The following is a 117,016-nucleotide window of genomic DNA, read 5'->3' on the forward strand; positions in this document are numbered from 1 at the left end:
CCTGCAAACCAGTATCATGTGGGTGATGCCAAGGTCTGATGCCAACTTGAGTGTTAGCTGGGCCCCCCTGGACCACAGTGGCACTGGCCTCTGAGTGCCTGGATGGCTGAACTTGGGGAATCCTTCTCTAGGTGGCAGTCTGTGAGCAGGATGCCATTGTGGTGCTCTCTTTTTCAAGGGAACATCTTTCAACAGTTGAGGCAAATAGACTAACCACGAAACTCAAAAAGGAAAAACTGGGAATGTGTTGTCTGTAGGTGTCTTTGAAAATTTATGACATAATCCTGGAAAATCCAGAAGGCCATGTTTATGTTCAGGGGTGGATGCATGCTCCAGAAAGACCCGAGAAGAACTCTCTTCTGTCTGGCTAACCTTGAAACTCTGAGAAAGTGGAAGTAAAACTAAGGCAGAGTTGAAAATGCCTTGGCTGAGTGTTACAAATATTCCCCAAAAGAAACACAAAACCAGTATGATTAAAAGACCAGTGCATAAGGCAACGATTATAAATCTGTGGTGGTTTGTGTATAGCGTATAAAATATATGTGAAAATGGTAGCATAAAGAAAAAGGAGAGAATACTACTTCTGTTAAGTTGGAATCATCCTGAAGTAGGTTGTTAAATTAGTATTGCAATTGCAATCCTAAGGGCAATGACCAAGAAAATAATTAAAAATAATAGTAAAAGAACTGGGCACCAGTGACTCAGGCCTATAATTGTAGCTACTTGGGAGACTGAGATTGGGAGAATTATAGTTTTGAGGCCATCTCAGGCAAAAAAAGTTTGGGAGACCCCATCTCAATGTAAAAATGCTGGGTGTGGTGGCCTGTGCCTGTTATCTCAGCTACAGTGGATGCTATACAGCACCACAAAAGTAAAACAAAGCATTTTTGCTATTCACTGAAAAGACCAACTTCATAGCAATAAGTACAACACCACTTGCACAGCAGGCTTTAAATACTAGTGTTCATTGTAAGGAACCATGGAGAAATATCTGAATCTAGCTCTGTAGCAGATTTATTGATAATCCTGGAATGTCTTGCAAAACCAAATAGCCAGAGAGCTATATAAAACACTATTTGGTTCATGCAAGTCAAAACAAAATGGAAAAAAATCCAAGAACCAATTTAAAGAAGCTGTCACTAAAAGGTAGGGCAGTTTTAGCAGCCATAAGAATGACAACTTAATGGTTTAAAACACATCAATTAAATACCCAAGTCCACAATGATACTAGGGAGCACAGGACAGTCTTTTTCTCACGCATCCTGTTAGGTAGTACACAATTTCAGTTTGTTCCATGTGATGTTAACTTGTGGGATTTGACTAAAGTGCTTGCTGGGCGCTTCAGCTTTGCTATTTTTCTAGAAAAACACAAATATAAAACACACACAATGAGTTCACCTTTTTTGTATGTTTATTCTTTTCCTCAAAGAGAAAACCTCTATTGATTTTGTTATAACCTTATATATGGGGCTTATTAAAAATTCAGGTGGAGCTGGGTGCCAGTGACTCACCCTGTAATCCTAGCTACTTGGGAGGATGAAATCAGGAGGATTGCAGTTTGAGGCCAACCTGGGCAAAAAAGTTGGTGAGACCCCCATCTCAACCAACAGGTGGGCACAGTGGCATGCACCTATCATCCCAAGCTATACAGGAAGCTGAGATTGGGAAGATGGTGCTTCAGGCCAGCCCAGGCAAAAAAAGTTTGTGAGACCCCATCTCAACAGAAAAGAGCTGGGTGTGATGGCCTGCAGTTGTCATCCCAGTGATGATGGGAAACTGAAATAAGATTGTGGTCCAGGCAGGCATGGGAAAAAAGCAAGACACTATATCTAAAATAACCAGAACAAAAAGGGGCTAGAAGTGTGTTCAAAGGGTGCCTGCCTAGCAAGTATGAAGCTGATTTTACATTCCAGAATTGCTAAAAAATATTCAGGTAGGACACAAAATATCCAATGAAAGCATCAGAAAGTCTATCAACTTGTGGTGATTCTTGTATTTCACCATCTTCTACATATTCATGAAAAAAACCAGAGATGTATGCATGCCCATATTTTACACTTTAATAGGCAGTTTTTTACATTGCTGTATTAGTTTTCCTTTGCTATAATAAAATACCCCAAGACTGGGGTACTATATAAAGCAAAGAGATTTATTTAGGTCAAAGATTAAAGGATGAAAGTCCAAGATTGTGTAGCTCCATAAATTTAGCCCTGGTGAGAAGCCCTTGGCTGGGTCACATCATAACAGATGGAATCACTGTGGGAGTCCAGATGAGAGGGAAAGGTTTCATGTTGAGACAGGAAGCCAGAGAGATGGGAGGTGGCCTCCCACTTGGCCATACATCCTAAAGATTCCACATTACCTCTGCATAGCTACCCTGAAGTCCAAGCCTCCAGCTCATGAACCTTTAGGGGAGAAACCACATCCAGACCACAGCAACTGCCTGCGTGTCATTTTCTCCCCAGTGTACAACATCACAAGCTCCCATCCAGAATAATACTAAAAGACTAGGATAAGTCGTGTATCTTTCTCCATGCTTATACAATTATACACACATATGCATGTGTGTTTGTGCATACATAGGTACCTGTGGTCCCTGTTTCTTTATGTTCTATTCTATTTTATTTTTTTGGTGGAACTGGGGTTTGAACTCAGGGCCTCATACTTGCTAGGCAGGTGCTCTACCACTTGAGCCACTCCGCTCCTATTTCTTTAAAAAGTTTGTCACAGGTAAAATATAATTCATGTGGCCCTATAAAAAAGTAACAGCATATACAGCACATTAGAAATCTGCTCATCCATTGATGGACACCTTGGTTGGTTACATATCTTGACATTGCAAATCAGTGCTGTGACAAACATGAGAGTGCAGATATCCCTTTGCCACACTGACTTCACGTCCTCTGGATTTATCTCCAGTGGTGAGAGCTGGATCATACAGTAATTCTACGTTTAGTCTTTTGAGGAAAATTCATACTATTTTTCACAATGGCTGTACGAATTCAGTCTCTTTTTTCTTTTTTGGTGGTATTGGGGTTTGAATTCAGGACCTCCCACTCGTTCCACGAGTGCTCTACCATGCCCCTAGCCTGTTGTATTTATTCCTAAATAAAGGGTTTGAGTTCCCCTTTCTCCACCTCCTTGACATTCTGACTGGGGTGAAGTAACAATCCACTGTGGCTTGATTTACATTTTCCCAATGATTTGATTCTGAGCATTTTTTCCATATCCTTTTGAGTAATATCTATTCAGTTAATTTGCCCATATTTAACCTGATTTTTATATTTCTTAGTTTCTTTGATATTCTGGATGTTAACCTGTTGGTTGAATGGTTTGCAAATATTTTCTCCCACTCTGCGGGTTATCTCTTCATTTTTTTTGTTTCCCTGGATAAACAGCTGCTTCTTAGTTTGATGTAATCCTATTAATCTAATTTTGCTTTTGTTGCCTGTGTTTTTGGGGTCTTATCCAAAACATCTTGCCAATATTGATGTTCAGAATTGTTTTGTCTATATTTTCTTCTAGTAGTTTCATGAATTTTGGTCTTACCTTTAGGTCTTTGATCCATTTTGAGTTGACTTTTGTATAAATGAGAAGGGAATCCTATTTTTTGATAGGCATATTTTATTTCTAGATTTGTTTGCTACTATAATGACATTAGTGAAAGAAATGTTACTGAGTTTGATGACAGAGAAAAGGTTTTAGGGATTTTTAGCTTTGATGAAACAAATTATGGAGGAAAAAGCTTTGGATAATAATAATAATAATAATAATAATAATAATAATAATCATGATCCATCTTTTTTTGAGGTACTGGGGTTTGAACTCATGGCCTTGCACAAGCAGCACTCTACCACTTGAGCCATGCCCCTAAATCCGTTGGATTTTTTAGTTTTTCAGATAGGGTCTCATAATTTTTGCCCAGGCTGGCCTCAGATCCTGATCCTCTTACTTATACCTTCACATAGCTGGGATGACAGATGTGAGCCACCTCACCTGGCTCATTTGTTGAGATGGAGTCTCACTAAATTCTTGCCCTAGCTGGCCTTGCACCATGATCCTCCTGATCTCTGCCTCCAGTGTAGCTGGGAATACAGGCATGGCCCAGCATGCCCCTCTCCAAAACTCTATCATTTTTCCCCCCAGAAACATTTAGAATTTTCTTTTTTTTTTTTTAACGCTTCACGAATTTGTGTGTCATCCTTGCACAGGGGCTATGCTAATCTTCTCTGTATGGTTCCAATTTTAGCATATGTGCTGCCGAAGCGAGCACTAGAATTTTCTTATAAAATTGTAATTAATAGAAGAGGAATTTTATACTCCTTCTCAATACAACATCCACTTATTGTTCATCTATTTTTAGCTACTATTTCAGACAAAAAAGAGTCTGTCTGAAATACTAGAAGAAACTACAGTTTTTTAGGTACAAAATTGGTAACTTGGCAACAGAGAAATCAGGTCCTGCCTAGAAAATGGAAACCAAGTTTCATGTATTTAGAAAGTAACAAAATATGTCATTGCTTTTTGAAATAAGGCAAATAGTTTTCTGATGGACTAATTATGTAGTCTCAAAAAGGTTCCTTGCCTCTTACCTGACCTATAATTTAGGACATCTGACTCCCCAGTTCTGGGCTCTGGTCCAACCCACCTGCCTCTACAAGTGAAAAGCCATTTTCTTAATTCAAGGTTTTCCAAAGTTACCTGCTCAAGTCCCTTTCATATTATAGAAGAGTAACAGCCTACCTCAGGCACTCCATGACTGGACATTACTTTGATTTCTTCTTTCTTTTTAAAAGTTACACTAATTTGCATTACTTTCTACAAAACATCTATTTATTATAAAATATCTAAATACTGTGGCAGATGAGTTACAAATCTTTTTCTGCATCTTAAATTTGATCCTCTTAAGGTGTAATAACACTACTGTGTTTCATAGATAATGCAACTGTGGCTTATTATCACTCACAATCAAAACACAGAATCATAATTTCCCATAGAGGTTCAGCTGTCAGATATTCAGACTAACCCATGGGGAGCTAGACAACCACGTAATTTTTTTTTCAATTCCAGCAGGCTAGTGATTCACTTTCATAATCACCATGATATGCACACAGAAGAAAAGTCTATTAAAACCCACCTCACAAATACGCAGTCATCTTCAGTTTCAGGCATTCACAGACACAATCTCACAGACCACTTCAAATCTCTCAGTCCTACAGAGCCCTTTGCACAAATCCCATGGTAACTACGTCATTCATGACTTTTTCTAGCATATAATCTCTAACAGACTGCCTCACATCTAAGGAAACGAAGACTCACAGGGGCAGAAAATCAGACACAATCCCACGAACATGACTCCACACAGGGCCCCAGACAGAAAATCAGATCCACAGACTCAGAGCGAGGTGCTCGCCCCAGGTAACTTTGAAGTCTCACTTAAGGACGCATCCCCGGGGATGTCTCTGCTCCTTCAGGTCTGAATCCCCGGACATCCCCACTCCCGTCTCCCCTCACTCTCAACTCCAGAATGTGTTCCTCAGCTTTCTTTAAGAACTTTAAAATCCGTTCTCAGCCACACCAAAGACAACTAAGCCGCCCAGGCTGGGACATTCTCCCAGCAGCAAAGACTAGGCGTTCCGGGAACTTTAGGAAGAAGGGCTTCTGACAGTTCAGCCGAGTTGCATGCTGGGAGGAATAGCGTTTCAACTTCCGGGGAGACGCCGGCTACGGACTACATTTCCCAGAAGTCTCAGGGGGACGGGTCTTTTAGGGGCGGGGCGAATTTGCCTGTGGGGTTGCTTTCTGTGGCCCGGTTCCTAGCTTCTGAGGGGTTCCCGGCTGTAATTTCCCATACGTCCCTGTGTCCACATGAACCTCGGGCTCTGGGTCGCTTTCCAGTGTCCTCAAGGTTCTCGGACCCTGAGTGCCGGGTGGGGATGGGAGGTTCTCAGCGGACTCTTAAAGGAGCCAGGTCAGAAGTGGCAGTGAGTGGGGGTGACACCGGGAGGTTAAAAGGCTGGGACGGGCAGTACGTGTCGTGTCCGGAGCCGCGTGTGCGCGGGCAGCTGTGTGACAGACGGCGTGACAGGGCCGCGGGGTGTCTCCGGGACGTGGGCGCGAGTGGGAGCGTGTGATGGGGTGATGGGTGTGTGTCCTTACTCGTAGGTGTGGTTTACTTTATTCCTGTGGTCCAGTTACTTCAAGGCTGTCCTGGGGCCTGCTGCACTTGGACACAGCGAAGTCTTTACTAAGCTGAACGTTTCAAGCAAGAAGGATGAGTGTTTTAGATTTGGCTGGGGACCCGCTCCTGGGAAGACATGATGGGGGAGATTCTGGAATTAGGACTCCTGAAAGAGGCGCCTCTAGTACATCTTTGGGAGCTAGCTCACATGTTTCAGAGACACTTCGACAAGATCTCTGTCCTCAAGAGTTGCTGTCAACTAGAGAACTCCAGCCTCCCTTTTAATTGTGTGGATGAAGGCAGATGTGACCCTCGAAGGTGTTTTGATTTTTTTTTTCTTTTAAAATTCAGTCTGTTTGTACTCTGTATGTGCTTGTTTCTCGTGATTTTCAGGTTGCTAAGAAGGACCTAGAGGAGGAAGAAAGAATTTGTGCATATTGGAAACCAAGGTTCCTGTAAGTTTATGTTTCCTTTTTATTTATATAATTCCTTTTGCTTGGTTGTGAGAACATTTGCTTTCTTTGCACTGAAGTATCTTGGCTAGTATTCCCTATCCTGGGTCTCCCTTATTAGCCACCTGTTCATATAGCACATTGTTCACATCCTGTAATGAGTACTGATGTTTTAGAAACACACCCCTGGAGATCCTTCCCTCCTTCCCTCCTTCCCTCCTTCCCTCCCGTACTGGGGTTTGAACTCAGGTTCTCACGCTTGCTAGACAGGTGCTCTTACCACTTGAGCCACTACACCAGCCCTAGGGGGCTTCATTTTTTTCAGACAGGATCTTACTATGTGGCTCAATCTGACTTTAAAATCAAAATCATCCTGCTTCAGCCTCTGGAGTGCTGGGATTATAGGTGTTCACAGCCAAGATTGGGTTTTGAACCTTATTTTAAACTAAGATTACTTGGGAGGTTAGTATTTAAGTAGTATTATGTGCAAACTTAAAATTTTTTCCATGGTCATGATTATTTTTTGAGACAGGGTCTTACTATGTAGTTCAGGCTGGCCTTGAACTTGTGATCCTCTTGCCTCCGCCTCCTGATAGCTGGGATTAAAGGTGTGAACCACCATGCTTGGCTCATAGTCATGATTTTTAAGGCAAGGCAAGGTAGGAGAGTTTTTAAAGGAAGACAAAGTTTCAATCAATAAATGACAATTTTGTCTGCTTTGTGAGGCTTCTAGAGGCAGAAATGCAATTGAGCTTTGAGTGCAGGGTTTTATGGTTTGCATCGTAAGAGCAGGGAATTTTAGATAATCTATAGGTAAAACTCTGCGACATTGCCAAGTTTAAGTTGTTTCAGGTCCAGCCTTGTGTGGCTTGTGAAAGGCAGAACTATGTTGTAGTGAAGAGTAAGGTCTGATTGCCAGGCATGATGGTGACACCTATAAGGTGTCAGGAGGTGGAGGCAGGACAATCTTGAGTTTAAGGCCAGCCTGAGCTACATAGCAAGAGTCTGTCTTAAAAAACAAAAACAAAAATAAACAACAGTTGGGAGCAGTGTCTCATACCTGTAATCCTAGCACTTGGGAGGTTGAGATCAGAAAACGGTCATTTGAAACCAGCTGGGGGACAAAGTTTGCAAGAAACCTCATCTCAACCAGTATCTGGGTGTGGCGTGTGCCTGTCATCTCAAGGTATGCAGGAGGCTGAGATCGGGAGGATCCTGTTTTCAGGTCAGCCTGGACAAAAAGCAAAACCCCATTTCCAAAATAACCAGAGCATAAAGGGCTATAAGTTACTCAAGCTGTAGAGTACCTGCCTAGCAAGTATGAAGCCCTGAGTTCAAACCCCAGCACCACCAAAACAACACTAATAACGAAACATCAAAACCTGGCTCTTCCTGTTACTAACTGCATGGAAAATTGACTCAGGCCTAGTCACCCATTTGGAACATTACTTGGAGCACAATTGACTGTGGCCTATGCCACATCTATAAAAATAAGACAAAGTAATATCTGTCTAGTGGGTTTTAATGATGTCAGATAAGTTAACATTTATAAAGCTCCTTAGAACAGAGCCTGCCTCATGATGTGGGCTTATTGAACATTAAGAGTTGCTGTCCCATGGTAATTCTAGATCATTCTCTATCAATTTTTTTTTCAATTTTTTTCTGAACCAAATTTTTATAGATCAGGAGCAACAAAAGCATAAAGCTGATCATGATGGTTGCTTACAAGTTTTAAAAAAGTGACCAATGCTCAAATGGTCTAGAGAAGGAGGTCTTAACTACAGATCTTATGCATTGCTGGGCTTCCAGTGAGTATAAATACTTTTCTTTTTGCGGTACTGAGGTTTTTACTCAGGGCTTCCACCTTGAGCCACTCCACCAGCCCTTTTTTTGTGATGGCTTTTTCAAGATAGGGTCTTGAGAACTATTTGCTTGGGCTGGCTTTGAACCTTGATTATTCTGATCTCTGTCTCCTGAGTAGCTGGGATTACAGATGTGAGCCACTGGTGCCCAGCTGACCATAAACACTTTAAGACCAGTTTTTGTAACTACTTGTCACTATGTTTCTTAAGTGGGAAAATGTCTGTAGTTTCATGAAATGATGAAATGTACTTGGCCCAAAATAATTTAGTGATACTGGTCTAGAACAAAAAGTATGCAATGAGCATGTACAAAATCCGTATTCAGTAATAAGGAAAGAGTTAAGTAAATTGCAGTAAGTCTTGGAATAATACACAAAAAAGAGCTGGGTGTGGTGGCTCATGCCTGTAATTCTAGATACTTGGGAAGTATATATAGTAGGGTGATAGTTCAAGGCCAGCCTGGGAAAAAGAGTTGGCTAGATCCTATCTCAAAAACAAGTCTGTGTGGTGGTGCTTGCTTATAATCCCAGCTATGTGGAAGGGCTAGATAGGGGGATCTTGGTCCAAGGCCAGCACTGGGCAAACAGAGTGAGACCCTGTCTGAAAAACAACTAAAGCAAAAAGGGCTGAGGAAATAGCTCAGGTGGTAGAATGCTTGTCTAGCAGGTGTGAGGCCCCGAATTCAAACCCTAGTATTGAAAAAAAAAGTAGTCAAAAGGAAAAATGTAAATGATACAATATTAAATAATCATTATATTTATGAACAGAAGTATTTGGGAATGTAAGTTATAAGTGAATTCCATTTGGTGAGACAGGGTTTTGAAAGACATTTTGTAAGAATTGTATTCGAAATGTTATTTTAATTAGTCACTCAGGGTTGAAGTGGAGAGGTGCGGCCCCGTTTATTGAGCACTTACTGTATACCAAATACTGTTCTGTTTATGCACATTGGTTTTCTTCCTTAGACTTTGAAGGTAGCTTTCTGCCTTAGTGCTGATTCACAGGAAAATCTGACAGTGAAAGTGTCTTGGTGCATTGATGACAATTGACAGCTTGTAGGTGTAACTAGTTTCAGGTCCACTGATTTTCAGTGTTAGTCCTTTTGGCTCTGTTTTCTTTTTCTTTTTTTAATTTTTGGTAGTATTGGGGTTTTAATTCAGTACTTTGTACTTGCAAAGCAAGCACTCTACCACTTGAACCACACCCCCAGTCCATTTTGCTCTGGTTATTTTGGAGATGGGGTCTTGGGAACTGTTTGCCCTGTCTGGCCTTAAACCATGATCCTCCCAATCTCAGCCTCCCAAGTAGCTAAGATTACAAGTGTGAGCCACTGGTGCTTTGGCTGGCTCAGTTTTCTTAATGACTGAAATATACCATTACTCATCACACAATTTTTTACATACATATTTTCTAAAGGCATTTTCAATCTTTATGTTTCTGATTATGGAATTAATGCAGACTTGGTGCAAAAACAACTTAGCAGACATACAGAGAAGGAAGTTACAAATATATCTCTAGGGTTAGTCATTCTTAATATTTTGGTATATATTTATTCAGTTTTTTTCCTGTGTGTTCATGTGTCTGGTTTGTTTCTGTAGCGTAAAACCACAATAATTGGTAATATAAATGAGTCAAAGGCTCTAGCTCTTAGTTTGGAAAAGAAATCCAACCCAGATATGGGTTTTGTTTTAATATTGAGTATGTTGAGAGGAGAGGGAACTGCCAGTGACTCTTTTATTATTTGAAAGCCTTCAAGTAATTACAATTTTCAGGATTATAGAAATGCTATTTTAAAGTTAGTCATGGGCCAGCATGGTGGTACATAGCTGTAATCTCATCTACTTAGAAGGCAAATGTAGGAAGATCACAGTCTGAGGTCAGACTGGGCAAAAGTACAAGATTCTATCTGAAAAACAAACTAAAGGCAAAAGGGCTGAGAATGTAACTCAAGTGGTAGAGTGTTTGCCTATCAAGCATGAGGCCCTGAGTTTAAATCATAGTACTACCAAAAAAAATTACCTGGGCAGCAAAGACAGGTGTTCAGAAATAGATAATTTTAAGAATTACTTCCAAAGAAATAGCAGTAATCCCCAACATTATACCTATATTAAGTATATTTAAACTATATGTTACAAACATTTTCAAGGACAGATACTAATATCAGAAGGCAGAGTAAGGAGGTTGTAGTTGTAAATATTTGTGTAAACCATCGTTTTGAAGAGAAGAGCAAGGGTATGCCTCCATTAGTTCTCAGCTTGATGCCTCATCAGGTTGTTTTTCTGAGCCAGCTTTGTGTCCACCACATGCATGGTCTGGGAAGAAGGGAGGGTTGCTTTGTATATTTCTGAGAGCCTGTTTTGCTCATGCTATTTACAAGGAATAATGAGCTCAAACCAACCTTTGGGGTTTTACTTAGCAGTATAAGAGAACAGGCCTGAGAAGCACAAATTTTACTGTGAGCAAAATGAAAAAGTGGTTTTAAAAATTATAATGGGTAAAGCACAGTAATATTCCTATCTTTAATAATGCCTAAAACTTATATTTAAGAAATTATTAGCAAGGCACAGTGGCTCACATCTGTAATCCTAGCTATGCAGGAGGTAGAGATGGGGCTCATGGTTTGAGGCCAGTCCTGGCAATAAGTTAGTGAGACCCCATCTCAGTCAATAAGCTGGGCATCGTGGTATGCATCTGTGATCCCAGCTATGTAGGAGACCATAAAGTAGTAGGTTTGAGGTATGAGGCCATCCCCAGGTAAAAAATGCACAAGACCCTACCTGAAAAATAACTGAAGCAAAGAAAGGGCTGGGGTGGGGTTCAAGTGGTAGAGCGCCTGCCTCGCATGAGGCCCTGAGTCGAAGCCCCAGTGCCCCCCCGAAAGAAATTATTGTATACAGTGTAGTGTTTTGTATGACTTTTCTTACTTAGTCTTTAAGGCAACCACCTGTGGTAGACACTGTTCTCATTCCTTAGTTAATTAATTAATTAATTGAGACAGTCTCATTATATAGCCAAGGCCGACCTGGAACTTTCTGTGTAGTCCACCCCACCCTCAAACTTGTGATCCTCCTGCCTCAGCCTCCCCAGTGCTGAGATTACAGGTATGTGCCACTATCATTTATTGATGAGGAAACAGGTGTTGAGAAATCGGTAATCCTGAAGAGTCTGACACCAGAGTCTGTATCTTAATTCCAACCAAATATACAGCCCACATTATTACAAAGTAGCCTGCCTCACTAAATTGGTCATGTATCTTTCTCTGTCTTCATCTGTTAATATTAGCCATACCATTATAACTAATGAATGTGTACTAGGCTATAATCATTGATCCTTTTGCCTACTATTATGAAGCTTCAATTATTGGTTATCAAAAATTATTTTTGGCTAAATATCCTTTACATACATCTTGGGTACTTCTGTAGCTATTTTTTTTTTTTTTTGGCAGTACTGGGGCTTAAATTTAGAACCTCACACTTGCTAGGAGCACTCTATCACTTGAGCCATGCCTCCAGTCCTTTTGCTTTTAGTGTTTATTTTTTGAGATAGGGTATCACAGTTTTGCTTAGGTTGGCCTGGACAACAGTTCTCCAACTTTTGCCTCTTGAGTAGCTAGAATTACAATGTAGCAAGGAGGAGGACCAAAAAAAGAAACAAGCAAATCTGTGTTCTGATAATGTAGGTGGGTAGAGGGGGCATGGCGTAGCAGGGAGATAAAATTTAAAGTATCTAAATGTGAAGGTCACATAGCTGTGGGCGTGAAGTAGCTAATAGAATTGCATGCAGCCGTATGTGGGTTTAACCCATGTACGGGGTTTAATCTGCTTCTGTAACTTGCTTACAAGAGTATATAAGGTGAGACCCCTTTGTTCTCCAGGCTCAGCTTTTGGATGTGAATCTGCTGAGCTGCTGTCGGCATGCTAATAAATATCACTTCCTGAAAAGCCTTGGTGTCCTGTGTCTCTGTTCAGGATTCCTGTAACATTTCTAGGGGCTCATCTGGGACTCAGAGATGGTATTTTCTCCTGCTTATCATCAGGACTCTCATCCCCAAGCTTGTCCAGAGAGTGTTCCACCAGGCTCCATGGACCTGTTGATCTAATGGACTTGCCTCTCCCAGTGTGCTGGAGAGCAAGTCTGTATTGCACAGAGGAACCCAGAAAAGGCTCAGGACCAATTGGGAGCCCTGCCTGTCAGACTGGTAAGAACCTGGGTTCAAATAATAGGCCTGCCCTTAGGAGGCAGAAATGGAGTCTGATCACCTCCCAGCAGACACCCTAGTAACCCTGTCTGGGGTGAAACCATGTCTCTCAGGTTTAGGGAATGGGGAAAGTGTGTGAGACACCTCTGGGAATTAGGGAGGTTGAGCACCCACTAGGTTTTCTCACCAGCAAGATGGACCAGGATGGGGAACAATACTGTTGCAGGAACGATGAGGGAAACAAAGTCACTAAGACCTTTTTTACAGGAGGCAGGGAGTTTATTATGCCAGAGGACTCAGGGGAGATAATTTCTCAAAGCCCTGAGCCCCAATCTGTGTCAGGGGCTGGGTTAAATACTCTAGGTGAATTATGTAGCCAGGGTGTTTTACAGTACAGGGGTTACAGGTGGTCACAGCAAAACAGGTCAGTTATAAAAGCAGGTTGGTTATGGAGTTTGCCCCTTAACGCCTCTTACTACTCCTCCTCCATAGTATGTGGTTACAGTTGCTGGAAACTTTGCAGGGCTAGCAGGTGGCTGCAGTATTGCAGAGCTAGCAGAAGGCTGCTTGTAGACTCAGAGTGGGGAAACCAAGGTGAATACCAGATACAGTAAATCCCAGGAAAATAGCCATGCTGGCCCCAACATTCCCCCCCTTTGATGCTTTGACATTTTATTCATCAAAATGCATCATCTTTTTCTTTTTTAGGGACCCTATTTACTCTTTGGTAACCTTGTAATAGATATAATTGTGTGGCCATGTTTTGTTCCAATATGGCTTCTAGTAGGATCGATACGGACCTCATGACCAGTGGCAGCAAGCATGGGAGTATAAGACAGCCCCACACCATAATTAATATAGCCCCTAACATTGTTTTAAACCCTCCTATTGTAGAGAACCATCCTCCAAGTAAATTATCAGGATTTCATCCTTTTTAAGTCTGAACTGGAACATGAGCAATCTTTTTAATTTTATTTGTGATCTCTTTTATTATCTTTCCCGTATAATGGCATTTTTAGTCCCAGTGGTACATAAGCACAATTCATAGGATGAGGGGTTCAGGTTTGCAAAAGGAACCCAGCATAGAAGCAACTGAAAACAATACCACATCCTGTTAGCTGGAGAGAAAAAAGAAAACTGCCAGAGAAAGCCTTTTGATCTAGCTTTATCCCACTGGGGCAGTTACTGTTATTCCTATTGACCAAAGCAAAGCAAGGTTACAACACCAAGAACAAAGATAGGCAAGGAATGGCAGAACTTAAGTATCACTACAGAACACTAACTATGAAAAACAATAGTCCATTAACTGTTTAGTTGGTTCCTCAGCTTTTGATTTGTGACAAGGGCAAGGCTGAAGATCCCCTCCTCAGGGTCAGTTTGAGTGGGTTGTCGGAGTCTAGTTGTCTCTTCCATTTGGGAGCTGCTTTCTTTACTCAGGTGTGATGGATCTATGGAGTGATTTTTGCCACCTTATTACCATGGGAGTAGTCAGGATCACCGAGTAGGGTCCCCTCCACCAAGGCTGGAGAGGCTGGAGATTTTGCTTTTATCCAAACCTGGTACCTGGCTTAAAGGAATACACATCAGTGGTTAAGCTGACAGGGAGTTTTTCTTAAACATGGCAGTGTAGGTGATTGAGCACTTCTCCCAAACTGTGTATCTGTTGGAGCAAGTTTAGATGTCTATTTAAAAAAAAAATCTCTCTTAATGCGTTTTACTAGTGGGAGTGGCCTTTCAAGGAGAATCTTATAGGGCGAGAACCCAGTGTGTTTGGTGGGGTTGCACCTGATCCTAAGTAAAGCTAATGGCAAGATCTGTTTTCAAGTTAGATGAGTCTCCTACTGCGTCTACTCACCTGAGGTTTTAGAGTCTGATTTATTCTCTCAATCTTGCCTGAACTCTGAGGCTGGTATGCTGTGTGAAGGTTTTAGGTTATTTTTAGTTTCTTTGTCAGTTGTTTAACAACTTTTGCCACAAAAGCTGGTCCATTGTCTGGTCCAATGGAGATGGGGATCCCATACCTGGGAATTATTTTCTTTAATAAGGTGTGGACCACTGTTTGGACCTTCTCTGTTCGGGTGGGGAAAGCCTCTACCCACCAAGAAAAGTTGCACACAATCACCAGAAGGTATTTGTCTTTTCCTCCTGAAGTAATCAGTCTCTTTTTTTTTTAATATATAGCATGAAGACATATACATGAAGAGCAGTAAAAATATATTTAGAGTCTGTGTATTTTAACAGTCCTTTTAGCTGCCAGTTGTATTGAGCTCTGCCTTTTGTGCTCAGGTGTTTGGAGCCAGTGCCTGAGCTTCTAGGACTGAGTCCAAAAGTCACTACTGTATAGCCAGCATATCTTGTTTCCTCTTTGAGGAATCTGTTCCCATCTGTGAAAAGTTTTGGTTAGGCTGAGCTAGGGGTTGGTTACAGAGATCAGGGTGGCTTGAGAAGACCTCATTAATCACCTCAACACAGTTATGGGGGCCCTGCAGCTGACAGAAGGAGTGTCACTGGGTTTAAAGTCTGGACAATTTCTAACTTGACTTACAGATTTTCACAAAGCACACTCTGGTATCTGACCATCCTGGCATTTGTCAACCAATATTGTCTTTTCTATTTCATTAAAGTTACAACAGAATGTGGGACCCAGACAGTTATTTCCCCTCCCAGCATTAGCGTTTCTGCCTCTCATACTAATAGGGCTATGGCTGTGAGAGCTCACAGGCAGGGAGGCCATCCCTTTGTCACTGAGTCCAACTGCTTGGAAAGATAAGTCATTAGCCAATGCCATGAGCCCAGGTATTGGGTTAGGACTCCAGTTGCCATGCTGCTTCTCTCATACACATAGAGAAAGAAAGGCTTCTTCACATCTGGAAGTCCCAGGGCAAGGGCACTGACTAATGCCTCCTTGATGGCACAGAAAGCCTGTTGTTGTTTAGACTCCCAGGTTAGGGGCCCTCTTTTGCCACTCCCCCTTTGTGGCTTTATACAAATCTTTGCTAGCAATGAGAAATTAGGTATCCAAATCTGGCAGAATCCAGCTGCTCCTAAAAACTTGCAGATCTGTCTTCTTGTGGTTGGGGTTGGGATCCAGCAGACTGCTTGCTTTTATTCTGCACCTAGGCTCCACTGGCCTTGGGATATGTGAAATCTCAAGTATTTAAGTTGGTCCTGGCAGATTTGTGCCTTTTTCTGGGATACTTTGAACTCAGCTGTCCATAGGAGATGGAGTAAAAGTTCTGTCCCTTTAAGACAGTCCTGGTGGTTAGTTGCTGTAAGGAGATCATTTACATGTTCCGAGAGGGTGGAGCCAGCTTCCTCTGTTGGATATGCTTTCAAACAGATGCCAGGACAGTTTTAAAGATAGTTGGGGAATTTTGGAGCCCTGTGGGAGATGGGACCAGGTTAATTGCTGTTGCCCCTCTGGGGATCCTCTCATTGGAAAGCAAAGATGGATTGGCTCACAGGTGCCAACTGGATTCAAAGAATGCATCTTTTAAGTCCAAACCTGAGAACCAGGTTGCTTCTGCTGGTACCAGGGCCAACAAAATGAACAGGTTTGTAACCATTGGGTGCAAAGTCACTGTTGCTTGATTGACCACTCAGAGATTGTGCACTGGGTGGTAATCATTGGTGCCTGGCTTCTGGACTGGCAGTAAAGGGGTATTCCAGGCAGATTAGCAAGGTCTCAAGATTCCATAGTTTAAGAGCTTTTTTTCCTCTTTTAATAGTCCCAGTAGTCATTGTTTTAGCCATCAGAATCTTAAAATTGTCCTCAAAAAACTTCTTAAGCCAGGGAAGAGGATGAGTTGCCATTGACTACCATGCATCTAGGTAGGGGAACTGGTCAGGCTGACCTGGCAACCCTATAAATGGTTTTTCGATCTGGAGATCCCTTGGAAGGCCATTCCACTTTAAAGGACACCCAATGTATCTAACAGAATTTTTAAAGATCTTGCAGTGTGAGCTTCACCATGTAATCACCTGTATATCCTTTTTTTAAAAAATTAATTTTACTACTTTTTATTTTTATTTTTTGGCAGTACTGGGGTTTGAATGTATATCCTTTTTTATGTTTATACATTTTTTTATAAACAGTGTTTTAAAAATCAGACCACATGCAGATCTGAACTGTGAATATGTACTCAGGCTATAATAAAACATAAAACTACCATTTAATAAAGTTTAAATTAGCACCTCTCAACATAGGGCAAAGTAGCATATAAAAGAGGAATTAAGTTAACACTTTTGATGTTTAACATACAACACAAGTTATATGTCCCTCTCCTTTTTTTAAAGTTGTCAGGTATACATTGTAAAGGTGTCAGTTTACTCTGGTTTCCACCCATATTGAGACAAAGCACAAGAGGATCAGGGAGCTTGGAAATGAGGTGGGGGGTCCTCAGTTTCTGACATGAAGGGGAGACAGACAACTTTTGCTTCGTCCATCCCTGGCCTTTCTCCTCATGGAGATATTTCAGACGCCTCTTAGCTGTAGTGAGTCTGTATAAGCTCCAGACTGGTGCCCCCCAGGGGTTGCCCTAGACTAAATGAGAACTTCCCTGGCCTCTGGGATCAAACTCTGCACACCATATGGTGACTGAAGTCATACTTTATTCATGCTCTCAGTTATACAATACACATTCATCCAACCCAACAAACCTAGTTTGGAAGGTATTGCAGCTTTCTCCTGCATAATCACAAAAACCAAAGAACCAGATTCAGGAGTACTACTGGGTACCTAGGGAGTGATCAAGCCCCTCTTTTGTCCTCTCATAGATGGGCCTATTCTGATGGACCCAGGTCCTACCTGTTTCGGATGGGTGCTGCTCCAAATTTTCCTGGTTCCTGAGGTCTCTATCCAGATTCTGTTGGCGTGTATGGACCTGAGGCCTCAGACTCCATGGGAAGCTTCCCTAGCCATTGGACTAAAAGTCCAGAGGCAAGCCTCTGCAGGGTCATGTCCTCAGTAGCTGGGCCACAGACCTAACAGCCAGGGAGGCAAAAATGCCAACTTTGGCCTCTCCCATTCCCATCCAGTGCACCAGAAATGTTGTGGGAATGATGAGGGAAACAAAGTCACTGAGACCATTTTTACAGGAAGCAAGGAGTTTATTACACTAGGGGACTTGGGAGATAATTTCTCAAAGCCCTGAGCCCTGGTCTGTGTCAGGGGCTAGGTTAAATACTCTTTAAGGTGTTATGTAACCAGGGGTTTTTGCAGTATAGAGGTTACAGGTGGTCACAGCAAAACAAGTCAGTTACAAAAAGCAGGTTGGTTACAGAGCTTGACCCTTAGCCCCTCCGCCTCCCACTATCTCCCCTCATAGTATGTGGTTACACTTGTTGGAAACTTTGCAAGGCTTACAGGTGACTGCAATGCTGCAGAGCTAGCAGAAAGCTGCTTGTAGACTCAGGATGGGAAAACCAAGGTAAAACCAGACACAGTAAATCCCAGAAAGCCAAGTTGGCCCCAACAATACAAGTAAAAAGAAAGCACTTTGGGTAAAATGCAAAAAACCTCCAGAACTGGGGGCAGGGGTTGAGCTTTTCACTGGAAATAGCCACAACCAAGGTTAAGGGATGGATAACAAAAATTCAGTTCCAAAGAGGGAGACTCACAAGAGAACAGATGCATCATCCACCATTCCACCCTCTGGAAATAATTTAAAAGGTTTTTTGTTTGTTTTTGAGAGTGCACTCTTAAGTGTGTGTGTGTGTGTGTGTGAATTTGTTTAAAGCATTGGGCAACATTTAATTTGCTCCTGGAATTCCAGCTCATCTTATGTGTGCTTAAGTTGACATTTTTTTCTGTATGCTTAATTTGTAAAATATGTGTGTGTGTGCCTGCAAACTGCATGGGTGTGCTGTGTGAACCTAAGAGAGGCAGGGAATGAGAAATAAGACACACATAGACATAAAACAGAAAAACTGGGGATGGGAGGGCTGCACATTTCTGATGGGAAACATGAGCGCCTACCTGAGCCAGAGTGTTTATTTTATAGGTCAGTACAAGGAAAAGACTCAGGTAAAATCAAGCTTTAACAATTCTTGATGCAAGGTGAAAGGAGTGAGGTTTGGTGGGCTAATTTTCCTAAGGCTGTAGAAGCTTAATTACAGCCCATCAGTTTTGGAATCATCAAGGCATGCAGGACACCTTATCTAAGGGATTGATTGATCTGGCATCAGGGAGTCTCCTAACAGTTCTGGTACTTTATCTAGTTTTGCATCAGGGGCTGGGATGCAGACACAGCAGGTTGTATTCTTCAAGGAGATGTGAGAACAAAGGTGAAGACACCAGGTACTGGGAAAAATATGGTAGGAGAAACTGCAAACTTCTACATGGAGAGGCTGTGCAAACTCCATTATTCCCAGCCCAGGATTCATGCCTGGTCCCCAACATGTGTGTATGTGTAAGCATCTTCAAGATGGTTCTTAAAGTGCTATTATAAGTTTAATGTGATATTCAAGGTAATGAAGAACCAGGGTGTTTATTTTAAAGATCTCTGTTATAAACCGCTTAAGCTTTTTACATACGAATATGTAAACATGTTGAGGATGGTTCTTATTACAAAGTCAATGTAAAAAAAATTGTTACTCTGTTCTGCTACCTTTAAGAAAACCAGTTTTGAAACCCCACTGGAGGGGCCCTTTTGTTACCTTGTCTATCCCCACTGTAGTTAAAGTAGCAGAAATTGCTCCCTGGATCCACCACAGCTGAGTAAAGCCAGCCTGTCTGAGTGGGAGTGCATCACTGATTCAGCCTCACCATGCAAGATCACCCTCCGGAACACTTGTGCCCTTCCTTGGCAGGACCCTGCTTCCCAGGAGACAACAGGGGACTACCAACAATGGGACAACAGCTCTGTTGTAGTCACTCAGGAAGCTGACTAGTCTACACACTGCACACTGACAACACACTGATGACACTCTGCGGAGGCTCGAACATGGGATGCATCCTGCTCTCCTCTACACACTTGGACTCTTACTGTAGCAGGGAGGAGGATCAGAAGAAAACAGACTAGGCCTGAGTCCTGAGAAAGTAGCAGGGAGGTAGGAATGGCATTGCAGAGAGATCAAACCTGAGAAATCTGAACATGAGGAAGGTCACGTAGCACCAGGGAGGGGAAAGTCACGTAGCACTAGGGTAAAGTAGGCAATAAAATTAAATATAACCATATATGGACTAGACCTTGCTTTTTGCTTCTGTAACCTGCTTGCAAGGGTATATAAGGTGAGACCCCTTTGTTCTTGGGGCTCAGCCTTTGGACATGAGTCCGCTGCTGGTACAATAAACATTGCTTCCTGCTAATTGCCTCAGGAGTCCCGTATCTCAGCTTGTAATTTCCCGAAACATTACCTTTTGGGTTGACCCTTGCAAGGTCTCCCCCATGTGCTGAATGTTATAAGAGAGCCACTGTTGGGACCTCTGTGCAGCCATACTTTGTATCGTGCACCCACCAACAGATCGAATGGTACATTGATTGGCTCATATACTCCCCAGGTTTGCGAGGTTGCCGGCAAGCGAGACTGTAAGTCATGGAAAATGGTGCAATGGGTCACGTCTTGGGAGCATGTTTGATGTTACCCTGCCTGGTTTCCCTGGTATTTTGGTCCATCAGGACCATTATAGAGGCCACTACAGAGAGAAAAACAGCTGCCCATGCAATGATGCTATGAAAATACAAACCCCTAAATCAGGATGATGCTCTCTGATTGTAGGTGGGGCTGAGCATCAAAGGGGAGAATAATGTAGCAGGGAGGAGGACCAGAAAAGATACAAACACATCTGTGTTCTGATAATGTAGCAGGAGGGAAGGGATGGCACTGCAGGGAGATAAAACTTAAAGAATGTAAATGTGAGGAAGATTCACAGCACTGGGGGTGAAGTAGCCAGTAGAGGTACCTGCAACCATATATGGGTTAAACCTTGCTTTTTCCTTCTGGAACCTGCTTGTGAGTGTATATAAGGTGAGCCCCCTTTGTTCTCGGGGCTCAGCCTTTGGATGTGAATCCACTGAACTGCTGCTGCTACACTAAAAATAAATATCGCTTCCTGAAAAGCCTTGGTGTTCGAGATTTCTGTAACACCATCACACCTGACTTGCTTTTGACACAGGACCTTACAGGCATGTACCGCCATACACAGCTTCTCTAGCTATTTCTAGTTCTATCTCTAGAAGTAGAATTTTGGGTAAAAATTTATTCCAAATGCAAGACTCTGTGACAGTAATGCTTGGGCTATCATACAGACTAGAAGACCTGGTTGTTATCTTGAAGACAAAGTATTCATAGAATAAGTGTGAGGCATCCAGCGACAAAGGCCAACAGGCAATCCAGGTGACCTGCCTTAGGAACTCATAGGAAGGTAATTGCAGGTACTAGTGTTAGGTCATGACCAACTCTATAGAGGCAAACAGGAGCTTATTCTGTAAGTTTTAGCCCATATAAATTTTATTCTACTAATGTTAGCTGCAAAGTGAAACTCATAAGATCAGGTGATTAAACAGTTATCTGGAGGCTATCATGTCTAAGACGGTTCACATGTAAAATAATCCATCTGTGGAGAAGACATGAAAGGAAGCAAGATCAAGGGCTCTCATCAATATATCCAAGACATTGCTTGGGGGAAGTGAAGCCATTTTTCTACACAGGACATGGGGCATATTTGAAATCATACAATTAATATATTGCATGGCCACTATTACAATTATGCAGAATACCTACACAAAAAGAACATTGTGGCCAGGCATGGTGATGCATGCCTGTAATTCCAGCACTCCAGAGGAGGCAGAGGCAAGAGGATTGAGAGTTCAAGGCCACCCTGGACTACATAGTGAGACCTTCTCGAAGTAAAAAAATAAAAAACAAAAGCATCATAATCACAATAGAAAATGAATGTTATTAATATATAGATATCTAACTTTCTAAATTTTATTTATTGATGTCTGATTATCAGTCTTTGTATATTGATATATACATATATCAGTGCAGTCATACTGTACATCCTATAACCTATTTTGTCTGTTGATAGTATATCTTGATTATTTCCCCAAGTTAACATATATCAATTTCATACCATTGCATATCATGGGTGTTCTGATATTCATTATGAACTTAGCTGTTTAGGCTTCTGAGCAATCCCTTGAACACCCTGTCCAGCTCCCATGTCTTGACCATCCGGTTTTAGCCCTGAGCCCATGGAGGAGACTCTGGCTTGGGCCATGTGGCCCCTTCTCGGCCTGGAGAGGTGGCAATGGAGCGAGGAAGATGTGATGTGGGCAGGACTGAGTTGGCTATTCCCAGGTGTGGACCAGCAGCCTCAGAACCAGGCACTGCCAGAAACCTTCCCGATGAAGAACCGTTGGTTTGGTATGGGATTTTAAATTCCATAAATGACTTACGGGATATGAAGTGGAAGCAGGAAAAAAGGTGATAGAAGTTTGTAAGGCTGGGACTCTGTGGCACCCCTGGTCTAATGCTTCTTTTTCCTCCCTCAGTTCTGTTTTTTCTGCATTCTGTGCTTCACCAATAGAGGAACCCGTGGAACACTAATTAGTCCTCACGATTCTAGAACCATGACTGATATAAGTGGGTGTTTTTTCTCTCTTTGAAATATTCTGATATTTTCTTAGTTATTCTAAAGACTTCTACTTATCAGAACTCCATTGCTAAACCCAGTTCTCAGCCCCTATTCCAGTACAGGGTGATGTGAAATAGCTCAGTCTCCTTCCTAGACATTCCTCCCTTTTCCAACCAATATTCCAACTGAACATTTAACACATCTCCTGTGTGTCCAGTCTTCCATCAACAGCTGTGATGGAGCAGAGGAGGAGTGGAGTCCTTTGAGGATTTAAACTTCTGCCAAATATTAACTTAAAGAAATATGCTTAGCAGTTAGCATACTTTTACTTGGATCCAAGGAACGCTAGATTTTTTTTTTGGAGGGTGCTAGGATGTAACCCAGGGCTCTGCACATGCTAGGCTAACACTCTACCACTGAGCCATACTCCCAGTCCAAGGAAAACTACTAGTGGATTGATTTAATCTCTCAAAGGCACTAATAGAATTCACAGAAGAGGAGGAGATGTTTGGAAGCAATAGTTTTCTTTTTCAGGGTAAGCTGCTGACAAGAGAGCAGTTAGCAAAGAAGCCAGTCAGGATTCTCTGCCCTTGGACAGCTGCATAGACACCCAAATAGCAGGTGTATTCATTTATGCATTTTCTGGAGGAACTTTGATGCATTTTGTTTTATTTTATTTTCGGTACTGGAGGTTGAACTCAGGGCTTCATGCCACTTCAGGCACACTCAAGCCCTTTTCACTTTTAGTTTTTGGGGATAGGGTCTCGTGTTTATGCCCAGATTGACCTGGACAGTGCTCCTCCTATTTACACTTTCTGTGTAGCTGGGATGAGAAGCATGCACCACCATACCTTTCTTGTTTGTTGAGATGGGGTCTGTTTTCTTGGTCTGTGCTGGCCTTAAACTATGGTCATCATATCTGCTTCCTGAGTATCTGGGGTTACAGGTGTGAGTCACTGGTGCCCAGCTGAGCTTGGGTGTTTAACTTGGCATAGAAGGACAGGATGTCTCGGGTGGCGTCCTTTGTTTGGCCATTTCCTTTCTGTAATTTCTCATTCCCTTGTCAAATCTGTAGTGTGATGAGTTAGTGATGAGAGGTCCACTGGACCACACAGAAGAACCTGGAACTTCTCCACAGACCCAAAATCCCAGAGATAAGATGGAATGTGAGATTGTGGGGCTGTGACTTCAATTTTTGGAGGTCACATGCTATGTGAGGATTTTCAGTTTAAAGAGAGCGTGAAAGCAAGGTGTGGTGGCCCATGTCTATGGGCCCAGCACTCGGGAGGCTGAGGCAGGAGGATGGAAGGTCAAGTTCAGCCTGAACTGCATAGGGAGACCCTAACTCAAAAACAAAAAACAAACAAAAATGGGCAAGGTATGGTGGCACCCACTTATAACCTCACTACTGAGAGGTGGAGATAGGAGGATTGAGGTTTCAGGCCAACCTGGGCAAAAAGCCAGACCTTGTCTCAAAAACAGGCCTGATGAATATGGTGGATGTATTTTGTATTTGAGTGTGAAAATAGAACAATGGAACCTGTTGAAATTGTTCTAAGAAGTGAGGGAGGGGATAAGGGATAACAATGGAGGGGAAAATATAATTAAGATAGATTGTAATCACATATGTAAATGTCACAGTGTATCCGCCCCCCCCATATAACTATTACATACTACTTAAAAAAAAAGAAGAAAGGAACCCAGGCTTGATATGGTGGTGCACACCTGTAGTCCCTGCTACTTGGGAGGCAAAGGTAAAAGGATCAAAGACAAGCCCAGGGGTAAAAAAACACAAGACCCTATCTTGTGCTCATACTGGTGTTTGAACTCAGGGCCTCCCACTTGCAAGGCAGGTGCTCTTACCAATTGATCCATTCCACCAGCCCATTGTGGTATTTTTTTTTATCATGAAGTATTGTACAAATAGTTAACCCCAACTACTTCTGGTCGGGAATGCAGCAAGTCTGTTCCCAATCCCAGATCTGCCAAACAGAATCTGAATTTATATAAAGTTCTACCCAAAGATTTTTATTTACTTATGTACTCTATTTGTTTTTTCTTGTTTCAATACTGGGCCTTGCGCTTCCCAGGCAAGTGCTCTACCGCTTGAGCCATACCCCCAGCTCCCCTGTAATTTTATACACATTGAAGTGAGAAGCATTGCTCTTTGTTATTTTCTGAGCCACATGCAGGGACAATAGAGACAGGGCTGGAGGAATGATACATGCAGTACAGCACTTGCCTTGCAAGCACAAAGCCCTGAGTTCAAATGCCAGTGTCTCCCCACGCCCCAAATAGCCAGGAACAGAGACCTGATATACTTCGACTTTTGAGAGCCTCTTCACTTCTGTTCATTTAAGCTAAATGAGCAGAATTCATCTAACACTGAAGTAAACACATTCCTTTACTGAAAATAAATTTGAACTTCAAAGTCACAACCTATAAGCTGGGTGCCAGTGGCTCACCCCTTTTATCCTAGCTACTCAGGAGGCAGACATCAGGAGGATCACAGTTCGAAGCCAGCCTGGGTGAATAGTTCCCCAAGACCCTGTCTCAAAAAACCCTTCACAAAAATAGAGCTGGTGGAGCGGCTCAAGGTGTAGGCCTGACTTCAAGCAAAAAAAGAAAGTTACAACCTGTGAACTTTGCCATTAACGTGGAGTTAAATCCTAAAAATGTTCCAGCGTCTCATGAAACATCTTGTCTTCCTCCTAGCAAAACAACAACAGTAACAATAATAGTTAGCAGGGTGCTTACTGGGTTTATCACTGAAAAGAAAAGTTATGGAAGGATCAGAGCTCAAGGCCAGCCTGGACAAAAAGTTTGCTAGACCCTGTCCTAACCAATAACAGCTGGCTGTGGTGGTGTGCGCCTGTCACCCGGGTGATGTTGGAAGCATAACAGAAGGATCGTAGTCCAGGCTTGTCCCAGGCCTAATGCTAGACCCTAAAGCAAAAAAGGCTGAAGGCATGGTTTACAAGTGTGAGGCCCTGAGTTAAAACCCTGCTACTTCAAAAGGTCTACTCCATTTTACATTCCTTCTGCAAGTGGAGACTGCATACATAATGGCAGACATGACCACATTACTGGAGGAAGGAAAGAGCTCTGGATGGGCATGAGGGAAGGCCAAGAAGTTGGAGCCCAGGAGAGGGAAGGGAGCAGCATCGTTGCAGGGAACAGCCTCACAGGTCACAGAGAAGGGCGGGGAGGAGGGACATCTGGGACAGCGTTTGGGAGCTTCCTATGAAGGCCCCAGGCCTGTGGAGTGAAGCCCCAGCCCCTGAGGAAACAGAGATCTCAGTTTGAGCCACCAAAGGGACGCCGTCTTGATCCCAGCTACCATTCTTCCTTTGTTAGTTTTCCTCCCATTTTAGAAAGGAGGGTATTTTTTGTTAGTTTCCAATGAAACCATTTTACTTCTCTCACTCAGCTGTGTGGGAGTGAAGACATGCCTCATTTATAAATAATGCTGAGCATGCTGTACTGAGTGTTCATTCTTAGTGTGTGCTGGGCAGTATTCATAGCAAGCACAACAAGACTGGGAACTCCCCCAGGTCCATACCATTTACCTTAGAGTAGGAGAGAAACATAAAGTAAGAAAATAGATAAATAATATCTCTCAATGGTAAGTAGCATAAAGGAGTAGAAAACGGTGGGAATGCCCAGGGAAAGCTTTCTTGAACAGAGACGTGGGATCAAGCTCTGTGAATATCTGTTAGAGGAGTTTGTCAGTCACAGTGAACAGTATGTGCAAAGGCCCTGGGGTGAGAAAGGAACCTTATCAGACCTTTATAAGAAGTTCAGTTGACATTGGAGCGTGTGCTATGAAATTAGGCAGGAGAGCTAGGCAAGGGCCAGATAGTGACCATTTTATTTTTGTTGCTTGTGGAATTTGGGCTATTTGTTGATATGTCTTTCCTTGGTATTTGTATTTTTGATGTTTTTGAAGATTACAGGCTAGTGATTTTTCAGCACTGTTCCTCAGTTTGGGTTTGCCTGCTCTTTCCTTCTAATTAAGTTTAGATTATGGATTTTTGGCAGAATTTCACAAACTTCTGTCTTTTTCTTTTTGCAATTCTGTCTCATGTAATGCAAATACTTTGTCATTGGTGATATTGCACTTGATGATGGTGGTGTCTGGCTTCCTCCTTGAAAAATTACTTCAGTAAGTATTTTGTAGGGAGGATCTTTGAGTCTGTCACACATCCTGGCTCTCCTTAAACTTTCAGTGTATTCACACCTTGGATTTCTAGTTGGTGGGTTGTTCTTCCCACTATTTATTTAGAAGCTCAAACTATTTGAGCTTGTTTCAGATTTGGTCAGTGGGAACCTTTCACGATGGCTTGGCATCCTTTGTATATCTGCATCATTATTGAGTACTTCCTGGTTTTCTGACACAACGAGGTGTTCCAAGCCTGTCTTCTACTTTTCCTGGTCCAATCCTCTCATCTATCTGGTTACTTTAGCATACTGTGTGTTTGTCTTCTAAATTGTATAGGGGGAAAAGCAAAGAATTATAAACCAAAGACCAATACTCTGACGTTTATATTTTATCTATATAGTCATCTTTCCCCATATTCTGAATTTTTTCTTATAGCTTCTAGTTACTGTCTAGAGTCCTTTCATTCAGTCTGAAGAACTCCTAATATTTCTTGTTGGGCAGGTCTACTGGTAATAACTAACTCCTTAGCTTTTGTTTATCTGGAATTTTAGCCAAGAGTGGTGGTACATGTCTATAATCTCAGCTACTTGGGAGGTAGTGGTAGGAGGATCACGAGTTCAAGGCCAGCACAGGCAAAAGTTAGTAAGACCCTGTCTCAAAAAACAAATAGAAAACAAAAGGACCGGAGGTTTGGTAGAGGGGAAGGAAGGGAGGGAGGGAGGGACAGAGGAGGGGAAGGAAGGCAGGAAGGTAGGAGGGTCTTAATTTTGCCTTCTTTCTTGAAGGGTAGTTTTGCAGGATATAAAATTCTTGTTTGACAGTTCTTTTCTTTCAGAACTTTAAATTTACCATTCTGCTGCCTTCTGCCCACTCTGGTTTCTGTTGAGAGATTCCTTGCAATGAAGGTAAACATCTGTGCTGGCCCTTCAGGGCCACCTTTTCTCTAGTTGTGCTGCTGCTGAAGACTGGGGGATGACAGTCCTTGGAGACACAGCATTCCAGCTCATAGGCCACTCATCCCCCAGCTCTGCCTGGATGAGAAATGGGGGGATGGTAGCTTATTTGTTCTGGCTACTCTCTTACCTCTTTCTTCATCCAGCAGTCCCCTCCTGTTATGTAAATATTCACTCAGGAGCTGGGGGTGTGGCTCAAGTGGTACTGCACCTGACTATAAGCCCAAGGCTCGGAGTTCAAACCCCAATATCTCAAAAAAAAGCAAGCAAGCAAGAAAGAAAGAGGAGAAGAGAAGATAAGTCGAAGAGAGGAGAGGGGAGGAGAGAAGAGAAGAGAGGGGAGGGGAGGGGACAGAAGGAGAGGGGAGGGAAGAAGAGGAGAGAAGCTGGGCATGGTGGCTCATGCCTGTAATCCTAGATACTTGGGAGGATCACAGTCCAGGTCAGCCTGGGCATAAAGCGAGACCCTATATGAAAAAAACTAAAGCAAAAAGGGCTGGGTGCATGGCTGAAGGGGTAGAGTATCTGCCTAACAAGCGTGAGGCCTGAGTTCAAATCCCAGTACCACCAAAAAATAAAATGAATTATTTGATCAGGTTCCAGAACTTTGAACTTGTTGATACCAATTTCTTTCTAGGTCAAAGTTCGCTTTGATGGACAGACCAATTCCTAGAGCTTTTACTCCATCATTTCGGGTGACACTACTCCTACAAATTAATTTAATTATTAATATGTCTGGATTTTAGCTTACCATTTGGTATTTATTTTTTGTTTCCCAAGTTCTTTGTCCTTTTTTCCTCACCTTCTTGGATTAATCAAACATTTTTCAGTATTCCATGTCTTCTCTTCTGTTACCTTTTAGCTATGGCTTGCTGTATTATTAGTGCTCACTTTTAGAATTACAATATGCATCCTTAATTTATCAGTCAACTTAAAATTAATGTTAATTACACTTTGCTGTGTAACATGAGACTCTCACTGCATTGTAAACTTCAGCCTGAAGAACTTCCTTTAACATTTCTTCTGTTGTAGTGCTGCTAGCAACTAATTCTGTCATCTTATTTCATTTCATTTGGCAGTACTGGGGTTTGAACCCAGGGTCCCATGCTTGGGTTCTACCGTTTGAGCCACTCTGCCAGCCCTTTTTTATGCTGGGTATTTTTGAGATATTGTCTTGCTTTTCATGCAGTTCCATCCACTTTCCTGCAAATGGCATAATTTCCTTCTTCTTTGCAGCTTATATATATATATACACACACACAAACATATATATATGTGTGTATGTATATATTTATTATTTGGCAGTACTGGGGTTTAAACTTAGGGCTTTGAGCTTGCTAGGCAGGGGATCTACCATTTGAGCCATGCTTCCAGCATAGCCATTATATCTTTAAATGACTTTTTCCTGCTTTCTAATAGTCCTTTTTGAAGATTCTAGTTACATCTGTGTTTGACCACTTGATATTCAGCCACAGATAACTGAGGTGCTTCTTTTCCTTTCCACTCTGTTTTCTCTTTTGGCCTCAGGTTGGTAACATCTATTAACCTGTCTTTGTGCCACTGGTTCTTTTCTTTTTGATAGTGTCTAATAACTGTTAGGCCTGTCCAGTGATGTTTTCCCTTTCAGAGACAAACATTTTTTTAGTCCTGGAATTTACATCTGAGTTTTGAGTCTGCTGTTATTGACTATATTTTCTCTTAGTCACATATTGATCTTCCCGCTTCTTTTCAATCGTGTAAATTTTTTATTGTATGCTGACACTGTGGATGTTACGTTGTAGTGACATCGGAATATTACTGTCTTCCTAACAATGGCCATTGTTCTGGCATGAAGTTAAATTACTAGCGGTCATAATGTTGTTGAGAATTGATTGTTGAAGGCAGATGTGTTTTGTATTTTCCTTGGTAGGTAGGGCAGTGGTTCTCAAAGTGTGGTCTGAAGACCCTATTAGTCCCCAAGAAACTTTCAGTGGCTAAGTAAGGTCAAAGCTGTTCTCATAATAATACTAAGATGTTATTTCCTTTTTTCACTGTAATGACGTTGGGACTGATGGTGCAGAAGCAATGGTGGGTAAATTCTGTTTACTATGAACTAAGACAGAGACATCAGATAGTACTAGTAATTGTGGTATTCTTTACTGCCCCACCCAAGGAAAATGCACTAATAAAAAAATCTCAGTTTCAGTTAAGAACATCTTGATGAAGCAGAAAAAAAAATAGTCATTTTATGAAATCTCCACTCTTGAGTATACATTTAAAAATATTCTGAGTAAGGATATTTGCTTTGTACCAAAATGCAATGATTATGTATATTGTGAGTTAAGCCAGTTATATTTTTCATGGGACATTTTTTCCCCCTAGACTGAGAAACTGGTTATTCAGATTTGAGTAGTAGGAAGACTTTTTGGCTAGTGCCCCTCTTGCTTCAAGAACAACTAACATTACTGGCTGCCGATGACAGAATTTAGTTTGCTAAAATTCTATATTTATATTTTATATTTATCATGAGCTTTGCAGCTTCTTAGTATATAAATGTTTTTCTGATGAGATAGGTGGTAAAATTAACAATTGCTTTTGATGTTGTATAGTGAAATATGTCAACATTTTAAAGATCCATTTAAGTCATTGAGTCAATGTGTTCTGGACTGGAGATAGCTTGTGGTGGAGCACTTGCCTAGCAAGCAGGAGACTCTGGGTTTGATACCCAGCATTCCAAGGGAAAAAAGAGCATTTGCCAAGTGAAAATTATATTATAAAATCATGCATGGATAAGCCATCTTCCAAAGTGCAACGATTTTAAGGTAGCATAGCATGAAATCTTCACAGATACGAAATCGTATCTACATTGCAAGTAACTTTTAACTTTTAGAATAGCATCAAAGAACAGTAGTCACATTTATTTGGATGGACTAGTAAAATATTTTGCCATTTATCTGTAAGAGGCTGGGTTTTCTTCACACACCTTCATCCAAACTAACATATTGCCAAGGATGGAAGGAAGAATCACATGCCTTCTCTCAAACCATACTTTAAAAAGATTTGCAGAAATTTAAAACTCATTAGTTCTTTTGTTTTGGAAAAGATTGTTATTTTCACAAAAGTTTGTTTATGTCAACCTTTAGTGATTTGTTATTTGTAAATGAATTAATAAATAGCTTAAAATGTGTTTAAATTTCTAATATAAATATCAACATATATAAACTGAGGCGCTTTTGCATCCTCAGTGAATTTTTTTTAACATTTAAGAAGAGGTTAAATCCATATTTACTTTCTAACACCATGAAGCCTTGCATAAAATATTCAAGTAGCAATTCAAATGCATTAATTGATGCTAAGTTGTATAAAACTATACTTCTAGTTTACAATGGCTAGTAGGTTGGTCAGTTTAAATACCGTGGCTTCCTTTTGATGTACATACAGTCTTTACATCTTAATGTGTAAAAAGCAACAAGACGTTGACTAAAACAATAATAGTATAATTTAGACCTGTGACCAATTATATTCAATTAAAATTATTCCCACATTCACATCCTCTGTGCTTTATTTAATGTTACACAATCACTTGTAAGTAATGCGTATAAAAGCCCCTCACAGCCAAGAATCTTCCCCCAAAATGACAATAATTCTGAGGTTGGGAAACCTTGTAGTTGTTAAGACTCTATGACTCTGGTTAATTTAACACAGTAACCAACAATATTAAAATGGAGAAAACAGGAATTCTCTCTAGAGTTATAAAACCTAGTTAATTCATAAAGATTAAGGAAATAACTACCTTGAGGTCAAAATCTGTTATGGACAAGGAAAGAAAATTATGCTGTGTGAAACTGACAAGGGTAAGTAAGCCTAGGTGTAGTCACTCTCCCCGCCTCCCTCTCTCCCTCCCTCTCCCCGCCTCCCTCCCTCCCTCCCTCCCTCTCCCCGCCTCCCTCCCTCCCTCCCTCCCTCCCTCCCTCCCTCTCCCCGCCTCCCTCCCTCTCTCCCTCTCTCCCTCCCTCTCCCCGCCTCCCTCCCTCCCTCTCCCCGCCTCCCTCCCTCTCTCCCTCCCTCTCCCCGCCTCCCTCCCTCCCTCTCCCCACCTCCCTCCCTCTCTCCCTCCCCCTCCCCGCCTCCCTCCCTCTCTCCCTCCCTCTCCCTGCCTCTCTCCTTCCCTCCCTCCCTTCCTCTTTTTCTTTAGACTGAACCCAGGGTGTTTGTTGCTTATACTAGTGCTCTTCTACCTTAACTACACCCCAGCTCCCAAATCCTTCTTAAAATTAAGGATTGTACCTGAATATGAGTATGCCACGTCTCTACCTGACAAGGATATGATTCCTTGGGACTTGTACCTTTTATTAAGAAGTTACTTATGTATCATTAGCCTAGGAAAGCCAAACTTCTCTTTTTACTGTTAGCTTTTTTTTGTTTTGTTAAATGTGGGCTACATAAGCAAAAGCCTTGTCACCATAACTTGGAGCTAATTAAATTCTGGATTATGCCAAAGAAACCTATTTCTTTCTAGTATCCTTTCTTTTGTAAGGCAAAGGGGCGAATCTTACTGCTTGTCCAGTGAGCCTGTGGGGTAGATTTTATGTAAAAGCATGATGTGTTATAAGCAGCTTCATTTTTCTGAATTTGGAAAGGACAGACCATAAAGAGTTGTCAAGAGGCCTTAAAAAAAAACCCAACCGAGATGTTATTATAACTGCCTAATTAATAGAATAGCAACACATAGGGCTGCGTGGGACCAAGAGCTGGGGTCGCGGGCCGTTGTGCATCATGGGCGTTGCCCACGATGTTGCCATGACTACCTAACAGAATGACGACACACCTCCGGACCTGCCTAGGACCCAACTGAGGTGCAGCCTGCGTGGCACAGCTGAGGTCAGGGGCATTGCCCACTGTGGGTGTTGCTCACTCGGTGCCCAAGGATGTGTGGGAACTTGAGGGCAAGGTGGGCTTCTCCTCTCACCAGATCCAGCACAAGGAGAACTTCCACAATGTCCATGACCTTGAGCTCAACCCCATCAATTCCAAATCGGCCGGACCTTCTTCAACAACAGGAACCTGTGCAGGAGCCCAAGGGGTCTGACAGAGGAGATGACCTGCGAGGACTTCCTGACCATCCTGGCCTACTCCTAGCCCAATGGAGGCCTCCCTGGACCGGAAGCAGTACGTATGACTGTTACATGTATGACTTGGAGGAGTGGTGGAAGCCCCACTCTCTTGAAACCCTCCACATAGCCAAGGAGGCCATTGCCCCATCACCAACGGTCCATGGTGGAGGCAGCCAGTGTCTGGGGAGCACAGGAGGGTGATCAGGAGGGCTGATCTTTGAGGATTTCTAGAAGACCTATGAGGGAGGAGTTGACACCGAGACCAAGATGGACGTCAGCTTCCTTAACCCGGAAACCATAGACCTCAGCCTCCTTGGGGAAGCTGCCCTTTCCATGGGGGGAGCCAGGTGTGGCCTCAGCAGCCCGGCCTGGGCCTGAGCTTTTAGTGTGGCCTCCATAGAGAGTCGGTGCTCATCTTCTCATTTGTGTGCTAGGATGTGGGACTTTGCTGTTTTAGCTCAAAAAATTAAAAAAAAGAAGCAATAGAATGTTGGCACAATATTTAAAATAAACAGTGAAAAGGGAACAATAATAATTTAAGAATTTTAATCATTTTAAAATTTAAAAACCCTGCCATAAGTTTGTGGTAAAAGGTAGCTAAAACCATGAAAATTAAAAACAAAACAAAACCAAAAACAACCATGAAAATTAGTCTTGAAAGTTAAAGTAGACATAGAGTGTGGCAAAATTAAGCTTTTCTGTGTATATTGAATATAACAATAATTTCCTTACATAGGGATTGACAATTTACTCCAAGGTCATTGTTTTCCTTTATCAGTCTTTTCTATCATCATGATGAGACCCCCCCAAGCAGGAATAATTATTTTGTGGGAACCAAATTGCCCCCACAGGCAATAAGATTGTCTTGTAGAGCCAGAACTGGGAAAATGGACAGCCAGACCAATTTTACACGACTGCTTAATTATTCATACCACTTGCCCCTACCCTAAATCTTCCCCTATTTAAACCTGAAGTTCATGTAAGTATCACCAAAGACAGGGTAGAAGGGTACCTGATCCTTCTTCTCCTTCCAAGACAGCTATATCGAGTAAATTCTTTTCCTGCTTTTCTGTTTGATTTCTGGGGTGAATGGCTGTACTTAATTTGCTGGGATTCCCTGAAGTCAGGCCTCCTTGGCTTAGGACACTAGCAACAATAAGAAGAAGATCTTGATCATCACTAAGAGATATACCTAGTAAAGGATGTTGGGTGACCACACCTGTGAACATGGGGCTTGACTGATGGAGGTCCACATTTTGGTTTAAGGGACCATCAGCATAGGACAGTAAGAGACTTGTTCAAGTGACCTCTGAGAATCCTCCAGAAAACCATCAAATCAGAGCATTAATCTCACAAAAGCTGAAAAATCAAAACTGAGTTTGTTGTTATAGAGGGAAGAGCCTTGGTGCTCAGGAGTGAGTTCGGTAAGTCCCCTAATCCAGTTGCTTCTGGTAGGTATTATTTTAAATTTGTCTTTTATTTCTATTTTAGAGGTGTTTTTTTTGTGTGTGTGTGAAGAAATGAAATGTGTGGTTTTATTTCAGATTTGGAGTTAACAAATGAGATCAAAATATCTTTTCAGAAAAGGACGTTTTTGAACTAAATTTTTCCCAATGGGAGAATAATGAAAACAGTAAAGCCCTCAGTCTTGAGGCATCCATTTTGAAAATCATTGGAAGTGCAAAAACAAATTTGAAAGACTACAGGAACATGAAGAAGGATACTTCAGTCAAATGATAATCAGCTATGAAAAAATACCCACATACAGAAAAAGCAAATCTTTTATCCCACATCAAAGAATTCACAATAGAGAGAAAACCTATGTTTATAAAGAACGTGGGAACACCTTTAGCCATGCTTTTCACCTTACTCAACCTCAGAAAATCCATGCTGGCGAGAACCAGTTTGAATGTAAGGAACGTGGAAAGGCCTTTAGTTGGAGATCAAGCCTAATTAAACACGAGAAAGTCCTTCGTGGTGAGAAATCCTCTGAATGCAAAGAATGTGGGAAGGCCTTCTGTAGTGGCTATCAATTTAGTGCTCATGAAAGATTTCATACTGGCGAGAACTTTCATTACTGGGAGGGATTTGGGAACACCTATGCTCCTGGCTCAAACTTGGGCGAACTCATAGTAATAAACCCTATGGACAGAAAGGATGTGGTGAATGCTGTATATGGACAACGTACGCAAATGAGAAAATTGATACTGGCGAAACCTCATGATCGAGGAGATGTGAGAGAACATTGCTGTGTACGGACAATTTAACTTGAGAAACCTTACTCTTGTGAATGTAAGGAATGTGAAAAAGTGTCTTGTGTATAGAAAATTTGCTTTTTATAAGCAAATATATACTAGTGAGAAATATTTTGAATATGAGGAATGTGAAAAGGCCTTTAGGATTCTGTATGCTCTTATTGAATATCAATTTATACTGATGTGATACCACTTAAATGTGAGAAATGTGTGACAATCCTTATTCAAGGCACAAAGTCTGCTCAGCATCAGAGAATGTACACTTGTTAGAAACACCTTAAAAGTAACTAAAGTGGGAAGGACCTAAGCTTTATTTATTTCTTCCTGTGCAACAGAAAATTCATACTACTGTGAAATACTACAATATAAAGAACATGGGGAGGCTTGCTAACTAAATCCACGAGAATTCATCTGAATAAGAAACTCTTTGAATTAGAACTGTAGGAAGGCCTGTAGACAGGCCCATCCACAAAATTGTCATCTCTCCACCATGAGACGAATGCAGAAAATGAATGCAGGTATTTGGGAGATGTATTGCAATTGCTGCTGCCATGAAGTTTTCATTACATTTTACAAAACTACCAACCTATGAATGATTAGAAATTAAAAAAAATTGTCCTTCCCCAGAAATAATTTTAGAGATAAAATTTGCATGCTTAAGTGCACCTTGAGATAAGTCAACAATATGGCAATTTAAATAAGAAATCCTTCATTTGTCACCTCTCTGATTAGAATAGCCAACATGGGGAATGAGGGGTCACTATTTTCTTGTGCCCCTGACATCATAAGAGACTCTTTCTTTCTTCTTTTTTTTTTTAACCAGACACAGTTCGTTTAGTGAACATGGAAGCCAACCAGTGCTACTCAATTTTTGTTAAACTTTAGCCAATGTACCCAAGCCAATAACTCTGTCAATGTAACAAACACAGGAAAAACCATATCCATGGCACAGATCATATTTGTCCCAATTCCTTATTTCCTGTGGGATTGTGGGATTCTCTTTGGGCATCGTGTTTAAAATGCTGCCGGTGGTAACTCATAGTGCTTTCTCTGGCAGACATTGCCTGGGTTTAGAATGCAGCAGGTCCGTGGAAGAGAATTTGGTATATAATCAGAACTCAGTACATGTTCTCTATTGTTCTCACTGTCTTCACCACTGGCATGACTGCTGTTGAATTCTCAGGGACAAACTTTGATGTGACGAATGTGCAAAAGTTTCCCATAACCACTCATCCATTTGAATTCCAAGTGTCAATTCTAGAGAAACGAATCTAGTAAAGTGAGAATTGGAGAGAATTTTTTTGGTGGCACTGGGGTTTGAACTCAGGGCTCAAACTTGCTAGGCAGGTGCTCTATCACTTGAGCTGCTCCACCAGCACTTTTTTTGCTTTAGTTATTTTTCACAGAGGGTCTTGGGTTTTTCCTGGACTGGTCTTGGACCACGATCCACTGTACGTCTTCTGTATAGCTGGAACAACAGGTGTGTGCCACTATGCCCAGCCTGTTGGTTGAGAAGGGAGTCTCACTAACTTTTTACCAGGGCTGGCTTTGAACTGTGATCATCCCAATCTCTGCCTCCAGAGTGGCTAGGATTATAGGTGGGCACCACCTGTCAAACTCAAGATGGCTTTTATTCAGGGTTTATCTTTCAAGCTACATCAAAAATTCAAGCTGAAAAGAGCTAAGCATGGTGGTACAGGCCTTTAATCCCAGATACTTGGGAAGCAGAGGCAGGAAGATCATGAATTTGAGGCCAGCCTGAGGCAGTTAGCAAGACCCTATCTCAAAAACAAGTACAAACAAAAGGGCTGGGGAAATGGCTCAAGTGGTGGAGCAGTTGCCTGACATGTGCAATGCCCTGGGTTCAAGTCCCAGTAATGGAAAAAAAAATCAGACCAAAAAGAAACAAACTTTTGAAGAGTTTAGGAAAACTGATTTATACAATGCCACACAATTGTTTCTTTCTCATGGCAAGATTTCTTTTTTTTTTCCCCTTTTCATGGTGATTTTTTTGGTAGTACTGGGGTTTGAACTCAGGGCCTCATGCTTGCTAGGCTCTACCATTTGAGGCATTCTGCCAGCCCTTCATGGTGAAATTTAATGCCTTTTATTCCTCATATTCCCATAGATGGAGTTAGAGCCAAAGGCTTAAATGTATTTTGATGAAATACTTCATATTACAGATACACATAGTATCCATTTCCCCCACTATTACCTGCTAAGTTTGGTCACTTTAATTATACCAGTCATATAGGGATTTTTTAATAGTAAAATTCTTCCATTATAAAGTTATATAACTAATGGGATTGGCAAACCTTGGTCACCTATTCTTGGAAATGTATTATTGCATGCCTGCACTTTAAAATTTAAAATCACAACGTGTCTGATGACTGTTGAAATCACTTTCAGCCAGGTGGCCGTCACGAGAGTGCTACGTCAAAACATATCAATTCTGAAACAGCATGTCTATGCACTCATACAGTCAGAAGCCGTCTCTTTAAAGTTTACTCCTTTCAAAAAAAAAAGTGCCATCAGAACTTCTGCACCGACAACCAAATGTCTGTGGTTTACCATTACGAATCTGTCCCTGAAACCTGTGCTGATTCAGTACAGATTAGGTGTTCATAGCACTGTCACCACCGCCTAGTGGGTGACGTCATTCCACACAGCTGCAATTTCAACAATTGAGTATCACCAGGTAGAAAGCTTTGAGTGGTTTAGAAGAATTCCTCATTCCTGGTCAGTGTGCCACCTCCCCACCCCGCACCATGTTCCCTGTTAACCGGGAAAGGCGGAGCTGGCGCCTTACTTCAGCACTCCTGGAGTGATGGCTCAAGAACCACCAGCGCTACTATTGATAAAGGAGGGTGATTCCTTGGCTAAAGAAGCTGATGAAATAGCAGCTACTAATTCTCACCCACTTAAGGGTCAAAAGTGTTTCATTAGCTTAGCAAAGGACTGAGGAGGCTTCAATGTAAACCGTTTAAATTGATGTACCCCCAAGTTTACCATGGAAATACCAACTACCATTATCTATTATCACTCTAGGTAGGTGAAACTGCATTGGGAAATGCTGTCATAAAGTTAGAAAAATTGTCACCAAAGCTGGTTGTTGGCTAGGATGAAATGGCAGCATCACGCGCAAAGGGCTGCCATCTGCTAGTTTTCTATGATTTGTGAACAAAGATCTTTGCTGTATCTAAGTAGGAGCGACTCCCGAGTTTTACCAATGCCACATCATCTCTTCCTGCACTTACGTAACACTTAATTTGTTAATGTGATCATTTCTAACGACAGATTCTTTTTCTCAGTCCTAGATGGTAGATGAGTCATGGTCTGATGCAATTCTTGAGTTCGTTTGCTACTATTTAATTTGGGATTTTTTTCATCTCATGTGTGAGATTACACAGTAGATTTTTTTTTTGTGGTACTTTTGTTTGTTTTGGTAATTGCCTATTCTTTAAAATTCTATGACTATTATTTTGTTTGAACCCGAGATTCTTAATTACTTTTCTAGCTCCACATGTGGCTACTTTATTTCTACTTCAGAGATCACTTTTTTTTCTGCAGTACTGGTGTTTGAACTCAGGGCCTACTCCTTAAGCCACTACACCAGCCCTTTTTTGTTTGTTTTTGTTTTTTTCTCCAAGATAGTGTCTTTCGAACTGTTTGCCTGGGCTGGCTTCAAACCTCGAGCCTCATGATCTCTACCTTCTGAGTAGCTAGGATTATAGGCATGAGCTACCAGTGCCCCAGAGATCAGAAATTTGTTGGGTGTCCAGCACAGATCCTATAAGAAGCCTTCCTAGTCATGTAATACCAGCCGAGATCCACTTAAAAGAACCAGCTCATCGTGGCCCCTTACTGAAATTCCCCCATATGTGTTCTTGAGCACATTAGGTAGGGAAGCCAGAGTTCCTGGTAGGGCTATTATGATCACCTTTGTGCACGTCATTTTGGGTCACACATATACACACTTACTTCTGTAAAGACTAGGGATGCAGTTGCTGAACACCTGTGTTCAACCTCAGTAGCTAAATTCTACTGAAGTTCCAAACATATTTCTAAGCAAATGTGCTAGCTGATACTCCCTCCAGCAATGTGGACTGTTCTTGGTACTTGATGCAGTACATGGCGTTACTGAGTTAAACACAGCTTTTTCCCTATCTGCTCTGGTCAGTCTATAGTGGTATAATTGCTGTAATTGTGGTTTACATTTCAAATTTTCTAATTATTTATTGGCTATCTGAATATTCTTGCAAGCCTGTCCACTCCTTGCTCCAGCATTGTCTAGTTTCACAAAACACCTGTGTAACTCATAAGATAACGTGTAATATCTAGGCTATGACTCTCTCTCTCTCTCTCTCTCTCTCTCTCTGTCTCTCTGATGGAACTGGACTTTGCATCTATTTAGCAGGTGCTGTACTGCTTGACCTACACCTCCAGCCCTTTTTGCTCTGGTTATTTTGGAGATAGGGTTTCACTTTTTTTTTTTTTTTGCCCAGGCCAGCCTGGCCTGTGGTCCTTTCATTTCACATTTCCTGCCATAGCTGCGATGATAGACAAATGCCACGATACATAGCTATTTCCCATTGAGATGGGGTCTCATGACCTTTTTTGCCCAGGTTGACCTGGAACCTCAATCCTCCCGGTCTCGGCTTCCCAAGTAGCTAGAATTATAGGCATCATCACTGGCACTGGGCTGAAGATCTTTCTTAATACACAAAGTTCAAGACATTTCTTCACATGAACTTCTTGAACATGACACTATGTAAACACTTTGAAGAGGAAATGAGACAACTGGGTGTTTTTCACTCCTGGATGTGGCTCACTACAGGGCAGCAACTTTAAATGGCAATTGATCTGGACCAGAGCCCTGGGCTGCAAGGTGCGATAGCAAAAGGATGGGCAGAACCCCCAGGAGCCTGTTAAAAGATAAATTCCTTGGCTTCCTTCCTGTAGAGTTCTTCCGAGAACGGAAAGATTTTAGAAGGAAATGTCTTGTGTACACTAGTTTTGGAATTGTTTTTACAGCTGGGGAATCCTGAAGAGAATTCACAGTGAACTTGGCTGGCCATTCCCACAGTAGACAGGATTTGTCTGTCAGTACTTCATCTCTGAGGAACAGTTTATCAGATGAAAAGCAAAGCAGTGAGCTCCTGGGTACGAGCTTGGGCACAGTGCCTACTCTTTCTACAACGCCCTCTTGGCATGTTATGAAACATTTCCAGTCTGCTTCAGGGAATCATCTTATGAAAACTTGGGGAACATATTTAAAACAAAAATTTCATCCTCAATTTCTGTAGATTTGTGGGTTGATGCAGATTCACTTTGCACACAGAGTGGGTCATGTAGGGGCAGAAACAAAGTTAAGAGTTTTGCGTTGAGTTGGGATTTAAATTCAAAGAGAGGCATCTTCCAGCAGGAAAGTCTCCCATCTCTGGGGAAAATGGTAAAGAGAAGCACGATGATGTGTTGTACTTAAAGATGACTTTGCAAGCTTCCAAGATGGCATTTTGCAATGACAAGAGCCTTTCCCTTCCCACCCACTCCTATCTCCATACAGTGGAGTCTCTCTGACAAAGCTTCTCTGAGATTCTTCATGTCTCTGAACACTTGCAGTTCTTTTTCCAAATGATAAACAGAAAAAATTTTAATCATATGAAGTAAGGATTTTCATTGTGATAGTTCCATGCATGTGTATAATGTACTTATGCTTTTTTGTGTGGTATCTGGGATTGAATTTAATGCCTTGTGCTTGCTAGGAAGCACTCTTCCACTTGGGCCATGATTTTAGTTTGTTTTTCAGATAGCTAACTTTGGTGGGGCTAGTCTTGAACTGTGATCCTCCAGCCTCTGCCTCCCAAGTAGCTAGGATTATAGGCATGAACTGGGCCCATATAATGTGCTTTGATCATATTCACCCCTCTATTATTATTTCTTTTCTCCTTTTCCCTACCCTTCCATCTCCACAGGAGTCTCCCTTTTATGGCCTTGGATTTTTTTTTTTTGTTTTGCTCCCTAGCTTCCACAGATGAGCAAGTACATGTAATATTTGTTGTTGTGAGACTGGCTTATTTCTTTTAACATAGTAATCAAACTCTCCTTTATGTAGTAATTCTGCTCCTGGGAAAATAAGTGAAATCATATGTTCATTATAAGATTGGTACAAGAATAGTCAGGTGTGATGGCTCACAACTGTAATCCTAGCTATTTGGGAGGCAGAAATCAGGAGAATTGTGATTTGAGGCCAGTTCTTGAGCTCCTATATCAATCAATAAAAAGCTGAGCTTAAAGGCATGCACCTGTGAACCCAGTTGTGAGGGAAGTGTAAGTAGGAGGATCGCAGTCCAGGCTGGCTTGGGGCATGAATGTGAGTCCCAATTTGAAAATAACTAAAGAAAAAAGGACTGGGGGGCATGGCTCAGGTGGCCCTGAGTTCAAATTCCAGTACTGACAAAAAAAGAGAAAGAGAAGAAAGCATGTCTGTCAGACTTGTAAAAGTAGGCTAGTTGTAGGTCAGCTAGGATTATAGCAGTAGGCACTGGCTCTTCGGCTGTTCCAAGCTGCAGTGCCATGTGGGATTTGTTTTGGGGAGTGAAGTGTAGGTAGTAATCAATAACGACAAAATGTGTCAGGGATGACTCTTATCATAGTTACCTTCCTAAAAATGGCAATTGAAAATGCTCTAAAAAGCTGATTGCACAGACATCTACATTCAACAGAAACTGTACAGAAGTTTAGGCACTGGAAATACAAATAATATAACCAAAGATATCTCAAGGCAGTACACACAAGAGTTGCAGAGTGTCAGTGTTTTCTCTCCTATGCTGGAAAGACTCTCAAGTGACAGATGAGGTCTTACCATAGACAGACAGATGCGGATTTCCAAATATGAGATTATTTGGGATACAAGGAGTTACACATCATAAATTCAACCAAGAATCCTCTGTCACATTCATCCTGCATCCTAATAGATATACCTTCTATTCCCCTTGGTTGAAGAGTCCAACACCCCTGAATCAAAAGTGCTACTTTTTATGATTTTATTAGCATATAATAGTTGTACAGGGGGATACATTGTGATATTTACATATGTGTTTAAAATATATTTTAGTTGGATTTACCCCCCCATCATTCTTCCTCTTCCTTTCTCCCCTTTAGAATAATTTAAACAGATTTCATTTTTCTATTTTCATATATGTATATAAAGCATATCTACCGTTATCCACCCTCATTCCCCCTTTCCTTGTGCTCACCCACCTCCAGATAAAATTTATTTTTCTCTCCTGCTCTTCATTTTTAAAAATTAAGTGTATATTGATATTCCAAGGGGTTTTTGCCTTGGTACTTCAGGTCTGCATGTATCGTGTTTTATCAAATTAACCCCTTTCCCTCCATTACTCACTCATTCTCTATTACCATGCTCCCCTCATATTCAACAGCCTACTGTACAGGCATAATATTATATTCATATGTAGATGGGTAGTTTCAATATTTATCGTTCTCTAACATTTTCCTTTTCCCACCTCCCATAACTGCCTCAGACACACTCACTAATACAATTTTGTTCTCTCTCACTATAAATGTATATGTGTGTGTATATATATATATATATATATATATATATGATCATATATGCTTCTATATATACATTTAACTTATAGGCCTAGCTTCCACCTATGAGAGAAAACATGTGACCTTTGATTTTTTAACTTGGCTTACTTTGCTTAACATGAAGTTCTCCAGATCCATCCATTTACTTGCAAACAACATACTTTCATTATTCTTTATGGCTGACTATAACTCAGTTGTGTATAAATACCACATTCTCTTAATCCATTCATCAGTAGTGGGGTATCTGGGTTGCTTCCACAGCTTGGCTATTATAAATAGTGCTGCAGTAAACATGGGTGTGCAACTGGCTCTGTCATATCATGGATGCACATATAATTTTGTATATGTGCCTCGAACTGGTATCACTGGATCATGTTCTATTTTTAGTTTTGAAGGAACCTCCATATGGCTTTCCATAGCGGTTGCAGTAATTTACATTCCCTCCAACAGTGTAGAATTGTACAATTGTTCCTTTCCCCATCCTCGCCAGCATTTGTTTTTCACATTTATTATTAATGGTTTACAGGGTATGAGAACACTGGTTAGGTGGATGGACACAAAGAAAGAAAAGCTTAGTATATATTCAGACCCACCATTTCTTTCTGTAAGAAATGAGATTGGAAGGTAAGAACAACTCTTTTTTGTTTCATTTGGGAGTAGGTTTAACTGTGATAGTTCATTTATATTTCCTATTAAAGAATCTAAAATGTAGGTTCTTTCCTCTTTCCAAGTTGCCTGTGTCAGGAATTTTATCCCAAATGAAGATAATTGGTTCTGAAAAACGGGGTCATTGCCATGCCTATTCCTGATCATGTTGTTCTGATGCCTTTTTAATCAGTTTACGGGCGTAATTTGAAAAGCTTTGGAGAAGCAGGCTAGAAAAATATTAGAACAGTGTAAGTGGAGGTTAATGGGTGATTCTGGTGGGAGTTCAGAGGACCAGAATGCTCCATAAATGCAGGCAGTGAAGACTTTGCCATGATGTTTCAGATGTTAGTGAGGATTCCTTTGGAAATTGGATTCGAGACCCAAGAGTGTTACATTCTGGCAAAGAACATTTCTACATTTTGTCCAAGCCCTGAGAGTTTGTGCGAAGCTGAGTTTAAAGGTGATGGGCTAATTAATCTGGCAGAGGACATCTCAAGGCAGCCTAGTATTCAGGGTGTGTCACGGGTGTGGCTGGCTGCTTTTAGTCAGATTTACAGTGAGAATTAGGAGCAAAAACCCAGTCAGAAGGATTTTTAAAACCTGCGGTGTGGGAGCACATTTGAAGTTGTGGACAAGGAAGGTGCAGTTCTTAAAGAGATTAGTGCTATTACAAAGAAGCTAAGTACTTTGCACCAGAACAATAGGAAAGATGCCTTCAGAGCATCTGAGGAATTGGCAAGACCCCACCATCACAAAATATAATCTCAAGTATATAAACTCACTTGAACAACTTTGAGAGGAGAGTTCTTGGGCACCCTGCTTGTGCAGTGCCTCTTAAGGAAGTGGTCCTCCCATTTTCAATCATCTAGGCACCCACAGGCCACTGCAGCCAGGGTCCAAGTGACCTGCTAAAACTGGCAGCAGACTGGGCATCACACAGCTGGTTTTGTAGGAATTCAAAAGGCAATAGTTGAGGGTCACAGTGGTTTCCACCCTGATTTCAAAGGGAAACCAATATGTGAATTGGTGAGAATGAAGTCAAAGCTTCAATGGACATCTCAGGGAGTTAGAGATGCCAGGAGTGTGAAATGTGTCTGCCAAACAGTCTGCTGGCAGTGAGCAGAGACAGTTCAAGAACATGGCCTCTGGGCTGCAGCCATCAGGGTAAGGCTGCCTAAGTTCTTTGGAGTTTACACCATACCACATTCTATGCAAACAGGATATAATGTTTGCCCTGCTGGGTTTCAGTCTTGCTTTGGTCCTATCCGGCCTCGCTATTTTCTTATTCCTCCCTTTTTTGGATGGAAATGTTTATTCTGTGCCATTGTCTGTTGGAATTATTTTTGGCGGCACTGGGATTTGAACTCAGGGCCTCGTGCCCGCTAGGTAGGCACTCTACCACTTGAGCCATGCCTCCAGTGGAATTATGCAATTGTTTTGATTTTTATAGGGGTTCAAAGCTGTTTGCCTTGAGTCTCAGAATTTGGATTTTTGAGTCATGCTAGAATTGTTAAGAATTTGGAGACTTTGTGGATGGACTAAACGTATTTTGCATTGCAAGATGGATATACAGCTTTAGGGATCAGGGGTGGGATGTTATGATTTGAATCTGAAATTGAGACTGGTGTTGGGTGTGGACCAAATTTGTGTCTGAGAGCCAATGAAGAATGAGGAGTTCAGACTCAAGGGGAAAGTGTAAATCGGAAGAATTTATTGAGATAGAAAAGTGTAAAGTGGGAGAGTAGAGCCCCCAGAGCAGGGGGAAGCGGGGATCCCAAGAGAGGGTGCCCAAGAAGTGCCCATTCTTTCCAGGGCATTGTTTCGAGGTGCCTCTCTCCTCTCTCTTCTCTGTCCTGTATTTGTCTTTTAAAGACGTGTGTGCTGCCACACTGGCTCTTGGGCATTGTTTCAAGGCCCTTCCTCTCCTCCATCTCCATTTTGCATCTTTTTCTTAAAGATGTGTGTATGTTACCACGTCTGCACTGTTTATCTTCTGGCTGGCTTTTGATCTTTGCTGTCACCACTTCTTGCCCTACCTGCCTATATCCCAAGCTAATTCCTGTCCAAATGTCCTCCAAAAGGCTCATATGTTAAAGGCTGGCAATTGATGGGCTCTTCGGAGGTGTGACTGGATCATGAGGGCTCTAACCTCATTACTGGATAATTTGATAATTTGATGACATTACTTGGAAGTGGTAGAAACTAGGAGGTGAGGTCTAGTTGGAGGAAGTAGGTCACTGGGGGTGTTCGACCCTGGAAGGATCTATGCTGTTTTTAGCCTCCTCTGCTCTCTCTCTCTCTCTCTCTCTCTCTCTCTTTCTCTGCTTCCTGGTTGCCATGAGATAAGCTTTTCCCCTGACATTTTTCCCACAAATATTTTCTGCTTTACCTTGGCCAAGAAGCAGGGGAGTCAATTTACCACTGAAAGCTCTGAAAGAGTAAGATACAGTAAAACTTTCCTCAAGTGTTGGATCTCAGGTATTTTGTCAGAGTGATGAAAACTGACACAATTCCTCAATTTGATCATGTCTGTACTTCTGTGTAATTCTGGTTTTGCTTTAAATATTTGAGAACTTTAAAAAGTATATACAAATTAGATTTGTGTTAGTCTTTTTTTTCTTTTGTGTTACATTCTTCAAGAAATAAAAATTTAAAGTTATTTTGAATTTTCTCTCAGTATCTCAAGTACAGATATTTTAAATCTAAAGTTGACTTTCTCCACCTTTTACAAATTGGTTTTCTAAAATATAAAAAGTAAACCTTGGCCTAAAATATTTTGTTCAGTGAGATTTTAATTTTCTTCTGCTGATTCATGAGGCAATACAGGATCGCCTTAGTACTGTTACGAGTCAACTGAGGCACAACAACCCAAGAAAGATTTTAAAGGAAAGTCTTTATTAGCCAGCTGGCGACTGCTCTAACCAACAGGTTGTTGAGTCTCAGAGAGCTGCCCCGTTCCAACTTTTAGCAGGGTGTATAAGGCAAAACTCCCTGGCAATCTTTGTGAAGCAAGCAAGCCTGGGTACAGAAGTGAGACAATGGCTATTTGCTAAGGTACAGAAATGAGACAATGGTTATTATCTATGAGTATGAATGAGCACAATCAACACAATCCACACAACCATTTGACCATATCCTAGTTTGGTTCCTGCTGTTCTTTTAACTTTATGAGAACCAGACTCCCTCCTAAACCTCCCTCAGCAAGGAAATTAAAAACAGCACCTGATTAATAGCTCCCCTCTACACCTGATTAATGGCTTCCCTCTGGCTAAGTTGTTAACCATTTCATTCCCCACTGCTTTTACTTACAGAGTCAAATCTTAGACTCTTCTGACTGGATAGGATCATATTTAGTTCTCAAGACCATCAGTGTTACAGAAGAAATGCAGATTTAGCAGTATCGATATTATATTTTATCTGGTTGGAATTAAAGACACCTTGTATTTACAGGTACACTAACAGCAGGTCACATATTAACAGTTGTAACTAAGCATTGTGACAAATTAATCGTTTTTTATCTTTGTCCTTTTAGTAAAAGGTTAATACTGTTAAATTTATCTGTGGCAATAGTACTTGGAAGCACCCTTAATCCATCTCTTTAGATATGTCTGTAAAAGACACTTGAGAAGCAAGATAAACATAAGAACTTCCCCAGGTAAGATAACTATAAGTGCCCCAACATCCCAGTTCGCACAAACCAGAGCAGAGTAGACAATTACATCATATTACAGTCTGAAGATCACGGAGAGTGAACTAAACTTAAACAATCCTGTCTATGACATCACTTAAAATACAATTTAACAAAGATGTGAGGGGAATGTAGATGTTAGGGGTAAGGGGATATTACCTAAGAATGTAATTTAACACTTTAGCCTATTCTGAACAAAACAGTTTGAATTAAACAATGAAAAGATTGTACTGAGTAATTTTAAGGGCAAGGCCATTAAAAACAGATACTGGAGTAACAATTTGAGGAACAAAAAGGACAACTAAATAGGAACACGTTTAGGTCTTATCTTGAGGGGGTCTTGATTGGCCTCAGGTCTGGCAATTGTCCAACGCTGGTCAGAGTTTTCCGAGAAGGCTCTCCTGAGCTGAGTATGAAGAACCCATGGGCGTTTTCCAGCTACCTTGATGGCTGTGGGAGTGGAGAGGATCGCAGTGTAGGAACCTTGCCAGTGGGGCTCGAGGCTGTCAGGGTGGTGTCTTTTTACCCACATTAGGTCTCCTGGCTCATAGGAGTCCCAAGGGGGCCATCAGGTTTCACCCTTTCTTGGGCCTGCTGGACGGCTGAGTGAATTTGTTTGGGAGTCTGTTGAAGAGTCTGGAGAGACTGGAGAAGATCATGATTAGAGATGTTTGTTAGGGCTTCCTCCCCTAATCTGGGGATTATACGAGGTGGTCGCCCTTAGAGGATCTCAAATGGAGTGAAACCCTGGGTATAAGGGGTACATCTAACTCTTAATAGGGCTGCAGGAAGGAGATCCACGCAGTCATCGCCGGTCTCCAAGGAGAGCTTAAGCAGCTCTTTTAGAGTCCGGTTCATCCTCTCTACCTGCCCTGAACTCTGAAGCCTGTAAGCACAGTGTAACTTCCACTTGATCTGTAATGTTTTGGCTGTTATTTTAAATATTTTAGCTGTGACAGCTGGGCCATTGTCGGACCCCAGTATGAAGGGGAGGCCAAATTGGTGAGCTATCTCCTGTAAGAGTTTTTTATAGTAATCTGAGCTGTTTCAGTTTTTGTAGGGAAAGCCTCAGTCCATCCAGAGAAGGTATCGATCATTACCAGCAAATATTTATACCCATACAAGCCAGGCTTGATCTCGGTGAAATCGATCTCCCATTGTTCTCCAGGGAAGGAACCTCACATTTTTATTCCTGGCTCAGTCAAGGGTGGTCCCTTTTGGTTAACCTGTTGGCATACACTGCACCTTGTAGTGAGATCTCGAGCCAGCTAAGTGAGTGGTGTCATGTGTCCCAGAGACTGGGGGAGACATATCCTTCCATCTGGCAATGTTTTTTTTCATCCAGAGGGGCTTGTCTTTAGTTGGAGGGTCCCTCCTAATTTTAGCAAAATCTTGATTGGCCCCACTGCTTTTATGACAATTGCCCTTGTGGCTTGGTTGGCTGTTCGGTTTCCCCTTGTCTTGGGGTGGTCCCCTTTTTGGTGACCCGGGCAGTGAATGATGGCCATCTTTTTAGGAAGCCAGAGGGCCTCTAAGAGGGCTAAGATTTCCTGGGCATTTTTAATATTTTTACCCTCGGAGGTAAGGAAGTCTGTCTCTCTGTATAGGGCTCCATATATATGGGTTGTTGCAAATGCATACTGGCTGTCTGTACATACATTAATAACTTTATCTTTTTTATACCTTCTACCTTGGGTCAGGGTGATTAGTTCAGCCTTTTGGGCTGAGGTTCCATGTCCAAGTGCCTGGGCCTAGATGGTGCAGTCCAGGGTGACACCTGCTGCCCCGGCATACCTTATTCCACTGGTTACAAAGTTGGAGCCATTGGTGAACAGTACCTCATCTTGCTCATCCCAGGGAATATCAGTCAGGTCTGGTCGAAGACTCTGGGTGTTCTGCTCTGAATGCTATAAGATCGTGGCTGAGGGCTTCATCAAACAGGGTAGGGGAGTTCTTGAACCCATGTGGCGGTCTTGTCCAGGTTAATTGGCCAGAAAATCCCTCCTCCAGATCAGTCCACTCAAGGGCAAAAGTGGGTTGACTCACCTCTGCAAGCGGGAGACTGAAGAAGGCATCCTTTAGGTCCAAGACAGTGTACACTTGGTGGCTAGAAGGTAAGAGGCTGAGGAGAGTACAGGGATTGGAAACCATAGGATAAGCTGTGTTCCATGGTGAGTGACATGGAGCCAACATTCCTGGTTCTCTTAGCCTTTTGATGTGGACGGCAATGCCTCTTTTTGCCTCCACATTAATAGGGATAAGCATTGCCTGTGACGTGAGTTGGACCACTATTGAGCATGATTAGCTTGCCCCGGTGGGTTGGATTCTGCCCATACGTGGGGAATCCTTTTCCTGAGTTCAGACAGGTAGGGGGTCTCTGGAGGGTTTTGTTCTGTCACAGACAGAAGATACTCTTCACTTAAGGGACAAATCAACAACAATTTGGTAGGAGGTTGGACTTGGGTGTCCAGATAAGTTCCCTCCTCCTGGAAGGAGATGGTGGCTTGTAACTTGTGTAAGGGGTCTCGGCCCAGCAAGGGGTAGGGACAGTCAGGAATCACCAGAAAAGAATGAGTTATAGGCCCTCCTCCTAGGTTAGTAATTCAGCCTTCTGACCAGTGGTAGTCTTGTTGAGTTCCTGTGGCCCTTTGAATAGACAATTTTGGTTTAGATAAGGGGCCCTCTAGATTTTTAATAACTGAATAGACTGTGCCAGTATCACATAAGAATTTGACTGACTTGCTCCCCAGTTGAAGGGTAACCATGGGCTCTGGAGGGGGTGATGGCAGGGAGCCCCGGCCCCATCACTCCAGTTGGAGGACCTTTTGGTTCCCCCTTTTTTCTTAGGGCATTCATTTTTCCAGTGTCCCTTTTTCTTACAATAAGCACATTGGTCTTTTTCCAGTGGGGCTCTGGGGTTTCTTGCAAGTTTCTGGTTGGCAGGAGGCCCAGAACTTCTTGAGGGCCTGGAGGCAGGAGTTTGCAGAGCTGCCACCATCACCTTTGAAAGGCTTTTGGCCTATCTTCTCGCGTGTCTCTATTATTACAGACACATTGTGCTATTTCCACTAATTTTGATAATAATTTTCCCTCAAATCCCCCCAGCTTTTGTAATTTCTTTGTAATGTCCGGGGCCGACTGGGAAGTGAAAGCAATATTTATTGCCCTTCTATTTTCTGCTGCCTCTGGGTTTATAGGAGTGTATGTCCTATATGCCTCCAGGAGGTGCTCCAGGAATGCTGCAGGGGACTCGTCTGGGCTTTGTATAACCTCACTCACCTCAGACAAATTTGTGGGTTTCTGGGCTGCAGTTGGCGAGAGCCTCCTTACCTGCATGAGAATTTGGATCCCAGTTAGGATGGACCGAGGGAAAAACAGTCCCCAGAATGTCCTGATTCCCGGTAGGAGTCCCGTCCGGGCCCAGGACATTTTTCTGGCTTCCTGCTGGATGTGGTCTTGCTCTTCAGCTGTGAAGAGAGTCTGTAAGAGCTGTTGGGAATCATCCCAAGTAGGCTGGTGAGTGAAAAACACAGTCTCAAGAAGAGAGATTAGCCCCTGGGGCTTGTCAGGAAAAGACAGATTTTGTTGTTTCCAGTTAAAGAGATCAGTGGTTGAAAAGGGCACATAAATCATACATTGACAACCTCTTTAATATCTAGAGACTAGATATTATAAAATTAGGACTTATTTGGCCAGTATTACACAATATATACAGTACAGCAGAGTTAAATGAAACACATAACATACAGGGTAATGTGTATTCTGAAATTTTTTAACATATACTGACAAAATACTTTTTGTAGTTTCTTTTTATTTACCTGCTTTAACCCAATAAACAAGTCTAGACGGTACACTGTTTGGAGGTGATTTTACAACTCCATTTTTAAACACAGTATTTTCCAAGCTTTTTTAAAAGCTATTTACATATATTATTACTTTTAAATACATAAAATAATTTAAATATCCAGAACTAGATATTTTTATTTTTATTTATTTATTTATTTATTTTATTGTTTTATTATTCATATGTGCATACAAGGCTTGGGTCATTTCTCCCCCCTGCCCCCACCCCCTCCTTTACCACCCTCTCCGCCCCCTCCCTCTCCCCCCACCCCCTCAATACCCGGCAGAAACTATTTTGCCCTTATCTCTAATTTTGTTGTAGAGAGAGTATAAGCAATAATAGGAAGGAACAAGTATTTTTGCTGGTTGAGATAAGGATAGCTATACAGGGCATTGACTCATATTGATTTCCTGTGCATGTGTGTTACCTTCTAGGTTAATTCTTTTTGATCTAACCTTTTCTCTAGTTCCTGGTCCCCTTTTCCTATTGGCCTCAGTTGCTTTTAGGGGATCTGCTTTAATTTCTCTGTGTGAAGGGCAACAAATGCTAGCTAATTTTTTAGTTGTCTTACCTATCCTCCCTTGTGTGCTCTCGCTTTTATCATGTGCTCAAAGTCCAGTCCCCTTGTTGTGTTTGCCCTTGATCTAATGTCCACATATGAGGGAGAACATACGATTTTTGGTCTTTTGGGCCAGGCTAACCTCACTCAGAATGATGTTCTCTAATTCCATCCATTTACCAGCGAATGATAACATTTCGTTCTTCTTCATGGCTGCATAAAATTCCATTGTGTATAGATACCACATTTTCTTAATCCATTCATCAGTGGTGGGGCATCTTGGTTGTTTCCATAACTTGGCTATTGTGAATAGTGCTGCAATAAACATGGGTGTGAAGGTGCCTCTGGAGTAACCTGTGTCACAGTCTTTTGGGTATATCCCCAAGAGTGGCATTGCTGGATCAAATGGTATATCAATGTCTAGCTTTTTAAGTAGCCTCCAAATTTTTTTCCAGAGTGGTTGTACTAGTTTACATTCCCACCAACAGTGTAAGAGGGTTCCTTTTGCCCCGCATCCTCGCCAACGCCTGTTGTTGTTGTGTTGCTAATGATGGCTATTCTAACAGGGGTGAGGTGGAATCTTAGCGTGGTTTTAATTTGCATTTCTTTTATTGCTAGAGATGGTGAGCATTTTTTCATGTGTGGCAAGACATCGCCCCGACCCCTGGTCTGTCTGGTCTAGTTCTGTGTGGCCACAAGTCATTGTCTTTGTTCTGTGTGTCTGTTTTGTCATTTCGTGTTTAACATTTTTAGACCACCCCAGGTGACTGGAGGACAATTGGAACTACAACATGGGACAATCTTCATCTACCTCCAGCCCTTTGCAATGTATGCTGACTTACTTTTCTTCTTTCCAGCAGAAGGCTTTAGACCTGGGAGCCTCTTGTGATGCCTTTACACTGAGAAGACTCTGTGAATTAGATTGGACTTCATTCGGTGTGGGATGGCCTGCTGAAGGGACCTTTGATTTGCCTACAGCCTATGGGTAGAATGGCCCGGCCACTCCAACCAGATACCTTACATTCTGACCTGATTGAAGTCTTATCTGAAAAGCCTTCCTGGCTACAAAAGTGCATAAAAGGAGGCATAGGCTGCTCAAAGGTTCTCCTATCCACTAAGCCCCCTAAACCATCATCATCTGCACGTCCAGAAGGTTAAAATGCTTGTCCTCTATAAATGAATTTTAGATATAAATTTTTCAGCTACCTCTAAGCACTACATATTATGCCTGTACTTGTCCACTGGTTTAAAGGCAAAAAGAAAAAAATGAGGAAGAATGATTCAAGGCCAAAATGGTCACATTTAAAAGATACCTTAGATTGTAATCATTGCTGTGTGTGCATTTTATTTACCAGTGCTGTGTGCATAATAGACAAGTTCATCTAAAAATATCTAGTTCTACACCCACAGAGTGGGAGAAAATATTTGCCAGCTACACATCAGACAAAGGACTGATAACCAGAATATATACGGAACTTAAAAAACTAAATTCTCCCAAAAATAATGAACCAATAAAGAAATGGGCAAGTGAACTAAACAGAACTTTCTCAAAAGAAGAAATTCAAATGGCCAGAAAACACATGAAAAAATGCTCACCATCTCTAGCAATAAAAGAAATGCAAATTAAAACCACGCTAAGATTCCACCTCACCCCTGTTAGAATAGCCATCATTAGCAACACCACCACCAACAGGTGTTGGTGAGGATTCGGGGGAAAAAGGAACCCTCTTACACTGTTGGTGGGAATGTAAACTAGTACAACCACTCTGGAAAAAAATTTGGAGGCTACTTAAAAAGCTAGACATTGATCTACCATTTGATCCAGCAATACCACTCTTGGGGATATACCCAAAAGACTGTGACACAGGTTACTCCAGAGGCACCTGCACACCCATGTTTATTGCGGCATTATTCACAATAGCCAAGTTATGGAAACAGCCAAGATGCCCCACCACTGACAAATGGATCAAGAAATTGTGGTATCTATACACAATGAAATTTTATGCAGCCATGAAGAATGAAATGTTATCATTCGCTGGTAAATGGATGGAATTGGAGAACATCATTCTGAGTGAGGTTAGCCTGGCCCAAAAAACCAAAAATCATATGTTCTCCCTCATATGTGGACATTAGATCAAGGGCAAACACAACAAGGGGACTGGACTTTGAGCACATGATAAAAGCGAGAGCACACAAGGGAGGGGTGAAGATAGGTAAGACAGCTAAAAAACTAGCTAGCATTTGTTGCCCTTCACACAGAGAAATTAAAGCAGATCCCCTAAAAGCAACTGAGGCTAGTAGGAAAAGGGGACCAGGAACTAGAGAAAAGGTTAGATCAAAAAGAATTAACCTAGAAGGTAACACACATGCACAGGAAATTAATGTGAGTCAATGCCCTGTATGGCTATCCTTATCTCAATCAGCAAAAATACTTGTTCCTTCCTATTATTGCTTATACTCTCTCTACAACAAAATTAGAGATAAGGGCAAAATAGTTTCTGCCAGGTATTGAGGGGGTAGGGGGGAGAGGGAGGGGGTGGAGTGGGTGGTAAAGAAGGGGGTGGGGGCAGGGGGAAGAAATGACCCAAGCCTTGTATGCACATGAAGAATAAAACAATTAAAAAAAAAAGTAAAGTCCAATTTTTCAGCCATGCTCTCGGGGTCCCTACAATCATGTCTTTTTTTTTTTTTTTGAAGTACTGAGATTTGAACTCAAGACCTCACACTTGAGCCACGCCCCACTCCAATCAAGTCTGAACTTAACTTTATCAGTCTGATTCCAGCTACTTCTGTCACTCTGTGAGAATGTATTCACCAGGTATAACTCAGGCTGTGGGATCCCACCTGCCTAGGTTCCGACCCCAAATTTTTCTCTTACTGTTGGTGATCCTGATCAAGTAACTTATTCTCCCTGTGTCGCAATCTCATTTTAAAAGTTCTTTTTAATTTCTAAAAAAAAAAAACCAAACTTTGCAATACTAGGGATTGAGCTCAGGACCAAGCCACTTGGGTCATGTCCTTAGTCCTTTTGCCTTTTTTTTTTTTTTTTTTTCTTTCCTCCAGAAACCATCTCCCGCTAACTTTTGCCTGGCTAAACACCTTCCAGCCACAATCCACCTACCTCCGCCTCTTGAGCAGCTGGGATTATAGCAGTGAACTACTACACCAGGCCCCTCAATCTTATCCTTAAAATAAGAAAGCAGCAGCAGCTCTGCCCCGAGGCTCGGCGGACCGCGCACGGTGTGCACAGCTGGCGGGGGAGCCTGGCTGTGCGCTCCTGCAGGACAGGCTCGCGTCCCGGTCACGCGCGGGGATCCGGGGAGAGGTCGAGCTGGGAGGTAGCCTGACCTGATCCTGTCGCCGTCCCTAAATCCTCGCCTCTCCCCCAACCTCCTCTTCCATGAGGATTAGCCGGTCATGGGATCAGAGAGCTGACCCCAACCACCGCACCGACCGCGCCTCGGGGGAACGGGCGCCATTCGCCACGCCACGGTAACGGTCCCAGGATTTTACTTATTTTTAATTTTTTTTCTGTCTGTCCCAGGATTTTAAAGACCAGCAACGAGAGACCCAAGAGAGAACTTCCCAGCGTCACGCCGCGGACCCTCACTCAACCCAGGGGACCCACGACCTCACCAAGTGACAAAGCTGGCGACTTCCGAGGCTTCTCCTCTAAACCGAAGGCTAGGTCAGTGACGGTGCCAGCGTAGGTCCAGGTATTCCGAAGCGTTCGCGAATCCCTTTATTGACTCAAACCACTAACGGACAAAGAGGTAACTTTACACTCGCGGAGCAGAAGCGTACCCCGGCGCCACAAACGGAATGAACTACGCTTCCCAGAAACCAATCAGAGCACCTGTACTACATTTCCCAGAATTCCTCGGAGCAGAAGTAAACGCTACTTTCCGGAACGTCTGCACTACACTTCCCAGAATACCAAAGAAGGAGACTCAGAAACACTTCCATAGTGTCTGTCTCTAGGGGAAAGGGTGGTGACTCCAGGAACTCCTTGACTACACTTCCCACCGTGTGCTGAAGGAAAGCATCTCGCAGTCGTGGAGAGCTGTCTTTACCTGAAGGATACTTCAAATATTCCGTACGTCCTGAACTGTAAATACCCTCGTTTCTGACAGTATTGTTGGAAAAGGAATAAGGGAGGAGACGATCTTCTGGGAATTAATGGGGAATGACTATTTAGGGGTCAATAGGCGACAGAAAGGAGGAAAATGCTTCGCACAAGCTGAAGTTAAGAGACTAAAACTGAGTTTAAAGAATGGGCAAGGTAGAATGGTGTCTAAATGTACTTTTAATGTTCATTTCCTGTGTCATCAATGAGATAAAACATCTTTTTTAATGTTTTCAAGGGTCATACTTTTTTTTTGTAAGCTGTCCAAATCTTTCTCCCATTTTTATTGGGGTTTTGGTCTTTTTTTCCATCAACATTTAAGCATTGTTATGGACTAGTAAAATTATGCCTTTTCTTGCTTTTTCTTTTTTGCCATGACAAAATACTTTAGCATAATTTTAAAAACATTTCGAGGTGTAATTCACAAAACAAAATTGGCCATTTTTAAACCATATGCTTGGGCTTGAGGCATGGTTTTAAGTGGTAGAGTACCTGCCTAGCAAGTGCAAGGCCCTGAGCTCAACCCAAGTACCAAAAAAACAAAACAAAAACCACACATGCTTCAATGGCAATGCCACGCAGTACACTCACAACACTGTGAAAATATTTCCACAGAGAAGCTGGAACTTTCAACCCTTGACCTCTGAGAGGAAGGTGAAGAAGGGCTGCAGATTGAATTCGGTCCAATGATAAATGATTTAATCAAACATGCCTACATAATGGAGTCTCCATTAAGACTCCCAAGTTGGGGGATACACTGAGATGCTGCAGCATGGAGCACCTGAGGCATCAGAGCTCTGCCCAGCCCCCACCCACAAGTCCTTGGCCCAGTACATACTTAGTTTTACCTTTAATAATAGCTTGGCATAAAGAGGAATGTACATATTAAAATAAAAAAAATAGCTTTGCAATAGCAAATTAACTTCAAGTTCTGTGAATCATTCTAGAAAACAACTGAATCCGAGGAGGTGGCCAGCTGGTCAGAAGAGGACTGGGACATAAGACAGAAACAAGTGGGGGCAGACTTGTGGGACTGAGCCCTTAACCTGTGGGAGCTGATGCTAACTCCAGGGATTTAGTGTCAGAAATGAAAGAAATTGCTGGACACCCAGTTGGTGTCAGAGAGCTGGAAAAGTAGTGTTGAAACCCAAACATATTTGATGTCAAGTGTTGGGAGTCAAAAAATTTGTATTCACAAATGGCCTTAGATATTGCCATAGAGAATGGGTCTCCAGGAACGCTACTCCCTATTAAAACTGTAAATGCCACATAGAGTCACAGTAAAGGTCTGAAAAAATTAATCATTTTTAACAATTTAGTGACAAAAGGAGTCCTCATTCTTGTTTCTTCTTTCAGTAGCCCTATTTAGTTTAACTAAGCCTACTAAGATGAACGGTGCCTCACAGCAGATAACTGTGATCTCAATGTGCACTACCTCCAGTTAAGGCTCCTAACTGAGTGTTAACTGAGATGACTTCAGTTACCAACATGGTCATTATGATTCTTTTTCTGTCCTCATTTCTCCAAAGTCACAACCTCAATTTGCATTTACCTTTGAGGGACTCCCCAGTCTACATGCCTTGTTTTTTTTTTAACCAATGGGCCATCTTGGTGGCCCACCATTGTTCAAATTAATGCAGACAGGACATTCAAGGGTTTGCTCTGTTCCCAAGCAGTCAACTGTGGAACACCATTGGATGACAGGGAATCAAGGGGAGAAACTCATGAAATCGTCACGTGAGACATTAGAAATGCTTACCACACCTTGACCATGACTGAGCGTCATGACTCACAAGGCCCAGCGCCTTAGCTCTAACGAACTTAGAGGCAACTTTTGTTCACAGAAAGCAGCTCTATGTCATAGCCTGTCAAGCAAAAAGTATTGGCCCTCTTCTCTCCCATCTCTCTCAAGACCAATATGTGACCAGGTTTTTAATGGCAACAGTTCCTTTAGTTTTTTTTTTCTTTCAAGGCACTGGGGCTTGAACTCAGGGCCTACATCTTGAGCTACTCCACCAGCCCTTTTTGTGATGGGTTTTTTCAAGATAGGGTCTCCCAAACTATTTGCCTGGACTGGCTTTGAACCGTGATCCTCCTGACCTCTGCCTCCTGAGTAGCTGGGATTACAGGCGTAAGCCACTGGCACCCAGCCCCGCCCTTTAGTTTTTAAAAAAACAATAATAAAGTCACCCTATTGGGTCAACTTTGCAAACTTGGTCTCTCTCAACTCCAAGTTTATGGGAAGCTCGTGAGATTGTTGTGCGAACACAAACATCCGTGGTGAATCGTGAAGATTCTAGGAAACCTGGACTTTAACTTAACATGAAGAGCCCACACACCTCCTCTCCTTCCCATGTGCACGGCATCCTTTACAGTCCTGACGAGTTTCACCCATCACCGCACAAAGGCACGTGGCTGCCGCCTGCCTCCTTTAAACTTCTTGCTGGCAGAACCTCTCCTCTTTAAAATGCCTGAACACTGACAACTCATTCTCTCTGTTCTGGGACTTGTCCCGGATAGCAAACTCTGTCCCTTTCTTTTCTTTGATCACCCCAAAGGAGGACTGCCCTGGGTTTTGACACCCACACATAACCTTGGAGGAGCTTCTCCACACCACAGTGGAGCTGTTGGAATGCGCACATAAATTGGGAAAGAAAAAAAAAACTGGTTTTCACAGGTGATATCTGCACAGAAAATCTCAAGCAATCTACACAAGAGCTACTTGGCCTATTAAATTTAGCAGGAGGGGAGACTATAACATCAGCGTAAAGCAATCAGATGTATTTCTGCATACCAGCAACAAGGAACTAGAGACTGAATTTGGAAAATAGTGCCCTTTAATTTAGCACCAAAAAACATGAGATACTTATGTATAAATCTAATAAAATGTGTACAAGGTTATATGCTGAAAACTATAAATTTCTGATAAAAGAGACCACAGGAGTCTTAAACAAATTACACCATGCCCCCTGATTTGGAACATTCAATATTGCTAAGATGTCAACTGTTCCCAAAATCAGTTATACATTCAATGCAATCCCAAGAAAAATCCCAAGAGTTTACTTTCAAAAACCAGAAGGCTGAGCTGATTCTAAAGATCATGGGAAGGCAATAAAATAGTGAGATTAATGTTGAAAAAAGAATGGAGCTGAAGACTCATGCTATCCGGTTTCAAGACATTATAATAAAGCTTCAAGAGCCTCGGCTGTGCGGTATTTGGCAGAAGACCACACACAGATCAGTGCAAGGAGAGTCCAGAAAAAGACCTCACATGGGTTTTCACAAAGGCGACAGCAACTCAATGTCGGAAGGATAACTGGATGCTAAAAAGGGACCATGGCCCCATAGCTTATACAGATATTAATTCAAATGGTCATAATCCTAGATATAAAACCTAAAACCACAAAACTTTGTAACACTGGATTAGGCAGAGTTTTTCTGTCTGAAACCAGAAAGCACAGCCCATTGAAGACAAAAATTGATCTCCATCAAAAACTTAACAACTTCCACTGTGAAAAACACTGTTAATACAATAAAAATAAAATAAAAATCCACACGATGGGATAAAAAGATTTACAAAATACAAGACTGACAACAGATATGCATCCAGACCAAAAAAAAAATCTTTAAAATCAAAACTAAGAAAACAAACAACCCAGTTTTTTAAAAAAGGGAAAAGACTGTACCATAATTCATCAAAGTAAATATGTATATAAACAGCAAATAAGCACAGTAAAGATGGTAGGAACAGTTGTTAAGGAAATGTAAAACTGAAATGACCTGCCACTATCACCTCATTAAATGCAAAAAATGAAACAAAAATAAAGCCCTCACACACCCAGCGTTGGTGAGAAGGAGCTGGAACTCTCATGCATGGGTGGTAGGTATGAAAAATGGACAACCACTTAAGAAAAGTCTGTCATTTTCAGTAAAATTAAACATCCTTACTATACAATCCAGCAACAATTCCAAATAGTAATGGAAACAAAAGAAATCTTATTTTGATGTGCCAAACAGTAAGTAAATGTTTATCACTGCTTTCTTCATAGTCACCAAATCTGGAAGCCCAAATATTCTTTGAGTGGGAAATGGAGAAGCAAATGGGCTAAATCCATACAAAGGAATATTATTGTCAATGAAAAGTAATTACTGAGGTGTGGGGATGAGGCTCAATGGTAGCGTGCTTGCTTAACAACATCCATGGAGTTCTGGGTTCCATCCCCAGCACTGCAAAAAAAAAAATAAATAAAAGGCCTGACAGATACATATAACAAGATGGGCAAAACACAGAACATTACATCAAGTAAAAGAAGTTAGACTGGACAGGCTCCAACTGCAGGATTCCACTTATCCCATTTGAAAAGACAGACCGAAAACAGGTCATTAGTGGCCGTGGGCAGCAATGGGGAGGAGGGCTGGCTACACAGGCGAACAAGGGAACGTCAGGGCCAGGGTGCTCGTCACATGCTTGATTGCGGTATGGTTACCTGACCCTAAGCATTTGCCAAAACTCAAGTGATGTATTAAAGTCAGTTGTACTGTATATAAGTTGTTATTTAATCTTTAAAAATTCTGTTGACTACCTGTAGTTCTAGCATTAAGGAGGCTGAGGGAAGAGGATTGTGAGGGAGGAGACTACATAGAGAGACCCAGTCCCAAAAATCTTTTTGGAAATGTTAGCTTATAAGATTTCATAGAGACCTTTTTAACTCCCTGAGGAATTTTTAACACGAATGGATGTTGAATATTGTCAAATGTCTTCTCTGATCTATGGAAACAATCACAAGAATTCACACCCAAAAAAGTACACACAGACCCTATATGAAGCTCCAGAATCGGTCTCACGAGTCTGAGTGCGGAAGCCAGAACACTTGTTGGCACTGAAGGTGGGGCTGGCTGGACATGGCATAAGGAACCTGTTTAGTAGAAGCACTGTATACACTGATCTCAGTGATGATCATACAAGTGTATATAAAACTCAGGAAGCCACAGACTTGAGGTCTGATGTGTTATTATACACCAACTGTGTCTCAAGGAAGTACTGTTAGCGTACAAAAATGCTGGCCACAAGCCACTAAACTCATCTCCGGGCCCACTAACAGCTGCACCCTGCCATTTAATAAGTATTAGTCTGCAGGACCCGTAAGGTGGGAATGAGCCCATGCGTTTAACTTGAATGTCCTCCAGTCCTTATAGAACACTTCTGAGGGTGATTTTCCAGAAACTTTTAGATAAACTGAATAGCAAATTTCAAAGATGACTGGTCTCCTTTCTACTCACTTCACAATTACTGAAAGCATAATATGCTAGCCACTGAAAAGGCAGAGTACATGTGACAATCAGTAAAACCGCTTCCCTCTTGGAACGTATGTCCCACTCGGACAAATGGCACTTCCAGCTGAGTGCTTTTAGCCATTTTAGCCAACACCAGATCAGACATCCTTCCTGAGTGTCTCTCTCTCTCTTTCTTTCTTTCTCTCTCTCGACTGGGGTTTGGACCCAAGGCTTCTCTATCACTTGCGCCACACCTCCAGTCAATTTTGCTCTAGTTATTTTGGAGATGAGGTCTTGCCAACTATTTGCCTGGGCTGGTCTTGAACAATCTCCCAATCTCAGCCTCCCAAGCAGCTAGGATTATAGGCATGAGACACTAGTGCTGGGCAGCTCCACCGTTACAAAGCTGCTGTGTAGTGTGACCCCCCAAACAGTGTACCATGTCCAGCTGTAGTTGTAATACCATCCTTTTTATAAAACAAAATTTTGTCTCCTGTGATAGCTCTGATAATTAGAATATTTCAGCATCCATTACAGATATCAAAACATAAAATGTTACAGTGCTTATTTCCTGCATGAATTGTCTGATGAAGGGAAGTCCTTGTCACCCTCATCATCAGCATGGATTCGCTGATGAATTATGAGACTTGAGCTCCAGCTGAAGCCCTTCCCACACTCCTCACATTTGTATGGTTTCTCTCCAGTGTGGACCCTCTGGTGGGCTTGCAAGTATGAGCTCCAGCTGAAGACCTTCCCGCACTCCTCACATTTGTATGGTTTCTCTCCAGTGTGGACCCTCTGGTGGGCTTGAAGGTAGGACCTCTGCCGGAAGCGCTTTCCACATGTATCACATCGGTATGGCTTTTCTCCTGTGTGGACTCCACGATGAGCCAGAAAGTTTGAGGCCCGACAGAAGCCCTTCCCACACTCCTCACATTGGTATGGCTTCTCCCCAGTGTGGCACCTCTGATGGGCCTGCAGCTGCGAGCCGACACTGAAGCCCTTCCCACACTCTGCACACTGATACGGTTTCTCCCCAGTGTGGACTCTCTGATGCACCTGAAGGCTTGAGAACTGACTGAAGGCCTTACCACACTTCTCACATTTGTAGGGCTTCTCTCCTGTATGGATTCTACAATGGACGTTAAGATCTGAACTCCGACTGAACCCCTTCCCACATGTAATGCATTTGTAGGGCTTCTCTCCAGTGTGGCCTCTCTGATGGGCCAGAAGATTTGAGGCCTGACTGAAGCCTTTCCCACACTCCTCACATTTATAGGGTTTCTCTCCTGTGTGGACTCTGAAATGAATATTAAAGTCTGAGCTTCGACTGAAGCCCTTCCCACAAGCATCACACTGATAAGGCTTCTCTCCAGTGTGGCCTCTCTGATGGTCCAGAAGATTTGAGGCCCGACAGAAGCCTTTCCCACACTCCTCACATTTGTATGGCTTCTCTCCGGTGTGGCTTATCTGATGGGCTTGCAGGTGTGAGCCCACACTGAAGCCCTTCCCACACTCCTCACATTTATAGGGCTTCTCTCCTGTGTGGATTCTGCAATGAATGTTAAGGTGTGAGCTGTAACTAAAGCCCTTGCCACACGCATCACACTTGTATGGCTTCTCTCCAGTGTGGATCCGCTGGTGAGCCTGTAATCGTGAGCGCCAAGTGAAGCCCTTCCCACACTCTTCACATTTATAAGGCTTCTTTCCAGTGTGGGCTCTCTGATGCACTTGCAGGTAGGAGCTCTGACTGAAGCCCACCCCACACTCCTCACATTTATAGGGTTTGGTTCCTGGGGGGCTCACCAGAGGCGCTTGACAATGTGAGTTTTTCCTGATACTCCTCTCACACTTATATTTGTGTGGATTCTCTCCAACAGGGACTCTCTGATGACCAAACTGTGACCTTTGACTGAAACCCTTACACGGTGCATCGGATTTGTGTGACTTCTCTCTGCTGTGCACCCCCTGATGGGCTTGAAGACTTGAAAACCGACGGAAGCTGTTGCCACATTCCTCACATTTGTACGGCTTCTCTCCTGCCTGGGTTTTCTGGTTAACTGGAAGATGAGAATCCCAGATGGAACCTTTCTCACATGCCTCCCTCTGGTAAGGTTTTCTGCCATCATGGACTCTGTGGTGAACTTGAAGACATGAGTTCTGATGAAAATGTTTACTGACGTCCTCATTCTCACAAGGTGCGCCATCTTGTTTCTTCAGGAGACAGCCAGTTCCTTGAATATTTACCAGGGAATCTTGATACCTGGTTAACTCCTTTGTAACCTGTTGCCAGACATGTGAGCAGAAAAGGTCTTCATGGGGCAGGTGCCTTAATCCTACTTCTTGAAGAGTCTCCAGCTCCTTTAGATGCTTGTCTCCTAAAAGGATAAAGGGAATTCAGAGACGGGGCATGTGGATGTTTTGACTCAGAGATGTCAGTTACATACTTGGACCCACAGCCAACCAGGTACCATCATCAGGTACCATGTTTTCTGACTAGGAATCCAGGAGCCATCCACCAGGCCCTCATTCACTACACATTCATGAGACCTACTTAGAGTCTTTCTAAGTTTCATCTATAAGTTAAAAGTTTGGTGACTGCAGAACAAGAAAAATACTAAGATAGAAAGTGGACCTACAATCTTTGCTGACTCATGCTTACCTGGCTCAGACAGTTGTACCTGTCTTATTACAGGGAATTGTGCTTGTAAAGGAAAAGCCAGCAAATCCCACTGAATTTCTAGCATCTTTTTAAAAAAATCATGGTAGAATTTGAAGATGGAACCTTATTGGGAAAGACAGAAAATGTGGTTACTGCTATAAACTTACATGATTAAGAGGCAGTTTTAATCCTATGATTCCCCCCACATGCCCTTTCAGAAGCACAAGAACCTTAAGTACAACAGAGCTGATTTCTGGAGGTGCAGAAGAAAGCATTTTTCCCTTACTCTCATTTAATCATCATACTTATCTAATGAGTGTATTATGTGCAGTTTTTTCTCAGACTGTCTTTAATATTATTTTTAAAATGATCTTCAAAATAAACTGGAAGGAAGGGAGGGAAAGGAGGGAGGAAAGGACAGGAGGAGGGAGGGGAAGCTAACTTCTATGGAAATCTTTACTAAGATTGCCTTCTTTCACTGCTGCAGGTGTCTGGTCAAAGCCAACAGTGTGCATGTAATTCTGCCTACTGCACAGAGAGTTGAACAAACTGGCCCTTCTCTAGTAAAATCCCAGCAGCTAGTCTAGCATTTGGATATCCTTAGACAATGCTGAAAATCTTTGCCTTGGGTTATTTCGTTGGAAGTTTCCTCTGTGTGTTAGGAGCCTTTAGGACGATGGCCTGATTAGAAATACCCGACTTGGCACAAAATACCTTGTCACTTAAGTGCCTCAAGTTCAGAGTGTTAAGCAGATAGTGGTGCTTCACCTCCTGCTGGAAAATATCTTCCATGAGAAAATTGCAGGAATAACAGATGTTACTCTAATACCTGGTGGCAATTAAAGTCTCTATAATCCCCAAGGGAAAAACATGAAACACTATGCTTATTTTTTGGGGGTACTGAGGTATGAACTCAGGGCCTCATGCTTGTTAGGCAAATGCTCTACCACTTGAGCCACGCCTCCTCCCGCTCACTCCGTCCCTTTTTCTTTAATTATTTTTCAAGTAGGGTCAATTCTTTTGGGGAGGATCTTGGTTCAAGGTTAACCCGGCAAAACTTTAGTGAGACTTAATCTCAAAACCAAGCCAGGTATGGTAGAACACACCTGTAATCCCAGCTACTTACAGGGGGGGTACTCTTCAAATTGAAGGCTAGGACTCACTAGACTTAAAATAACTTTAATAGTGTTGACAAGATAGAAAAATATAATTACTGCTCTAAGCAGTAAAGGTATCTCTGCACAAATGTCTGTTAAGGCTATACGCACACATATTCACATGTACAAATGTCCGTGTTGTTTACGACATAGGATTTTTTGTTTAATTTTTGTTTTGTTTTTGCAATGCTGGGGACTGAATCCAGAGCCTTATGCATGCTAAGCCTGAGCTACATCTCCAGCCGTAAGATGTATTTCTTAGTAGACACATACTCAAAGAAGTTTGAAAGCCACCGGCCTCAGCTGTTAAGTATCAATTCCTTAATCAGTTCTTCACATGGAAAGTTATGAAGTAATGACATACTCTTGGAAAAAAGTTTGTTTCCCTAAAGTTCATGATTATATAGTTTGTCACTTGTGTATATATCTTGCAAGTATTACTTCTAAATGTAACTGTTTTGTGTACTTGAAGATGTGTCACTTTTTTTGGTGGTACTAGGATTTGAACTCAGGGTCTCACACTTGTTAGGCAGGCACTCTACCACTTGAGCCACTCCACCAGCCCTTTTTTTGTGTTGGGTATTTTCAGGATAGGGTCTTATGAACTAACTGCCCCTGGCTTCAAATTATGATCCTCCTGATCTCTGCCTCCTGAATGGCAATGATTATAGGCGTGCTACCAACACCCAGCTAAGATTTGTAAATGGTGAAAAAGGCAATTTCCTCTTTCCACCCAGGCTATAATTTTCCCACTGAAAATGATATTAATTAGGCCCTTATCGGAATGTAAACTGTCTAAACTCACTTTCCTTAACATCTTATTTAATGGCTCTCTATCTTCTATAACATTCACTTGTCTGTGCTGTTTTTGTAGATAATAAAGGCAAGGGCACACATACGATGTTTTGAATAGGGACGACTAGAATAGCAGGTAATATAGTCTTCTCTGTGAGTCTCTTTGGAAGAGGGATGGCTGCCACAGGAAAACCTGTGTAAGAAAAGACTAACTTGAAAGCTCATTGTTTTCTGAAAATTTCTCTTTGCATATGTAAAGGATAGATACTCTCTTTCAGGGAACCTCCTAAAAACAACAACAAAAAAGTGGCTATTAGAATCTTCTTTCTTTTTTTTTTTTGCATTCTGGGGTTTGAATCCAGGGTGCTTTTAGGTAGGTGCTCTACCACTTGAACCACACCTCTAGCCCAGAATCTGTGTTCTTAAAAGTAGCAATGTAGCTCAGTGGTAGAGCTCTTGCCTACCACTGATGATGGCCCTGGGTTCCATCACCAGCACTGCAAACAAAACATAACATAAAACACTTTTTCACCAAGTGAGTACGAGTCACTACTTTACAGGAAAGCCACAAGGGGAAAATGATACTCAGTTTAGTTACAGCTGCAAAGCCAAGCTTTCACTAGATGTGGATTATGAACTGAATGTGCATTCCTCCAAAATTCTTATGTTGAACTCCTGAGCCTCAAGGTGATGGTATCAGGGAGGCAATCAGGTCACGATGGCAGAGCCCTCAGGAATGGGACTGGTGCCATATAAAAGAGGCTTGAGAGAGAGCCCTTGCCCCTTCCACTAGGGAAGACATAGCAGGAAGGTGTCATCTGTAAACCAGAAAGCAGGCCCTCAACAGACATCAAATTTTGCTAGCACCCTGAACATGGACTTCCCAGCTTCCAGAACTGCAAGAAATAAGTTTTTCTGTTTACAGGACAACTCAGTCTATGATATTCTGTTACAGTAGCTCCAACAGACTATGGATATTAAGGCATACCTATCTGAAACTAAAAGCACTACTGAATTAGAATCAGACAGTAAACAGGAAGGAAAGGTCCTAGACTATGCTTTCATCATACATTTTTATTTATCAGCCTCTAAGTATTTCCACAACTACTGAAAAGTTCATGTAACAATTATTTACTCACTCATTCATTCACATTTACAACACACCTGCCCACTGCCAGATCTGTATATTCACTGAGGAGAAAGCAACAAATAAAGCAGACAAAATCTCTTCTCCTGAGAGCACGTTCCAGTGAGAATTTAGTGAGATATATTAGGTAAACAAAAATTATGTGTAAATATTAAACAGGATAAAGAAAAGGGAAGTGAAGGAAGAAGAACATACAATTAATAGGGTGCTTATGGGAGTCCTTTCTAATGGTGTCACATGTGAGAAAGGACCTAAATGAAGTAGGGGAGGGGCCAAGAGGATGACAGAGAGCACGGCCACTCCTGACAGAAAGCAGCTCCTATAGCAGGCAGTGAGGCCGGAGCACGCTTCACCAAGCAAGAGGCCAGTGTGGATGGACCTGACTGACAAGGAGAGAGTCACAGAGTGATGGGATGAAGGAGGAGCGACACGTGGGACATTAGAAGCCACTTTAATACCTGGGTTTTACTCAACTAAGAAGGCACTGGAGCCAGTTGTGGTGGTGGTGCACACCTGCAATCCCAGCATTTAGGAGGCTGAGGCAGGAGGGTGGCAAGTTTGAGGCCAGCCTGGGCTACATAATGAGATCCTGTCTCAAAAACGAAACAAAATAACAACAACAAACCAAGAAGGCATTGGAAATTTAGAGTAAAGTCTTGTCATCTTTCGATGACAAGAGAGCAGGATGGGAGAGCAGAGAAGTACAGACAGCCACAGTCATCTGCAGACTGCAGGCCGCTGAGAAGCAGGACAGACTCCAACCACAAGGTTCTCACCTGAGGAGCCACAGCCCTGGGTTACCATCTTCATCATCCAAAGCTTTTCTTCTCTCTCTAAGGGGTGCAAAGCATCTGGAGTGATGAACTGATGTCCTGTGAAGAGACAACCATAAAGATTTAAACCAATATATCATAGGCCAAAAGCATGAAAAGTTGTCACACTCATTGCCTATCATCTTGGAACACCAAAACTAGTGTTTTCTAAACTTTTAATCATGACTCAATTGAGGAAATATATTTTGTGAAAAGACACAAAATATGCCAACATTAGTATAAGTTACTAGACAGTATGTCTACTATGTCAATTACTTTACGCTGTCCATGGTCTCTCACACAGTTCCTGGCAATAGGCTGTAGTGTTTGCTGTAAGATACAGTTATTGCCAAGAGCTTTGATATTTTCTACACTATTTTTTTTTTTTTGTGGTACTGGGGTTTGAACTCAGGGCCTACAGCTTGAGCCACTCCACCAGCACTTTTTTGTGATGGGTTTTTTCGAGATAGCGTCTCTTGAACTATTTGCCTGGGCTGGCTTTGAACCATGATTCTCTTGATCTCTGCCTCCTGAGTAGCTGGGATTACAGGCAGGAGCCACCGGCACACAGCTACTCTATTTTATTCCATTAAAAAATATTAATACAAGCCAGATGCTGCTAGCTCACACCTGTAATCCTAGCTACTTGGAGGACTAAGATCGGGAGCATCAAGGTTCAAAGCTAGCCTGAGCAAAAAGTTCACAAGACCCCATCTCAACCAATAGATGAGCACTGTGGGGCACACCTGCCATCCCAGCTACATGGGAGGCTAAGATTGGGAGGACTGCAGTTCCAGGTCAGTTCAGGCAAAAAAGATTGCAAGACCTTATCTTGACAGAAAAAAGTTGGGGGCAGTGGCAGGTACCTGTCATCCCAGCTACAGCGTAATATAAGAGGATGGTGGTCCAGGCCAGCCTGGGCAAAAAGTGAGACCCTATCTCCAACATAACCAGAACACAAAGGGCTGGAGTAGGAGAGTGCCCACCTAGCACACATCAGTTATCAATAAGGATGAGGCAGGAAGATTTTGAGTTCGAGGCCAGCCTGGGCACTATTAAAAAAAAAAAAAACCTTTTCTAATTTACTACTTACTGAATGTGTACCAGGACCCACAAGTTGGAGGTGGCTACAGTTTGAGAAAGGACAAAAGCATAAAGCAATCATGCTGTCAGTGTCATTCATTTACAACATATACACTTTAGCCAGGAGAAAAAGATTTTTAAAATTCCAACTCTCTATCTCGTGATGATTTCTTTTGTTTTTGGCAGTACTAAGGATCAAACCCAAGGCCTTGTGCATGCCAGACAAGTCCTCTATCACTGAGCCACACCCCAACATAACCTGTATGTTCGGTAATTTTTTTTTTTCAGCGCTAGGGCCTTGCACATGCTAGGTGAGTGCTCTGCCATTAAGCTACGCGATGACAGAAAACTGGAAACCATTTCAAGCTCTCCAAAGTCCTGTAGATCTAAAAACACTGAGCTATCACAGGGTTCTGATGTTCACAGCACCCGTCCTCACCCACTGAGAGCAGGCTCCTGAAGTTCTCCAGCATCACGTCGCGGTACAGCCTCCTCTGGGCAGCGTCCAGCAGCCCCAGCTCCTCCTCGCTGAAGACCACAGCTACGTCCTTGAACGTCACCGCCTCCTATGATACCAAACACACGTGACCTCAGTCTCGCAACAAAGGTCTGCTGAGAGAAGGGAAGCACTGAGAAATGCTGAAGAGAACAACTTTTTACATTAGTCTACCTGTCTAATTGTTTTCTTACAAATGAAAACTGCAATGCCAAAGAATTTGCGACTTCAGAATTATGGTGTCCAATGGCAGGTTTCCATTTCCATTTTTCACTGTTTTATCCTTTCCCCTGAAAGTATAAAATCCTTGATTCTTCACACTGTGAACAACACTGAGTCTAACCAATTTTTTTTTAAATCCGAGGCAGTCTGATCAGTGAAAAACAACAAGTTTTGCTTATCTGATCTTATTTAATGGTTAATAAGATCCAGTTTTTGTGTACTTACTAGCTTTCTTTATTTTCCTTTGGGCACGTTTGTTCACATTCCAATTATACTTTTATCAATTGGTTGTGTAAAATTTCTATTTAAGGTTTTAAGCTTTTGCTTTGGGGCACATATATAGCAAACATTTTCACCCATGTTTTGCTATTATTCTTGTATAGTTCTGTGTACAGCACTTCCTCAACGTCCGCACATCTGGCATTCAAGGCCAGATGCTTCTGGGCAGCATGGGGTTTCCAGTGCACTGTGGGATATTTAGCAGCCCTGGGCCCTACCTTCTATTCACTAGATACTACCAGTAGCACCCCAAATGGTGGCAACCAAACTGTTTCTAGATGTTGAAACTATTTCCAGGTGCTGCCTGGGAGGTAAAAATCACCCATGATGAGATCATCATGATAAGAATTAAGTACTGGTTTAACTTTTCATATAAAAGCTTTTTCCCTGGAGCCCTGCACACTCAGGTCCCCTAATGAACAACAGTGAGCCCAGACACAGGGCCACTGAAGAATGAACTGGGAAGGCCAGTGTTAACTGTGGCCTCTTCCCATCAGGACAAGCTAGACACCACATAGAAGGCCTCTCCTGTAGGCAGGGTTCTTTTCCCCTGCCCCTCACTCTTATCCAAGTAAAAATCACAGGTCATAGGAATCTTTGCTTAATTCGTTGTCTGCAGCATTGGAGTTTGAACCCAGGGCCTCACACTTGCTAGGCAGGCTCTCTATTGCTTGAGCCACGACACCAGCTTTTGCTTCTTCTTCTTCTTCTTCTTTTTTTTTTTTTGCTTTATAGATGGAGTCTCACACTTACTTTTGCCCAGGCTGGCCTCCAACTGCATTCTTCCTGAGTAGCTGGGATTACATGTGTGAACCACCATGCTTAGCTCATAGGAGTCCTCTGAATCAGTTGGATCTTTGGTCTACTGTGAGAGCTTAAGCACATTTCTGAAATTCTATTATCCCGATTGTAATGCACATGAAATCAAGTGCTGTCTCACGAGGTTGGTCTAAAGCCTGATAACCATAACCAAAGCACTTGGCAAGTCAGCTGCAATACCAGACCAGACTTCCAAGTAACTATAGATCAGTAAGGAAACACACCTAGAATATGGCTCGTGACAAAAATGGAGCTTTCTTCTATGAAATATCTAATGAAATTTTCTCTGATCAGGCTGTATTTGTATATGTTACATACAAATATCCAAACTACCACACATCAAGAATACATTTTTCAACTTATGACTCCTAAACATTAGGAACAAATAACAAAAAAACTCCTTCAAATTCCTTTGTGGAGAAAATAAGAGGAAACTTTACTTCAATGTTCCTTAACACATCAAAAAGTTATAAACTACCTAAATGTCCACAATAGGGAAAAGTTCTCGCTCACACCCCCACCACAGAGCACTTCAATTTAAGGGAATATGGTATGGCCATTGACTATGTAGGGTTTAAACAAGGTGTAGTGGGACATTCCTGTAATCCCAGTACTCGGGAGGTGGAGGCAGGACAGTGAGTCCGAGTCTAGCCTGAGTTACACGGTAAGAGCCTGTCTCAACAAACCAAGGGCTGGAGGTGTAGCTCAGTGGCAGAGCACTTGCCTAGCATGGGCTAGGTCAAAGGTTTGATCTCCAGCACCAAAAAGAACAGGGAAGAAAGAAGGGTATATAAGAAAATATAAGGAATATATAAGGGCCTGGGGAATATGAATTCCTCAGAGAAGGTATCATTTGGCCATTTTATACACACAGTTGATTACAAATACACTATTAGGATTCATATGAGAAAAAGTACACAGGAAAATTAGAGTGCTTTTATAAGACAAATAGTAGAAAGGGGGAGATTCTTACTCACTGTTACTGGCTTTTCTTTTGTTATTTTCTTTTGTTTGCTTGTTACTGCTTTTCTATTCCATGTTTATTCATCCAGTTATAAAGTGATGAAGCAACAAAAATTATGCTGCACTAAAGAAAAAGGCAAGAAGCATCTGGCATGCAGAGGCCCCGACCACCTGTTTCCCTTACTTCTGCCTCGGAAAAGAATCAACACATGTGGGATCTTTGAGAGATGAGATGACAATTTAAAATCTAGGACATTAAGCCCAACTCACCTTGAACTTGGTCATTTTGTCTTCCTTCTGGGGACAGCTGAGTCTTAGGAAGTCATAATGGGAGAGAGAAAAAAGCCATGAGCGTCTGGTCAATGACACTACTAACCCAAATGGCTGTTTTATGTGAAACAGCCAGTGTCCCCTCCTCAGGCAGCTGAATTTCAGACAGCACTCGCCCCTTCCGTTGAAGTCCTGGCTCTGAGCCCCATTGCTCACAGTGCGCCCCTGACCCGTGTCCTCCTATGGGTCTCAGAGGGTGATTCTGATTGCAGGGAAAGTAAACTACCCGGGTTAAGAGGAATGATCTCTCAATGGCTCACGCACTGTTATATATAAACTGTGAAGTTCTGGACAAATTATTAATGTCTCCATGCTACAGTTTGTTTGTTTGTTTGGGTGGTTGGTTGGTATTGGTGGCACTGGGGTTTGAACTCAGGTCCTTGCATTTGCTAGGCAGGCGCTCTACCACTAGAGCTACACCCACAGTCCTTTTTTGCTTTAGCTTATTGTTCAGATAGGATCAGAATCCTCCTACCTATGCCTTCTGCATGTCTGGGACCACAGGTACATGCTATCATGCCCAACTTAATGACTTGTTAACTTTTTGTCCAGGCTGCTCTCCAACCATGATCCTCCCAATCTCTGCCTCCTGAGTAGCTTAGATTACAGGCATGAGCCACCACAATGGTCCCTTCTTTTGGTTTTTGAGACAGGGTCTCACTACGTAGCTCAGGCTAGCCTCAAACTCTCAATCCTCCTGCCTCAGCCTCCTGACTGCCATGCCTCAATTCTCTCATCTATTAAATGCAGAGATTTAACAATGAGAGAGTTAGCAATCTCATAGGATAGTTTTAAGAATCACATGAGTAGGAAGAAAGGGCAAAGAACATTTCTAGGGTACCTTATTCCTTAACTGCTAAAAAACAGGTAGTAGTCGGTAACACAAAACCTGTCCTCATAAACAGTTTCTATTAATGGAGCCTTCAGAGACTGTCGCTCTGTTTATGAAAGTCATTATTAACTTCTGAAATGTCTGCTGTTCTCTTATAATTTGTCATACTTAATTTGAGGCTATTAATTAAGAGTATATACAGAGGACTGGGGTCTTATGGTAGCAAAATACGTAACACAGAACTCACTGTCCAAACCATTTTGAAGTGTACAGCTCACTAAGTTCGTTTACATCACTGTGCAGCCATCGCCACTCCTCATCCACAGGACCTTTGCATCATCCCGAACCAAAGCTATGGACCACTAAACATAATTCCCACCCCCCAGCTCCTGGTAACTACTCCGTCCCTAGGAATCTGACTACATGAATTGTATGTTTTAAAAGATACAAGATCTTGCAAATTTTACTTTGTTAACAACAGAGACTTAAATAAACTTTATTGAGACCAAAGATAGTGGCTCACACCTGTAGTTCAAGCTTCTTGAGAGATGCAGAACTGGAAGACTGTGGTTTGAGGTCAGCCCACAAACAAGATCCACCCAACCAAAAAGCCAGGTATGGTGCTGTGAGCCTGTAAGACCAAATACAAGTACATGGGAGGCATAGGTAGGAGGTCTGCAATCCAAGGCGGGTCCCAGGAAAAAGCAGGAGACCCTATCTAAAAAATAAGTAAATGCAAAGAAAAGGTGGGGGGCTGGGGCGTGGTTCAAATGGTAGAGCACCTGCCTAGCAAGCATAGGCTTTGAGTTCAAACCTCCATACCACAAAAAAAAAAGAATTTGTTATGGAGATACATTTGTCTCTATAGGATTTATTTAACTATAAATTTGATAATATATTCTTGAAATTAACAAGCTATAGTAATCATCACAATAATAAAAATAGTAGAAGTGGAGCAGTGGTGAACACCTGTAATCCCAGCACTTAGGAGACTGAGAGAGGAGGATTACAAGTTTTAGGCCAGCTTGGGCTATATAACAAGATGCCCTGTCTCAAAATAATATAACGCAACAAAAATGGCACTGTTGACTTTAAACAAACAGTAAGTTCACGCCAGGGGCCCTGTGAAGCACTTGGTACACAGCATTTCACTACAGTGCCTCACGCACACCTGTGAAGAAGCCACTGTTACGCCAATTGTGTGACCCTGAGCCAACCACCTGAACCTCCGTGTCCATCCTGAGCTAGAAAAGGAGAGAGATAGAATGCAAGTCACAGGATTACTGTGGAGAATAAATGAACAAATTTGTGCCGTACCTCTGGCAAAGTCCCTAGCATTTCAGGAAGTTCTCACCAGATGAAGAGGACAACTGCTGCACCCATTTCACAAGTGAGATCCAGAGGAGGTGTGGCCCCTGAACCCAGCTCCACACCAGAGCCAGTATTGGAAACGCTGTCTCCACTGGTTCTAATAAGCAGGTGGGAGTCTAAGGTCTCAGAGGAAGAGATGAGAGCCTGCGAGCTGGGGAGGTGAGAGTGACCCAGGCACGGAGCGGGGACTCTGAAGACAAAGGACCTGCTTGAGGCAGCAGAGAACTGAGTCGTGGGCGGGAGAGGCTCCGTGCCCGGCCCACAGCTCTCTGAATACTGGAGTCTCAAGCTCGTTAGTACTCTGTGTGTAAGTTACAACTGGGGATAATAATGGTATCACACTCACTGGCACCTGGAAGTGTCTAGCGGCTTAAACATTGAGTGTAAGGCGCTCACATACTCATATGGCTGCTTTATGTGCAACAGACGTTTTCCTGACGCTGTGAGCTGAGCGTTCATGTTGTATCAAAATGCGTAGGTTAAAGCCCTAGCGTGATAGAATAGGCCTCTGGGAGATAATCTAGTCATGAGGGTGGGACCCCCACAATGAGCTCAGTTTCCTTATGAAAAGAGAAAGTGAGCTAGTCACCTGTCCCCGGGATGAAGACATAAGAAGATGTGTCTGCAAACCAGAAGGACCTCACCAGACACTAGGTTTGCTGATGTCTTGAGCTGGTATTTCCCAGCCTCTCCAACTACAAGAGGTAAATGCATGCTGTGTAAGCTTCTAAGTCCACGTTCTTATATTACTGTAGCCAAAACTGACGAAGGCTCAGGGTGCACAGTGTTGACGAGCAGAGTGTGGGCTGAATTCAGATTCCACTGAAACCTTCAGCTGAGGGCCTCTGCACAGTCAACAAGTCACCCACCACACGGTGGCCTTAGAGCTCTCAGGGTATAACTGATTCTGAGGGCGGAAATTGACAGGAAAATACCCAGCTTAAGAGATCAGTATTATACATTGGAGTATTAAGCAGCCATAGAGAAGGGGGGAAATTATGTCACTTGCAGGGAAGGAGATGAATTGGAAATCATTGTTAAGCAAAATAAGCCATTTTCAGAAAAAATATATCATGTGCAATCTAGATCTAAAAGTAAACAATCAGCTATGAACATACAGAGGAGACTATTTGCTATGGGGGGAGTTGGGGACCAATGCCAGGGGGACCACAGACAGTCATGGGTGAGTAAATATGATCAAAGTACATTGTGTACATGCACAAAAATATCATAGTTGAACCCCTTATTTTGTACAAAAAGATATTACCTTTAATGTATTATTTATCACTTAGTAGTAAGCCCTCTTATTTCAGATATAAGAAACCTACTACAACTTTCTTTCCAATCTTGGAAGAAATCCCTTTCAGAATTTGTGAGCCGCTTTGTTCTGTGTTCGCGTCAGCAATCTCTGCTTGGTGAGTCTGGTAAGGAGGGCCTTCCATCCCCTCTTGGGGAAAGGGAATTAGTAAATCAACCACTTTTCTTGAAATTAAATATTCAGTCTTATATCCCAAGCACCTATGAACAGTGCCTGTAACAAAGAAAGTAATTGCTGAGAACTGACCAGAAGAGCAACTGAGCCAACCACTTGACAGACAGTGCTACACTAGGTGGTCCAAGTTTCTTTGAGTTGTAGAATTCTGACACTGACCCCAGGTGGGAGAGCAAGTGTTTTAAATCCAAATTTTTCCTGTGGGTCTTCACAACATTTGCTGCCATTGAGCAATGTCAAAGTTATCTTTGGAAAGAAAAACATCTCTGGATTTTGATTTGATTGATTTTGATTTTTTTTTTTTTTTGCAGTACTGGGGACTGAACTCAGCACCTCATACGTGCTAGCAGGTGCTCTACTGTTTGAACCACATCCAGAGCCCTTTTCATTTTTTCTTTAAGGGTCTTGATACCTTTCCCCAGGCTGGCCCCGGAATTTATACTCTTCCTACCTCTGCATCCTGAGTGACTAAATTATAGTTGTGTACCACCACACCCAGCTGGATTTTCTAAAAATACCATCTTAGAAGATGTTTTCTGTACTTCAAAGTTGGCTGAGGCAGGCGGGTCACAAGTTTGAGTATAGCCTGGGCTACCCATGAGACCCTATCTAAAAAGCCAAGTCCAGCAGTGTGGCTCAGTGGTAGATAAGTTGCTTAGCATGTTCAAGGGCCTGGGTCTGTTCCCCAATGTTGCAAAACCAAAACAAACATAACAAGGCATACAAAAAGGTAAGAGGATACAGGAGGGACTGTGACAAAGTAAGATTTTGTCACAGAAGGCTTCTCTTGTATTTGAACAGAAACCTGAACCAAGGGAGACAGACATGCACGTATCTGATATCTAAGATGTGCAATTTAGCCAGAAGGAAATAGCAAATATTTTTTGTGGAAAAGCCACAAGTCAGTCTACTGATGCTACTCAAATTTTAAAATTCTATGACTCAAATGGGGACCCTGTGAGGACACAGTTTCCTATGTGCCACCCCCAGAAATTCAAAATCCGAAGATCAAGGATGGGACTAAGAATGTACATTTCTAACAATATCCCAGGTGATGTGTTGGAGTTAAATCAGTCAAAAATAGCTCCCTAGCTGGGCTTGGTGTACATCTCTATAATCCCAGCACTCAGGAGGTTAAGGCTGGAGGATCTGGAATTCAAAGCCATCCTGGGCTACAGAGCAAGGCCCTGTCTCAAAAACACAACAAATTTCCACCTCTGATCTCTCTATCAACCCTAACAGACTGACTGCCCTTTTATACAAGGGCAAAAACCTAAAGAAGGTAAACACAGACTGCAAGCTTCTTTTTCTCTGATCCTACCAAACAGAATTAGAATCCAGGTTTGTTAGGGCCAGGAGGACAAAGGTCAACGCTGAGCTCCTGTTATTGCCCACAAGGAAACCCACGCCACTCATGAAAGCCTCTATTATGATCTCAGAAGCTGGCGTTTACGGTCAGATGCAGTGCCTACTAGGCACTGTTCACATGAATCTTTGTATGTAGCATCTCATCTGATCTTCATGACAACGCTGGAGACTGAGAAGACAATCTTGCCCGATTTACAGATAAGGACACTGAACCACAGAAAAGTACCTTGCTCACAGTTACTAGCCAACAGAAAGTCAGGGTTTTCACTCCTAGGACAGTGGCTGTCAACTCTGGCAGCACGTTGGGCTCACAGCAGAACTGAAAGATGCTGAGGGTGTTACCCACAACCAATTACGCCAGACTCTGGAGAGGAGGGATGCTGACATCTGCATTTTTACACAAGTCCTCACACCTGCCTCAGACACTGTTCCAGGCAATGAACCCATTCATTTTGACACGTGTCCATGCTCGGAACCCCAGGCAGTGGCTCTGAAATACTGGTGTGCATCTCTGGTGGAAGGACCAAGATTCCATGTGCTGCTTTGACACCTTTAAGCTCATATCCCAAAAGCCTCGCCAGGAGTCCCCCTGACCTGTCCAGACATGCTCCCTACCCAGCAGGAAATGCTCCCAAACATCTCAACCCATATGAACCATGGTTTTAGATTCTATACTGGCTGTTTGACATCTGTAATTCTGAACCTCTCTGTAAGTCTGCTGAATCATGGGGCCAGACTTACAACCAAAGTTATTTACATCTTTCCTGGAAGCAGCATTCACAGACATAAAAAGACCTACTATTGACTTAGATGTGGTGGAACATGCCTGTAATCCCAGCTATGCAGAAGGCAAAGGTAAGAGGATCACGATCCAAAGCTGGCCCAGACAAAAGTATGAGAACTTATCTGAAAAACAAACTAAAAGCAAAAAGACTACAGGTGTTGGCTCAAGTAGTAAAGGGCTTGCTGCAAGAGTAAGGCCCTGAGTTCAATCCCCAGGACAGCCAAAAAAACAAACAAAACAAAACTTACTATTACCTAAACTATTGGTCGTTACTGCCTGTTTTCACTTAATACCCAAATAAAGGATCTTCCCACCAACTTACTTCCTGCACTGCACTCATAAAAGCAAAGTCTCAGCTCCTTCCTGACCCGTGTGGCAGGCTGTGGGCCATGTGTCCCATGCTGTGCCCCTCATCTCCAGCGGAACTGTAAGTACTACAGACCTTTTTCAATGGTATTAACCTCTCCTTGTCATCACTCAGTCTTCTTCATAAATTAAGAACCAGGCACAATTCATTCCACCAGCTGCACCTCAACCAGGTCTTGACGTACAAGGATCCACCTCACTGAGAGCCTGAGATTATCCAAGCAAACCAATCACATCCTCCCATGGGAACAAGGGTCACTACACAGTCCACCTGCCACAGTCCTGTTGGCTCAATCTATTCCCAGTGGCAACCACTGTGTGGCTCTGCATGGGGTGCAGTGTCCTCCTCCCTTAAGCGGTGCATATGTGACCAATAAACTGCTCCCAATTTCATCTATGTGGACTGAGAGCACGGCTCATGTCTCTGTTCAGGGCAGAATCGTAGTTCATCTGTGTTGCTCTAACAAAATACTGCAGACTACATCATTCATAAATAATAAAAATTTATTTCTCAGGGCTCTGCACACAGTTCTTGGAAGTCCAGGTTCAGGGCTCTGACAGGTTGCACGTCTGGGAAGGACCTTCTTATTAAGTCCTCACATGGCAGAAGAGCAGAGAGCCAAACTCTCTCTCAAGGCTCTTTTATTCATGCATGAGAGCAGAGCCTTCATGACTTAATCACATTCCCCAAGGTCCTACCTCCTCTTCTATTTTTTCTTTTTGGCAATACTGGCATTTAAACTCAGGGCCTCATACTTGCTCTACTACTTCACCTATGCATTTGGCTATATTTTATTTAGCTTCAGGTAAGATCTCCTGCTTTTTCCCAGGACAGACTTAGACCTTGATCCTTAGTAGTTCATCTCCCAAGTAGCTGGGATTACAGATGTGCACCACCATACTGGAAAGCTGGTAAAGAGAGTAAGATCAAGCTCACTGAAGGAGTGTAAGTCTTCATTTTTTAAAATTGATCCAGTTTTCACTGATTCCAGTGATTCTGACATGTCCACGGTTCAAGAGTCACTGCATTGTTCTATCTGCCTTCTGAGGAGCTGACAGAATTGCCCAAGGTCACCCAGGAAGCCCTGGGCAGGGCTAAGTCTGGCACTGAGGTCTCCAGACTACTAGAAACCTCTTCTTCCCTATAGGATGTCCCCAGAGACTCTGTCACAGGAAACGATAGCAGAGTTGACTACTACCTGCCCCGGGGGCAAATTCTCAGAGTGAAAGGGACACTCCCTTTAGACCAGTGCTGTCTAAAGAAATATAACGCAAGCTGTATGTGGAATGTAAAATATTCTCACAGCCACATTTCAAAAAGTAAAAAGAAGCAAATGAGCTTAATTTTAACAATATATTTCCTTTAACCCAATATACCCAAAATGTTATCAGTTCAATTTATAAAATCTGGAGTGTTTTACTTTTGTTCATACTATGTTTTTGAAATCCATCGTATTTTCCAATGAACTAGTCACATTTGTGTACTCAATTGTCACCATCATGTAACCATCATACATGACAACACACGTGGGGACCTTATTCAAGCAGCAGAGCCCATACAATCATTCCCCACCCCCCACCCCACCTCCACCCCACCCTGCCCAGGGACTTGTTCAAGATAGCAAATCAACATCAATTATAGATTTAAACAATGGCTATCCTAGAAACTATTTTGTTCAAATATATATGATAGTACTGAGCTATCAAAAGAAAAATGGAAGGAAGGAATACTTAAAATATACCTTTACCCCTCAATAACTTGTTGCCTTTGTGTGCGTGCATGTGTGCATTCATATGTGTGTGTGTGTGTGTTGGACAGGGGAAGGAAGACAAGGGGGAGGGAAGGGAAGGAAAAAGGAGGGAAAGGATGGGAAGAAAGGGAGAGGAGAAGGGTTGGTTTTATGTCAGTGGCAAGTGCACCTCCAAAGAAGCAAAGAAAAGTCACCATCTTCCTTCTGCCAACTGCAACCCTTTCTATCTTTCTCACATAAATATTGTCCTAGGTGTCAAGAGTGAAAACCTAAGAGTTGCTGTTTACATCTCTTACCAGCTGAATTATGTCTCCTCCCAAATTCCTATGGTGAAATCCTAACTCTCAGTGTCTCAGAATATAACTGCATTTGGAAATAGTGCCTTTAAAGAAGTGATTATGTAAATACACAGAGGGACAGCAGACAGGTTCTGACACAGAAGAAACCAAAGCTCCTGACACCTTGATCTTGACCTTCTAGCCTCCCAAAATGTAAGAAAAGAAATTTCTGTTATTTAAACTGCCCAATCTGTGGTCCTTTGTTACAGCAGTCTAGCAAATGAACACAATCTCCTTTCCTTCAATCTTCATATATAAATAATTGATGATAATTAATTTTTAGCCCTAGTGATTCACATTTGAGTCTGCCTTAAAATACTTAAGGAAAAAAGGGGGGGAAGAGAAAAGCACAAGACTAGCAAGAATGGAAGGAAGATGACCATCACATAGGCGTTCATCAATTATCCTTTGAATATGTTTGGAAATATTCATAATAAAGAACAAAGGAAGTAAAAACTCCCCATGAATAGTGTGATAACAATTTCATAAAATACAAATACACATTAAAAACTGCCAACAGAAATGCATTTAAATGTTAATAATTAGCATCCTGGAGCTATGGGTTTCTCTTTACGTATTTCTGTAATTCCAGAATTCTTTACAAAGAACACGCATTTTCATGATCAGAACTACACATTACTGTTTAAAATTATGTTTAATGAAAATGCATTATTTTTTATAGAAAAGTCCAACCTCACTGACTTTGCTTTCAAAATCCTCTATAATAAAATTCCAACCTCCCCTCCCAAATGTGAACCCAAATAACTCCTCTGCAGCTGGTGTCTTCTAGTTGAATATGTTTTTCTATTTTTATTTCCTCATCAAATTTTGGAATTCTAAACTATGTGACCACGGATACCCCAAGATAAGCCCAGCACGCAAATGCCACTGCTCTTCTAGCATGATGACATAGGACAGGTAACTTACGCTCTTCCTGTCTCCACATCCTCTTCTGTAAAATAAGAGAAATAACAGGAACCATGCCACAGAGCCTTTGCAAGGGTTAAATATGTTAATTTTCATAAAGCCCTGATAATACTAATTAGTACTCAATGTTTAACTATTATAACTATTAATCATGACATAGTTTCCCAATTATTCCATGCTTTGGTAGCAAAAATATATGCTAGTGGAAGAAAAACCTACTTCCACCGGGAACAGGAAAGGAAGATTAATGCAAGTCCTGTCTCAGTGGGCGCCACTGCCAGAACCTCTCTGTGGCCTTCTTTCAGAAGTCAGGGCAGGGGGGAAAAAAGGGGGGGTCAAGGAGTCTGGAACTTGTCAACGGTTCTGGAAAATCCACAGAGGATATACCCAGCCTCCATGTGTGAGTGATGCACGCTGTCTTTAAAAAAGAGATGAGGGGCTGGACGTGGTGGTTCACATCTGTAACCCCCGCTAAGCAGGAGGCGGAGGTGGGAGAATCATCACAGGCGGCCAGCACTAGCAAAAGCATGAGACCCTGTGTGAAAAATAACTAAAGCAAAAGGGGCTGGGGTGTGGCTCATGTGGCAGAGCACCTGCCTAAAGAGCACAAGGCCCTGAGCTCAAATCCCAGTACCACCAAAAAGAAAAAAAAGAGAAAGAAAAACGTTTGAAGTAGCCAGGAGCAGCCTCCTTTCATTCCAAAGAGAGCCGGTGGTAAAAGGGATAGTTCTCTGGTTACCGTAATAGTTCTAATAGAAGCGACTACCACCTCGCCTCATCCTGGCACCACTGTAGCATTTGACTTAGACTCTGTCATTGATTCTGAAAGCAAATATGTTGTTATATTTCACAGAAGAGGAAACTAAAGAAAGACATCGCTACGAAGCGACAGAGCGTGAGGAAGCTGGGGGACCCTTGCGTCGCTCAAGCACTTGCGGGGTCCAGGTCCGCCTCCCACCTGGGGACTCCCGCACCGCCTCAAAAGCAGGGAAAGACAAGCGGCCGCCCATCCACCTCCCCTTTCGTCGCCAGTTGCAGCACTTCTTCGCGGTGACCCAGGGGTGGACCTCTCTGGTTCTACGACCAGGTGATAAAAGTTAAAAGAGGTCTCAGGGTCCCCAAATCCACTCACCTCCGGCAGAGGAACGCAGGCCGCTATCTTAAATCCCTGCAGCGGAAGTACCCGAGTTATGTGGGACTCCAAAACTACATTTCCCAGGATCCCATGCAGTAGGAGCCCACCCCCCCCCCCCCGCCGCCCCCCATGGACGGAAGTGGCGCAGAGGCGCCGGGTCGGAGTCGCATTTTCCAGAATCCTTGAGGACCCCGGGATTTGAATTCTAGCCCCCAGCAGTTGGCATGCTGGGGAAAAGCACGGAAAGCACTGGATTGTACGGTAGTTTCCCTATTTCCCCAGTGGAACAAGTACCAAGTCGTGTTTTCCCGGGACGGAAGTGCTCTTAACCCCGGGAATCGTATGGACTACAAGTCCCAGAATCCTCTGTAAGGCTGAGCTTCCAGCTAGCCGGCAGTTTTCCTTTTGAATTTGCAGGTGGATTCTTTTTTTAAATTGTTCCCTTTTACAAGTGTGAGAAGTTGAGATTATGGGGGAAAATTTTTAATTACAAAGAAATGCTATGTGTAAGCTAAAAGTAATATATAATAAGGACGGTTTAAGCTGCACTGAACAATCCTTTATTAAATTGGCCTTGACTCACCTGTGACCAAGAACGCACAGAAAGGAGATGCAGTCATTCAGCCAGACATGAAACAGCAGCACAGTTCTCCACATTTATCTATTTTTCTTGGAATCATTGTTTTGGACCCAAGGCCCAAACTCCTGAGATTCCATATACCAGGTCTGGCCACCCGCTCCTAAATGCCAAATAAAGAGGCCTGGTGAAGGCAGAGAAAGGAGATTTATTACATGGCTAAGGACATGGGGTGGGGGAGGCAGAGTAAGCACTCCGCTCATCTTAGCCATCTTTGGGGAACAGACATGAGCTATAGGTTTACGTAGACAAGGAACTGGGGGCGGGGACGAAGTTATACATAAACACTCCCAGTCACAGGGGTGTTCTGGTTGACGATTCTCTCAGTCCAAGGGTTCTCGGAGGGATTCCAGAGAAGATGTTATTGCTGTCATCACTTGGGGGAGCAATCTGGTTCCCATGAGATGGTTACTTCTGCTCCATGGGGCAGCCTCATTTGGAGGGGTGGTCTGTCCTGCACGTTCCACTGTTCCTTATGGGAAGTTTCAGTCCCTTGTCATAAAGATGGCATCAGTTCTGTCATTTTTGGAATCCAAGGTGATTGTAAAGTGACTGTAAAGAGAATGACTTAGAGCAAAGACAGATACAAAATGGAGGCAGGGATTGAAAGGAAAATGAAGAAGCAGGAGAGAGAGAGAGACCAAGAAAGAATCTGTGACCTTCGCAAGCAGTAGATCTTTATTAGGGAGAGGAGACCTGAGAGGGACTCTCTAGACCATCAGAGTAATACTCTTAGAGGGGCGAGGGCATGCCTAGCTTACAGGCCAGGGTTTTTAAGCATCCTACAGTGGGAAAGGGGAGTTGGAGAGGATGGGCATTAGAAAAAATGTCTGTGAAGGGGAATGGGGGTGTTGCAGGAAATTATGAGCTGAGATAGGAGTCTCTGAGGCAGATTAGCAGGAAGCAACGTTTATTGTCCTGGCACAGACCCAGAAGACTCTTGTCCAAAGGCTGAGCTCTGAGAACAAAGGGGTCTCACCTTATATACACTTGCAAGGAGGTTACAGAAGCAAAAAGCAAAGCTCAACCCTCATATGGCTGCATGTGACTTCATTGGCTATTTCATCTCCCCAGTGCAATGTGATCTTCATGTTTCAATTCTTTAAGTTTTATCTCTCTGCTTTGCCATCCCCTCTGACAACTGTCTCATCGTCAGAACACAGCCTGTTTCTTTTCTTGTCTCCCCTTTCCTGCTACATTATTCCCCTCTTTGATGCTTGGACCTACCCAGGGTCAAAGAGCATCACCTTGATCTAGGGGTTTGTATTTTAAAAGCATCATTACATGTGCAGCTGTTTTTCTTTCTATATTGGCCTCCGTAATTGTCTTGACAGACCATAGCACCAGGGAAGCCAGACAGGGCAGTATTAAGCATATTCCTTTCTACCTAAGGCAGAAAACTACTACCTTAGGAACCCATCCTTTCTATGTCTGGGTGGGGACATGGGCAAGCTTTCTCATCTTGTCTGTGATCTCTTTTATGACATTTCCTTCAATCTATAAGCAGCAGTTGCTCAGGTTAAATTTTCCACAAATTCCTCCCTCAGAAGCCAACAAATAGCCTAAAGCCAAGCGGTTCTGATGGATGGCATTGCGCATCTTAGTGCTTTGTTTTGCCAGAAAATTGAGGGCTCTTGCAGTTTCATTAATTATAATTTCAACAACAGTCTGCAGCCTGAGGATGCGGTTGAGCATATGTAGGGTGTGATAGCCCCCGACCCGTCTTCTGCCCAGGTGGCAGGACCATAGTATTGGATGATTCGCTCATCCTTCCAATTGTCAATTTGTAAGGCACTCCTGTTTTGTCTATTTAACTATATATATATATATATATATATATATATATATATAGACTCCCAGTTTTTTTTTTTACCTTGTCTGAGGGGAAGCAGGAAAAAAGATGGTCTGATTGAGCCTAGCACATAAGACCCAAACCAGCTACCAGGTAGCACTGTATAAGCTTGCCTCACACAGATCCAGTATAGCCCCCTGGGTGCTTGCCAATCTATGTGTGTGGTAAGATTGTCCCAAACTTTCCTGAAATTAGAGAAGCTGGCCATGTGGGTGGGGCTGGGGTTCTGTATGGTTAGGAGCTCCTCATCATTGGGTCTCTTGGGCAGTGTCATTGTAAAGCTTTTGTCCTAAACAAGTAAAATCCCCAGCTGAGTTGTAGAATTGGCCTTCTGGGTGGGAGATACGATAATTTTCGATGGTGGAAGTCTTTAGGAGACAGATGTCTTTCCTGTGCTTTGGGAAAGAAGTCTCATTAAAAGGCTCCTGTGGGTCCAGCTCCCTTGCTTCCCAAGGCCAGTGGTCTCCATGTTGGTCCCCCATAAACATGGCACGAAGTGACATTCAGTGTCTGGGATTTAGACTCAGCCAGTGAGAGGAACAGGTTTTTAGCTTTGGCGGAGATGGAAAATTCACTCCTCATCTCCTCATAAAAGGAGTGAAAAACTTGATATGAGGAACTGTCATGGTAGATTATCATTTACTAATTTGAGGTGCATCAGACTCCCAGGGTCAAGGCCCTTTCCATCTATCCTTGTGCCAGTTATATGTTCCCGTGTCCAATCAGATGGCTTAAGTACAGTGAATTTACAGGGTTACACCTGCCATGGGTACATCAGGGGCAGCTGTCCCTTTGTGAAGGGGGCTCTGTGCTTAGCCCTCTGCCATGTGGCCCACGAACACAACCCCAGTTAGGACACTAATAAGAACCCGCATCATCACATGGCCAAGAGGTGTCTCCTGGCACATATACTTATCCTTTGACATATAGGCTATTTCCCAAGTGAGGCCCCTACAGCCACAGCCTGTACCTCCACATCCACCCTTGTCTGTGGCCGCACATGTGTCAAATAGCATTGACATTGGTTTATCAGGGCTAAACATCTGGGTGTGGCCGATAAGGTTCCCAGGATTGTGGATGCTCCTGATCTCTAACCATTGCTCCCAGGGGTGATAAGTGGGGTTGAAGCAGATATGCTGATTACTATGGGAGCACAATAGATAGGTGGTATGGTTGTGAGTGCATGACCCAGTGACAGAGCCTGCACAGGAATAGTGAGCATGGAAAAGCAAAGTCCTAGTGACAACACTTTCTGCCCAAGTAGTATGCATACATAGGTCACAGGAGGAGGACTCTGAGGCTGAGAAGGGAGACCATATCAGTAATTATGCATCCTGCCCAAAAGAGACAGAAGAGAGCTAATAGATCCAATCAGTGGGGCAGTTTCTGACAAACCTATGGCAAAGACTAGGGTAAGAGCTACAGCAGCAAATACTGACAAGGGTGACAATGCATTACAGTGAGATAATGTGTGAAAAACAGCCCGATTGTCCTTATGGAAAGTCAACTCCTCAAGCTTCTGCCACGTAGATTAGTCAGATTCCTGAGGTGACTAGAGCAGGGCTGTTGTCCCACCGTTTTTGATCCCCTGTTGTTTCCTGGGAAGTGGAGTCCTGCAGAGGGAGGATGCTCAGGTTCCAGAAGGTGATCCTACGTGGTGAAGCTGGATCAGGGATGCACTCCCATTCTAGAGAAGCTGGCTTGACTCGACTGTGGTGGATCCAAGGAGCAATTTCTGCTACTTTACACAGGTAAATATTTATGGGGACTAACTGTGGAGTTAGGAAACCTAATGGCCAAGAATCATGGCTCAGATGTTGATAAGGGATCATATCCCACATTGTTGACACTAACAAATGGTTCATGACATAGAGCAGGCTCCCACAAACCTGTAGTCAATGGAGCTCCCCTAAAATAACAGGCCCAATCTGGCCATCCCAGGCCAAAAATTCCCTCCACCTGCCATATGGAAGGAGTAGGACTAACATCTCCACTCTGTAGACTCCAATAAAAACGGGAGGTCTTGACTTTCAGTGTAGTGCTCCTTTTTGTTTTTTTAATCCTATCTGGGGGGTGTACTTTGGTCTTTTTTTTTTACTTTGTTCTACATAAGTAAATCTGTCTGAACCCTCACATCAGTGCAGCAGTATTCTCTGTGCTCAGCTGCCTCTTGTCTCTTTGTGTCAACTCTTGTTGTCTTAACAAATTTGTGGATTAACCTTTAGCACCAAAAATTCCTGACAGTTATTTTGACAAAACAAAAACCATTTTAAGACAGTTTTTGTAAATGTTATTAAGAATAATATTTTTAAGTTAGTCTTACTGTTATGAGCTTAGAGAATTAAGGTTTATTTTAATATCAGTACATTAAATTTTGACCTTACAAAAACCTTTAATGTAACTGGATTTTAGTTTAAGTTTTATCTCTCTGCTTTGCCATACTGTCAAAACACAGTCTGTCTGTTTCTTTTCTGTTCCTCACCACCACCACTTTCCTGCTACAGGGGAAGGTACTGGACATCATCAAGGTCACTGGGGCTGGGCAGCCTGTCATACCATGTTGTTTTTCTCTGGCTCTTTTATTGGAGGTAACCATGTTTGCATTGCATCCCTGTATTCCAGCAGGGATGCCAAGCTTCTTATGTTTTTAGTTAATTTGTGGGCCCAAGTAAGGAATCAGTGTTTTTCAGCAGAAGCAGTTTGAGTGCCTCTTACATTCTTACATTGGCAGGGAATTGGAGAAGAGAGTATGAAATAGGGTCTACCCTATATAAAATCTTGAAATATTTTCTTCTTTGAATTCAGATTAAGAAGTATCAGAGGAGATTTCATATTCAAACAATAATATTCCACTCTTGACCCCTAAAGTCATATGCTCATCTCACAATGCAAAATGCATTTAGTCTGTCCCAAAAGTCCCCAAATTCTGACAATTGTAGCAGTGCTCAAAAGTCCAGTCAGGGCTGGGATGTAGCTCAGTGGTAGAGTGCTTGCCTAGCATGCACAAGGTTCTGAGTATGATCCCAGCACCAAAAAGGAAAAGACAAAAAAAAAAGTCCAAGTTCAAAGTCTCCTCTGAGACTCAAGGCAAACTCTTAGCTGTGAGCCCCTGTAAAAAAATCAAAAGAACAACATACACACCTCCAACATACAATAAACACTGGATAGACACTTCACCTAATTCCTGCTCTTAGAATCAGGAATTCCTTCCTGTAGGTGCCTTCTGATTCAAAAAACAGCTGATACTAGGAAGTCCAGGATGGTTCAGTAAGGATGAGGGGTGCATTGGTGAAGTGAGGGCTCAGGTCCTGAAACTTGCAAATAATACAGAAAGCTTAAAGGTCCACTTTTCTCCCAGGCAGAAAATGAGTGTTTTTGCCAATTTTTGCCAATTTTGTTGTAAAATACTTTTTTTTAAAAGGAAGTCAACTACAAAAGAGGAGATGTAAATATCTGAACAATGTCCAACTGAGGGCACCTCCAATTCTGGATACTTTCTCTGGAGGGGGGGGTGCAGAAGAAGGGAGAAAGAGGGGGAGGAGGATAAAAAGGAAGGAAGGAAGGGAAGGAAATGGAAGGAAGGAGAGGAAGAGGAAGAAGAAAGCTATAAATGTTTTTTAAGTTGGAACTTAAATAATGGAAACCATTCTAAGCAATCATATCACATGATCCACTTCTTAACAATCTTTCCCTTCTCCTCAAAACAAAAACAAAGCAAAAGGTATACAACTAAAGATTAAGGGTTAAAGGAGTATACTCTCTCACAAGTATGAAACCCAGCATTTGCTTCCTGGTATTTATCACAGGCTGTATTCTTACACTGACAGTATGGAAAGAGGGAAAGCATACATATCCCATATGCACCTCAGCCCAGGCCCTGTGCTCGATCTGTATTGTGAATGGGAAGACATGGGATGGGAGGGAAAAAAGAAAGAAACCCAGCTCCAAAATCATTCCTGAAACTATACTGAAATGGTTAACAACATAGCTAGAGGAAAGCCATAAATCAGGTGTAGAGGGAGGTTTAGGAGAGTGTCTGGTTCTCGTAAAGTTCAAAGAACAGCAGGAACCAAACTAGGATATGGTCAAATGGTTGGTTGTGTGGATTGTGTTGATTGTATTCATTCATACTCATAGATAATAACCATTGTCTCACTTCTGTACCCAGGCTTGCTTGCTTCACAAAGATTGCCAGGGATTTTTGCCTTATAAGGCCTGCTAAATGTTGGAATGGGGCTGCTCTCTGAGACTCAACAACCTGTTGGTCAGAGCAGTCGCCATCTGGCTAATAAAGACTCTCCTTTAAAATCTTTCTGGGGTGGTCATGCCTCAGTTGACTTGTAACATTTGGAGGCCCCAGCGAGATCTTTTTAATGACCCCCAAAGACGCTGGTAGAGACTTGATCTCTTGGGACTCCATGAAGCCTAATGTTTAGTTCACTTGCCCATTTCTTTATTGGTTCATTAGTTTTGGGAGAATTTAGTTTTTTAAGTTCCCTATATATTCTGGTTATCAGTCCTTTGTCTGATGTGTAGCTGGCAAATATTTTCTCCCACTCTGTGGGTGTTCTCTTCAGTTTAGAGACCATTTCTTTTGATGAACAGAAGCTTTTTAGTTTTATGAGGTCCCATTTATCTATGCTATCTCGTAGTTGCTGTGCTGCTGGGGTTTCGTTGAGAAAGTTCTTACCTATACCTACTAACTCCAGAGTAGTTCCTATTCTTTCCTGTATCAACTTCAGAGTTTGTGGTCTGATATTAAGATCCTTGATCCATTTTGAGTTAATCTTGGTATAGGGTGATATACATGGATCTAGTTTCAGTTTTTTGCAGACTGCTAACCAGTTTTCCCAGTAGTTTTTGTTGAAGACACTGCTATTTCTCCATCGTATATTTTTAGCTCCTTTGTCAAAGACAAGTTGGTTATAGTTGTGTGGCTTCATACCTGGGTCCTCTATTCTGTTCCACTGGTCTTCATGTCTGTTTTTGTGCCAGTACCATGCTGTTTTTATTGTTACTGCTTTGTAATATAGTTTGAAGTCAGGTATCGTGATACCTCATGCAATGTTCTTTTGACTGAGTATTGCCTTGGCTATTCGTGGCCTCTTGTATTTCCATATAAATTTCACGGTAGATTTTTCAATGTCTTTCATGAGTGTCATTGGAATTTTGGTGGGAATTGCATTAAACATGTAGAGTACTTTCGGGAGTATTGACATTTTTACTATGTTGATTCTACCAATCCATGACCATGGGAGATCTCTCCATTTTCTATAGTCTTCCTCAGTCTCTTTCTTCAGAAGTTTATAGTTTTCCTTATAGAGGTCATTCACATCTTTTGTTAGGTTTACACCTAGGTATTTGATTTTTTTTGAGGCTATTGTAAATGGAATTGTTTTCATACATTCTTTTTCAGTTTGCTCATTGTTAGTGTATAGAAATGCTAATGATTTTTCTATGTTGATTTTTATATCCTGCTACCTTGCTGTAGCTATTGATGATGTCTATAAGCTTCTGAGTAGAGTTTTTTGGGTCTTTAAGGTATAGGATCATGTCATCTGCAAATAGGGATATTTTGACAGTTCCTTTACCTATTTGTATTCCTTTTATTTCTTCTTCTTGCCTAATTGCTCTGGCTAGGAATTCCAGTACTATGTTGAATAGGAGTGGAGATAGTGGGCATACTTGTCTTGTTCCTGATTTTAAAGGGAATGGTTTCAGTTTTTGTCCATTAAGTATAATGCTGGCTGTAGGTTTGTCATATATAGCTTTTATAATGTTGAGGTACTTTCCTTCTATTCCTAGTTTTCTTAGAGCTTTTATCATGAAATGGTGTTGGATCTTATCAAAGGCTTTTTCTAAATCTATTGAGATGATCAAGTGGTTTTTGTGTTTGCTTCTGTTAATATGGTTTATTACGTTTATTGATTGTCATATGTTGAGCCACTCCTGCATTCCTGGGATGAAGGCTACTTGGTCGTGGCGAATGATCTTTTTGATGTGTTGTTGAATTCGGTTTGCCATTATTTTGTTAAGGAGATTGGCCTAATAGTTCTCCTTTTTGGAGGTGTCTTTGCCTGGTTTTGGGATAAGTGTAATACTGGCTTCATAAAATGTGTTAGGCAGTTTTCCTTCCCTTTCTATTTTGTGGAACAGTTTAAGGAGGGTTGGTATCAGTTCTTCTTTAAAGGTCTGATAGAATTCAGCAGAGAATCCATCAGGTCCTGGGCTTTTCTTTTTGGGGAGACTCTTGATTGCTGCTTCAATTTCATTTTGTGTTATAGATCTATTCAGGTGATTAATTTCCTCTTGGTTCAGTTTTGGATGGTCATATGTATCTAGAAATCTGTCCATTTCTTTAAGATTTTCAAATTTATTTGAATATAGGTTCTTGAAGTAGTCTCTGATGATTTCCTGGACTTCCATGGTGTTTGTTGTTATCTTCCCTTTTGCATTCCTGATTCTACTAATTTGGGTTTTTTCTCTCCTCATTTTAGTCAGGTTTGCCAGGGGTCCATCGATCTTGTTTATTTTTTTAAAGAACCAACTTTTTGTTTCATTCATTCTTTGTATTTTTTTTTGGTTTCTATTTCGTTGATTTCAGCTCTTATTTTTATTATTTCTCTCCTATTTGTTTTGGGATTTGCTTGTTCTTGTTTTTCTAGGAGTTTGAGATGTATCATTAGGTCATTGATTTGGGATCTTTCAGCCTTTTTAATATATGCCGTAATGACTATAAACCTTCCTTTCAGGACTGCCTTTGCTGTGTCCCATAGGTTCCGGTAGGTTGTGTTTTCATTTTCATTGACTTCCAGGAACTTTTAAATTTCCTCTTTTATTTCATCAATGATCTGTTCATTAAGTAATGAGTTATTTAGTTTCCAGCTGTTTGCATGTTTTTTGTCTTTACTTTTGTTGTTGAGTTCTACTTTTACTGCATTGTGATCAGATAGTATGCACGGTATAATTTCCATTTTCTTATATTTGCTGAGGCTTGCTTTGTGCCCTAGGATATGATCTGTTTTGGAGAAGGTTCCATGGGCTGCTGAGAAGAATGTATATTAGGTGGAAGTTGGATGAAATGTTCTGTAGACATCAAGTAGGTCCATTTGATCTATTGTATATTTTAGATCTTGGATATCTTTATTGATTTTTTTGTTTGGATGATCTATCTGTTGATAATGGGGTGTTACAGTCTCCCACAACCAATGTGTTGGTGTTAATATATGCTTTTAGGTCTTTCAGGGTATGTTTGATGAAATTGGGTGCGTTGACATTGGGTGCATACATGTTGATGATTATTATTTCCTTTTGGTCCATTTCCCCTTTTATTAGTATGGAATTTCCTTCTTTGTCTCATTTGATCAATGTAGGTTTGAAGTCTACTTTGTCAGAGATAAGTATTGCTACTCTTGCCTGTTTTTGGGGGCCATTGGCTTGGTAAATCTTCTTCCAGCCTTTCGTCCTAAGCCTATGCTTATTTCTGTCGGTGAGATGGGTCTCCTGTAAGCAACAAATTGTTGGGTCTTCCTTTTTAATCCATTTCATCAAGTGGTGCCTTTTGATGGGTGAATTAAGTCCATTAACATTAAGCATTAGTACTGATAGGTATGTGGTGATTCCTGTCATTTAGTTGTCTTAGTTGTTTGAAGGTTTGATTATGTGTACCTAAGTTGAGGTTACTCTCTACTGTCTTGCTTTTTCTTTTCCTGTGGTTTGGTGCTGCCTGTCTTTTCATGGTTAAGTTGGGTTTCACTTTCTGTGTGCAGAATCCCTTGAAGAATCTTTTGTAATGGTGGCTTTGTGGTCACATATTGTTTTAGTTTCTGCTTATCATGGAAGACTTTTATTGCTCCATCTCTATTTTGAATGATAGTTTTGCTGGGTAGAGTATCCCAGGGTTGAAGTTATTTTCATTCAGTGCCCGGAAGATCTCACCCCACGCTCTTCTTGCTTTTAATGTTTCTGTTGAGAACTCTGCTGTGATTTGGATGGGTTTACCTTTGTATGTTATTTGCTTTTTCTCTCTTACAGCCTTCAATATTCTTTCCCTAGTTTCTGAGCTTGTTGTTTTAATGATGATATGCTGTGGGGTAGTTCTATTTTGATCTGGTCTGTTTGGTGTCCTGGAGGCCTCTTGCATCTGTATGGGAATATCTTTCTCTAGATTTGGGAAATTTTCCGTTATTATTTTGTTGAATATATTATGCATTCCCTTTGCTTGCACCTCTTCTTCTTCTTTGATGCCCATGATTCTCAAGTTTGGTCTTTTGATGGAGTCGGTGAGTTTTTGCATTTTGTTTTCACAGGTCTTGAGTTGTTTAATTAATAGTTCTTTGGTTTTTCCTTTAATTACCATTTCATCTTCAAGTTCTGAGATTCTGTCTTCTGTTTGTTCTATTCTGCTGGATTGGCCTTCCATTTTGTTTTGCAGTTCTGTTTCATTCTTTTTTCTGAGGTTTTCCATATCCTGAGTGGTTTCCTCTTTAATGTTGTCTATTTTTGTCCTGAGTTCATTTATCTGTTTATTAATCGTGTTCTCTGTTTCACTTTGGTGTTTATACAGTGCTTCTATGGTTTCCTTCATTTCTTCTTTTGCTTTTTCAAATTCTCTATTTTTGTTGTCTTGGAATTTCTTGAGTGTCTCCTGTACATTTTGGTTGACCCTATCCAGTATCATCTCTATAAAATTCTCATTGAGAACCTGTAGTATGTCTTCTTTTAAACTATTCTTGTGGCTTCATTGGGTTCTTTGGCATAGTTTATCTTCATTTTGTTGGAGTCTGGATCTGAGTATCTGTTTTCTTCATTCCCCTCTGGTTCCTGTACTAATTTTTGTAGTACAGGAAACTGTGGGGAAACTGGTTTCCTGTTTTTTCTGTCTTCCTGTCATTGTCCTTGGTGTTGTTACTGTCCCTGTATTGTGTGCAATTAAGTATTTTCTAGCTTGTAATAATAACAATGGTAATATTTAGAATGGAAGGGTGAGAGGAGATGGGAAGCAAGAAGTTAAAGAAAAGGGAAAAACAGACAAGTAGGAAAAAACAAAACAAGGAATCAAACAAGATTGTTTCAAACGTATAAACAGGGAGCATTAGTGTACTAATCGACAGTAAGCTGAACAGGCCTTAGATAGAGAGAGGAATGAAAATAAAAAATAAAAAGAATAAAGATAAGAATAGAAATAAAAAATAAGTAAATGAAAGAAATATATATATATATAAATTAAATAAAACAAAATGACAAATAGAAAAAAAAAACCCTCCAAGTTCAAATGCAATGAAGTTTCAGTCTTAATAATTTTGGTGTCCGTCTCAGTCTCCAATCCTGGAGATGGTGCCTCAGATGTTGTTCTGTAGTTGTCTCATCAAAGAGGATGCATAAAGTAGAACAAACCTGCACAAAAAAACTCCAAAAAACAAAAAAAACCCCACAAAGTGTCCCAAGTTCAAATGCAATACAGTTTCAGTAAGTTTTTCAGCATTCAGGTGTAGTTCGGTTGTTTTCTCATCAAAGGTAGGGAGAGAGAAAAAAAAGAGTCTGGAGACAGTTCTGTGAATGGTATCTGTGGCTGTGGCTTGCCTGCCCGCTGCTGTCAGCCTGCTGTTGCTGGAGGCATTATTTATGCAGATCTCAGGGGTGAGCTTAGCACTCATCTGGCCCTGCAGGCTTTGTTTACTCAGAGTTTTCCTGTGTGCGAGCCTCTGCTACAAGCTTTCCCCTTTCCAAGCACACTGGGGGAGGTGACACTGCACCCGCTTTCTCAGGCCTGCCTGTTTGTTTACAGCTCACGTGGGAAGTGGGTCTTCTCCCATCTCCTGTGGAGTTTTCCTCCTTCTGCCACTCTCACAGCTTTCCAGCTCCTGTTGCTGGGCGCGTGCCCCCGATCCCGCTGGCCCGGCTTATTTACAGTTCCGGGAAGGATTCCCTTCCCCCAATCTTGGGCGTTCAGTGTGCCCCACCCTCTTTCCCACGTGTCTTTATTGTTCTTATTGCTTATTACTCAGTTTCTCTTTTTTCCCCCGAGTGGAGGTCGGTCTGTCCAGGGGGCTATGCTCCTCTGGCCAGGGTTGTCTGTGGGACTACCACAGTACCGCTAAGCTCACCTTGTCCACATCTTCCCAAGCTGTCTGGGCGCAGGCGACTGGCAGCCTGGGGGCCCTCCTGGTTTCTCCGTTTAATGTGAAGTGGAGATGCTCTGCGCCAGCTGGAGGTGTGGAGGGGTCAAAGTTTTGCCTCTTCTCAGTGGTTTTGCCTGCAAGGTGTGTCTCCAGCGTCTCTCCAAGATTTCACTATAGGAGGCATGCTTTCTGCTTCCTCCCTCTAGCTGCCATCTTGGAATCTCCTCTGGACTTTACTTTTTTTTGTTTTGTTTTTTGGTGGGACTGTGGTTTAAACTCAGGGCTTTGCACTTGCAAAGCAGGTGTTCTGCTTGAGCCACACCTCCAGTCCATTTTTCTCAGTTTATTTTGGAGATAGGGTCTCACTTTTTGCTCAGGGCAGCCTGGACACGATCCTATTTTAGGCCTCCTGCCACAGCTGGGATAATAGGATCATATCACCACACCCATCCATTGTTTGAGATAGGATCTCGAAAACTTTTTGCCCAGACTGGTCTCTAACAGCAATTATCTGGATCTCTTTCTCCCAAGTAGCTAGGATTACAGGCTTGAGCTCCCGTGCCCAGCACCTGGCCACCTTTTCATGTCTTGTTTTCTTCTGTTGAGGCTCTTTTCTGGCCAGTTTTGCCTGCCTGGTGTCTGCATGACTCAGGACTCTGCATGTCCCCAATAGGAAGAAGAAAAATGGCTACCTTCAATGGTGAGTGGGGCTTGCCTTTCTTGCTGTTAAAATTCCATCTCCTCACAACTCTCTTGGGTAGACTCAAGGAGAACAATAGGGATTTGAACCCATGTGCCACAGAATTATTTTGCCCATTTTGAGTTGTTTTTAGTATGTATGTATGTGTGTGTGTGTGTGTGTGTATGTATGTATGTATATATGTGTGTGTTTATGTTTATATATATGTATGTGTGTGTACGTATGTATGTGTATATATATGTATGTATATATGTATTCTGGCAGCATGGGGTCTGAACTCAGGGTCTTGCATTACTAGGCATGTGCTCTATCACTTGAGTCACACCTGCAGCCCTTTTCGCTTTAGTTATTTTTCAGATGGGGTCTCATGCTTTTACCTGAGGGCAACCTGAGCTGGCAATCTTCCTCTCTACAGCTTATGTAACTGGGATTATAGAATGCACACCACACCTAGCTTTTTCTTTGAGCAGGGGAAATTTCCTGCTCAAAGTCCTTGGTAACTATTCTGCCCCAGTTCCAACTAGTTTTATATACTGACTTTGTTGTGTTTCTGTTGTCTTTAACCTTGAAGGATTCCAGGCCCATTTCCAACTTTCTTTTTTTGCCCAGGGTAGCTTCAAACTGTGATCTTTCTATCTCTGCCTCCCAAGTAGTTGGGATTGTAGGTGTAAGCCACTGCATCTGGCTTCTCACATTCTTTTATTATTATTCATTTTATGGAATAGAAAAATTAATCTGAGAAGATAATTCTGTCACTTGAATACTTCTCTGCTCACAAAGTAGCCATTTTTACGTTCTCATACTCTTCCTTGTATACCCTTACAACTCTACTTGTACTGATGAGTACATCTAAATTTTTAAGTTGGGCTATTTTTATATACTGTTGTATAATGTCTTTGTTTTGGTTGTGTTATATTCTCTTTGAGTGGATGTACCTTCTTATTTTAAGTATCTTACACTCACATTTTGCTGATTTAAGAATTTTACTTTTTTTTAGTGGTTTGAACTCAGGGCCTCATGCTTGCTAGGCAGGTGTTCTTACCACTTGAGCCACTATGCCACCCTGCATTTTATGTTTTAGGCAACACTGCCACCACAGCTTTCCTTCATTTAACCTTTATCCCAAAAGTCAGTTCTGAAAACGGTATGCCAGTTTTTTGTCTTAGCATACTCGAAGCTCAGTTTTGGAAGGCTGCCTTGACATCCTTTGCCTGGCTTGCTCTTTTGTGGTTAGAACCTCCAAACATGGCCCAGCACCACAGCCTGCTCCACACAGACCTTGGAGAAAGTTTTCACACAGGCAAAGTTGCATGCTGTGGTCCCTAGGCCTGTGTCCCAACTTGTATATTTTTGATTTACTGCTGTCCTCTTAATCCCTTTATGTAGAAAGTACTCTTGAGCAAAGTAAGCAGTAACCTCCATTCAAAGTGCTCAGCAATACTTGGAGATTTGCCAACCAGGTGTATTCTGTTCCTGTATCCCTCCTCACACCAGTGAAAGGAGGCACTTCTCTGTTTCATCTTCATTTTAAATGTAAAACACGAGAAGCCCTCTCAGGTTCACCAGAAAACTAAGAGCCTGGAATGTGTCATTCTGCTCCAGTCAAAAGAGGCAAGATGCCCAGTGGTACAGCTTGCCTAGCATGTGCAAGGCCCTGGGTTTCACCCCTAGCACTGAAAAAACCAAAAATCCCTGAATGCTCCATTGCCAGGCCTGTGCCCTGTCCTGTGGATGTCTTGTGTGCCCTGTGCCATGGATGTCTGGCGATCCCTATTGAATGATGACGTATACAGGTGGCACTGCTCTTTCCTGGTTTTCTCCTTGGGGTGGCCTCTTCTCTTCTGATGTGGTATATCTTTACGTGCACCTGAGCTCCAGGCATCTAATTAAAGTGATATCATACTCATTGTAGAGTCTTTACAGTACTCGGCGGCAAAGATGCCTTGCACAGTGTTTACAAAACAATTAACACCTAGGATAAAAGCATTTACCAAACGATATCAGAAACAGAAAAAATTTATAATAAGAATCTTACACACAATTGAAAGAAAAAAAGTCCAAAAGAATGCAAACAAAGGATATGAGGAGGTGAACTGAAAGGGGAATTTGAGATGGTTAGTACATACTTGAAATGGTGGTATCTGTTTATAATTAAGTAACTGAGAATACTAAAATAAATTATTCCTTGTTTTTTTTTTTTGGTGGCACTGGGGTTTGAACTCATTGCCTCACACTTTTTAGGCAGGCACTCTACCACTTGGGCCACTGAGCCAGCCTTAAACAACAAATTATATTACTCAAACCATGAGTTTATTTATAACCTGTTTTTGGCCAACATAAGATCAGGGTACTTGTACTCTTACATTGAAAGATTAGGAATGTAGGTAAAAACCTGGAGAGAAAGTCTACAATGAAAAAAATTACCAAAACATGCTCGGTGTGGTGTGCATGACGATATTTTCAGCACTCAGGAGGCTAACGCAGAAGGATTGTGAGTTTCAAGGTCAGCTTTCACTACAATAGTGAGACCTTGTTTCAAAAGAAAATACAAAACGTCTATAATTAATGATCATGATTAAAAATTTTTTTTGGCCTTTTCAAACAGGATTTTACTATGTAGCCCAGGCTGGCCTTGAACTCATGATCTTCCTGTCCTTGGCACCCTGGGTACTACTGGGATTACAGGTGTGCACCACCACTCCTGACTTACTAGGCTGCCTTGATCTCCTTTCTTCAGTTGCTTTTTTTTTTTTAATTTCACACTGACTATGAACCGAAAATAAAGGAAAGGAAACCACCAAAGTAGACCAACAGTAATGCTCCAAGATGCTAATGTTGAGATTTAGGCCCTCTCTCACATGCACAGTCAGAAGTGATTGTGAGAAATTTTCCCAGTCCTCCTACACATTTGCCTGGGATCATTATGATTTATTTATTTGTTTATTCATTTGTGCATACATTGTTTGGGCCATTTCTCCCCCATGCCCCCCCGCCTCTTCCTCTCCCCACTCCCTTCACTTCCAGGAAGAACCTGTTCTGCCCTCTTGTCTAATTTTGTTGAAGTGTAGACATAAGCAATAATAAGAGAGACAGCGTTTTTGCTAATTGAGCTAAGGACAGCTATACAGAGATTCCTAGCATTGCTTCCATGCACAAGTGTATTACAACCTGAATTGATTCATCTCTACCTGACCTCTTCACTACTTCCCGATCACCTTCCCATAGTGACCTCTGTCATTTTAAGGTTACTGTATTAACTCCTTTACAGTGGGGACCTCAAACAACTTTCAAGTTTTGGGTTCCCTACCTTTCCCTATTTCCCAGTACGTGTGACCTCCTCAGTGTATGACCCATGTTCAATAATATTACTGCATTTTTTTAGGTCTAAAGTTCACATTTGAGGAAGAATGTATGATTTTTGGTCTTCTGAGCTTGGCTAACCTCGCTCAAGATGATGTTCTCCAGTTCCATCCATTTACTTGTGAATGATAAGATTTCATTCTTCTTCATGGCTGAGTAAAATTCCATTGTGTATAAATACCACATTTTCTTAATCCATTCGTCAGTAGTGGAGCATCTTGGCTGTTTCCATAGCTTGGCTATTGTGAATAGTGCTGCAATAAACATGGGTGTGCAGATGCCTCTGGAGTAATCTGTGTCACATTCCTTTGGGTATATCCCCAGGAATGGGATTGCTGGATCATATGGCAGATCTATGTTTAGTTTATTAAGAAGCCTCCATATTGTTTTCCAGAGTGGTTCCTTTTCCCCTACATCCTCACCAACATTTGTTGTTGGTGGTGCTTTTGATAATAGCTATTCTAACAGGGATGAGGTGGAATTTTAGTGTGGTTTTGATTTGCATTTCCTTTATGGCCAGAGATGGTGAGCATTTTTTCATGTGTTTTTTGGTCATTTAGATTTCTTCTTTTGAAAAAGTTCTGTTTAGTTCAGTTGCCCATTTCTTTATTGGTTCATTGATTTTGGGGGGAGTTTAGTTTTTTGAGCTCCCTATATATTCTGCTTATCAGTTATTTGTCTGATGTATAGCTAGAAAATATGTTCTCCCACTTTGTGGGTGGTCTCTTCAGTTTAGAGACCATTTCTTTTGTTGTGCGGAAGCTTTTTAATTTCATGTAGTCCCATTTGTCCATCCTTTCTCTTAGTTGCTGAGCTGCTGGGGTTCTATTGAGGAAGTCCTAGCCTATACCCATCACTTCCAGAGTATTCCCTGCTGTTTTCTGTACTAACTTCAGAGTTTTTTGGGAGACTCTTTATCACTACTTCAATTTCATTTCGTGTTATAGATTTATTTAGGTGGTTAATATCCTCTTGGTTCAATTTTGGATGGTCATAAGTATCTAGAAATTTGTCCATTTCTTTAAGATTTTCAAATTTATTGTAATATAGGTTCTCAAAGTAATCTCTGATGATTCCCTGGATTTCCCTGGTGTTTGTTGTTATCTCCCCTTTTGCATTTCTGATTTTACTGATTTTGGTTTTTTCTCTCCTCGCTTTAGTCAGATTTGCCAGGGGTCTGTCAATCTTGTTCTTTTTTCAAAGAACCAGCTTTTTGTTTCATTGATTCTTTGTATGGTTTTTTTTGGTCTCTATTTCATTAATTTTGGCACTTATTTTTATTATTTCTCTCCTTCTGCTTGTTTTGGGTTTTGCTTGTTCTTGTTTTTCTAAGAGTTTGAGATGTAGCATTAGGTCATTGATTTGAGATCTTTCTGTCTTTTTAATATATGCACTCATGGTTATAAACTTTCCTCTCAGGACTACCTTTGCTGTGTGCCACAGGTTCTGGTAGGTCATGTTTTCATTTTTGTTCACTTCCAGGAACCTTTTAATTTCCTCTTTTATTTCATCAGTGACCCATTGATCATTGAGCAATGTGTTGTTCAGCTTCCAGTTGTTTGCATATTTTCTGCTGTTGTTTTGTTGTTAATTCTAGTTTTAATTCATTGTGATCAGATAGAATACATGGGATTATTTCTATTTTTTTAATATTTGCTGAGGCTTGGTTTGTGCCCTAAGATATGATCAATTTTGGAGAAAGTTCCATGGGCTGTTGAGAAGAATGTATATTGTGCAGAAGTTGGATGAAATATCCTGTAGTCATCAGCTAGGTCCATTTGATCTATGGTGTGATTTAGTTCTAGAATTTCTTTATTGATTTTTTGTTTGGATGACCTGTCTATTGGTGATAGGAGGGTATTAAAGTTTCCCACTACCACTGTGTTGGAGTTTATATGTGCTTTTAAAAAGTCCTTTAGAGTATGTTTGATGAAGTTGGGTGCACTGATAGTGGGTGCATATAGGTTAACAATTATTATTTCCTTTTGGTTTATTTCTCCTTTTATTAGTATGGAGTGTCCTTTATCTCATTTGATCAATGTAAGTTTGAAGTCTACTTTGTCTGAAATAAGTATTGGTACTCTTGCCTGTTTTTGGGGGCCATTGGCTTGGTAAATCTTCTTCCAGCCTTTCACCCTAAGCCAGTATTTGTTTCCGTCAATGAGATGGGTCTCCTGTAAACAACAGATTGTTGGATCTTCCTTTTTAATCCAGTTTGCCAAATGGTGTCTTTTGATGGGGGAGTTGAGTCTGTTCACATTCATTGTTAATATTGATAGGTATGTGGTGATTCCTGTCATTTAGTTGTTTTTGTTGTTTAAGGGTTTGATGTGTGCATCTAAATCAATGTTACTCTCTACTTTCTTGCCTTTTCTTCTTCTGTGGTTTGGTACTGCCTGTCTTTTCTTGGTTTTATATGCTTTCATTTTCTGTGTGCAAAATTCCTTGAAGAATCTTTTGTAGTGGTGGCTTGGTGGTCAAATATTGTTTTAGTTTCTGCTTATCATGGAAGACTTTTATTGCTCCATCTATTTTGAATGATAGTTTTGCTGGGTAGAGTATCTTAGGGTTGAAGTTATTTTCATTCAGTGTCTGAATACCTCACTCCATGCCATTCTTGCTTTTAAGGGTTCCATTGAGAAATCTGTGATTTTGATGGGTTTACCTATATATGTTATTTGTGTTTTCTCTCTTACAGCCTTCAGTATTCTTTCTCTATTCTCTGTGCTTGTTGTTTTAATGATAATATGTCTTTGGGAAGTCCTGTTTTGGTGAAGTCTGTTTGGTGTCCTGGAGGATTCCTGTACCTGAATGGGTATAACTTTCTCTAGATTTGGGAAATTTTCTGTTATTATTTTATTGACTATATTATGAATCCCTTTTGCTTGCACCTCTTCTCCCATGCACCTCTTCAATGCCCATGATTCTCAGGTTTGTTCTTTTGATGGAGTCAGTGAGTTCTTGCATATTCCTTTTGCATGTCTTGAGTTGTATGACTAACAGTTCTTCAGTTTTTCCTTTAATTTCCATTTTATCTTCAAGTTCTGAGATTCTGGCTTCCACTTGTTCTAGTCTGCAGGAGTGGCCTTCCACTGTGTTTTGTGTTTCTGTTTCATTCTTTTTTCTGAGGTTTTCCATATTATGGGTCACTTCTTCTTTCATATTGTCTAATTTCATCTTTAATTTATTTATCTCTCTATTTATAGTGTTCTCTGTTTCACTTTGGTGTTTATTTAGGGCTCCTATGAGTTCATTTATTTGTTTCTGTGTCTTCTCTTGTTCTTTATTTTTGGTGTCTTGAAATTTCTCGAGTGCCTCTTGTACATTTTGGTTAACCATGTCTAGTAGCATCTCCATGAAGTTCTCAGTGATTATGTGCAGGATTTCTTCTTTGAGGGTGTTTTTGTGGACATTGTTGGTTTCTTTGGTGTCATTTATCTTTGCTTTGTTGGAGTCCAGAACTGGGTATTTTTTTTCTTCATTTCCCTCTGAATCCTGTATTAAATTATTTTTTGGGGGGAGAATGTTTTCCATCCCTTTTTCTTCTTCCCATCACTCCACTTAGTACTGTGCAACTGTGTTCTTGATAGGCTAGTTGGTAGTTTCAGTCATTTGTTTTCTTTCCCTTGATTTAATTTTATTTTGTGGTTGTACTGGGTTTTTAGTTAAGTTGGAGTGCTATTTCTGTCCCTGTTCTGGGTGTAAGTTAGTATTAACTAATTCACAGGTTTAATACCTGACCAGTAGTTTATGTATTACATAGGAGACCCTTTGGTAGTAATATCTACAAGCAATGGGAGTTGGGGGGGTTAACATTTGTAAAGCTAGCTATAGAAATTTGGGGAGTTGGATATGGTAGCACTAAAGGGGGAGATGGGGAGTGGGGTGGGTGAGTGCGGAAAGCAGTGTGGGGGCTGCTGTTTTTGTAGTCCTTGAATGTGTTTGGGTGTATTTCTGTTGTAAAAGAGGGTGTTTGTGGTAGGGATTACAGGGGTTTGGGGTTGTGTGAAGTTGGTATAGTAGGTTGTTCAGTGGGTGATGAATGTGAGGGAGGGAGGGGTAGTCTGGTGACAGGTTTGGGGAGAATGGCAGGGGAAGGTGAGGGATGGGGGAAGAGAGTGGGTGAGAAGGGGCAGAATGAGTTGTTGGAGAGGGGAGCAATGGATTTTTGCACAGGAGAAGGAGGGAGAGTGAAGGGGGTGAGAGTAGGGATGAGAGGATGATGATGGTAAAGTTGATAGTATAGAGAAAGAGAAAAAAATAGGAATAAAAATAAAAATAGAAAACCCACAATAAACAAACAAACAAAAAGCCCCAAAGAAATCAATGGGAAAAAATGACCAAACAAAGAACAACAACAACAACAAAAAAGAACTCCAGGGTTAGGAACAATAGAATTTCGGTCTTAGTTTAAGTTCTGGAGTTACTCCTCCAGCATCCAGTCCTGGTGTTGGCATATAAGCAGAAGCTCTGTCATAGTCTCGCCAGGTGGTTGGTTTGTGAGTAGTGTTTTGTTCTCTGTCTTTCAACTACAGCTGCTTGGTCAGCTCCTCCCCCAGTGAGGTGTGACAGTTTAAGCTTGCATGCTTCCCCCAGGTTCAAGAGATCATTTCTGTAGTCTACTAGTTGTCCTCCTTTGGAGGTGTCTTTTCACTGTGCTGAGGTCTTATTTCTTTGCCCTGCCTGCTTTCTCTGGGGCAGGGTCAGCTTTCCGTCAGTTGTCTCCCCCCACCACTGTCAGCGTGTTATGATGATTTGCTGTTTATTTTTCAGTTATGTGGGGCAGTTTGACTTTGGGTGCTGCTCACTGGCTCAGGAGATGAGCTCTGTTTTGGTTGCTTTTTGAGTTGGCAGCTGTCTTGTCCAGGAGCCTCGTTGGCCTGCAGGGTACTTGAAAGCCCATGTGTGTGGCCCATTCTGGTGTTGCTTGGGCTGTGAAGGTGAAGGATGTTCCTTGGTCAGAGTGAAGTCCCATAGGGTATTTGAGAACATGACATGAGTTTTTCTCAAGGACTGCTGTGGTAGTCCCAGCATTCATATGAGAAACATGTATTTGTCCTTTCCAGGCAGCAAGCTGTCTTCCTTGACCCACAGAAGGCTCCTTTAGTAGTTCACTTTACTTGCTGTCATTCTCCTGACCAGATGCTAGGCCCTTGACAGTGGCCCATGAGTTGATGAAACTATAACAAGATACTGTGATGGGGTGCCTGCATGGCCATCAGTCCTGCATGTGGTTAGAACATCTGTGTTCTCTCTCAGTCAAAAGATTACCACTCACTGGCCAGATCGTGGCCATGGCCCAACATGCATCTGCTTGCTTTGCACAGCTTTCAGTAAGCCATAACATTTGTAGGTGGCATTTCTGAGAGTTGGCCTGCAGGTGGCTCTAGGAGAAGCCAGAGCTTCCTCTGTGGGACACTTCGTCCCTCTGTTCAGCTCATTCATTCACATGGCTTGCTGGGTCTGGTCTTGAACAAACCACTTCCATTTGGTAATTGAGCACTGTTGAGCCTTCCGATTTAATTGGTGGGGTTTGTGGCAGTTCAGGTGGCAGTGCCATGTGTGGCATCCAGCCATAAGTATCTCGCTCTCCACCAGTGCCTGATAGCAAGCAAGGACTTGCCATTTAAGAGGACTTTTGGGTGACTGCCTCAGGCAACCTAATGTTGAAAATTTGAGAGGCTGGTGCACCCCAGTGGCAGTGTTCTTTTGCTACAGACTCCAGTTAGCATGCATTAACTTTGGGGACCCCTGTGACATGAAGGGTTTTAAAGCAGTGCCTTGGCCATAGCTTATTGAATGGCTCCCAAGGTCTGCAGTTGCAAAGGTCTCACTAAAAAGTTGATGGTTTTGCTTGTCACTTTGAGGATTCTAAGAGAACACCAAGGTCCAGTACATGCTGTCCTCTGTCTCCAGATGCCTATCAGCTGTTGGGCTTTCCCTTTTCTTAGTGGGTACCAAGAAGATTAAAAAATTTTGTGAGCCAGGTGTGGTGGTGTACACCTGTAATCCTACCTACTCAGGAGGTGGAGGTAGGAGGATCACTATCAGAGACCAGCCCAGGCAAAAGTGTGAGATTCTACTTGAAAAACAAGCTGAAGCAAAAAGGGCTTGGGTGTTGAAGTGTCTAGTGGTAGAGGGCAATTTCGAGCTCCAGTGCAGCGAAACAAACAAAAAAGAAGGAGAGGGGAGAGGAGGGGAGGGGAGGGGAGGGAGAGGGAGACAGGAGGAGGGGGAGGGGAGGGGAGGGGAGGGAGACGGGAGTTGAACAGAGAAAAAGAAGGGTTTTTGTTTTTTGGTTTTTTTTTTTGCTTGACCGTATCTGGGATTTGTTTTGTCTGGCTTCTTGCCCAAGTGACCTTGGCATTTACCCAGAAGGCCTTTTTGCCCACTCATCTTGGACTGTTACATAGTGACAAGATGGCTAGTAGCAAATGAGTCCTGAACTGAAGTAATGTTCTTTTCTCCATTTAGTAGGAAGTACTACTTTCCTTGAAGTGCTGGCTGTGGCTCAGGTAGCTTAGGTGGCAGGCAGCAATGGGTATGGGTCACAAGCAATGCCAGGGTCTCTGCCAGCTGAGATGGCCCAAAGGGCCATGCCCACACACAGATAAGCACCACGGTCCCCAATGTCAGCAGTTTAATTTTTTCCCCATCTTGGAGGGAGGGTAGGGTCACTGGTCAGGGCCAGAGACTTCGGCTCCACCCTTTCTGTAATCCTTTCTGTGGGTTTGGTGCACGTCTCTCCTTTAGATGGCGAGTGTCCCCTTCTTGGGGGCCCACATTGTGACTGTTGGGACTATATGAGGATTTCTTTCCTGTTCCCTCTCAGGTTTCTTAGGTTCCATGTGACCACCCACTTCCTGAGTGCTCCAGCCCGGGAATGAGTAATCACATACCTGCCTAACAACTGGGGGTTGTGAGCCAGGCCCCCGTTTCCATGTTCTATTCTTCCTGCCTCAGTTCATCTGTCCAGGGTGACCTGTGTCCCACTTACCACCCTTCCTTTCCAATCACTGCACTTCTAGGCTCACGTCTCCACTCTGGGCCATCTCCTGGGGACTGTCATCCCTCCCAGAAACAGGTTGGTTAGGCCAGAACTCCTGACCATACTCTGCTCGTTCTGTGGAGAGGGTCACTGCTTCCTCTTCAGTGAGGCTGGTGAGATAGGACACACTCATGCTCAGTTATGTCAAGCTGATTTATCACTTACAATGGCAGCAAGCCCCACCTTGTGCTACCACTGAGGTCTTCAAATGCAGCGGCCAGGTTATACGCCTCAGTGGCACCATGGCTCACTGGGCGCTTAGTTCCTCCCTAAATCAAGAGGTTTATCTCCTAGGAGAGACAGGAACAAGGCCTGGGCTACTTCAGTCAGATCCTCCCTAACTCAGGATATTGCCTTCCTAGAACATTCTATAGCTGTCCTTGAGAACTACAAGAAAGAAAGGGGAGAGCGCCAGGCCTTTCCAAGGCTATCGTGAAAACTATTACCACAAGCTTGTTAATTTGGCAGACTAATTAAAGAAAAACCTTGATTACATCCAGGGTTTAGTTTGAGAGAGGACCATTATCAAACACGGTTAAGACTAAATTGCTAAATATTGCTGGAGCAGTTGGCAAGATTCACTGAAGCTTAATTAGGTGTAAATCAAGATGTATCATTTGGAGTTCTAGAAGGTTCACTGGCGATGTAGCACAGCAGTGGAGCTCTTGCTTGGCATGTGTGAGGCCCTGGGTTCAATTCCTAGAACTACAAAAAACAGAGACACAGAGAGTTCTGGAAGTTACTTATCAGTAGAATCAGTGAGTGCACAAAGTAAAGGTCCAGGACTCGCATCTATCATTGCCCTTGTGGGGAAGCTCAGGAAAATCACCTTGTGCCATTGTCACAGTACAGACAGAATGAGTGAGAAGTCTGTAAGTTGACCCAAGACTGAAAATCCATAACAACTTCCCACCTATCCTCTGCCTGTTCAGTGCTGCCACACCTCAGTGAATGCTGGTCTTAAGACTGAGGTCACGTGTGTTTGATGTAGGAGGCGGTGACGTTCAAGGACATAGCTGTGGTCTTCAGCGAGGAGGAGCTGGGGCTGCTGGACGCTGCCCAGAGGAGGCTGTACCGCGATGTGATGCTGGAGAACTTCTGGAAGCTGCTCTCAGTGGGTGAGCACAGTCACCGTATGAAATGGATTGTCAGCCCCCAGACTGGCTTTGTATCCTTGGGTGTTCGTGTCTGCGTGGGAACCTCAATGTCCAGTAAATTTTATCTAGATTTACTGAGAATGTGTCTCAAGCCTGTGACTTTGCAAGTTTCCAGGGCGTCAACCACTGAAACAAGACATCCTCTACTTTATCACGGAAGGAAAGTTTTGGTTGATCAAGACATCGTCCTATAGAGAAGACGACCAAGAGGGTAGGGACCGAGCAACTCGAGTCCTTACACGTGACTCTTCCATCTGTTACTCTCAAGGTGCCGGGCAGCAGCAGGGAGCCTGACTCTTAGTCGGCCACGGGGTCACCAGGGTAAATGACCAGAGGTGTATTTCACAGTATACCGTATTCAGTAAATTGCATGAGGCAGTCAAACTTGATTATAAAATGGGCCTTGTGTTCAAAGATTTCTCCCAACTCAAGGGTACTGTAGGTGTTCCGAGCACATCTAAGGCAGGCTAGCTGAGCTATGATGGCTGGTATGTTAGGTGTATTAAATGCATTTTTGATTTACCATGTCTTCAAGCTACAATGAATTTATGGAAACATAGCCTGTTGTAAGCCACGCAGCTTGTGTGTTTTTGTTTAGTGTCTTCTATCTCCATTGGAGTGTAATCTCTGGAGGGGGATCTTTTATCTGTTTCGTTTATGACTGTGTCCTCAGCATCTAGAATACTCCTGGCACATGGCAGGTATCTGCAAATACTTGTTAACACGATGAATGAGTTATGGATGGGGGCATGTCACTGTTCCAGGAATCATGGGGATAATTAAGGAAGACACAAACTGGAGTGAATGAGAAAAGTGGCAGATTTTTTTTGTCTTTGAATGGCTGCCTGTCCAATTTCAACTTTTTGAGGCTTCCTCAATATGATTGCCTTATGTGTCAAGTGCCTTATGTGTACACTTGCCCCACTTCCCAGGGAAATGTCTAGGAATTCTTTTTGTGAACACAGAGTAACATACCTTCCCTGTGATTTTTTCTGGAAGCTTCTATAGGGAGTATATTCATTTCTGGGAAGAAATCCTTTGTGAATGAGGATTGTCATGCCTGCTTCTGAACCAGCTCTCTGACACACCCTCACTTCAACCAACTGAAAATCTGTAGTTTCCCAATACTTCCTTTCCATGCAGTAAATTACCCAATTTTCCTTTACTTTTGTAGAGACCTACTGCTGTATTTTGAAGTAAAAAGACTCTGAACTGACTGAATGCTTTCACTTTCATCATTATGACTTTTACAGGAAAAGTTGCAATTAACCTGCAGAAAATTACATAACACAAGAGTCCCAAGAAGTACCAAATGAGAAACTTCCATTGTGTTCTCCCCATTTGGTCAGGGCACATTACTTCCTGAGGATTAAGATGAGGTGTGATACACAAGGGACTGTCAATCAAGAAGCTCATTTGACCCTGATAAGCAGAGTAATTATTACAACTTCTCTACATAGGCACCATATGGCCTCATTATATAACCATTATTGGCTGATTGATTTCCTATGTGATTAATTTCAGGTCCCTTGTCACTTGATTCCACATGATCCAAAGCCCCACTTAAATCAGTTATTGGTCTTTTTGACATGGGGACCACATCCCCAGTGGTGCGGCCAGCCACAACACTAAATTACATTGTTAAACTATACAGAGTGACCCACACTCCCTCGGAAACAAAGACATTCTTCTGGGGCTTTAAATTGCAAGGGCTTAGAGGTACCCCTCAGATGCTGAGGACAAAGCTCAGACCTCTTTTTGAGTAAGGTTAATTTCTTTAGTTCTTAAGGATATACAGCACAAACCCAAATAGATAAAGTATTGACTCTGTCACTGCCTTTCCTTAATGTTTCCAGTGAGTCATATTTCATTATGTACATAATCTAATAGTTGTATAATTTTACCATTTAAGATTTTAGAATGAGTAGGAAATTCAATAAAAGTAACAGGTTGGCTGGATATATCATCTTATTTTTAAGTCTTTTTTTTTCATTTGACACTCACATAGGAGACTTGATGTGTTCTAAATCAGTCGCATGCATAGTGAAAACATAAACATCGTATTAGCTGTGTTCACTGAAGTCTCATGCCCTGTTTTCAGTGTGAAATCTTGAAAAGCTAAACTGAGTTTTCTATTGTCCACATGTCTGAATTCTCTGTTCTGACAGGAGGCATGATCCAAACTGAGATGGAGACTCTTCCAGAAGCAAGACCATGTGAAGAGTTGTCTTTCAAACAAATCTGGGGACAGATTGCAAGTGACTTAACCATATATCCAGACTCCACAATAAGCATCTCTCAGTTCACCAAAGAAGGTGAGTCACCCTGTCAGGTTGGAACAGGATTATCTCTGATTCACACAGGACAAAAACTTTATCAGGATAGTGAGCACACCCAGATCTCCAGTGATGTCTCCAGCTCTGGTCTTCATCAACAATTACACTCAAGAGAGAAGTCTCATAAATGTGAGGAGTGTGGAAAAAGCTTCTGTTACAGCTCAGCTCTTTGTGTTCATCAGAGAGTTCACATGGGAGAGAAACGCCACAAGTGTGATGTGTGTGGAAAGGAGTTCAGCCAGAGCTCCCGTCTGCAAACTCATCAGAAGGTCCGCACTGTAGAGAAACCATTCAAATGTGAGCAGTGTGGGAAAGGCTTCAGTCAGAGAGCTGCACTTAACGTTCACTGCAAAGTACACACAGGTGAGAAACCATACAGTTGTGAGATGTGTGGGCAAGCCTACATTCATGACTCACAGCTACAGAACATCAGCGAATCCACGTGGGGGAGAAACCGTTCAAGTGTGATATATATGGTAAGAGCTTTTGTGGTAGATCAAGGCTTAACAGGCATTCCATGATCCACACAGGAGAGAAGCCATTCAGATGTGACACATGTGGTAAGAGGTTTCGCCAGAGATCAGCACTTAATAATCATTGCATGGTCCACACAGTAGAGAAGCCATACAAATGTGAGGAGTGTGGAAAGGGCTTCATTTGTAGGTGAGATCTTTGTAAGCATCAGCTGGTTCACACAGGAGAGAAACTGTATAGCTGTGAAGAATGTGGAAAGAGTTTCAGATGGTCCTCATGTCTTCTGCAACACCAGTGAGTCCACAGTGGAGCCAAACCATTCAAAGGTGAGCAGTGTGGGGAGAGCTTTTATATAGCTTCTCAGTGTCATTCCCGTCAGAGAACTTACACTGGAGAGAAGCCATACAGATGTGAGGAGTGTAGGAAGGGCTACTAGTAGAGCTTGAACCTTGACGCACATTGGAGGGTACACACAGGAGAGAAACCATGCAAGTGTGGAGTGTGTGGTCAGTGCTTCATTCAGGCCTCAAGTCCTCAACTCCACCAGAGTGTGCCCCTTGGAGAGTAATCTTAGAAATGTTATACGTGTGGTAAAGTTGTCAGTCTTCATGACTACAGTCTCTTCTGAGAGTTCACCCTGTAGAACCTTATGGACAGGAGATGTATGGTAAGCACTCAGTTTGAGTTTGTATCTTATAAGTCATCACAGTACCCATGCTGGTGATAAATTTTATCTAATTTTTACAAGGGCACACATGTTGTTCATTAAGGAGTGTTTCAGCCATAGCTCAGGTTGTCCCAGTGGTCTCTGGATCATGTAGCAGAGCACCCTAATATGTGGTCAAGTCAGGGTTTCATGCAGAAGTTTGACAATTACAGTTATCATTCACAAAGGATAAAAATCTTATGTAGGAGGGGCTGGCGCACTCAGTTGGTTAGAGCACGGTGCTAATAACAACAAGGTTGTGGATTTGATCCCTGTATGGGCCATAGCATTTGGACTGGAGGCATGGCTCAAGTAGTAGAGCACCTGCTTTGCAAACACAAACCCTTGAATTAAAACCTTAGTTCCACACACAAAAAATTCATTTAGGCATTTGCAAAAGTATAGCAATGGAGGTACAAGAGTTATCCACTAGAATGTAAGCTCCCTGATGGCAGGGACTTTGCTGCTCATGCTGTACAATCTTAACTGTATCAGCACTTTGTTAAATGAATCAAAAGTAAAAACCATACACTGTTTGCAAATTGTATCCAGAAGTGGAAACCTGCAGAAAGCAATTCAGGGAAACAAGCACGATTTGGAAACACAGACTGCTCTCAGTACTGCAAGTCACAGGGCTGTTTTGAATATTATCCCACTGGCCTCTCCTCAGCTTATGGGTCTTTTGGAGTTTTCTTATACTATAGACTGAAGGTTTTGTTAACTGCAATAATGGAGCACTGCATATTTCACAATTAAAATTTTTCAAGATTTACAGTGTCAAATGTAATTACTACATGGGTAAAATTTTTTCTTAATCCTGTTATGATCATGACTTGTATCTCTTTGCATTTCCATATAGGCTTTGATGTGATTGTCTTTAATTACTTCAGCATTTCTTTTCAAACTTCTCAGGAGCTGTGCCAAATTTAAAGGACATTTCTTTTGTCAGCCTTCCTATCCCATATTCTTCCTCTATTCCTATAAATAAATATCAAGAAAAACTCATTGGAATTTGAATTTTTTTTGGTACTGGGTCTTGAACTAAGGGCTTTCACCTTGAGCAACTCTACCAGCCTTTTTTATGTTAAGTTTTGTTTTTTTTTTTTGAGATGGGGGGTCTCGTGAACTATTTGCCAGTGCTGGCTTCGAACCGTGATCCTCCTGATCTCTGCCTCCTGAGTATCTAGGATTACGGTGTGAGCCACCGGTTGCTGGCTTGAGTTTGAAAATTTTAATAGCAGTTTCATCAGATGTATTCATCACTGGGGAAGGACTAACATTTATGTGTTTTTATTGGTGGTGGTAGAAACGTGTTTTGGAAAGCAGTGTGTGTCAGAATGCATAATCAGAAATTGTAGGATGAGAAATTATGATTACAAGGTTAAAACACCAAAAACTAGAATGCCACATTGATGATGTTTCTCCATTTTCAAATAGAGAGAGCAAGTGTTTAACAATAGAAATTTGTGTGAATTGTATTTAATCCCATAACAACATGAAGCCAGTAAGGCGCTGGCTGGTTGCTTGCAACTACTGGAGAAAGCAGGAAAGAAAAAGTTGACTAAAGGCCACAAATTTTCAGCTCAACTTCAAACATTATACATTATCTTCTTGATTTTGCATTGTTGATCTTGGTGTCCCTAGTAAATAAATTATTGGGAAGTCTTCTAAATGGTAACTGGGCCTGTGTAGGCAGAAGAGGTCTGTTTCACACGAGCAGAAATCTTACTTGAATCACCTAACAGAGAGTCACAGCCCTAGAATCATTTCCAGGACATATCCAGTTTATAAACCCAGAATCCCTTGGAGGAAGGAGAATTTTGTTCCTCTTGAGGATGGGCCTTGGTACACTGCAAAATTGTTATTGTTAGTATTTTCCTTGGAGTTCTAGCACCAGAACCTATGGCCCTGTACCAGTGTGACTGTGTCTTTGGCAGTGCCTGGCATCCTTGCTTTCAAATGGCACACTGACATCATGCTGATATTATGTTAATCTGGTGAAAATAAGTAGGAAATAATCTAGACATATTGACAAGCATAAATCCCACAAATATTTAGGGACCTTTCACCTCAATGAAATTTCCAGCTATTGAGATGTCCTTTCTGAGGTGAAAAGTGGGTTGCATCTGGCCTCTCCTATACCCCAAAAGAGTCACAATGCCAGGCCCTGAAGGCTCCAGGGATGTTGCTGCTCAACTCTAGACAGAAAAGGCAGTGACAAAAGACAGCCTATCCAGGCTGACTCCCTACAGTTCTGGAATCAGGTTCCCAACCACCAAGCTTCTTGGAGAAAGTTAAACATGCCCTGAGGTGTGCCTGACTGCCATCTTTCTAACACAAGCTGAGCATACCCTGAAGTGTTCCTATCTGCCATTTTAACCTTTTGGACATGTGTTCCATGACCTAGAGCTAAGTAAGCCCCCAAATATTTCTTTTCTTCTTGAACTATGATCTTAAACTGAGCATGCTCTGGAATGTGCTTGCCCCTAAAGTACTATCCTATATGTAGTATAAATAAAATAAAACCCCATACTTCCTTTGATTGTTTTGGAAATAACTCCCACCTTGTCCTTACCTGCTATAGATAATAAGTCATTCTCCACTCTTAAAGTCACAATGCTTAGTGGACACCCTTGGATTCTAGAGTCTACTTATTTCTCTTTGGGTTATGCTTCTCTGCCTTTTTTTTCTTTTTGATGGGACTGGGGTTTGAACTCAGGGCTTCATGCTTCCAAAGCAGGTGCTCTACCACTTGAGCCACACCTTTAGTCCAATTTTGCTCTGGTTATTTTGGAAATGGGGTCTTGTGAATAATTTGGCTCAGCTGGCCTCAAACTGTGATCCTCCCAATCCCAGTCTCCCAAGTAGTTAGGATTATAGGTGTGAGCCACCTGCATCTGGCCTTACTCTTCCTTTTATGAGTAACTTGAAAGCTTTTGACTGGAATGAGGACAAATGAAGGTTCTGCACTATGTTCCATGTAAGTTCTCTGCTACCAAAACCATATGGTTCAGGATATCTAAAAGTACTTAAATTGTCAGTGTCAGATTGTTAAGGTTTGGATTTGTAGTGTCTCTCAAAGGCCAACATGTTGAAGGCTTTTATTCTCAATGCAGCAATGTTCAGAGGTAGGGCATTTGGGAAATGATTTGATCATGAGTGCTCTAATTTCATCGATGGGTTCATCCATTGATGGGTTCATGATTTCATGGGTTATTGTGAGGTGATGGAAACTTGGGAGGCAGGACCTGGTTGAAGGAACTTGGTTCTTGGGTGATGTGTCTTGACTTGGGCATCTCTCCCTTCCTTCCTCCCTCCCCTCCCTCCCTCCCTCTCTCTCTTTCTCTCTCTCTCTCTCCCTCAAATAAATCTTTCCTTTAAGTTGATTTTTCTCAGGCATTTTGTCACAGGGATGAAAACCCAACTAATGCACAGATACTGATACTGTTTGAATCCTTTGGTTGCTGCAATTGGTAAATCAAGACACAGAAGCTCAGTTTTGAAGGAAAACCCTGCTGTCTTCTATATGTAACCACTCTTAAGCAGCTTTTGTTTCTGCTCATGATCTTCATAGAGACAGAGCACTTTAACCACGGGTCACCAAATCGGCACGTGACCTGAGCTTTCTATCATGAATCAAGCGTTGTTTTGAGCATCGTTGGTGCCTCCATTTATTTAATTATTTTTAATATGTTCACAGCAGCATTTAATTTGGATATGGTAGAGATTGGATTTAAACAGACGTCAAAGCCACAGGTAAGCACCTTTAAGGCCAATAGCCTCTACACTTGCTATATCATCCTTCAGAATGAGAGAGCATAAAGATAGGTGTTATGAAATTATCGTGTCTTGACAGCAAAAAGAAATAGAATAAGTAAAAGTGAACATAAACAGGACATGGTAGTACATGCCTGAAATCCCAGTTATTTGAGAGGTGAAGGCAGGAGGACGCAAATTTGAGTTCAGCCCACCAGCTTGAGCAAAGAGGTAGCAAGACCCTATCTCAAAAACAACAGCAACAAACCAGAAAAAGGCTGGAGGTGTAGCTCAAGTGGTAAAACTAGCCTGCATGCAGTCATGGGTTCAATCCCCACTGCTGAAAAAAAATGTGAATAGAACCTGGGACACCTTCAACTGGACCAGTAGGTGCATTGCAGGATTTTCAGGAGAAGAGAAAATGGGACAGAGAATTTATTTAAAGAAATAAAAGCTTCACAAATTTAATTAAATCTATGGATCTACAAGTCCAAGAATTTCAATGTACTTTAAGTAGGAAAGGACCAAGACCACACTGAGACAATATTATAACCAAACTTGACAGCCAAAGTAACAAAAATGAGAGCATTAAGAGAAAAGCAACTTTTATATATACTGTGTCCCCCAAAAAGATCATCAGCATTCTCAGAAAACCTTGCTGACCAGAGGCGTTGGGATTAAATATGTCAATGTGGGACTGGAGAAACCTGTCTTCACAAATGTCAGTATTCAGCAAAACTGCCCTTCCAGAAAGAAATTACGTTATCAGGCATTAAAAGATAACAGAGTTCATTTCCAGTCAAGCCCTAAAAGAACTACTACAGGGAATTCTTCAAGTTGGAATAGAAGGATACTTGACAGTAACTTAAAGCTATGCAAAGACAAAGATTTACAGTAAAGGCAAATAATGAGCCAACATAAAAACTATTGTAATTCTGGTTTACGCCCTACTTAAAAACTTTTCTGTAGTATTTAAAAGACAAAGTAATTATAAATCTATGTTAATGAGTATACAGCATGTAAAATATGATATCAGTAACAAAGCAGGCAGAACATGGAGCTGTAAGAGAGGGTTTTGTATGTAATTGGGGCAGGTATCAGTTTAAAACATTGTTTTATCTTTAGGATGTTACATGTGATCGCTAACGAAAAAAATTAAACATACACAAAACGAGATTGGACAGCGTTCAAAATGTATCACTACAGAAAAGCAACTCAGCCCAAAGGAAGGCAATAATGGAAGAAGTGAAGGGCAAAAAAGTAATAAGATATGCAGAAAACAAACAATAAATTGGGGACTCAAATTGTAGCACAGTGGTAGAACACTTGCCTCGCATGTGCAAGGCCTTGGGTTCAGTCCCTAGCACTGCCCCCCCAAAAACAAACAACCTTGGTAAGTCCTCCCCTATGAATAATTAGAATAATTAGTTTAAGTGTAAATTAATTAAACTCCTCAATCTAAAGAAATAGGTAAAATGGTTAGAAAAACAATATCCAACTCTATGCTCTGCACAAGGGTCTCATTTTAGATCTAATGACATGCAAAAGTTGAAAGTGGAAGAATGAGGAAATAGTCTATGTAAATAGTAATGAAAAGATGGTGAAGTGTCTAGACTAATAATTGATGTTATACTTTAAGTAAAAAACTTAGAAAAGACAAAGAAGGACATTACATGTAGCTAAGATGGTTACTTCATGAAGAAGACAAGAATTATAAACGTGTAATCCATGTCATAGCTCCAAAATATATGAAACAAACACTTAACAGAGAAAGCAACTCTGGAGGAATAGTAGGAGACTTCAGTACCCACTTGCAAGTGTGTGGAACAAAGCAAACTACATAACCAGTTAGGAAAAAGAGAATGATGAACATGATGCATCAATTGGAGCTAAGAGTCATATCTGTAACTTCACCAAGCATCGACAGCAGAATACACTGTCTGCTGCGTATAGAATATTCTTTAGGATAGACCACAAGAAAACAAATACTGGCCCAGTACTGGCAGCTCACACCTGTAATCCCAGCTACTCAGGAGGCAGAGGTCAGGAGGATTGTGGTTCAAAATCAACTGGGAAAAATAGTTCTCGAGACTGTATCTCAAAAAACCCTTCACAAAAAAAGGGCTGGTGGAGTGGCTCAAGGTGAAGGCGCTGAGTTCAAGCCCCAGTACTGCAAATAAATAAATAAAAGAAAATAGGGACAAGAAGAAAATGTACACATACTGTCATATATAATCAGAAAGTACTAACTTCTGTTCCACATAGAAGTTAGGTGAGAAACCAGTGGAAGTACTGTAGGGACGGACAGGAGGGGAATGAGTGGCACTTCTGGGAGAATGTTTTGTGTAGTATTGACTCTATGGGAACAGAATTTACACAATATTAAATCAAGAATGGGGATTAAAATCAAGAAACTAAAAATCAAAGAAAAAGAATTTAACCTAATATATTTCAAATGAATAAAATAAGCAGAGCAAGGAATAATTTAAGTAACTTATATAACACAATATTTTGACAATATGTCCACTCTGAAGACCAAAAGAGACTCGCCCAGGCTTCACATGATCTCTTTCCACCCCATGTGGTCATATTACGCTAAACATTATCCTTTCAGTCATTTTTCGTCCCCACTTTTTTTATTTTTATTTTATTCATATGTGCCCCTCCCTTACCCCCCCACTCCCTCTCTTACCCCCCTTACCCCTCGCTACCAGACAGAAACTATTCTGCCCTTATCTCAAATTTTGTTGAAGAGAGAGTATAAGCAATAATAGGAAGGACCAAGGGTTTTTGCTAGTTGAGATAAGAATAGCTATACAGGAAGTTGACATGCATTGATTTCCTGTACATGTGCATTACCTTCTAAGTTAATTCTTCTTGAACTAACCTTTCCTCTAGTTCCTGGTCCCCTTCTCCTATTGGTCTCAGTTGTTTTTAAGGTACCTGCTTTAGTTTCTCTGCATTGAGGGCAACAAATGCTATCTAGTTTTTGAGGTGTATTACCTATCCTCATACCGTCCTTGTGTGTTCTAGCTTTATCATGTGATCAAAGTCCAATCCCCTTGTTGTGTTTGCCCTTGATCTAATGTCCACATATGAGGGAGAACATATGATTTTTGGTCTTTTGGGGCAGGCTAACCTCACTCAGAATGATGTTCTCCAATTCCATCCATTTACCAGCGAATGATAACATTTTGTTCTTCTTCATGGCTGCATAGAATTCCATTGTGTATAGATACCACATTTTC

The 117,016-nt window shown here is 42.0% G+C and overlaps 1 protein-coding gene, 1 long non-coding RNA gene, 2 other non-coding genes and 1 pseudogene across 10 annotated transcripts; 3 read left to right on the forward strand and 2 right to left on the reverse strand.

The window, feature by feature from the left end:
• Nucleotides 1–4,166: 4,166 nt before the first annotated feature.
• LOC141418265 (U6 spliceosomal RNA) lies at nt 4,167–4,273 on the reverse strand. The gene has a single exon (XR_012442949.1). It is a non-coding gene; the product is annotated as a U6 spliceosomal RNA (small nuclear RNA).
• A 1,508-nt stretch (nt 4,274–5,781) lies between these two features.
• LOC141417969 (uncharacterized) lies at nt 5,782–20,860 on the forward strand. Of its 2 annotated transcripts, none has more exons than XR_012442578.1 (3): nt 5,782–5,971; nt 6,195–12,693; nt 19,371–20,860. It is a non-coding gene; the product is annotated as an uncharacterized lncRNA (long non-coding RNA). The 2 variants fall into 2 exon arrangements; XR_012442579.1 differs by having other exon boundaries at nt 6,195–6,636; nt 19,371–20,859.
• Nucleotides 20,861–45,877: 25,017 nt separating this feature from the next.
• LOC109691889 (uncharacterized) lies at nt 45,878–81,701 on the reverse strand. Of its 6 annotated transcripts, none has more exons than XR_012442576.1 (7): nt 81,619–81,701; nt 71,198–71,240; nt 68,588–68,714; nt 67,030–67,125; nt 54,729–62,870; nt 49,969–50,019; nt 45,878–48,796 (listed from the first exon to the last, which is right to left on the reverse strand). XR_012442576.1 is itself a non-coding variant. In XM_020172130.2 (5 exons), the coding sequence occupies exons 2-5, from the start codon at nt 71,210–71,212 to the stop codon at nt 61,057–61,059; spliced, it is 2,052 nt and encodes a 683-aa protein (XP_020027719.1). In that variant the 5' UTR covers nt 71,213–71,240; nt 81,619–81,701; the 3' UTR covers nt 54,119–61,056. The 6 variants fall into 6 exon arrangements, 1 of the variants encoding a protein (XP_020027719.1); XR_012442575.1 differs by lacking the exon at nt 49,969–50,019 and adding an exon at nt 50,020–50,202; XR_012442574.1 differs by having other exon boundaries at nt 45,878–50,019.
• Nucleotides 81,702–87,894: 6,193 nt separating this feature from the next.
• On the forward strand, nt 87,895–88,023 carry LOC141418362 (small nucleolar RNA SNORA51). Its single transcript, XR_012443017.1, has one exon. It is a non-coding gene; the product is annotated as a small nucleolar RNA SNORA51 (small nucleolar RNA).
• An 18,311-nt stretch (nt 88,024–106,334) lies between these two features.
• On the forward strand, nt 106,335–111,009 carry LOC109691855 (uncharacterized; annotated as a pseudogene).
• Nucleotides 111,010–117,016: the final 6,007 nt, after the last annotated feature.

The sequence above is a fragment of the Castor canadensis genome, chromosome 16, assembly GCF_047511655.1.
Source record: "Castor canadensis chromosome 16, mCasCan1.hap1v2, whole genome shotgun sequence".
Classification (NCBI taxonomy): Eukaryota; Metazoa; Chordata; class Mammalia; order Rodentia; family Castoridae; genus Castor; species Castor canadensis.

Bases quoted from the DNA above. Each gene is read 5' to 3' on its own strand.
- LOC109691889 (XM_020172130.2), bottom strand. The intron at 67,126-68,587 runs GTGAGGACGGGT...GTCTCTTCACAG, and splicing joins CAGGAGCCTGCTCTCAGTGG to GACATCAGTTCATCACTCCA. The intron at 62,871-67,029 runs GTGAGAACCTTG...TTATCCTTTTAG, and splicing joins CCAGGGCTGTGGCTCCTCAG to GAGACAAGCATCTAAAGGAG.